Here is a 144,179-nt window from a genome sequence, read left to right on the forward strand (position 1 = left end):
TTACCTAAGCCAATATCTACAGGGGGCTTTCTGATGTTATTAAGTTTCAGGTCTTACATTTAAGTCCTTGATCCATCTTGAGTTGATTTTTGTTTAAGGTGACAGATGAGGATCCAGTTTCATTCTCCTACATGTGACTTGCCAATTATCCCAGCACCATTTGTTGAATAGGATGTCTTTTCCCCACTTTATGTTTTTGTTTTCTTTGTCTAAGATCAGTTGGCTGTAAGTATTAGGGTTTATTTCTGGGTTCTCTGTTCTGTTTCATTGGTCTAGGTGCCTATTTTTATACCAGTACCATGCTGTTTTGGTGACTATGGCCTTATAGTATAGTTTGAAATCAAATAATGTGATGCCTCCATATTTGTTCTTTTTGCTTAGTCTTGCTTTGGCTATGTGGGCTCTTTTTGTTTCCATATGAATTTTAGGATTGTTTTTTCTAGTTCTGTGAAGAATGATGGTGGTATTTTGATGGGAATTGCATTGAATTTGTAGATTCCTCTTGGCAATATGGTCATTTTCACAATATTGATACTACTTATCCATGAACATGGGGTTTGTTCAATTTGTTTGTGTCTTCTGTGATTTCTTTCAGCAGTGTTTTATAGTTTTCCTTGTAGAGATCTTCTACCTCCTTGGTTAGGTATATTCCTAAGTATTTTATTTTATTTTTGCAGCTATTGTAAAAGGGGCTGAGTTCTTGATTTGGTTCTCAGCTTGGTCACTGTTGGTGTATAGAAGAGCAACTGATTTGTGCATATTAATTTCACATCCAGAAGCTTTGCTGAATTCTTTTATCAGTTCTGGGAGTTTTCTGGTGGAGTCTTTAGGTTTTCTAGGTAAACAATCATATCGTCAGCAAACAGCAACAGTTTGACTTCCTCTTTACTGATTTGGATGCCCTTTATTTCTTTATCTTGTCTGATTGCTCTGGCTAGGACTTCCAGTACTATGTTGAAGAAGAGTGGTGAGAGCGGGCATCCTTGTCTTCTTCCAGTTCTTAGAGGGAATGCTTTCAACTTTTCCCTATTCAGTATTATGTTGGTTGTGGGTTTGTCATTTCACTTTGTCATTTCTGTTAGCATCTTTTCTAGCATCTTCCATTAAAAATAAATCTCTTAATTCTGCAGCCCTGTTTATCTGATTCTTTCTGGTCAACATTCTTTTTAAAAGTCTTCTACACATTTTTTTTTTCTTCATTTCCACACCTCTCACTCATTCTTTACTTCAGCCTCAATGTGATGTTCGTTCTAATTCACCAAAACTACTCAGGAAAAGCACAAATAACCTTACTGAATATTTTATTTCCCTTCAATGCAGTAGAGCACTAACGGGCTCCTTGCAACACTTTGTCATCCTGATATTAATTTGGGGAAATTCCCAGCCATTATTATTTCAAATATTTCTTTTGCTTTTTTCTCTTCTCCTTCTGGTGTTCCTATTATACATATGTTACACCATTTGTAGTTGTCCTACAGTCCCTGGATATTTTGTACTGTTTTTGTCCCCAGTATTTGTTCTCTTTGCTTTTCAGTTTTTTAAGTGTCTATTGCTATATCCTCATGCTCAGAGGTTCTTTCCTCAACTGTGTCCAGTCTACTGAGAAGCCCCTCAGTCATTTTTATTTCTGTTATGGTGTTTTTGATGTCTAACATTTCTATTTCATTATTTCTTAGGATTTCCGTCTGTTTGCTTACATTGTCCATGTGTTCTTGGATGCTGTCTACTTTATCCACTAGAGCCCTTGGCATATTAATCACAGTTGTTTTAAATTCCTGGTCTGATAATTCCAATATGGCTGCCATATTTGGTTCTGATGCTTGCTCTGTCTTTTCAAATGGTGTTTTTGTCTTTTGGTATGGTTTATAATTTTTTGGTAGTTGGATGTGATGTATCAGGTAAGTACGCCCCTTGTAATGTGGGGTAAGCTGTGGGGAGCAGGCAAGCAATCTATAGTCATATGCTTAGGTCTCAGTCCTTTAGTGAGTCTATGCCTTTGAACTGTGAACTTCACAAGTATTCCTCAGTTTTTTCTTCCCTTTTAGGTGGAACAGCATGGCTAGAGTGGGATACAGTTGGGTATTTCCTTTCCCCCAGGTCAGTTAGTTTCTGATGATATCCTAGGAGGTTAGAATCTGATTAATTGGTTTCTTCTGGGGAAGATCTTGTTAAGAACAGAATTCCCTGGCCTATTTCAAAGTGGTTTCCTTTACCCTTCCCCTGCTGGAAGCATGAGGGGATTTTTCCCTTAGGCTTACTGTGGGAACTTGGTTGAGCTCCTGAGACCCCTAAAGTTTTTAATTATCTGACTTGTCAGCACTGAGTCCCCAGTAATTAGTCAATTACAGTTCAGGTGTTCCTCCACAGCACCAGTTCCCATGGCAGTTTCTGCTCATGAGCCTATCCTGGGAAGGCATGATTCCCTGTATTTGCCTGTCTGTCTCCAGTCTTGTGGATAGCAATTTGCCTTGTGTCTTCCCTTCTCTTAGGGATCCGAAAAGAGTTGTTGATTGTTCATTCTGTTCAGCTTTTTACTTGTTTTGAGAATGGAGTTTTGACTTCTAAGCTCCTTACCTGCAAGACCGGAAACCGGAAGTTCCTGTTAAGAACAGACTGTAGAAAATGAAAGGATCGCGTATTATTTTTCTAGGGATGCCACAACATATTACCACAAACAGAGTGGCTTAAGCCAATAGAAATGTATTCTTTCACAATTCTGGAGGCCAGAAGTAAGACATCAAGGTGTCAGCAGGGCCACACTCCCTCTCTGAAAGCTCTAGAGGAGCATCCTTCCTTATCTCTTCCAGCTCTGGTGGCTTCTGGCATTCCTTGGCTTGTGGCCTTTCCCCATGTATCAGTGTCTCTGTCCAAATCACCCTCTCCTTGCTCTTAGAAGGACACCATTTAATGGATTTAGGATCCACCCTAGATCAAGGATGATTGAGTCATGGGATTCTTAACTAACCACATCTGCAAAGACTCTATTTCCAAACAAGGTCACATTCATAAGTGTGTGTGTGCGGGTGGTAGGGCTCGAACATATCTTTTTGAGGGATACATTTCAACCCACTATAGCATTAAGTAACCAAATTAAATTTTAAGTGAGCAGTGGCAGGGCTTATGATGATAGTGCATATATGAAGATTGTAGGAAGTTGGATTTGGTGTATGTTTTTAAGAGAGAGATTATGAGATTTGTTGATGGATTTCATTTGCAGTGTGACAGAAAGAACAGCATCAAAAATGGCTTCAACTTTTGACCTGACATAGGGTGAATAGTATTTACTGATCTAGAAAGATGCAAGTTTTGGGGGGAGAGGACTATGAAGGACTTTCCCCAATTACTTTAATAATATAGCATAGAATTCAAGAGCAACACTTCTGGCGGCAAATTGACCTGGGCTCACAGATAATGTTATGCCTTGGGGTATGTTACTTGATCTCCCTGGGTCTTGGGATTCCCATTTGCAAAATGGGTATTAAAAAAATAATACCTCTCTCATAATATTATTGGAATGATTTCATGTGATTATACACATGAGCTATTAATAGTCAGGGGCAAACAGGCAGTACTTCCTCTGTAAATCTTATCTATTCATCTGATTTTGAAAGAAGCCTACAGAGGGCTGGGTGCGGTGGCTCACGCCTGTAATCCCAGAACTCTGGGAGGCTGAGGCAGACAGATCACGAGGTCAGGAGATCAAGACCATCTTGGCTAACACGGTGAAACTCTCTACTAAAAATACAAAAAATTAGCCGGGCATGGTAGCGGGTGCCTGTAGTCCCAGCTACTTGGGAGACTGAGGCAGGAGAATAGCGTGAACCTGGGAGGTGGAGCTGGCAGTGAGCCGAGATCTCGCCACTGCACTCTAGCCTGGGTGACAAAGTGAGACTCTGTCTCAAAAACAAAAAATAGAAAGGAGTCTACAGAAATTTGGAAGGCCCCTTCAAATGTACCACTCTTTTATTCTGACATCACTTTGGTGCATTAGGAAGATTGATGTGGCAGCAGCATATACGTTAGACTGGAGTGGGAAGAGCAGGAGGCAGGGAGCCTACTAAGTTGTCCATTGAGAGATGTCAAGAGCAGTGGCATGAGAATAGTGGGGAGAGAGAAAACAGAGGACATTATTGAGGGAACTGCACAGGACCTGGCAAATGATGCACTGTGAGAAAAGATAAAGATGTCTGACTTTCTAACTCTGGAAAGTTGGAACACAGTAACTGATGAAAGTGGCAAAGTGGAAGGGTAGAGTAACCTTGGGATGAGAAAGGGGAAGGAGCATATTCAGTTTAGACTCACCAAATTGAAGTACTGACAGTGTAAGAAGTTAGGCACCAAGTAGAATCATGGCATGCGTAAGTGCTCCATATCTGAATGGTTGGTAGATCTAGGTCAGTACTGTCCAATAGACATATGAGAGCCACAAATGTAAGCCATGTGTCATTTAAATTTTCCTAGTAGCCACATTTAGAAAAGTAGAGTGAAACAAATGAAACTAATTTTAATAATATATTTTATTTAACCAAATATAGCCAAAATACTTTCATTCCAATATGTAATTGCCATAAAATATTGATTATGTTATATTCCTTTTTTCAGGCTAAGTTTTCAAAATCCCATATGTATTTTATACCCACAGCACATCCCAATTTGTACTAGCCATATCTCGAGTGCTCACTAGCTACTCTGTTGGACAGTATAATTCTAGGTGGAGGTGATTGTCAGGCAGTAGATTGTGATAGCTGCATTTCAAAAGAGAGACATCAATCTAAAATTACCTGCATGGAAGAGGAAGCCAGGTAATAGGATGAACTTTGTAAGAGAGAGAATACTAAAAGAGAAGGGAAACTAAGACAGAATGGGGGAACGATTCATTTTGCAAAGGTTTGGTTTTTCCCTTAGACTGCCCAGCCCCTGAAAAGTGGTGAATTGGTAATAGTGATTCAATGCATGTTTTTAACATATTCACCTCTTGGTTTTTTTCATTCTACTATTTGCAAGCATCTTGCTTATGCATTTATTTACTGTCCATCTCCTCATTACCATAATGTAAATCTGTTTTGCTCACAATTATATTTCCAGAATAACATCTCTCACACATTAGTGCGCAGTAAATGGCTGTGAGTTAGAAGTCAAATCTCTACCTTCAGAGAATTTACAATATGATGGGTAAGGAACCATTACATAGAGGAAAAATATACTAATGATAGATTCATAGAGAATTAGATTCCTAATGAATGATATTACTAATGTGGGGTCCAGGAGTTCAACAGAGAGAAAGAGTCATTGATTTTGAAGGAGCCTAGAAATACAGAATTGAAGCATGGTCTATGCCTTAAATGATGGCTAGCCTTTGAATATTTGGGAAGCAAGGGGAAGCTTTCCAAGTAGGGTAAATGACTTATGCAAAGGTGTGGTGCATGTGAATATTTTAGTTGCAATAGCTGCTAAGAAGAAGAAAGATATCAAATTGAAAATGGTGGCCACTGAAGTTTCTCATAAAGTATGCCAAGCAAAACTTTTAAAATGCTATATCAAGTGGATTGAGAGAGGAGTACTGGTGAGCAGCCATTGCAATTGCCCAGAAGGCAGTAAGGGTTGGATTAACAAGGGTGATGCCTTTGGGGGTAGGCAGGAGGAGAGATATAAAAGATGTTTGAATAATGGCCATAGCATATTTTGATCTCTATTTTTAAAAAGAGGCTGTTATTTGGCATAAATGACCTTGAAGGATGACCTAATGAGCACTGGATGTTTGAATGTGTTGCTGAGGAAAACTCCAAGGTTCTGAACTTGGTTGACTGAATTATGGTGCCATAGACAGAAAGTTCCAAATAGCAAATTGCTTTTAGTGGTGGAGACTGAGAGAGGAAAATGGGTTGAAGTCAAAGTGTTGGAAGATATCCATGTGGAAATTTCCAGTAAGCCTTCAGATGACTAAGGGATTCAGAGAATGTAGGCGCTTTCCAAATCTTCTGTTCTTTTTGCCTATATAGCAAGTGTTTACTTTATGTGTTTCCTTGTGGCTCTGTTGATTACATTTTTATGTGTGGTTTGGAGCTCCTCTGGCTTCAGACCTGTATTTGTTTTTGGCATAGTTGGAGTAGAGTGCTAACGAGCTCAAGGTCATGGGTTTGATCCCCAAAAGGGCCAGTTAGTTTCATGGAGAGGAAAATTGCATTCCATGGTTCACAGACTTCACCCCTAATCCTGTCTGCTTGTCTCAAAACTATCTAGCATTGGTCCCAAGGGGGCCCAGTGAGAAAGTGTGAGCGGTTGTGTGTGCAAATCTATTTAAACTGCTGGGAGAATAACTCCAGATGGGTGGTTTATCTAGGTTGCTTCTTCAGGAAGCTTTGTCTGCTCTTCTTCCTCAACTCTTGGGACAGAGATCACCTTTTCAGAGACAACACCATGAACAAATGACCGTGAAACTGTCATTCTCATGTCTGCCCGCATCTGCATTCCTATGTTCATTTACTTCTCAAGCAAAGGGCAGTGTGAGCATCCAGGAGCCTGTGGTTCTTTGGTACAAGTGTCTACTTGTTAGTATTGGAGTATTATCAGTTTGACTTTGAGAACTAGCTTACTAGTGTTGTACAAAAAAGCCCTAGAGAGCATGAATGTGTCCAAAAGACTCTCTAAGCAAACCTTTCCCCAACAGATTTTCCTTATCAGGCTGCTTTTGCTAGTTGCATACTTTTACTGGGAAATACAAGTCAACACAGAATTCTTGTGAAGTGGTCATACAAGGATACAGCATAGAATGCTCAGTGTTCTTAAGAAGAATGCCGGTATCCATAAAACAGCTCCTAAACAAACCCACAGAAGGCATCTTCCACACAAGTACAGAGTTACCAGCACCTGCTGGGATGCATCTAAAATCTGTTTTTGTGGATACTGCATTTTCGAAAATCAGTCTTAGAGGTTCTCAAATTGCTTTTTTTTAGTTGACAGATATACCCTGGGTCCTACAAGAGTGACCCTGAAGAGGAGTTGGAATAATGTTATGCACACACTGAAAGATTCAAAATAAATCTTCATGGCTTAAAAAGGACTTGAAAATTCTTTTCAAGTTCACTTCTCTTTCAGGGAATTGGAGACTGCTACACCAGGGGTATTTCTCTTATTTGGCATTATGGAACATTTTGAAGACTGAGAAGTAAGAGACCAGACCATCAAATCCTATTTAATTGATTTCTAAGAATAATAGTGATGTCTTAAAAGAATATGCCATGGAGTAAATATGACTAAAAGTAAAAGACAGAATAAAATTATATGCTAATGAATCCAGCAAAACTGGTTGAAAAATTCTTAGTGTTTGGTTTCTGCAAAGTGACAAGCAACATACTTATTTGCATTGTTCCTTCAAATTGATTACATTGAGGAGAAATTATTTTAATATTATAAAGGGACAGCCTGAAAATATCAAGTAAGTAGTTAAAAATTATTATATGAAAACGTTGTGCGTCTGCTGGCTGGGATGGGCTGGAGTGAAGAAAGATAAAGAATTATGACACAGTAAGAAAGTGCTAGACTTGAAATTTTTACATCTGCATTGTGGTGCAAGGATCCGCACTAGCCCTTTTTACCTGATTTTTCTGGTCAGAATCAAATTCGGGGAAATGTGGTCAGTGTCAGAAATGTTGAGGCCATGAGTTAAGAGTATATATAGAAAATGGTGTGACACACACCGGGGCCTGTCAGAGGGTGGGAGCCTGGGGGAGGGATAACATTAGGAGGAATACCTGATGTAGATGATGGGTTGATGGGTGCAGCAAACCACCATGGCACATGTATACCTATGTAACAAACCTGCACGTTCTGCACATGTACCCCAGAACTTAAAGTATAATTAAAAATAAAAAAAGAAAGAAAGAAAGAAAGAAAAAAATGGTGTGACAAAGCCAATGGAGAAAATTCTACTTTGGCTATCTTAGATCCTTAATTAATACTCTCATTCTTAATAACAGCAGAAGTAATGATAATAAAAGTAATAGTAAAAATGCCAGAAACCACACAAAACAAGAGTTGATAAGCAGACTAGTGCTGGACTATGCCAGTGGTTTCATCTAGCCACAGGAAAATTTAAAAGATGAAAAAAATTAATAATGAATTTTCTATAAAGCTTAATTTACACAATTAAAGAGTCTGCCCTTTTTTCTTAGATTATATTCATGCCATGTTTTTAAAAAATTAATTCATTTTTAGTGATAAATGGTGATGATAGATGATTTTTTTATGTCCTTATTTTAGGCAAATAAAGATTTTGCCACCTTAGATTTTCTCAATTTCTACTTTTATTTTTGGAAATTTCACTATTTTGAGAAATCTAGAAGTTTAGGAACTATTGTATGATAATGTTTAATTCTTAAATACTAATTTGAGGCAGATATTGCTGTTTTTATCAAAATAAGAGGAAACTAAACCCCACAGAAGTCATTTTAATTTGTCCAAAGCACATATTAGAGCATGACACAAGCCCACATCTGCCTGATTTCTGCACTTGTTTCTTACCACTATGTAATTCCTGTTTGTACTAGTTAGGGCCTAGTAAGGACAGCAGAAACCCTTCTAGGCTAGGCATTTTAAACAGAGAGGATTCTTCCTTTTTTTTTTTTTTAAAGACGTCTCGCTCTGTTGCCTAGTCTGGGCTGGAATGCAGTGGCATGATCACGGCTCATTGCAGCCTTGACCTCCTGGGATCAAGTGATCCTCCCACCTCAGCCTCTTGAGTTGCTGGGACTAGAGGAGCGCACCACTACACCCAGCTTTTTTTCTTTTATTTTTTATTTTTAGGAGAGATAAGGTCTTACTCTGTTACCCATGCTGGTCTCCAACACCTGGAATCAAGCGATCCTCCTGCTTTGAGCCCCCAAAGTGCTGGGATTATGGGTTTGAGCCACTGTGCATGACCAACAGAGAGGATTTAATACAGGTGATGGAAGAGATGAGTCGCTAAGTAAGAGAGGGGAGTCAACCCAGAAAAAATAACATCCTAAAATCACTACCATCCCTATGGCTAGAGATACTCGGGGGGCGGGGTGGTGTTTGGGAAAAACCATCTCCATGGATCTAGGTCCCCTAGGGGAACAGAATGCTGCTTGCACTGGGAGGAAGGGATTATGGAGCCAAGAGCTGCAAGTACTGCTGAAGATGCTGTTGGAGGCCAAGAGAAAAGGAGGATAATACCTGGCTTCTCCATTCTTCTTGTCTTTTGTCTTTTGCTAATGCCTCCTATTGCCCAAACTTACCCAGAAACCAGAACTCGCAGGTGCAGAGAAATGTAGCTCCTTGTGAAAATGAGCAAATCAAGGGAATGTTGGGAAATGAATATGAGAGCAAACAAGTAATCAGCCAGCACATTCTAGCACATATCTGTATTCAGTTTTTCCACTGTACCTTTTACTATAGCAGTGAGGTCTAGACATACCAGAGGATGCTTTTCAATATTAACTATCTAAGAGAATCTACTTGGTGATAGTTGAGAGATGAGGATGTCTCTATTTCCAATTCATCTTTAAAGCAGAAGAAATAAAAAGAAATTTGGCTCTGGGGTAACCTTATTTTTGAGTATTTTAGATCCTATAAGGGTGGCTGAATTAGAAGCTCTGAACTAAATAGGATGGAGAAGCACAATCCTGGGTCATGTTTCTTTCTTATTGTTGTCTCCTTCCCTCTCTCCAGGAACGATCACCTCCCACCTCTGTTTCCGTTTTAGAGATTTGGGGTTGGGAAAGGCAGTTCCATATTCATGGAGTGGAGTGATAGGTTCAGTCATAGCACGTGTATAGGGATATTTCTATGATCCCTGTTATCACCTATATGTCCATTTGAAGGGAGAGACCCTACTCAGGGTCCTTTCTGAAGGAGGTTTGGACGTAAGCAGGAACCACTGAATAAAATAAGTGAGGTGGAGTTAGAAAATTATAGCACAGTTCCTCAATTTTTAAATCTCCTCTTAAAAGAGAAACCTCCCTACCAGGCCACATTTCCTACCTTACTTGTAGTTCAAGGTCAAATTTTACTTCTGATGTACTGCTTCAATTGTCTCAAATCCAATGTACATCTGCTTCTGTTTTTAGTGATTGCTTTATTCTTTTACAAGCCATCTCATTCCATCACAGGGTGAAGAAAAGAACATTTAGAAACCAGAGGTTGTATTAACTATAACCATTATCCTTTATGGGATCCCAGAGGTTTAATCTCTATCCATAAACAGGTGAGGAAGATACCAGCTTTCAGCTGAGCTTTATGCTTAGGATGCTTCACTGAGAAGGAGGCGAAGGCTCTGCCATCCATCTGTCATTATGACTCGGGGAGGCTCATACTGGATGGGTATAGCCCAGTAGTTTCAACTCTATCAGACCCAAAGCTCTCCTTTTTATAACATATATTTTATGATCTACCCTTTAATGTCCTAAAGTGAAATTCACAGGTAATATCAACATATGCAATTTTAACAAAAAACAAAATGATACCTGAACTGTAACATAAAGGAGAAATAAAAGGAAAAGAGTTTGTAATAAAATAACATGCATTACAAGATAGAATGCTTAGGACAACTCTCCTAGAAAACTCACTGAAGTGGTCGGTTGTTTATGCTCGTGGAGAATCATGCGTGGGACAGCTGCATGTGCAGACTGATGCAGATGTGGAGTGGAAAGATTCAAACAGCACAATTAGCATCGCCACTGATGATGTGATTTTCTAAAACAGTGAAAAAGACTTGGTAAAGTTCTACCTTTTCTTAATTTGTATGGTAATTGCATCCCTGAAGAACTAGGTTTATGTTAAAATTGTGCAAAAACACTCTGAGTTTATAAATAAATTGGAGTTATAATCTGGACTTAGGTGATTATAAACAGGATTATCTCCTACTTGCAATGTCTGGAGACCTGGTCCATACTCAATAACTGTCAGAAATACTCTCCCCAGTCATTGCAACAGTGCCAAATGTCTCCCAAATTATCTAGAACCAGCACCACTCCGCCCATTGTGAATGCTTGTATGGGCTGTCTAAGGCCACTTTGGAGGGCAGGGATATGGGAATGTGCGTCTCACGGAACTCTAGGCTCTAAGTCCACAGTGTTTCTCCAGAAGCCCTGATTCAACCATAGCACTTGAGACTACACTAACTTTGATAAGCTGTCAAGAGAAAAATAGGTGGATTGTTGCCAGAGGTCTTGGTAAGATTCTTAATAATCAGCTTCCAGTTTCACTTAAGTGGGAATGGTTTATTCCTGGACTGTATAAGAGCCAACACATAACCTTCCTCATGGAGGTATCCCAATATTGGCTCTATATCCCTGGGTGTTACCTACATAGTGTGAAGCACTATCCAGAACTGACACACACACGTAGAAGAATGGCAGTGGGGAATGACACATTATTAGATACATTGGTTACCATGCAGAAATGCTTCTTTATCCTGATAATGTCATACTCAATAATAGGTTATCACTCGAAGGTGCCATTAGTCATGTGTCTGTCTGTAGTGTGTAAAGCCAGTTTTGAACAAGAAAGTATCAGTGAGTATTCTGAGCTGTCCTCATGTCTGGATTGGGTGTAAGTGGTGGAGTAGTAAAAGCAAATGTCTTCAGACTCAGGTTTAATGTCCTCAGACCCAGATTCAAGCCTTCTTTGCTGGTCTGTGACCTTCAGTAAACTAAGTAATGTCTTTGAGCCTCCATTTCCTTATCAGGCAGTGTTTACAATAGTGCCTGATGCATAAGCTTGTTGGAAGGTTGAATGAGATAATATAGGTAAATCACTTGGCATAATGACTGACTCACAGTAAGTGCTTAGTAACTATTAACCACCGTTATTGTTAGAATGGTGGTAATTATCTCCAATAAAGATCTTACAGAAGAAAAAGAGGTTCTTTTAAAAAAAAAAAAGAGGCTGTTATTTGATGTAGATGACCTGGAAGGAAGATAGAATTCCTCTTAGGGATGGAATTGGTTTTTCCTTTAGGAAAGAACACCACTTGTACATATTCAGTAATAAAAGGTGAGCCAGCCCTGCCCCCACCCCTACCACCGGCAAAGCTGTGATGGTAGAAGATTGTCCTGCATAAGAATACAATCTAATTTTCTTATAAGTTCTTTCCAAAGGAGGGGATAAAGGGTTTGATAGAAAGTGGTTCCTGGGAGAGTTTGCAGAAGAGTGGGAAAGATCTTGCTAAGATCACAGGAGGCACATGAGCAGCCAGAAATTCCTTGGATTCATAGTAACAGTGATGTTTGCCGTTGAAATGGAAGGCGTTTTCTGTCCTGTGCTTAACTCACCCCCTTTGCATTGTCTACAAAATCTGTAGTGAAAGGCTGTGGCTAAATCACCCTAGTGTGAACGAAAGGAGAGAGGGATTGTCTGGAGTGGAGCGGGGAGAGAAGTGATACAGAACACCATGACTACAGGAGGCAAAATGCTAAGAGCATGAAGAAGACATTTGGAGGAAGAAGGGGCCCACACAATGACAGTCCCAGAGAGATTCTTGGATATCTTGAGGGAGCAAAGGTGGGAATGAATGTGAGATGGGACACCAATGGCACGTGAGAAAATATTAGAGAAAACTTTACTATGATTTCCTTAAAACTAAGTACAAAACTTACGAGACTTTTTTTATGTTTAGGTAACTTTCCAAATAGTTAATGAATTTTTAAAAAATGAAATGAGATGCTTTTAAACAAGAGGGAGATTACCAATCTTTATACCTTGTACTTCTATATCTACTGTTGTGAGTTTGATATTCACAGTATCTATTCAGTAAAAAATTGGAATGATTTATTGAAATGAAAACTCAATGCTGAGAGATCACATTCTTATAAATCTCTTGGTATGGGAATGTATTAGATGCCATTTATATATTATGTGCCTTATTTGATATGTTTGAATCTTCTGGCAGGAGAATATTTTCCCAACCACTTTGTGTCAGGGATTATAAGTCACTGTTGGGTGACAGTGAGGGGATTTTATGTACAACTGCTTTATTGTTAATGCATATATTATACAATTCATACATCTCTTACATAGCTTTTGCAAGTCCTTTGAAACATATTTACTTTTAAATAGAATCTGTAAATTCTATGAGATATCTTCGTTTTTGTGTATGATTAGTTTTATTTTTCTGGGTATGTTTTCATGTTTAATTGTTGCAATGACCTTAATAAAAATGCTATATAACAGTAGAATTCTTAAGGAATGACACATTACACCAACATTATCCAAAAGAACTAATTAATCAAACATGACTAATTTTAATGTAATTACTAAAGAAAGATATACCATTTTATTATGACACTCTAGCCATACATTTTCAAAATATGCTTATTAAACAGTAAATGTAAGATAATGATTCAATTAGTTACATTTTTAGAAGTCATTAGGATTGATATTCCTCTGCCATAAGTGAATTGAGTAATAATTTCAAATACAATCAGAATTAATTTAATAAAAAATATGCTTTTCAACTAAGACAGATATAATGAATGGCCAGTCATTATTTTCTGGTTTCAAAGTAGCAGGGGAAATTAATTCAGTGTCTGTAAGTTTATTTATCACACTTGGCCTATAAGTGTGATAAAAATACATGAGGCAAAATACATGATGTAATCCCAATTCTCATAGTTCATTAACTCTTTTACCAAAAAGAGATCTGACATGGTATTTGGGGCCTTTATGTAAACTGAATATAAGCTGCATGATATTTGAAAGGTTTTGATATTTCGAAGAGACATTTTCATGATACACAGACACAGATAAAAGATGTAAGTAGACAGCTTGAGGTTTCAGAGTCCCTCCTGTGGTGTGTTTAGCAGCGGGTACAAGATAAATATCCAAACAAAATCAGATTAAGGGATTAACGGAAGTGACTTTGCTATGAGTTGGTGAGTGGGGTCAATGGGTGGCTTGAAAGGGATTTTAGAGCTCTGTTTTTATTTTTCCTACTTTACATCAGTGCATTTTGGGCAAAATAAAATGAGTAATGCTTACTTTTAGGCCTTAGTAATATTTAAAAAAAGGCAGATTCTAAGGATTGTGGAAGGTCATGTTTTTGAAAGTGACAGCTAATTCAGCTTAGGTAATTCAACTCAGAGTTTCTCAGGAGAAACTCTATCTCCATCTTAACTCATATTTCAGTTGGGCAGTAACATTTGGTTTTGTGTCCTCTCTTTTTTTTTTTAAATTTTAAAAAAGCTTGGATTTTTTTCCCCTTGAAAGACCCCTATCAAAGATAGTTGAAGAATGAGGAGAGAAGGACCATGTTTACGATCAATGTAATCATACGTTAAGAGGGAACACATGGGCAGGGCGTGGTGGCTCACGCCTGTAATCCCAGCACTTTGGGAGGCTGAGGTGGGCAAATCACAAGGTCAGGAGTTCAAGACCAACCTGGCCAACATGGTGAAACCCCGTCTCTACTAAAAATACAAAAAATTAGCTGGACATGGTGGTGGGTGCCTGTAATCCCAGCTACTCGAGAGGCTAAAGCAGGAGAATCGCTTGAACTCAGGAGACAGAGGTTGCAGTGACCGGAGATCGTGCCACTGCACTCCAGCCTGGGGGACAGTATGAGACTCCATCTCAAAAAAAAAAAAAAAAAAAAAAAAAAAAAAGAGGGAACACGTGAAATATATGTTTTCAATGAGGTTCCTTTAATTCTAGAGTTTCAGCTTGGTCAGCCCTCTATAAAATTCTGAGGAAGATACTAAAATAATGACTGGGTTGGGATGGGGGCAGAATAAAGACAGCTTCAAAAATCCCCTGGGCCTCTGTCTTATCTGTGAGAGGTTTCTTTAAAAAACAAAAGCATTGTTCCAGATAGGGATTGATTATTTAAATTGATATCTTTATCCTGTACCATATGCACTTAAAGCTTCTGACAGTCTTCTTTCTTTTTTAAATAGAAATTACACAAAGAAAAGATATCTATGTATCACTTTCTAATACCTAACAGGAAGGTCTTATAAAATATTAAAATAGCAATAAGCAAATATGTACTACAGGATTAAACACTAGCATTGAAAACAAAACAAAATCCAAAACCAAGAATCAACAACATTTTCCTTTTGTTGCTGCCCCCCTACCAGATCTGGACTTTATGATCTTTGCAAGGGAGGGGCATAAAGTTTCACAATTCTTCTAATTTAAAATAAATGATGCCATTGCATAAATCAGATTTATCTATTGAAAATATTGGTGGAAAGCCCATGTGATCTGAATGGAAAGATTCTTTCTTATGAGGAGAGTCAAACAGGTTCTGCTCTAATAAATTAGCACAATCTTTTAAGATTAAAAATAGTAAAACATTTTAAATAGTCTGATTACAGCTTCAACAAGTCAAACATACATTTCTATCTAGCCTATAGTTTTAAAGAGTCTATGTGGGTTTAACTTATTATTCCTCATTCCAATATAAAAAAAGAAGAAAAGAACCAAGTCATTTTGAGTATTAAGAAATTCATAAAGACTGTATAAAAAAAAAAAACAAAAACAAAAACAAGAAACAAAAAATTCTTCACAGATTGTTAGCCATCTCTTTCAACGATTTCTCATAAATTCTTTCTTTATCAGTAGATAACCCCCATCTCATAAGGAAATACTTTCCAACATTTCCCAAATGAGATCAGTGACTGCTTTTCATGAGAGCTACTGCTCTTTGAGATGTCTGGGTGAAGGGAGAATATCTTCTATAAACCAGTAAATGCCAAAAAATACCGAAGGGGATTTGGCAGAAGCTATTTTTTTTTTTTTACAGGTAAATCTATGTATTTTTTTCTCTTTGTTCTTATTTTCTCCACTTGCTGAGTATCTGTTTTAGAGCAGAGAGCACAAAAATCAATAAGGAACTTACTTATCTTTTAAGTTCTTCTATTTGGCCGTAAGATCTTTTTTCCCACATTTATTCTCCATGCTCTTGATCAACTTCAGAAGATTGGATAATATATTGCTAATTTTGCTAAGTTTGAGAGCCAACAAAACAATGGAGCCTTCTAACTTTAAAAAATTTCCATCTCCTGCCCCTGCACCCCCAAATTCACAATTTGGTGAACAGTACACTACTTGTGAGTGATAAAAAGTTGAAAGGTGGTGGTGGCTAGATAGACCTAATGCTATTTTATTAAGCCATCTATCTATAGAATTGTTGTTTTTATACTTTAAAAAAATATGTCTATGCTTTCTTTTTTTTCTTTTTTTCTTTTTTTTTTTTTTAGTCAAGTACTTTCTTAAAGAAACAATAGCACCACATTGGCATAGCTGGCCAAACAATAAATGGGAAAGCAAAATGTGCTACATCTTTTATTCTAAGCCTTCTCCCAAGTGCATAAAATAGTAACAGAAACCCTGGAGCCATAGAGCATGAAATGGTTTCATCTACACAAAGATTGATGTTCCAAGGACAGGAAGGATTCTCAAGGGAAGACAGGCTTTTGTTTGTTTGTTTTTTAATAAAATTTCCAAGGAAGTGATTTCTTTTCAGTATCCCATTGGATCCTTAGGGTGAACGTGTGTGTGTGTCTGTGTGTGTATGTCTGTATCTGCGTCTGTGTCTGTGTATGTAGGGTGGGTGTTGAGAGATTTTCATATCCCTAGAAGAGTGGATTCTGATGCGGCGCTGCATTAACTTTTCAGGGGAACCACCTCATCTTAAAAAGTTCAAATAATACTTTGATACTATTTGGGGAAGAGAGAACAGAAATTTGACCTAAGTATCGAGGATGGTCAATTAAATTGGAAATAAGCCTATGAGTTGAAAGCTCATTCCTACCAATGTTTACCATTCTTTTACAAATATCTTGAAATGGCCTCATTCAAGAATTATAAAGCAATCTAATTCTGAAGCAAAGCTTGTAAAATGTTGGGTTATGATATTTTGTTTGCTCCTTTCTATGAAATCCGAGTCATTCTGCTGGAGTATATGGTAATCGACTGACTTCCAGGGTTTGCATCAATTTGTCTTCTAGTGTTAATTCATTAAAAAATAAAATAGTGAATTGGTATAATGAGTTATTTTCAATTTATTTATGATCCAGTTGGGGAGGATTATGTGTTGGAAAAAGTTAAGAAAGATAATATGGCAATGCATCTTTCAGCTTTTCTCCTTGGGGGATTTTTGACTGTGGATAGAATTAAGTGAAGGAAATAAGTCATAGACAGTCTCAGAATTATCACATCTAACTATGACAGAAAACACGTAAGTCTGCAGAAGTCTGCCTATAAAGTTTTGTTGAGAGGGAATACTTTTAAAAGGTACACACTGGGGACAAGAAATAAAAAGAAGTGCCATCTTGGGAAGAGGAGTCCAGTATCTTATTCCACAGAACCTGTATGTCTGGAAAACAGGTAGAGGGCAAAAATGATGTATAGTTTCTTTTACATCTGTCCATAGTGATTGGAATATTGCTAAGCATGCTTGAGGTGCTCAATTCAAATAATGTTAGACTGAGAGTTAAAATACTTGTTGACTGAACAGGAGTGCTGGCTCCACTAAATGCGGCCTTCTTTTTGCAGATATTCAGAGATCCAGGGAGTCTTTTTTTTCCTGGCCTCTGATCCTTGAGGTGACCCAGTGGGAGAAAAACTGAAGATGTTCTTTTTGTTTTTCATATAGACTTTCCAAGAATGTAAAATATACAATTTGCATGAAATAATTAAGCCTGGGTACTTTTAACCAAAAAGTCCTAAGGTGAATAAAAAGATCTGAATGTTGGATAACTCATTGTTCTAATGAGAAAATCTTGATCTACAGATGGGGATCATTTTCTAGGCTATGATGGACTAGTACACTAACCAGTGGACTTTCTTGATACCAATTTTCAGCTGAATGGATAAAACACATTCACAGAGAGCTAGGGGCTACCCTTCTAAACAGGCATGGGAAATTTCTTGTTTTGATGGAAGTTTTTGCCTTTCAATTGGCAACTCTAGTCAAGCAAGTTTTAACACAATTTTTAAAAAATGTATATACAGCTAAGAATAAGAGTAAAGTTTTTTTAAAGAAGATAACTTTGTGACTTTTTATTAGATATTATTTTAATATTTCAAATTTGGGGTCATTTTCCTTATATTGCCTAGAAAAGAAGGAAGTATCATGTTTTTCAAAATGAATAGAATATTATTTATAGTATTAAACAAGGTTTTACTAGATATATAGTAACTGCATAGAAGAGTCAGTGAGTGCTAACAAATAGAGTAATTAACTCCCCTTTCACTGGTAGAAATCTCTTTGTTTTTCTCCTTTTTTCTTTTCCTTTCTCTCTTTTCACTTATCTTTGTATTCATAAAACCAAATGCAGAATTCAAAATCAAATTGAAAATCACATGCTTCTCACATATTTTAAAAAGTGTTTTAAAAGAGATTGAGCTGTTAGCTTTTAACAACTAGTTAGTTGGCCAGTTATTTGGATAGTTTCACTGACAAGAACTGAGATGTCAGGAGCATTCAATTCACCAATCTCTAGCTATGCTATGAATGGGTTATTTATAGAATTCCTTGCATCTCAGCAACTCAAGCACCCTGATGTTGCACGCTTACAGCAACCCAGGGTAAAAAAAATCTGAATCTTTATCTTTTTAAACCTTATACCACCCCTTTGAGGTAGGTAGATGACATATTGCCCCCATTTTGCAGATGAGGAAACTGAGGCACAGAGAGGTGAAGTGACTTGCCCAAGGTCACACAGTGGTGAGTCCATGACACAGCTGGCAGATGTTTGTTTCTTCAGTGAGAAAAAGAAACCAGGACTGCTAAAATTCCTAGCCTTCTGCTTTTTCCATTCCACAGTTTCCTCTCTGGACTTGCCAGTCCAATTTGCATCAGTGGACTTTTGTGTCTGAAGTTCCTCTTGGAAGGCATAATTATGGGGACTTTGCCTTCTTTCCCAAATGGATGGCGTTTTCAGTACCCTTCCCCTTGTGTCATCTTTGGCTCCAGGCTTCCCCTATTGTTTTGCTTTCACCTATTACCGTTTTGGCCAGACTCTTTCATATAACAAACTACAAAATAGCACCATTATACTAAAAAACAGAGTTTTACATACTGTTTGATATATCCTGTATAATTGATATGCTAAATTTACATAGTGCTCTATATGGAAAAAATAAAAAGAGGAAAGTTACTAATTAGGTTGCACATTAACTCATCATTTGAAGGAACTGTTTTGAGTTGAAGAAACTTTCTATGTTTAAAATATATGCCTGAAAATGATTGGCCTCAAAGTTGCAACTATTTGCATTATTCTTTTTTGTAAGCATGATGTGGAAAAATAAAGCTTTGTGTCTAAAATAAAATGCATCCAACTTATATTTGGTACAAATGCCACAGATGGAATCTTGTGGGTTAGAAATTGGTGTGCTTCTTGACGACTTGCTGCTGCTTTTGAGGAGGCCAAATTCGGCAAATATAAAGGTTATGAAGGGAGGTGGTGGGTATAGACTAACAAGATTATCAGACACTGTAAAACAAACAGCCCGTGTTGTGTAGAAAGAAGTGCAAATAAGGAAACAATTCATAAACCACTTAGACAAGGTTGCTGAATGAATGGCTCCAGCAGCCAAGATTCAGAGAGGAATTTAGTGCAACTGGATCTATACAACACCCATGCATTTGTGGCTCTTGAGAGGCAGGGACTAAGATATATATATATATATATTTTCTTTTCTATAGAACATTATTGATAAAGGATCAACAGCAATCTACCAACTCCAGGACCATTTTTGCAAGGTGCAAATCACTCCTAAAGACAATATTGGAATGTTTACTTGTGTATTTCATTGGGGGAAACGCCCATCTTTTAAATGTTATCAAACTTATTTTTTGGTAGGTGTTCCAAAGTTTAACAGGTAACTCGTGCAGAGCAAAGGATCCTGCGGTGGCATGTCACTCTTCACTCCTCAGGAGGGTCTTCCTACATTCTGTAGTTCTTGTTTCCTGCACTCCCTCTACTTGCGTTCTTCAAATGTACTTCCTATAAATAAGGAAGAAAAAGTGACATTAACTCCATGAAGTTTTATGTAACCATCTATTTCTAACACTGGGTTTCAACCTTCCGTATCATACGCCTTACCAGTTGAGCTAATAGAGAGCTTGAACCTTGGTTTTCCTGAGAAGGGCATATATAGGTGGACAGGCCCTTAGTACTTTTGCCAAATCTCACTCAGTGACCTTTATGTACCCCTGGTGGCGTGAATACCACAGGCAGCTTTATAATCACACAAAGATGAGATTTGATTCATCTGCTTCTATCACAGATTCATTGATTAAAAGGAGATCCTGAAAAATCCAGCCCTCTGGCCTCTAGATCCTTTCCTAGGAAGAAAAAAAATCAATCACATTCTGGGTTCATCCTCTGTTGTTTTATTGCAGTTTGTTCTGTTTTAATTTTTGTAAAAAAGAGATATTTATTTTTCATTGTTTTTCTTGTTTTCCTCTAGAGCAAGGCAGAGTTTTAGAAATCGAAGATTAGGAAATCTTATAATTTTAAGTCTGTAAAATCACAGACATACTGGGCTGAGCTCAACTCATAGCTCTTCTATTTTCTAGCTATGTAAACTTGTACGAGTGGCAATCTCTTGTGTTTCAGTTTCTTCATCCATAAACTAGGGTAACAATAATATCTACCTTATAGGATCAAAGATTAAATTTTATATATATATACACACACATACATACATACACTCACAATAGACCTGGAACATGGTAAGCACTACATAAGTATTAGCTGCTGTTATTATTATTAACTCATTTTTCCTCTTCTTAGTATTGTCACCTTTATTGGAAAGTAACCGTGCCAAGACTAAAAGTCCTGGGTTCCTAATTTGGTGTTACCATTCACTGATCAACAAGCAATGATGTTATCTTAAGGATATTGAGGTTTTTTTTTCTTGAACAGGGTCTCTCTCTGTTGCCCAGGCTGGAGTGCTATGGTGCCATCTCAGCTCACTGCAACCTCTGCCTTCCAGGCTTACACAATCCTCCTGCCTCAGCCTCCTGAGTAGCTGCGACCACAGGTACATGCCACCATGCCTTGATAATTTTTTTTTTTTTTTTTTGTAGACATGGGGTTTTGCTATATTGCCCAGGCTGGTCTTCAACTAGTGGACTCAGGTGATCCACCCGGCCTTGGTCTCCCAAAGTGCTGGCATTCCAGGCATGAGCCACTATACCCGGCCTGGATATTGAGTTTTGTTTAGAATAGAAGCCCTGTGAGAGCAGAGATGTGTCTGTCTGTTCACTGTTATAGTCCCAGTATCTAGAACAGTGTCCAGGTTATTGCAGGTACTCAATAAATATCTGTAAAATGAGTGAAATGAATGAATGTGTATGAGGGACCCCCTCGTGATGTGTAGAACTAAGTCATTATATTATAATACTTTTCCTGTAGTTATTATTTTATCCTTGAATGTATTTAAATTGCAAAGTATGTAGACAGGAGTTTTGAAATAAAATCAAAGAGGAACTGGCACTTATATGCATAAACCTGAGGTACATCTTTTTTTTGGTTTTACCTCTAGGCAGAGAGCCCTCTACAGAAGGATGTAACGGATAATTATTGGTATAGAATGAGGTTCATAACCAGAAACAAAAGTTCTCTCCATGATACCTGGAATCTTCAAACTGTTCCTTCTGGCTAAGGTGATGAACACCCACACAGTCACAACATTGTGAGGAGCTAAAGCACATTTGAGATTACTCAGACCTGAGACCTGGAGAAGGTGAGAGGTTTTAATATGAAGGCTGGGGAAAAAGATCAACTGCCACCCCTTGGAAATAATGCCTATTGGCCAAGGTTCACAGGGATCTGGCAGTTTTTCTTACACATGTTTTCCAGTTCTACTTGGAACATTAGAGTTATCACCAAGTCCTTCATGAAAGGTAGTTAGCATTGTATGAGTTGATGGTCAACATCTTGTACTGACTGAGTAGAAGTAAGATGGCATTATTGTGTAAAAACATTCAAATAGCTCAGTGACCACTGCAAAAAGGAAAAAAAAGCTGGTAGAAAGAAACTGGGCATTTGCATAGAATAACTTGAAATGCCATCTGTTTTAAATCCTGGCACTTTCCCTCAAATATCACAAAAGGCCACTTAAGATATATTTGTTATGGTGCAAAGCATCTACTGCTAAGCTCCCGGTAAACTTGTGTTTTTCTTTTGTTTTTGTTTTTGTTTTGAGTTGGAGTCTCGCTCTGTTACCCAGGCTGGAGTGCAATGGTGCGTTCTCAGTTCACTGCAACCTCTGCCCCCTGGGTTCAAGCGATTCTCCTGCCTCAGCCTCCCTAGTAGCTGGGATTACAGGTGCCTGCCACCATGCCCAGTTAATTTTTGTACTTTTTAGTAGAGATGGGGTTTTATCATATTGGCCATGTTGGTCTCAAACTCCTGACCTTGTGATCCACCTGTTTTGGCCTCCCAAAGTGCTGGGATTACAGGTGTGAGCTAAACTTGTGTTTTTAATCTTACATTGGGTTCTGCTTTCCTTTTTTTTTCTTTTTTTTTTTTTTTTTGAGTTGGAGTCTCACTCTGTCACCCAGGCTGCAGTGCAGTGATGCGATCTAGGCTCACAGTAACCTCTGCCTCCCGGTTCAAGTGATTCTCATGCCTCAGCCTCCCAAGTAGCTGGGATTACAGGTGAGTGCCATCATGCCCAGCTAATTTTTTTTATTTTTAGTAGAGACGGGGTTTTGCCGTGTTGGCCAGGCTGGTCTTGAACTCCTGACCTCAGGTGATCTGCCTGCCTCAGCCTCCTGAAGTGCTGGGATTACAGGTGTAAGCCACCATGACTGGCCGTGTTCTGCTTTCTTATAGGAGTTCTTTAGAAAAATGAGAGAAGGACACATGGGGCCACAGAATAGCATCATTAACGTTCCCAAATTCCTTGAAACGTTTTTGTTCAATTCTCAATCAACACTGTTGATGGTCTGTAGCTCATCAAATCCCCAAAATAGATATTACTAAGGATGCCATCTCTCTGCCTAACTACTAACCAAATTAATTAACAGGCAGAGAAACACACTAATTTGAATTTTACCTTTTGTTTTTCTGTTTAAGAGACATACCAGCTCCAAATAAGAAGATCTTTAAGCATCTGCAATGCCCAAACTTAGAAAATATTCAGGAATGAAATGGGAACAAATTAAAAGAAAGCCTCATAAAGCATTTAATCTCCATTCTTCCTCTCAAGCCAAATTAATCCCAAATTTCTGCAAGAAAACATTAAGGCACCATCTATGCTTTACTCTTTAAATTAGTGGGGGGCTATAGCAAAAAGAATTGAGGTTAGATTGGCCAACCACATACATCTTACTTTTCGTATCCAATAGAGAGATTCTTTTTCTTTTCTCTCAAAGCACAAGGCATAAAGTGTAAAGTCTGAGCAGAGGGATCCCCTGGTCTGTTTCTTCTGGGTCTGTCTCAGCATCACAGCAAAGCCAGGGGCTGAGACTCACTTGAGTGAAGCAGATGCTGTGCCAAGTAGCATGGTTCCCATGCACACACGTGCACGGTGGAGGCCATTCAAACCAGCTGGGTTGTCGTCTGGTTTGCATTTGGCTCTCTTCCCAGGCTGTCACATGTGACTTCTTTGTTGCAGACAATGACAGTGACAAAACAAAAGCACTCAGGCACTTGGTCTCAGTTGCATCTGTTGCTTTGCTCATTGTCTTAACTTAATTACGCTGGCCACCCTTGACAATGGGCGGCAAGTGGAGGCATGTTAGAAGCAGCCGTCATCATCGGAGCTGGCACCCACCTTCGGTGCACTTCTTGAAGGGTTATGAAACTGTCCCACATTCAGTCAAGCAAAAACTTTTCACTTCAACAGCTTGTCCAAGACAAACAAACCAGCTGAAACTGTTTCTAGTATGCAAGTAGACAGATTTTTAAAAGGAAAACAGTAGTGAGTAAATACTGTTTCCTATTGACACCGACGAAGGTAAGACTATTAAGAAAACGTTGATCCTCCAGCTCACTGGGGTTGGTTAAAGATGTTTACCCTTCAGAAGGAAAGGTTAACCAACTCATTAGGAAATAAGTTTGTGGAGGGTTTAATTTGTGATATATATGATTACCTATTATGTACAGACACACATATTTAGGGCGCTAGAAAAGGCCCTGAAGAGGCCATTCACCTTCTCCCATTATCTCTTGGTTCTTATCCTAGCTCCAAGCTTTCCTTTGGAAACCTATCCACAGACTTTTCAGATAAGATCACTGTGCCAAGTGTGGTGGCTCACACCTGTAATCCCAGCACTTTGGGAGGCTGAGATGGGCAGATCACTTGAGGTCAGGAGTTCGAGACCAGCCTGGCCAACATGGTGAAACCCCGTCTCTCCTAAAAATACAAAAAATTAGCCTGGTGTGATGGCGTGTGCCTGTAGCTTCAGCTACTAGGGAGGCTGAGGCAGGAGAATTGCTTGAATCCGGGAGGCGGAGGTTGCAATGAGCTGAGATTGTGACACTGCATTCCAGCCTTGGCGACAGAGTGAAACTCTGTCTCCAAAAAAAAAAGATCACTGAGGACTAATAACAGTGGCAATAATAATAATGTTGCTTAACATTTGCAGAGGCTTTACAGTTTACAATATAACATCACTGAATCCTGACAATCACCATGTGAGGTGATGCGGTGTTATTCCTGTCAGTCCCATGTACAAGCTGAGGCTCGCTAAGATTTAGTAATATGCTTGAGGTCACAGAGGAACAAACTGATAGACCAAGGGCTAAGATAATAACAGTTCCCATTACTTGAACATTTGTTATGTGCTGGGGATTGTGGTATGTACGTAAATTACGTATATTTTCTTTTTTCCTATAGTTCTCTCAGGGATAAGTACTACTGTCTTGACTGTTTTATCTTTAAGGAATCTGAAACCTAGGGTAAACAACTTGCCTAATTTCTTATGATGGAGATGTAATAGTGGTTGGAATTTGGACCTATTCCTTCTGATTCTGGAGCTCACCAGTTAACCACTCCGCTAAACTGCCTCCCCAAGAGGTAAAAAATATCTAGTGCTTTCAAGTCCAGATCTCTTTCCAATAGCAATAGTTGATAATATCATGAGCTGCCCCTGCTCCCAGATGGGGGAAGATGCTGGTTTAGAGGGCAAGGCCGTGCCATGGGCCAGAAGACTCAACGAGGAGGGGGAGTATTACCACAAGCTGGGACCCATTTGTAATGGTATTTATAGAAGTCTAGGAGCACAGTATTCAATTAGCAAAAGCAAACTCCCTGGATATTATAACCCCTTTTTTTCTTCCCCACCCCACCCGCTGCCCCCCACCTGCCCCCCAGCTATCTTTATGAGATTTTGCCTGACAGATAGAATCTAAAAGGATAAAAATAGGCTCTTTAAACTTCAGGGAGGAAGCAGTGATGTTTTCAGTAGACTATGTTTCCATCTCCACCCACTCCAAACAAGTTAAGTATTGTATGACATGAAGTCTAGGAAAAGCCTGGCACTCTATAAAAAATACTGGGAAAATTCTGTCCAGCATGGAATATCAGCAGCTTATTGTACAGCATAAAGTACTAACTCAGCATTGACCTTCTTCCAAAAAGGGCTAAATGAGAAGAAAAGAGCAGTGGATGATTGGAAAGCGGGCTCAGATATCAGCCCTTTACCTGTTGAAAGGGACGTGCTATAGCAATTTTGCTGGCTTGGCCTGGGGACATGTGAAATGGTGGAGGATGATTTAGATGTCTCAGTATTAACTTTGATATCTCTGCTTCAGGGAATCACAGTTCAAATTCCAGGAGAGTTGGATCAGTCTTTCCTCTCTGGCAGCCAGGTAAAGCGAGGGTCATGCGATCTACTCAGCACTTTGGGATATGACTTTAAAACCAAAGAACAAGGTGCACATTTTGAGAAACCTGTACTCCTCGTTTATGTGGCTGCTTCTTTAACAGAGTAAGGGACATGTACTTACTGGACACAGTTTTGGTCAGCCCAGCGTCACGTTTTTTTCTGGAAACCTCACCCCACTTTTTATGTGGTTGTGGAAATTCCCCCACCCCCTGCCACTACAACGCTCTTCTTTGGCTCTAGTGGATTGGACCAGGGCAGGCCCCTCCCAAGAGCCAGTGACCAAGCGTGGTGGGGACATCGAGGCAGACCTATTTCTGAGAGACACAGAAATTTGTTGGGCAACTTTATTGCCCAACTTTAGCTCAAAAACTCTGTGATGACTTTACTGAACTTTCCTTAGACCATAGACCCACCTAAAATGTTTCCAACCAATCTGCTCTCCCTCTCTTCTTCCCTTGGGCTCAGGCTTGCCTTGCAATCTGATGGCTTTGCCTATCCTCCCCTATTTCGGTTCACACATTAATTCCCCCTAATAAAACTCCTGTTCATTTAACACCTTCTCATCTTCTGTTCCTTGGAGGACCTCGTCTTACGCATCTGGTTTGAATCCTAGCTCTCCCCCACAGTAGTTGTGTGACCTTTGATAATCACTACATTGTGCTGTCCTCAATTTCCTCTTCTGTAAAATGAAAGGGTGGGGTAAGAGCACCTACCTCAGAGTGGTGTTGTAACTGGATGTAATAACCCTCAGTCATTTACACGGCATGGGGTAAAAGTTGGGTACAGGAGGGTCTACTGTTTAGAAAAAACTTGAACCTAATTGTTAGCACCATCAGTCTGTTCTGGCTTGTGTGCTGTAAGAGCCCTCTCTGCGTCTACGTTTGTTCAAGCATTGATGTTCTGTAGGGTAAATTCTGCATGTTTGTCTCTCCACTAAAACATCAGTTCCTTGAGAGCAGGTAGAATATTTCCTTCACTTCTATATCCTCCCCAGACCCAAGCAAAGTGCTTGAGCAAAGTGGCAAACCAGGAAATGCTCATTAAATGGACGCAAATTTCCTGCAGGAATGATGGAATGGAGTCAGGTCAACAGCAAATGTTGCATGGCTGCTTACTTTTCCTCCTGTGGTATTCTCTACAAGGACAAATAGCATGGAACCCCCTTGCATCTCATACAAGTGACAGGTTGTATATGGTAAATATCAACTAAGAAATGCAGGAGAGAGTGCAGTGCTTGATTAACACACTGTGGTCTGTCTATCTCGGGTTTGTATTCTGCTCGACCACTTGTTAGCCCAAGACGTTGGTGAGACACTTAGCCATACTCAGCCTGAGATTTCCTATCTATACAATAGTGATAATTGTGGTACTCACTCTGCAAGTTTCATGTGAAGATTAAATGAGGTGATTCCCTATAATCCTTGCCACAGGGCAAGTACCTAATCAATATCAGCTATTATGATCTTTTAAATTTACTTTTTAATTGTTACTATTGTCAAAGCAGTTTCCATGCTAGAGTGCTGCCCTTTCTCCTGCTGAATGTGGGGAAACAGTAGCTACCTCCTTAGTTTCCAGAGCTCCCTTGAGTGCTGGGAGAGTGGACTTACAGCTCTGTTTTCTAGTGACTGGGGCATTCCTAGGAATCCTCAGGAGTCAAAGGACTTTATTCCAAGATTATCTTGACTTAGCAACTTTCTTACTCTTTAAAGACTACCACCTGACTCTATTTCAAATATTTCTGCCTGTGATTTAAAAAATCTCTATCAAAATGGTTTAAAAGCCTGGGGAACAAAGAAAACAAAATGCCAAGGGTAGTTTCCCTTGCTGACAAGCGGTGTTTATGTTGCCTTTAATAGTCATGAAGGATGTTGTAAAATACTTCAGGATCAGGGCTCCCCAGACTGTTGATTTCATGGGCAGCTTGTTTAGTTAGCTGTTTGTTTGTGTTACATTTTTAAATTTAAAAAATGTTTAAGCTTAGTATCTTTCGCAGAGGGAGTTGATTTTGGAATTGTTGAAAGGTTCAAATGTGGTATTTTAAAAAGTGAAACACCAGATTCTAGCGATTCTGCTGATATATGTTAAAGATTCAGCACATTTGTACCTAAAAACTGGATTTGGTTATTCTTTTTCTCTTAAGCCTCCGAAATGTCGTTGTTTCATCTGACATACAATTTAGGCTAGAGTTACTTAAACTGGTGTATGCAGTAACTCCTATTACAGTGTCCTTGGGAGATGTGAGGCCTAGGGTTTTTACTTTTTGGTGTCATTTCAAAGCAATAGTGATGAGTTCACAGGGTTAGGAGGAAAGGGTGTTGCCCTCTTTCACTCATTCCTTGTGTGTGTGACAAATCTGGGCAGAACATTCGAATGCTGTGTTCTGAATTTTCCTCCTCACTGACTTGAGAGAAATTCTGGAAGTTTGGAAGCCTCTCTTGAACTTTTAGGATGAACAAAATAACACTGTGACAAGTTAAATTGATTTGCATCTGTTTGAGGTTGACGGCAGCCTTCAGCATATAAAAGTAAACATGCAGAGTGCCAGCCAGTGCTATTCCAAGGCAGAGAATACCTCAATAACATTTTATGCATGCATACAGTTTTAAAAAAATCAGAATTGTGGCATTGTGCCAAAAGCACCTCTACCTTCATTATTATTTATAGAGAGACAAATCAGAGCATTCAGTAGTGACCTAGGTAAAACAATACTGACAAAGTAACAGTAATTATACTATGCATTTATTGATTCATTCATATTTTTTATTCCTTCTAGTCTTCCAGTGCCTCATGAGCTAGTCAAGCATGGCACATACTTACACCACGACATAAACATTGCATACCCTCAACTCTACAATTGTCAGCTGATTGAGAACCTTACTCAACCCTCAACTTGCCATGGTCTTGCCCCTAATCCTTTGGAACTTTTGTCTTGCTATAATTGTGAACTAAAGCTGTGAAAATAGCACATCATATTTTCACAGATGGCAGGGCTAGTTGGTCTTCAATTACTTAACCTCTTGGTGCTGGCAAGACAGAAAACCCCAAGTGAATGTTTATACATTGTACAGAGAATTTTGTAGAAACTTTTGCCATGGATCCCAGCTTGGAAGCTTGGACCGTTTGGCTGGTTTCGGTTTGATGTAAAATTTCTTGGTCTTTCGCTAGTAACTTTGGAGTTATTTTATGAGACAAGAGTTGCCATCACACTCAGCTTTTCATAGATCTTGCTCTTAACATTTTATCTTCATATGGACATTTTGACCATGTCAGTTAGAGAAGCCCAGGAGGACAAGGTAATCCATTGCCATCTTTTTTCCAGAGTGATCACAACAGATGCCTACTCAAATAAATGAATGTTCCTTTATCTGACCTGATGGGCATGAAGGCATATGACAGACTGAATAGAGGAAGTTAGAGACTAATGGTTCAGACATGGGAAAGTGGTGTTTAATGGGTTTTGTCAATAACCCCAGTCCCTAATAGAAGAAGGGGCAGGGGATGATAGAAGGAAGATTGGCTGGATGCATTGACCTTCGGTTGTAATGGGTCAATAATTAGACCTAGAAGTTTCTCAAGTTGCAGATTGGTTCTATGGGAAAGTTACTGCGATCTATAGATAGGGATCTACAGAATCCTTCTGTGTATATTAGATGGAAAGTGGTCGAAGTCCCTGGATCCTTGAAAGATACCATAAAAAGAAAACCAACTCCTTTCCACCCCCCCAATAATGCCCCTTTATTTCCTGAATAATTTTTAATTTAGGATGAGAAACAGGCTTTTGAGAAGACAAAGGAATCCTGCAGTTTTTACTGAATGATGATTAGTTTTTACATAGGAATTTACCTTCACTGAAAGAAAAGCCAGGAAACTGTTCTCACTTATAGTTTTGGAAAGTATTTCCCCCCGAGCTCCCTAATGGGTGCAACAATGCTAGAACACAAAGGTGCACACAGACACACACACGTGCGGGCACAGACACACACACACACACGAAGAGGAGAATAGTCCCCTTCCCCTCAAAACTGTTTGCTATAGTTTATTACAGATTCTAAATTGCTGCCAAGGACATTTAGAATGAAAATCAGTTTGATGCACCTTTAGCATTCTTATTTCTAACCATCATACTACCACTTTTTAAAAAGTTAGCTTCTTGACCCTGGTTCTTAAAACTATAACCATACTAATTAATAAAATAAAGATGGGAATTTCCAAAATGTTTTCTAGCTCCTGTTACTTATCTAACAATAGGCAATGAGAGTTATAATTGAGTTCCTGGTATGGTAAGAACTTTTTTAGGGGCTCTCTGGAAAAATCAGACATGGACTCATAAACCTCTTGTCCCTTGTCTCTCATCATTTCCCTGCTGTTCTCAATCTCCATTTCTCTCTTCTGGAATTTAAACATAAGTTTATATTTTTAAATAATCTCTTTTGGTCACTGGATGAAAATGGGATGGCACTAAAGGCATTAAGGAGTCCCATTAAAGAAGGACCCTCAAATATGTGGGCATCAGGGAAAAGTTCTGATTCTAGTTAGGCCTTTGGGGATGATGGAAAAGCTGATTTTCACCTCGCAGGTCTGGAAGTTTAGTGGACCTGGAGAATTTTTGCTAACCTCAGCTACTCCCTCTTTAAAAATTGACCTGTCTTGCTTAGGCCAAAGGAATCAGTAACTGGGCTTTAAATACTGAGGTGAGCATACAAACTGGGTATTTCAAATCTCATAAAAAGGGATTTGGATTCCGCTTCATCTAAAACTATTAATCTTTTCATTGCTCCTGAAGGCTTCCCCTTTAACTAGAGACTATCAATGTTGCCCTTGGATTAAAAGTCAACTCTGTGTTATCTAGTGAATATTGCAAAAAAGCCCTACTCTTTTCCTATGGGCAAGTAAAAAGAATAGACCTCATCTTCCCCAGTGGATGTTAATGGACTTGAGACATTGCAGAATTTATTACCTAAGAAAACAATGTTTCTCTTTAGTGGGAGGGAGGTCTTCAAGGGATGGAGGTGAGAGAAGGGGAATTGCTCTTTGGGAGCTCATTTATTTGCCTCCTTTTCCACCCTTACATTCAAACAGTGCACACATTAGAAGCTGTGTGAAGTTTTGTTTGTTTTCAAGAGATGTTCGAAGAAAGATAAAATGCTTGTGAAAGGCACTGGATTGGCAGCCCTAGAAACGAAAGTGCCCCGGAAGCTGTGTGAGCCTGGAAATATCCTGCATTTCTATTTATTTTGGCAATTTTACTTAAAACTACCAAGAACTGGAGTTCATTCTACAATTAAATTTTCCCAAGGCACCATGAAATGAAAACACATATTACATTTAATTTTAACTAGTTGAGAAAAATGATGGTTTTCCGAAAGTTCATTATATGACCCGGAAACAGAAGCAATGGCTCTCACTTGGGACAGCCAAGCTACCCATTTAAGTTGGAATTATTCATAGAACCAGGGGTTCTCTGGGTTGGAATGTTTCTTAGGTCATTGAGTTCTCTTATTCTCCTACCACATGCTTGAAACTCTACTACCACATCATGGAAAAGGGTTGGCAAGCTTGGGCTTGAAGGTTTTGGTGACACAAGACTGGCTTCTACTTCAGGAGACCAACTTCTTTTTCACATAGCTCCAATTTTCAGAGGTAAGTAAAATAATGTTAACTAAAACTTTAATAATGCTTACTATGGGCTAGATGCCTTTTTAAGCACTATAATATGTTTTTGAATATACACCTCCCACTCCTTGCACAGACACACACATGCACACTCTACACTCACACACATACACACACACACAATCTCAATAAACCCTCACAACTATATAAGGTAAATTCAGTTGTTACCCCTATTTAACAGATAAGGAAACTGAGGCACACATAAGTTACATGATTTGCCCAAAGCTACAACGCAAGTAAGAGCCAAGATTTGAACCCAGGTAATCTGAATCTACATTTTGTACTCTTAATGACTATATTTTATTATTTTTTTTGAGACAGAGTCTTACTCTGTCACCCAAGCTGGCATGCAGTGGCAGGATCTTGGCTCACTGCAACCTCTGCCTCCCAGGTTCAAGCAATTCTCATGCCTCAGCCTCCTGAGTAGCTAGGATTACAGGCGCATGCCACCACACCCAGTTAATTTTTTTGTATTTTTAGTAGAGATGGAGTTTTGCTATGTTGCCCAGGCTAATCTTGAACTCCTGAGCTCAGGCAATCTGCCTGCCTTGGCCTCCCAAAGTGCTAGGATTACAGACATGAGCCACTGTACCAAGCCTTAAAGACTATATTTTAGCATCTCCAATGCTTATAACTCTTGTTCATGCCTAGTACAGAGGTTTGCACATTGTAGTTGCTCAATAAAAAAATATTTTTCACCAATTTTATTTCAGGATGATTATTCCATATACATTCCAATTAGTTGTACACACAATTATCAATTTGCCCTAGGAAACAGTTGAAGTTGAAACACTGGAATTTTAAATGATTATTAATATTCTGCCTACTTCAAAGAAACATTAAGAGGAGTAACAGGTATATAACATTCACTATGAAATTCTTAGCCAGTTGCCACCTGTAGCAGTAGGTCCTTAAACAATTTCAATTTGGCCAGAGAAGGAAATTTCAAACATGCAAGACTTGTATAAACATAGCTCCTATGCCTTTCCTTTTTTACTCTGTACTTGCCTCACTGTCTTATGCAGGAGAATAAGGAATCATTTCATCTCAGCAGTGCCACTTGTTTTCATGGTATGTCTTTCTACCACTATTCATCAGCCTATGTCACTCATTTGTCCCACCCATCCACCCATCAGTCCATCCATCCATCCATCCAGCCAGCCAACATTACATGCCATGTATCACTAGACGCTTGGGTATTGACACTAGAAAGAAGGTAATGGAAAGATAATAATAGATTCTTTCTGTTTTCTTTGTTCATATTATTCAGTAATCACATGTAGGCATTCAAGATAATTGCTTTAGAGTTGATAAAACTCACTCCGAAAAGAACTGTCTTGTAGCACGTAGTTTGCTAGTTAAGCATTCTTTAACTAGAAAGTCTTTTCATTCTTCCTTCCCTCCTTTCCTTCCTTCCTTCCTTCCTTCCTTCCTTCCTTCTGTCCCTCCCACCCTCCCTCCCTCCTTCCTTCCTTCCCACCTTCCCTCCCTCCTTCCTTCCTTCCTTTTCCTCTCTCTCTTTGCCTTTGCTTTAGTTCTTCTTGAATAAAGTTTATGATTGGGTATAATTATAGTTTGTTCAAACCTTTCCACAGGACATGAATTCTTAGTTATTCAATGGAACTGTGGTCCCTTGAAGAGCCATCTGTGTTTATATGCTACTCTAAGGTGATGGTTGTAGTAGGAATTGGCCTCTGCCTGCAGCTGGTCCCAAAGCATGGATGTCTTAGCTGGAGAACTTAACATCTCCTAAATAAGGTGACTGGCCACTTGGGCTAAGGCACCAGCCTGGCTTCTCTCTGCTCTGATAAGCCAGGATCTACTTTGCAACCACAGCAGCAGTGGTTTGGCTCCCATGAGGGGCTTCGGCATGCTTTCAGTTCAACCTTTTCCTCCTGGATTAAGCCTTGAGCATGTCCATCATATTTAAGTAATCCTGGATTTTAGTGAACCACTAGAAAGGGTGATCCTGGAATAAAAAGCATGGCAGGGGCATGGAGGACCAGGCAGAAAGGAGGTTCCTTTATACCATGACATCTTCAAAATAGACTACCTGGATGAAATGCTTCACTTCTGGGTTAGTCATATTCTTACCCCAAAGTGTCATCATTTGTTTGCTTGAGAACTTCTGTCTTATACCCTTTCTCAGCTCTTCTAATTCGCAACTTGGAGGATGGCGAGACTTTTTGCTTTATTATCTATGAAGACCCCAATGCTACCGATTAAACCAAGGGATCTGAAGGAGAAGATCTCTAAAATCTGAATTCTGTGATTCTATTTAACTTGTCTTCACTCTCAGGGAAATCCAGCACTCTTGCTCTCATTCACTCCTTTTCTTCTGGTGGAAAAATATTAAATTAGTAATGATTTTACACAGCATTTCTGCCCTCTCTTTTCCTTCTGGAATTCTTTCTTAGTTGACCCACTTTGATTATGTGCTGTTGTCTGCTGGCCAGAAGAAGAGCAGCTTAGAACCCAAGCACATCGTTACCCACTTCAGGATCTCAGTGTCCTAGTCTTCAAGATAAGGTGATTGAACCAAATGATTTCTGAGGCCTCTTCCAGATCTAACATAGTATGTTCCCGGGGTTCTCATGGAGCAGAGACTCAGGATTTCAGATATAAAAATAGATCTGTGGTGGGGTGGTGGAGGGGAGTGTTTTCTAGGAGCTGTAATCAAAATGCAGTGGTTATCGTCAGACATCAGAAGTCTTCTTTCACTGGCCGAATTGTGTCCAAATTCATGTGTTGAAGTCCTAACTCCCAGTACGTCAAAATATGACTGTATTTGGAGACAGAATCTTTACAGAGATAATTAAGTTAAAATGAGGTCAGTGGGGTGGGCCCAAATCCAATCTGGCTGGTGTCCTTTCACACAGAGGACATTTAGACACAGAGATATGTATGGAGGGAAGATGAAGTAAAGACATAGGGGGAGAAGAAGGAGGCCACCTACAAACCAAGGGGAGGAGCCCATGACAGAGCCTTCTCTAAGGCTCTTGCAAGTGCTGAGACTTTGATTTTCAACTTTCAACTCCCAGAACAATGAAAAAATCCATTTCTGTGGTTTAAACTACCCAGCCTATGATACTTTGTTATGGCAGCCCTAGCAAACTTATACATCTTTTATATCTGATTCCAAAGTGCAAAAAAGATGAAGAAAAGTGCAGTGACCTCTTCTCAAAAGTTACCTCACAGGGTTTTAGGCAATACCAGATGCCCTTTGGCCTAAACCCTGGACTTGACTAAGAAATACTGCCTCCAATGACGCTGCGGGAAAAGGGAATCTGGGAACTTCTATGACACAATTCAGTCTTGCTGAGCATTTGGGGCTAATATTTAACTCTGAACATATATTGACATAGGCAATTCTTCCATAACAGATTCATACAAAATTTAAAAATGCATATAGAAGCCTTAATTTTTATTTGAATTCTTTTATTTAATTGTGTTTTAGAGGCAGAGAATAGTGTCTTTTTTGCCTCTTTTATAATCTTTATTCTTTTTTTCATTTTTGCCACTGTCTTTCTTTAGGCTTTCTAGGGCATTACATTTTTGTTTTCCATTTTCGCCATGTTTCTTAGCGACATTCTCTAAAAGGTTACTTCTATTTCCATCACATCATCATCTAGCTTCAGCAGGCCTACTTTTCTTCATTTCCTCTATTGCATTTTCTGCTTTTCATTCTTGCTGTCTGCTCCTCTCTCATCATCCTTGCCTCTGTCTGCTTAGTCCTCCTGTCCTCCATTTTCCTTTTTTGCCTCTGCATTCAGCATTTCTACTTCCAATCTCCCTCCTCTGCTCTTTCTTCTTTCCTCTGATCTGCAGACTTGCTTCTGTCCCCTCCTTCTGTTCCCCTCCTGGATGTGTCTTTGGCCCACCTTTCCTTCTCCTCTGAGACTTCGTGTTCTTGTTGGTAGATGGGGGCTGATACTGTAAACATCACAAAAATAATTGCATTGAGAACAAGTGGTTCCCATGGTGTCCCTGAAGACAGAGCCTTTGAATCAGTTCAGAATGCCCAGGCTCCATATGATGCAGGCGACAGCACTTGTGCTGGAGAGGGGTCTAGACCTCAGTCACAAGACCCACCATTCCAGAACTTTGGGACGCATCTCTTGACACCTACCCCCTCCCCATTTAGAAACCAAGAGGCGCTGGGTCACCTGGGAAGAGAAAGAATGAATCTGCCTTTGCCCCAGCAAGCACACTTTCCTGCCACATTCACCTAAAAGTCTTTTCTGAGATCCTTGCTTCCTGCCTGGCCAGTGGCTACTGTGTTCTGTGTGTGTTGGGTCTTGCCCAGTCCCCTTCCATCCTTCAGAGGGACTCCCTGGGGTCACATCTCCAATAAGCCACCATGGTCCTCTTCCAGCCTCAGCTGAGGTTTAAGACCAGGAAGCAGCGAAGGTGTCATTGTGAACTTCTTGATCTGTCATCTTGTGCTTTTGCACAGTATTATTAGTTCTAGCTCCAAAGATTAAAACCACATGTTGGCATTTCTTTTTTCAGCAGAGTCCCCAAAAGACTGTAATGAGAGCTATTTCTTTCCTTACTCAACTTTCTTGCCTTCTCTTTTTCCTCCTTTACCTTCTCTTTAGTTCGTATTCTTTCTACTTAATGGCTAAAATTTTAATCTCTTATATTCATTTGTTCATTCATTCACTCATTCAAGAAAAATCGATCAAGTAATTAAATGTGCATTGGATGTTTTATGTACTTCTGATGGCATAGATGGTACCTCTGAGGTTTGTTTACAGTCTAGCTCTTAGGAAATGATGCCTGCAGATTTTGATCATTACAAACTTCTAGGCATTCTTATAGCCAAACAGAAATTTCTATTTTTAATGTTTCTTGTTTAATTATGTTTGCTACTAAATATGAATTTTGAATAGTTCCCATTAGCCTTTTATTTTCTTTGCAAGATTACAGAATCTCAGAACTTGAAAGGTTACAAGCTTTGTTATTAAGTACAATTATGACCGACATTAACGATGGTCCAACAATTACTTCGTGCAGGCATGTGTAAAGCGTCTCAAAATATATGCACGAGCTACTTAATTTTGACAACCAACTGATGTGGTAGATATTATTATTATCCCAATGTTACTGATGAAACTGAGGCTTGGATATGTTACATTATTTGGCAAAAGCTCTCAGCTGGTGTATGGGAAAGCCAGGACTTCACTTTTGTCTGATACCAAAGCCCATGTTTGTTTAGCCACTGTTTTGTTACATCTTCCAATCATCACATCGTCCATAGCAGTGGAAGGGGAAATTTGCAATGCAGAGTGACCAAAGCGATGAGGACATGAGGACGTAATCCATCCCTTTGGTGCAAATGAGCTTTTTTGACTTGTAAGCCAGGAGACTATGGGGCAGGGTTTCTGCTTGGCCCACCCACATGCACAAGAGAGACCACTTGAGGATGGGTGGATCCCACCCAGGTGGGCTTACCTTCTGGGTCTTGGGCATGTCGGTATGGCGCTGGGCACGGACAGAGCGGGCTGACTTGGCAGGCTTGAGGGGTGCGCAATACATCTCCAGCCTTCTCAGATCACAGCTCCGGAAGCAGCACTCATCCACGATGCCTGTCTGAGGTGCCCTCCGACTGCTGGAGCCATACCCTGTGGGCTTGTCTGTACAAATCAAACAGAGTGGCCTTATGTTAGGGTGGAATCTGTTTTCTTCAGTCTTCCACCCAGCTCCTGCCTCTCCTCACATCTAGTTAACCTACGTACTCTGCAAAGTCTCAACCTCTTCTTGAAACTTCCCCAATGATTCCTGACCCCGCGGATCTTTCTGAATGCCAGTATGTCTCTTGGAGTCTGTACCACATTCATTAGCACTAACTCATTCACCACGCTATTTGTGGTAATTCTCCCCAAGTTTTGTAACCTGTAGGCAAGGATCTTGTCTATGCCCAATCCTACTCTTTTCTTATATATTGGCTCAGAGGATGATAGAAATATTAAAAGAAGACCGTGCATTGTTTTCTTAATCTTGTTGGCAACTCTGCATTGTTTTTATAAGCAGGACAGCTCACATGTTTGCCTTTTTGTTTAACTGCTTTGACTACATAGTCAGGTTGAACATCAAGGAGGTTTTAAGTTTGGAAAGGGCTCCTCATTTTACTAATGTGAAAACTGAGACACACAGGTGGCAAAGACTTGCTCAAGGTCATTCATGCAGTAAATCGTGGAGTCAAGATGCAAACTCAGATCTACTTGCTGCAAAGCCCAAGTGCCTCATTGAGGAGCCCAAGAGAACTCTTATATGACTCTGGAAAAGTCACTAAGCTCTCTGGGCCTCAGTTCGCCCATTTATATAATGGAGTTAGTAATATCTCCCTTGTAAGAATTATTTGAAGATTAAATGAAATCAAGTATGAATAATGCACAGCACAGCACCTGACACCTAAATAAATCATAGCCAGCTTTCTATGAGCACCGTTTCCAGGGTCCTATGTGGTTTGTGGAGAAGCATTGTCACTATTGACCATATACAGAAGTCTTGGGACTTGAAACTAATTACAATACCAATCTAGTAGGGCTCCTGCTCTTATCACCCCAAGAGACCAGAATAATGAATTCTATTTCTTATCGAGTAACCACCAAACTGAAACAGTGAACAAAATGTCCATCTTTCATGTGATTCTGTTCTAGCTCAGGCAAGGGCAGAGGAAAAGAAACTTGCTTTTTCTTCTCTTCCCTTATCTCTGCTGGTCTTCTCCATGGATGCTCAGGCTTTATGGAAGACATTTTATAAATCACAGGCACAGAAGAATCCAATTAATTAATCTGACATGTATTCAATCTTAATTCCTGACAGAAGAAAACATTATGTTTTAAATCACAAGTCTATGTTTTTGTAATAATGACACCATTACTTGAGGATAGGGTTTTGAAAGTCAGAATCCTCATGTATTTTGCACTCCCTCATTGGCGGAGATCAGGCCCATGGTAATGGCCTGCTACCAAACCAGTTTGGCTGCCTCCCTGCTGGAAGGGCCAGCATTCATGGCATCCACTAAGAACCCAAATGCTTTCCTGATGCTTGGCACAGGACCCTGGTGGCTGCTTCCTCCCGTAAGGCAGGTTTATTGTCATTCTTAGGGCAGCTGGAGGTAGTAACTCAGTGAGGGTTCATTTGTGGTCTTTCTGGGCGGGGTCTGCTGTGCAGCTCTCGGAGCAGACCCTGTGGGGTCTCGATGGCTGTGGCATTTGGGAGGGATTGGGCCCTGGCAAGCCACGCCTCAGTGGGTCCCCTGAGCAATGTAAACAATGTTTTTTTTGTTTTTTTGTTTTTATAATCTTTTCCTGGAACTATAAATTAGAGGAAAGACACAAATGGGCTTACATGGTCCTTTGTAATCCGCAAAGGACTTCTACATACTTTTTGCTGAGTGGCTAGCCAGTAAAGCACAGCTGATACCCTTTGGCTTCTCTCTTGAGGGTGGGGAGGAAGGAAAAGGTGACTTGGCCTATTTTGTGATCATTGTATCTTTTGTCCATTACAGGTAATGATTGCCCTTTGTTGAAACTATAAATTTCTTAATGGGATGTAATTGGGATTCGTTTGTTGATTATGAAATAGTAACTTGGTATTTGGCGGTGGGCTGGTAGGAGGAGCTCCAGAAACTTTCAAGGTTAGCCAACTCAGAAACAACTGATTTCAAAATTCATGGTTAGCCTTTGAAAACAGACAAGGGCAGGCTTTGGGATTCCAGGACCTATTTAGTATTTCCCTTTCAAACTCCTCTAACTTTCAAGCTCCTCCGAGGTCCCACATGTGTTGGAGCTCCTTGTCTGCTATAAGAGGAAGACACTAACCTTCATCTTGGGATGGCAGAGATCATTTCTATGATTGTATATTCGCTTCTTGGTGACTATAAACAACCATGAAACTCACCACATGTCTATTTCCTCTTGTAAAATAGAAAGTCATCATCATCACAGAAAAACAAAAACAAAAACAAAAACAAACCAGGAAATACCAGGTATCTGGTTTATCACCTTGCTTAAATGAGCTCAGAGTTTGACATGACTCAGTCAAACTCTGAGCTCATCTAACTCTGAGCTCATGCTTTTTAGTCTGTAGATCGATGGGTTTAGGTACAGAGAATTTTAGGACTTTTCTGCAGTGTTCCATAGAGAAAGTTGATCTTTTGTTCTACGTTTGTTTTTTTAAAAAATATTGTTGAAATAGTGGTATACAGACTTAGATTTTGCCATAAATATAATTACCAATTATCTCTAGTGGCCACAATCCTAGAGAGATGTTTTTCTTTGTCTCCTCATAATGTCTACAATGGACTTATTGTACGTCATTGGGAATATATGAATATAACAAGTGTTTACCTATTGCCTTTTGAAGTTTAATTCATCCTTTGAAGTGCCCTGTAAGCTTGATTTCTTCTGGCTCTACATCAAAATATTTAACAAACAAAAATCTCATTTCTCACCAATTGAAAGATCACAGTTGAAGGTCAAAGTTTTGTTCCATATCTTCAAATGCTACATATTGTTTCTTTTCCCAGAACCACAATAAAGATATTTGCTGCTATGGTCTACAACTAGAAGCCTGATACAATGTAATTTATTAGAAAGGTAATAAAACAATTTGCTTCAGTATTTGACATTTTCCTATTTGAGATAAATAGTTATTTTTAATGACTTCTAAATTATAACTATTGTCATTTTGACTAATTTTTAAATGAGATAGAACTAATTGTTCTATCTTTGCCTTGAGAAACTCTTCATTAGGTGCTGTATAATTCTGTTCCAGTGGGCAGAATCAGAGCTGGTAGGTGAATGAAAAACAAATATTGGCTTAATATAAGAAAAGCATTCCTAACAATTTGAATTTACAAGTGTTAGATGTGGGACAGATTTCAGTGAAAAGTAATGAACTCCCCATTGCAGGGAACAGTTCAGTAAAGGCTGTAATAAACGTCTGTCAGAGATCCTAGCAGAAGATTCCTATGTTGAACACAGTGGATGACTGCTATGGTCTTTTCTATTCCAGACATTCCATAACAAGTGAAGAGATGAAGGAGAAAACTGGCTTGGGCCCAATATTCAGTATGGTTGGAAACCACTTCAAGAAAGAGGTTCAAATATATTCTAATGTAGAAGGTGAAAAGTTGTTTTCTATCTATTTGAAGTTCCCCAAGATGCTCTAAACACTTTTTAATTGTCCTTACTCGATGCTACAAAAAAAAAAAAAAAAAAAAAAAAAAAAAAAAAAAAAAAGACAGGTGCGTATAGTCCCTTCTACACAGCAAGGTGTGGTCCAAGAGTTCTGTTGTACCGGCGTGATGAAGTGTTCATGCACTTACTCAACTGTTAGAATGAATAGGCATGTACAACGTGCCACATAATTTTTCTTGCTGACAAAGTCTTGACATTGAAAATTTATATATTTATATATTTATTTTGTCAGTTTGCTTCAAAGGTTTCATAGCATGTGGACCAAAGATTGCTTACCAGACAAGTTGGCCACCACCTAACCTAGACTTTGACTCCTCCATGAGTAGACATAATGTTTAGTTACAATATACTGCTGTATCTTGAAAGTTGGCCAACAGACAGAATTCCAATGGTTAAACAGCTGGCTTCTATAATAACAGCACTTCCCTTTAAATAATGCATGGTCAGGGGAGTAATTCAATAATCTTCAGGGCAAACTTGCTAGTTACAAGGGTTTTGGGCAGAACTGTGGCATCATCAAAACCACACCAATTAGCTGAGTCTCACATTTTGTCATGGATGCAAGCAACTCGCTCCCCTCCATCTCTGAAGGGAAATGTGTAATGCTGAGATTTAACTGGGGTCATCACTTCTAGAACAAAGGACTCCGGTCGTTCATCACTGGTAAAAATGGTACTACCTCCTCTACTGATGCTGCCTAAGTTTGTGTTTCTTATAGATTTCTGGGAATGCAGTTGACACAATGTATTCAGCTTTAATTTCCTTTGAAAATTCCCATCTTGCTTGTTTTATTTTAACTATTTCAACTCTATCATTGGAAAGGGAAGACATTGATTTGAAGAGTCAGTATTTAAATAATAAAAAATGCAAACATTTTCGAGTTGGGATGCAACTAGTTCTTAAGATATACATTTGTTATTCTTTGATTTCTAAGGAATAAAACTATTCTTTAGAAATTTGCTAACAGGAAGAGTTTCCAAAGTTGATCACTTTTTTTTTTTTTTTTTGAAAGGAGGAAAAAAGAGGTAAGACAATTAACTTGGATTTTAAGGGCTATTTCTAGAAAATGCTAAATTATGTGTCTGATAAAAAACACAAATGAAATTATTAGCTAATAAGAAATGAATCTGCATTTCACTTAGATTAACTAAGGATTGATTACACAACCAAATATTACAGTTCAGATCTGAAGAATCTGGAAACTTAGGTTTTTCACACCAGTTATTTATTTCAGAACTCCAGACACATTGCCAATTTAGAATAACTTGGAACGGTTAGTTTTTTAGGGTGAGATTTTCTCCCTGGGCTGCCTTATTTAATATAAATTCACTTGGTTTGCATTATTTTGCATGGGATACCAGTAAGGAAATTGTATAAGATATGAATAATCTTAAAGTAGTCTTCACTTTAGCATTTTAATTACTATTTTCATTTGTGGAAAAGGGAGAATCACCTCCCAATATTTCCTACATCTCTGATGGCTTTATAAGGAAAACTTGAGTCCTTTCATAAATTTCTAATATAAGGAAAATTGTGATTATATTATTACCAAGACCCCAATGTAATACATTGAATGGTTGATAATTCCAGAATTCATAGGATTTGCATTCACTTTAAAAGCTTTTGACAGTCAATATTTTGCCTTTAAATTTTTTTCTATTGAAATCGCAACTTGAATTAAAGTAGTTATTGAGTTATACATTGTCATGTGCTTAGTAAAGATATGGAAAGAAGCTTTTAATACTGTCAACTGGCCACATCTTTTTACATTTAGAATAACATGAGTATGTACACACATATACTCAAACACATATTAGGGAATTACTGTGGTATCAAAGCTGCTGTAAAACACTTTGAAATTAGGATTTTTTTAAAAAAAGATTTTCTAATATATCTATTGCCTGCCTTATACTTTGCTAGAAGACCCTGTACATTTCTGCTTTTCTGTGGAAGGATCTTTCCAAGTAAGACTGACCTTTGGCATCTGTAAAAGTGAACACTGAGAAAATGTTCTCTTTTCTATGAACTGCATGTCATAAACTTTTCTCGAAAACCTATCAAATTTAGGCATCGATTTCACTTTTGGCCTGTGTTAATTTTTAATTGCCAGTGTTTGCTGTCTCACTACCTCTCAATTGGACGAGGTCATCTTTTTCTAGGAATTATGGCTCTCTATGACCTGCCCCCACCCTCACTACTCAGCAACTTTTTCTCAGCTACTAAATCCCCATAACCCAAAAGACGAAAGTGTTCTGTTACCCAATGAAGTCAATGTCTTTGTTTCTCTGAGTCTAAAAGGAATGAAGCAGAGTTCTATGGGACTGCCCCTTTGTTGAGAGCCTCCTCTCTTTTGGAAACCCAAGTCAAGAGCAGGTGTGAAAAGAGTGCTATTCAGCTCACCTTGGTTTCCAAGGCCAGGAAGCTAAAGTACAAGTCCTGGGGGCAATAACAGCAAGAGATTCAAAGCAGAAACATTACTGTTTTAGGACTCTTTGGAGAAATGGGCAGACAGAGTGGGAAGCAACATGATGTATTACTTTAGCCTGATACAATGCCCTGGAGGATGAGCGTCTTGCCAGGACAGCACAATTTACTAGCTTAGGTCTGATTCCAGGGCTTGGAGGAGATAGATGTAGCCAACAAAATTATACTTTGGCAAGAGAAATGCTTTGCTGGACAGAAAAATGTTGTCCTAAGGGAATGGTTTGGTTTATCAACGTCTAAGGTGAAAGATAATCAAATGCCAAGAGGTCATTTTTATGTTTGAATTATTTCAGTGGGGCCTGCTATATAAGTTAGCTACCATTTTCTAGTTACATTGTTTGTATTATTTAGAACATATTACAGAATTTGAGTATGATCTGCCTCTGACATCTGTCATACCAATGACAGAAGCAATATGTGAAGTGGCTAAAAGCACAAGTTTTGGAACCAGACAGTCTGGATTCTACCACTTTTTTACTATTAAGCTTTGATTTGGCAAAGCACTCAGTCATCTAAGATTCGGGTACTCATATGTAAAATGGATATATAAGAGTACCTCCCAGGACCCGTGTGAAGATTAAGTAAGAATGTATGCAAAGTGTTTTGCACAGTGGCTGGTGTATGGTAAACTATATAAATGTTAACTATTATTATTATGGTGTTGAGTTGGTTAACATAGCTAGTTAGGCAGGTATCCTCTTTCTCCATTAATCTTAAAAATGCATCCTTTCCAAAGTTTGGCTGAAGCAGATGGCCTTTCTAGATATTGTTGTTCACTAAAGTAAATGAATAGCTGTTCTTTTGAAAGAATGTTCAAACTTTCTGTTGTATAGACTGGTCTGAATAGTTTTAATCTAGAATAGACACTATGAGAATGAATCTTTCAATCATGTCAAATAAGGCATATGGGCTTATCTTGACCCCTTGTTACCTTTGATTTGTCCCAAATAATCCACTGGTTAAAATCATTGACTTTTTGGTATTTATATCAATGCTTCTTATTTCAAAACAATGCTGCAAGGCCTGGGATGAATGTGGTGAAACACACGGTCAGAATGGTTTCCCAATCACTTTCATCCAGCATAGTATTTCTCTCATCTCTGTCTACTTCGTGCCTCATCTCATTCTGTTCTCTTCTTTTTCTATTTCCTTTCCTCTCCTGCTACTGACAGCCTTTGACATTCTTTTTATTCACTGATGTACTTTTGAGCAAGGCTTATGCCACTGTGGAGTTTATGGTAGGCTAGGTATTAGCATTTCATTTCCTCCCTGGAATGACTGAAAACCAGGGCTCCCTCTCCTGCCAGCCATGCTTTGGGAATAAACAGTTACCCGGTATACAATATCACCAGGCCCGCTTAATCACTACTCCATCTGGGACCCATGCCTGAATGAGATGAAAACAGACAGCCAGAGAAGGAATAAGAAGGGATGTTGAGGAATCGCATACATGGGCCTTAGCTATCTCATTTTTTTTTTTTTTTTTTAGAAAGACTGACAAAAACTGTAAGCTGAGACTGGCTCCAGCCTGGAGATTGTAGCTATGCCACCAGCATTATCTCCTGTACTTACACTCTTATTGTTATTTTACTCTTTCAGATGTGGGAAGAGAGGCCTTGTAACAAAACGTAAGGCATTTGTGAGTAGAGGGTAACGCCCTCTTTCTGGTGCCACAGAAAGATGAATCAGCCAAAGGGATATTAAAACACATTCTCTTTATTTTTAGTTTCTCTCTAAAGTCTTTCATTTCATTTTTTCTTTGCAACTTGGCACCTGCCCTCTGTTCTCAGGGGCCCTGATCCCCGTTAGTCTCCTCACTCAGGGATCTGTTTTTTGCTCAGGGCACTTCTGGACATTGTCCCAGGGGTGGGAGTGATATGGTCAGGATGGCAGGTGAAGGGGTGGTGGCTGCCAGGGAAGTCTGGCATGTCTGGAGGGAGAGTGTTGGGAGGTGGAGGCTCCTTAAAGAGAGGCATCCGGGCCTGCATCAGGGAGTAAACTGTTGGAAGACAGCCTCCACAGCAGCAGAAGCAGCCCTTGGCACTGTCGCAGAGAAGGGAGCAGCCAGAGTCAGCGACAGATTGAACACAGGAGAGAGGGAGGGAGGGAGGGCGAGTGGGAGGAGATGGTATGGTGTTACATGATATAAATAACTGCATGGTGCAGACTTGAGTGCCAGTTGGGTTGTGTGTGATGTCCCTTTCATGCTGGTGTATCAACAGTGTTGTTCTTGGATTGAGAGGTCCTGGGGAATGTTTCTATAGCACCTAGCACAGTGCCATATGCAGAGAGGGAATAAAAACAAGGCAATATGGTATATTGAAAACAACATTGGATTACAGCCCCAAATCCTCTGTGTGGATGCACAAGTCACCTAAATTCTCTGAGATTCAGTTTCTCATGTAAACAACCAAATGTACTAGATAATATCAAGCACCCCTTCTAAAAAGATGACCCTAAATATCCAGATGGTCATGCACTACCCAATTTGTAATCAATAATGTGTGTGTGTGTATATATATATAATATATATGGCATATTAATGTTTGTGTGTATATATATATGGCATATTAATGTTTCTCGATAATAATAGGGGAGTACAGTAGTGAAGAAAAGTTTGATGAGAAAACCAAGAGTTTCCTCTTCGTTCAATTTAATTTTGGATGTAAACAAGATTTATAAGCTGAATTTAAGAAAAGCAGATATTGGTGTTGAGTTTGATGAAGGAAAATGTCTAATTTGGAGTTAGGCTTGAGTAGGGGAAGGTGACAAGTCCATCTATGTGGATTGCAGAAGCCAGCTCAAGGTAGGGCACAAAGAGCCCTTAAGAGAGTCATTTGCTGGAGCTGTTGAAGCAGGTGATAGAATCAAACTATACTTTGAAAACCAGAGTCCTAAGGAAAGAGAGATGGCCCTCACTTCTGTGGGCATCCAGAAATGAGAATTAGTATGAGAAGAGTCTTTCTAACAATCCTTGGGCATGGCCTTTTACTTTTATTCTTCACAAAGCCGCATCTTCATAAGGTAAGCAAATGACTCTTTCTGCCCTAGGAGGACTGTTAATATTGTTGACCAGATTGCTTAATTTCCTAGTGTTCAACATAGACCAGTGTTTTATTTCACTAATTTCCTTGGTGTCTGTCAATGGTACATGAATTCTCTGTGTGATATTCACTTATTTTCAGGTGGACAGATGCATAGTTTCCTTGGAAAGGTCTAGCCATAACTACATGTTATCTTTGGTAATATGAATGGGCTTCCAGACAGGACATCATCTATGCCATTGGTATCCAACATCTGCCCAGAATATAAAATCAGAAGATAAAGATTAAACATAGTTTTTCAAATGCCATCCTCTTTTTTTTTGGTAAAATAAATTACTGCTAAGGTCAGTAAAATTTAAAAGTCTATACGAAGAGTGCTCAAGCATGTTGTGGTATTATTTTTTCAAAGTGCCAAGCAAGTATGCAGACTGAGGCTGAATGGTTCATTTAGGGTGTCAAGTATGCAGACTGAGGCTGAATGGTTCATTTAGGGTGTGATTATATTATTTCAGGAGATTTCAGATAAAATCTGGACTCATCAGACCATTATTTCTTTTCTTTCTGCAGGATTTTGCTTCTATTATTTCTCTCCCTTTTATTCTTAATATGTTATTGCTTAAACATGACTGTGAAACTTTAAGTGCCTTCCTTAAATTATTGTATTTTAGAATGCCATATATCTTAGGATATTGTAGCAAACTCAAGGCCAACTGAAGAAGTTCTTAGTAATATTCTGGCCTTCACTGAGCCTGTTTTTTAGCCATTACACTCCTCCCAGTCCCCTCCCCCCTGAAAACTATTTTTCTGAATTGAAGAAATGAACTATGCATAAGGAAAAAGAGAGAGGTGTGGTTAAGTTACAGTTTTTCTCCAAGCTAAATCATGTTCTCATCTTTATTTCATCTGGGACCAACATCATGCCCAGATTCCCAAACCTCCGTAAATGCTTTTTAACAAATATAATTATCCATCGAGAAAAATCTCTGATTTGTTTTACCGAATTCAGCAAAGAGAAATATTCTTAGCTTATGATATTGGCAGGAGAAATCATATTCTTTCTTATTTTTCTTTTTTCTTACATACTCAAACATGCTGTGAATGGCCACATCACTCTGCTTTGGGATCCACTCTGAGGCAATGGCCTTTTGGCCTTCTGGCCAACTGCTCACTTCTGTGAATTTCCTTTCTGAGAACTGGAGACTGTTGCCCCAGAAGTCATTTTCCAATTTATCACAGAATCTATCCATGGTTACAGAATTAGTTGGCCTCCTTGAGAATACGCAATGTGAGACCTAATGTGACACACAGCTGGGGAAGCTCCTTTGGTGCAGGGACACTGGGCCAGGATAACTGCTTGTGGGCCATTTTATTTCCCTGGACACTTGCCTTCTGTCTGCTGTCTTTGTCTCACATCTGGGTTTGAGAAAGCTGTGTGGAGGCATCACTTATGCCAATACTTAGGCATAAGTAACTCTGCCCCGCTCTAGCAGAAGTGAGGGCCTAAGTTCAGGATTTAAACATTCCTTTCTGATACATAGTCTTTCAACAGGGCAGACTCCATTCTCTCTTCTCAGCTTTCCTGTCAAGTACCTGCTACTTTGTAACCCCAATGGGAAGCCTCTTCCCCTTGGGGAAAAAGGAGAATATAAAAATCCACTGACCTCTTGCTGGGTATGGTCTTTTTAATCTCCACTATGTTAACTGAATGCCTATTTATATAAAAGCTACATTTAAAAACCTTTAGGCTGATAAATGAAATGACCCTCAAGGTGTTGTAGCAGCTTCCATATGATAAGGATAGGAGGAAAGAAGTGAAGCTTTTGACTCTGAGCAGTAGGAATTCTGATAAGAGAATGTAGACAGAGTTACACACATCCTTATAACTGAACTGTACGTTCAAGTCATTGAAGATGACTTAAGAAAAAGAATTTTAGTAAAAAGCGGACTGCTGGTTCAGGAATATTTTAATCTGCTTCTAAAGACTTGCTAATTTATTTTTCTTCTCGAACAACTTGTTCATCTTCTCCTCATCTCTCTTCCTTGCTCTGGTTCAGGAAGACACTCTGGTAAAAGTCACTTATGAAGTCCTAGCCTCCTCATGTCTTCTCATCAAGCCAGTGCTCCCACGGTCCACTGAGATCTGCCTTTGGCAGTCATTTCCCTCAGTTGGATTCCAAGCCATCATAAATTCTTCGCATTTTTCAGAACATCTGTGCCTTCTTTTGCCACATCTTTTTTCTTGGTACTCAACAGGTCACAAATCACCCTATACTTCTCTTTCCAGGCTGTTGATGTCTTAATACTCTCTTTTCAAACCAAATTCCTCTCTTGTGTCTGGCTATGGCTCTTGGCTCCCCAGCCTTCTCATCTCCCCCATCTGGGTTAGTCATCTGTGGCATCACCAAGGGGTCTCTTTCTCTTAGCCTTCTATCTGACCTGAACTTTTGCATTTCTCTAAATGTCAGAGTGACTACACATACCACATTACTAGGCTGGAAGCTTAGTTAAGTTCTCTAATGTGATTTAAACACAGGAGTGCAGAAAACACTTCCATGGAAGCATGAACGCCTGAGAAGACTCAAACTTAGAGGATACTAGTTAGCTACTGAGACAGAAGGCACTATAACAAGACCCAAAGATATAATCAAATGAAGTTGAAAACTATTCCATTAAACACAAGTTTCTCCTTGACATTTAGAAAAACCAGGGCCTTTGCAGTGGTACATTACCAATAGCTTCCCTTTATAGAGTGCTTCCTACTAAGCTACTATAGTAAATATTACTTTTCTTGTCTTATTTACCCATGTGCAGTATCTACATGGAGTCAGCATTATTACTACATCCATTTTACATTTTAGAAAGCTGAGGCTTAGCAAGGTTAAGTAACTTGACCCAAATCATACATCTAGTAAGTTGCAGAGCCAGGTCACCTTAATCGGGGCCACCTTGAAAGTGAGAGAATTCCCTGGTGATGAAGAAATCTGAAGTTGATACCTTTACTGGGATCCTTGTGGGCACATGATGCTAATATCAATGAAGAATATGGGTGAAGGCATCTAAGTGGACCCACTAACCCCAGGGTTTGAGCACATGCAGTGCACAGAGTTTTATCCTAGGTATTCTAGAGAATGCCAGAAGGAATGCCATGCATAGCTTTTTCCCTTGAGACAGAAGTCTGTGCACCTCTGCAGTTTAGGACATGGCTCTTGGATGCTCACATCTTACCCAGTACATTGTGACCCTTTCAGTTTCAGATGGGGCAGTCAGCCTTGTTTCATAGCTGGCCAATACCCTTGAATTGCATAAAGTTATAACAACTTTAGCAGACACTGAAATAGAGAAGTTTTTACCCATAATCTTGATATCCCAGCAAATCACTTTATCTTCATTTTTCAAAATTGTTTCTGTTTCTCATCCAGATACATACATACATACATTATTTTCGCATAGCTCCAGCCACAATCTAAATTTAATGCAGTATTTTATTTTTTCCCACTTAACATGACATTGTAAGCATTTCCCATATTGTTTTCATAATTATAATTTTAAAACTGCAGAATATTTGAGTAGATATGCCATCATTTGTTTCTTTAACCATTTTCCTATTACTAGGCATTTAGGCTATTTCTACTTTTATCATCATTTTAACTAATGCATCAATAAATGTCTTTGTACACATAACATTCTACTACTCATAGATCATTTATAAGAATAAATTCCCAGGAATGGAATTACTGAGTCAAAGGGTATTATCAGACAATCCTATTTTGATGAAAGCCCACAATTTTGCATAAGGACTAGAGGAATTTAATCAACAAAGCAGAGAATTATATCCAGATTTTCTCCCGGGATTAGAAAAGAGACAGCCAAGGTGGGGCACAGACAGGGATCTTACCTGTGTCCTGTGAGTTAGAATAAATGAACGAATTTCTGTTTTCAATTACTAGTGAAGTTTCCTTTGAAGGAAACACGGGGTGTAACCAAGACTTGAGTTTGGCATCCAAAGGTTTTCTAAGTAGAAGTGAAACCAAGGAAAATGAAATTGATGACAAGAGACTCTGGTTCTCTCAACTTTGAAAATCACCAAGTACCTATGAGGTTTCTTCTCTAGGGTAGGGAGATGGGTTCATCACACAGCTGCCAAGACAGCACCACACCTCAGTGTATGGGAGTGGGAGAGTTTGCATCCTAAATAACAAAGGCTCTGCTCCTGTGCTCCTTCTGAACCCAGGTCCTCTCTGGAGAACCTGGCTCCTCCCTAATCTGGTGTCTCTCCACCTTTGTTTGGGTCATGATATCCCTGACAATCTGCCTTCTCATTCAATCCAAAATTTGGCTGAACACTCCTGTCCTTCTTTCACCACATTATTATTCTCCTTTTTATAAACATTCGATCACATATGTTTCTTGAGCACCTACTGAAGTCTAGATGCTGTTCTCAGTACCAGGGATAAGAAGTTAACAACACAGACAAAAACAGGATAACAGGTCACTATCTCCTTATAATCAGGATAACTGTAACAAACTTAAAGGAAACTGCAACACAGGGATGCTGGACTCAACAGTTCAAGGATAATTGCTCAGAGAAATTGTTGAAGTCTCAGTCTATCAACACAAAATTTCTTCAGGCCCCCATGAGAATTCTTGTCTGATGACTTCATTCCCATTAACCTTCTAAATATGGAAAATGATTACTTTGTGTATCATAAACAAGGTCTTAACTGTATATTAGTCTCTTTTTTTTTTTCTGTTTTGTGAAGACTGGCATATTCTTTCCAGTTTGATTTTGAGCATCTTGAGGGCAGAAAGTGTCATCTCATGCTTCTGTGTTTAGAAGCACAATACTGGGCACTTGGACACTTCACAAGTACTCACTGATTGGTAGATTGACAAGTTGGGTACACAAACGGTACATAGAGAGAAGCAACAGAAGAAATTCGTACTTTGGAAAGAAGAAACCTAACACCAGCCAGTCTCTGTGTCTCCATTTCCTTTCTTGTTAAAAGAGGATGATCATCGTATTTCCCTCTCCAAGGTTGTTGTGAGTTAAGGCACAACGAGAGCTTGAGACAGCTTGTGGCACTGAGCAAGCACTCCCAGCATGTCATCTCACATCACCCTCCTTAGCATCATTATGATGAACTGATTGTGACGTTGTGTGGTGAAGTGTTTAGAACACAGGCTCTGGAGGAGTTTGCCTGGGTTCAGGTGCTGGCTTAACCTTTTTTTTTTTATTTGAAAAACAAATTTTTTGATTTCACATGTTTCATCATTTGAGTTCAGAGAGAATTTCAAAAGTACAGTCATCTCTGTATTTGCAGATTCCATGTCCACAACCATGGATAGAAAATATTTGAAAGAAAATTAAAAATAACAATATAACAATTAAAAATAATACACATTTTAAAGATACAGTATAACAGGTGTTTACTAGCATTTACATTGTATTAGATGTTATAAGTGATCCAGAGATGATTTTAAAGCACACAAGAGGAAGTGCATAGGTTACATGCAAATATTAATATCACACCATCTTACAGAAGAGCCTTGAGCATACCATTTCTAACTACGTGATGTGAAGAAGCTCCTTAACTTCTCAGGTTGCATCCAAAAAGAGGCACATACTCACCTCACAAGGTGCTTGTGATGCATGCGTAAGTGAACACTTACCCAATGTTAGTTAATATTATTCAGCAAAGACTCAGTGAATGGCCGTTCTGTGCATGCACCTGGTGCTCAGAGTATAGAAGAGGACACAGGATACACAGTCTCCCCACCTCCCCCTGCATGCCTGCAGTCCATAATGTGTTTTGGCATCATCAATCCATATAGCTAACTCCAGAGAGTGCCTGGCAGTTCAAAAATCATTTTCACATACATTTTGTGCATCAGCCATTTCAACAACCTTATGGTGCCAATGGAATTATTCTCACTTTCATAGATGAAAAAACTGAGAGTTTAAGTGGCTTATGAATCTGGAAGTTCCTTTGATTTCAAATGGCAAGGCTTCTCCACCCACATACTTGTCCCCAAACCTCATGAATGGATGAAATTCAGGCCCATAAATCTGTGGGGGTTCCTGAAGCAGGTAGTCCCCAAGATAACTAACACATACTAGTGGTTTTCAAACTTGAGCCTGCATCTTTATCACCTGGAGGGCTCATTAAAACACGACCAACAGGCCCCACCTTTAGAGTTGCTGTTTCAACAGGTACTGGGGTGGTGCTCAAGCACTTGCATTTTCCACAGGTTCTCAGATGATGCCAATGCCTATGTGCAATATCAACTTCTAATATGTGTGTATAATATATGATTAAGTCCTGGAGCACTAGAGAGAAGGGAAGAGTCAATAAAGACTACAGTCCTGGGAAAGACCTCTTACACTTTCTTACACAGAAAGCCTTCATATCACTTGTGATAATTGCCTAATAAAGGTATCTATATGTCAGTCTGGTAGCAGAACCAGTCTTATTGCAAAACAGAAAGAAAAAATTTATAACCCTTCAAAGTAAGAAACTGAACTGAAACAAAAACACATGTTGACCTTTTTCCCTTCCCTGCATTTTTTATTTGCACAGTCTGTGTCCTTCTGAATTCCAGCTAGCACCTGAAGACAACAAGCCAGGTCTCAGGGAAGGAAATGAGAGCCTTAATAGATTCCCCAGCCAAATGGAAAGCTAGAAACACAAGCCCGTCTTCTGATATTGAAAGCTGCCTTTTCTAAATACCAAGTTCAATTTATTTTTAAGCTTTCAAAATTGTCAGATGGCCAGTCAAGCCAACCTGCTCAATTGTAAAATTCAGCTCAGAAGACAGACTTCCCAGGATCCCAAATCGACCTTTCCTATGCATTTGCCCTATAACCTCCTAGGGTAATGCAGAGAAGTCAAAAAGGTAGTGTGGGTTTGGGGCACCTTCAGTACCACATCGTCAAAATATCCTTCCATGGATCATTCAAACTTCGTGGCAAAGGAGGGTGAAAGGGAATACACCACTGATGATTGCCCATAGAACCATGGTAATTATACAAAGCAGAGGACATTTAATTTTGCAAAAATAAATATAATTTGTTATTTATCAGTTAGTTTACACCTAATCAGAATTTCTCAAGCGAGTGATAGGATCAATCTCACTGAGGAAACAGGGTTAATTAATCCAACTGATTGCATACATAAGCGGCAGGAAGGAGGCATATGAAGCTCTGTTTCTTTTCTGAGCCCTTCTGATGAGACTGTGTATGCAGCTCTCATAGCTTTAAATCCAACAGTGCCTGAAGGCAGGAAATCCATATTGGGAGTGCTGGGAGGGAAGGCAGGGGCCACTGCTGGCTTCCCAATTAGAGCCTTTCTCCAGGTCCCTGTTTCCGTTTTCCTCTAAATAAGAAGTTGGGTTTTTAATGATTCTCTTTCTAGTCACTTCCTTCCTGCTGCCTTGCTAGGTCATTTCAGCACATGCCTTCTCAACGAATCTATTTCTGGAAAAGACAGAGGAAAAATGACCTCATTCACTCATTGAGAAGTCAACGGGGCATCCCCAGGGCTGGCTGGTACCTCTGTGTGGAGGGGTCTCCCTGGCCTTCCTAGCGGTTTCTCATGCAACAGCCACCTCGGGACTCTGCAGAGCAACCTGGCACAGGTGCACAAACACATATTAGCACCACTTCTGTGGTGAAGGCTGAAAGTAGCTTGAGAGGTGGTAGGATGCTTGGTCTTGTCCCAAGGAGCACACAAGCTAATCAAAAACACAGACCGAGATTGTCTCTTCACTCTGTTAATTTTTCCTTTGCTGTGCAGAAGCTTTTTAGTTTTATGTAATCCCATTTGTCTATTTTTGCTTTTGTTGCTTTTGGGGTCTTGTCCAAACTAATGTCAAAAGACAAATACTGTATGATCTCACTCGTATATGGAATCTAAATAAGTTAATCTCATAGAAGTAGAGAGTAGAATAGTGGTTACCAGAGACTGGGATGTGTTAGTTAGGTGGGGAGATAGAGAAACTGTTCAATGGGTACAAAGTTAGTTAGACAAGAGGAATAATTTCTGGTGTTCTATTGCACAATAGGGTGACTCTGGTTAACAATATCATAATGCGTACTTCAAAATAGCTAAAAAAGAGGATATTGAATGTTCTTACCACAAAGAAATGATAAAGGTATGAGATGATCAGTATGCTAAATACCCTGTTAGACTTTTACACAATGTATGCATGTATCAGAACATCACGTGTACCCCATAATTATTTATAATTGTTATGTGTCAATTAAAAGCAAACATACAAACCAAAACACCATGGACCAAGATGTCAATATGACTAGAGCAGAAACCTATTTGAACCTTAGCAATGGACAGACAGGTCCTTAGAAATCCTCCAGTTCAGAGATGCATTTTGGTAAGAGGCATATCAACCCTCTGCATGATGTATAATTAGGTATGTTTGTGGATTTTCCTGGAAAGAAGTCACTCAGAAGATTCTCAAAAGATTCCATGATCTGAGAAAACTAAAGAAGCACAGGTCACATGTGACCAGGGTCACAAGAGAAGCTGAGGCAAAGTCAGGAAGGACTCCCTGCTTTCCTCTGCAGTCTTCTTTCTATCACGCTCTTCGGAGACATCGACGACTGGCCTGCACATTGGCTGCTGGTGATTTGGAATCACATCCCAAATGCCAGATCCAATGTCAAAGGACACCTACAGATCCAAGAGATCTCAGCTTAGCATTCACCGAAGAGTTTTCTTCAAGGAGTTCCATGCAAAAAGCTTAGGAAACGGCTGTAAACGTTATCTTATTTTGCAGAGTCTTAAAGTTCACCAGCCTATTCAAGATTGTGGGAGAACAGCCTATTCAGGTTCCACAGTGAAGAAATCTGTTTCATGGTACTAAAGTCCACTTTCTCCACACAATAGACCACCAGACTCTCATTTTCCAGGAATGTCCATTGACTTCCTGAGGAACAAAGGCGCCTGTATCCTGAAATTCCTTCTTTTATCTTTTCTTTTGATTAAAGAACATGAGAGAGTCCTTTGGGAATGTAAATAATTACTGAGTAACAAGGCATTATAAACCACGAACAGCCCAGAAAAAGTTACTGCTGGGTCTGTGAGAGGAAGACGTGAGGGAAGTAGGTTTGCTGTAGGGGATTGGTTCAGAATAACAGAACTCTGCTAAACTGAAAGGTCTTCAGGGCTTCCTTCTGAGGGGGATCTCCTCCATCCAGTCCATCTAAGGCAGTACCACCCGCAGGTTCATCATCCCATTATTTCTTTCAAAATGTTGATCAAATTTGACACGGTCTTGTTTATTTGTTGCTGGACTTGTAATTTGTCTCTGTCCTCCCCCATACCCATTGGAATGTGGGATCTATGAAGCCAATAGCCTTTTATTCCCTATTCACTGCTGTAGCCACAACGCTGGCAAGTTTTACACAGAGTAAGTGCTTAAGGAATATATTTGGTACACACGTAGGAACACGTTAGTGAACGGATACAGAAACTGTTCATCGCTGTGTGTCCAGTGTCTACCCTGTGTTCAAAAGATGTTTCATGAATAAATGAATGGAGAAGGGGTGGCCTGCATTGTTTTTCATGCTCAAACTATGCTTGTGAGTATTGGGAGAAATGAGTGCTATTCAGGCCCTTCTTGGATTGATATAAAATTGAGTTTCCTTCCTCAATGACGAGTAATAGACTAGAATGTTTTTCAGATGGCACTAAGTCAGGTAAAGAAACATTAGAAGGTAGGATTTGAATTTAAGGAGACCTTTAACAATTTAGAAGCAAGGAGTCATTAAAAACAGAAAGATGTTTAAAATAGACAAAAATGGGCTCCATCTGGCAGAGACAAGTACTATAACAAAATAGCTGTGGGCCCTGAGTGAGCAGGAAAGTACTACAACAAATTGTAATATGAGGCGGGTGTATGTAGAGAATTATGAAACGAAAGCCTAGAGAGTAATCTTTCCACAAAACTTGGCATTGCTGAGGTTTTAATTAGAGTGGGAACTCAGATTTCATTCTCCTATTTTAAGGCTCATTTGGAGAACCTGGAAAAGATCCAGCTAGGAGAGAAAAAAAAAAAAAAAAGATTAACTGGGTGGAAAATGAAGTTAAGATCTAACCCAAAAAAGAAAAGGCTAAGAAGTGACTTAATCACCAGCACCAGGTATAAGAAGAGTGATTATTACACAGAAGAGTCTTCCTCATCTCTTCTGAGGACTAGACAAGGGTAAACAGACTCGGGCCACATTGGAAGCATTTCCACTTAAACATCGGGAAGAATTTCTTGATTATAAGGGGAAACATGCTGACCCCAGGCGCTGTGGGAAGCTGAGCAATTGCTACTCTGGAGATCTTTAAACGTAGGATGACAACCATCTGCCTTGGAAGGCTTAGCTAGAGGCAAGGGACCGGACCTAAGGACCTCTTGGCTTTCCTTCCATCTTTGATTCTTACGGCCGCTAAGCATCCCCATTCTACAGAAATCCTCCATTCCCGTCATAAGACAGACCCCATACTGTCCAAATCAGCATAGCTTCCCCTGGGAGAAGCTCGATTGTTCTCTTCTGAACGGAAAGGAAACCGATCGTGTTGCCTCAGCTGCTTCCCTTCTCCAGCCCCCACAGAGAGAGGACAGCTTTGGTCCTGATGGACCTCCACAAATACTGGGATGGGCCTGCTTCTCCATTTGTGTGGGATTGGAAGATGTGAATTCAGTTGGAGACAGCCGCTTTCTCCAAGAATCATGGAGTGTCAGAGCTGCAACACATTTCAGAGCGAATCTACACCCATCTCCTTGCTACTCAAATCAGGAAACTGAGAACTTGGAAGACTAAATGATTCTCTCCAGGTAGTGCAGCTGGTTCTTTTTCCACGGGACTAAAATCCAGGCCTCTGGCTCCTTATTCTACACTATATCCTTGCTACCTGTGTTTCTGCTGCAGTTAGAAGAAACATTTTTAATGTAGATAGAATGTCTAAAATCCTATCTTTGGTAGCTGGACTGCAGGTGAAAAAATGAGCAAGGGAGAGCAGAAATTCTAACAATAGAATTTCTGGCAGCATTATTCAACTTGAGTGAAAAAGGATAGGTCACTCAGACTCTCCAGCAGGTCAGTTTCCCTGTATTTAAGTGAGGCATTTGGGCCAGGAACATTTTAAGGCTTATACAAACTGCAACATGTTATGATTTGAAATTTTAGCTACGAAAATAATAATGAATAGAAACTCAGCTCCTGGTCTACAGGAATGAGTTTTTTGGGAGATCATTTGTGATGTAATTGGATGGTGGTCAGTCCTTTTGAGACTCGAAAATGGCAATTTTCTTTCTATTTTTAAAAGTAACTTACAAATTTAATATTGTGATGGGGAATATGCTTTAGCACCTGTACAAGGAAATCTCCAAGCCTCTTCTCCTATGCAGTCCCTTCACTGAGCTTCGGACAGGCACCCTAGTGACTCATGGGAATTATTTTCTGAAAGCTCTATTATACATCAGTATCTCTGAAACCAAAGTCAATGTCAACCAGAGTCAAATCAACAAAGTCAAATCCTCCTTTGGACTTGCTCATATCTGCACCATTATCTTCTTGCTTACCCAGACTCAAAATGTTACAGTCATCTTTGACTCCTTTCTGCTCCTTTAACCAGGCAGGCAATATATTGCATCATGTCTTTCACTATCATAGATCTCAGGTCCTCCCACTCATACTGCCTGCTGCTCTTGCAAAATTTCAGGCACTCATGACTCTCCTGCTTCCAGCTTTTTCCTGCCCTTTAGATGAGCTGAAGCAAAGGGGCCGGGAAATATAATAATGATTTCAGGAATGACAAGTGGGAGTGGGCCATATTTGGGAAACAGACTACAGAGTGAAATAACTTGAGAGAAGCATGATACCCCAAATCTTCAGAGCTCTTGGGCAGAGCCTGGGCTGCCCATGGAATGTGAAAAGGGGTCACAAGTTATTTTATGTAGATATTGGAGAAAAGCACAACCCAAGGAGACTGGAAAACCTGAGTGCATCTGGTTTATACATATGCTATATCATTTACCTTTTACAACAATCCTATGAGATAAACACTGTTATCATCTTCACTTTACAGTTGAAAATAGTGAACCACAGAAAAGTTTCTTTATTTGTCTCAGGTCACCCACTTATTAAATGCCCAAACCAGGATCCACTCAAGACTTTCTGAGCACTAAATCATTCTATTACACTTCTTCTTCTTCTTCTTCTTCTTCTTCTTCTTCTTCTTCTTCTTCTTCTTCTTCTTCTTCTTCTTCTTCTTCTTCTTCTTCTTCTTCTTCTTCTTCTTCTTCTTTCTTCCTCTTCCTCTTCCTCTTCTCCTTCTCCTTCTCCTTCTTTTTCTTCTTTCTTCTTTCTTCTTCCTTCTTCCTTCTTTCTTCTTCCTTCTTCTTTCTTCTTTCTTCTTTTTTTTTGAGACAGGGTTTTGCTCTATTGCCCAGGCTGGAGTGCAGTGGTACAATTACAGCTCACTGCAGCTTCAACCTCTCAGGCCCAAGAGATCCTCCCACCTCAACCTCCTGAGTAGCTGGGACTACAGACATGCAATACCATGTCTGGTTAATTTTTAATTTTTGGTCGAGATAGGGTCTCACTATGCTGCCCAGGCTGGTCTCAAATTCCTCGGCTCAAGCAATTTTCCTGCCTTGACCTCTCAAAGTGCTGGAATTTCAGGAGTGAGCCACTGCACCTGGCAACACTGCTTCTTAACTTGAGTAGAAACTTCCTGCCTAGACAGAAGTCATTTGAAAAGCTTAGTGCATCTTAGAGTATCTTCTAAGAGAAAATTGGTGTGAAACCATGGGGAATAAAGCCCAGTACTTGACATGGGATTTCAATTCATTTACTTGATATGACATAGTGGGTGATGCAAAATAGGTACATTTTTCTTTACCGTTTTCCACAAGTGACTTTTCACTTCAGTTTGCTTGGCCTGATAAATAGAGTGAAGTGAAAATGCATGCTCTTTGCATTCTAAAAACCCCACTACCTCAACCCTATCATTTTAGGCTCCTTTTTATTAAGCTCTGCTGATTCTAATTGTCATCTCTTATGATACTGACAAGTTTATCAACTGCTTCTGTCTTGTTTGACACCATCCAACAATAACAGGAAAAAAAGGCAAGTGAGGATAAAGACATTCTTTTGAGCAGCCACTCATTTGCTCTAACACATCTGGCTAATGCATAGAGTATAAAATTGCTCAAGAAATATGGCCGCCAGGAACTTTGTTAATATTTTTGTGCCCAAGTTGATCTAAACTCTGAAGCTGAGCCAGTCTTATATGCAGACAGAATGATAATAAAAAATGTTGACTAAGTATCTACCATATATGCCAGGCACTGTGCTAGGCACCATTGGTTATCTTATATCATCCTACAGGAACCTAGTAGGGAGGTGTTATTGCTGTTTTTGATAGCATGGGAAATGGTTCAGAGATCACACAGCTCATTAAGTGATGCTAACAGGACTGGCATCTGGATCTGGCTGACACTAGATCAGTCTTTCATTTTGTAGTGTCTTGATTTGGGGCACTCAAGTGATAGAACGTAAGAAGCTCAGGGATAACTTCTTTGGCAGAGATTCCTAGTAACTTCCCAATAGCTATTTTCCCTCTTTCTGCAATAACAGAAACCCTAATTTTCAGCTAACTGTATTTTCCAGCCTAACTTAGAGCTCTGTGTGGCCATGTGCTCAAGCCCTAGAAAATGAAATATGAGTGAAAGTGTCACATGAAAGCTTCTGGGATCCTTCATTAAAAGACAACCAAAATGCATCCTTTGCTTTTTTTATCTTCCTGTTGGCTAGAGCATGGGTATAATGTTGAACCTCCAGCAGCCGTCTTGGGTCCTGTAGATGAGGGCCACCATGCTGGGATGGTGAAATAGAAAGCTAGAAATTGCTGGGTCTTGAAGATTTTGTGGCACAGAGCTACTTTGCACAGCAGATGGTTCAGCAGCCCTGCCTGAACTATGTATCTTGGGACTACTACATGAAAGAAATAAACTTCCATATTGTTTAAGCCAATGTAATCTTGGAACTCTGTTTCTCAGAATATTTTCATGATAACCTCCTCTTAAATGAACAAAGAACAGATCACTGGCTGGTTACTAATGCCTCAAATGTCTCCATTATGGCTTTGTTCATTCAATTAAGATATATTTACACAGAGTTTCTGGAAAGGAAGGTAACAGATCACTTAGAGTACATAACTGAAGCAACGGTAGGCAAAAATCAGGCAACCTTGAGGTGCCTACAACTTTTGTTGTTTTTTTTTTTTTTGAGACAGATTCTCACTCTGTCACCTAGGCTGGAATGCAGTGGCACACGATCTTGGCTAACTACAACCTCTGCCTCGCAGATTCAAGTGATTCTCTGCCTCAACCTCCTGAATAGCTGGGATTACAGGTGCCTGCCACCATGTCTGGCTAATTTTTGTATTTTAGTAGAGATGGGCTTTCACCATGTTGGCCAGGTTGGTCTCGAACTCCTGACCTCAAGTGATCCACCTGCCTCAGCCTCCCAAAGTGCTGGGATTACAGGTATGAGCCACCATACCTGGCTGAAGTGCTCATAATTCTGTGGCAGGCATTTGTGCTGCTATTGGGTGTGAGGAGTCAAGAGGGAGTGGGCAGAGTGAGGTCCTCTCTGCTCTTGACAATATGGAAAAAAGAAATCCAATTTCCTTTTTCTTTTCTACCTAACAGTTTTGTCCAGGGCAGTTCTTTTCTAGGAAATGTACCCCATATCTGTGATTACACAGAGCAAAAGTTCAGATTACATCAGTTTGGGATTAACGGTAATGATGACACCTTTGTATTGACAATACTAGACTGAAACAGGAGAGTTAGGATCAGGAAATGAAAACATTCTCCCCATACCACCTCAACTTCATGGGCAAAATGGGGGGCACCCTCCATGAGCAGTCAGTCATTGATGTATTTACCAATAAGTTTGTTCAACAAACTTATTTACTATCTACTATGTGCCAGGAATACTTTTTATGGATTAAATGTTAAGAAAATGTTAAGGACATTTTAAATTTATGATTACAAAATCATCTCATCTAGATAGTCTTCTTGCAGAACTAAGCTGAAAGTCAATTTAAAAAAAACTACTATAAAGCAAGCAAAACAATTGGTTACCTACTACATTGAAGGCACTGCCCTAAGTGCTGTGTAATATGTGAAAATGAATAGGCAAGGCAAAGTTGCAACCTTCAAGGAATTTAGGACCCAGTAAGGAGATGCATTAACTCATAAATAACTATGATATAAAGCAGAATATACTTGAGTGCCTCACGAGGTACAAGATACAAGGACCATGCAGAGGACAAATTTTGCTGAGTCACTGAGGGGTGGCCTCCACTCAAGAGTAAAATAACCATCTCATAAATTGGTATGATACCCCAACATCATTTATTAAATAGGGAATCCTTTCCCTATTGCTTATTTTTGTCTGGTTTGTCAAAGATCACGTGGTTGTAGATGAGTAGCGTTATTTCTGAGGCCTCTGTTCTGTTCCATTGGTCGATATATCTGTTTGGGTACCAGTACCATGCTGTTTTTGGTTACTGTAGCCTTGTAGTATAGTTTGAAGTCAGGTAGCATGATGCTTCCAGCTTTGTTCCTTTTGCCTAGGATTTCCTTGGCTATATGGGCTCCTTTTTTGTTCCATATGAAATTTAAAGTAGTTTTTTTCTAATTCTGTGAAGAGAGTCAATGATAGCTTGATGGGAATAGCATTGAACCTATAAATTACTTTGGGCAGTATGGCCATTTTCATGATATTGATTCTTCCTATCCATGAGCATGGAATGTTTTTCCATTTGTTTGTGTCCTCTCTGATTTCCTTGAGCAGTGGTTTGTAGTTCTCCTTGAAGATGTCCTTCACATCCCTTGTAAGTTGGATTCCTAGGTATTTTATTCTTTTTGCAGCAATTGTGAGTGGGAGTTCACTCATGATGTGGCTGTTTGTCTATTATTGGTGCATATGAATGCTTGTGATTTTTGCACATTGATTTTGTATTCTGAGACTTTGCTGAAGTTGCTTATCAGCTTAGGGAGATTTGGGGCTGAGATGATGGGGTTTTCTAAATATACAATCATGTCATCTGCAAACAGAGACAATTTGACTTCCTTTCTTCCTATTTGAAAATTATTTCTTTCTCTTGCCTGATTGTCCTGGCCAGAACTTCTAATGCTATGTTGAATAGGAGTGGTGAGAGAGGGCATCCTTGTCTTGTGCCAGTTTTCAAAGGGAATGCTTACAGCTTTTGCCCATTCAGTATGATATTGGTTATGGTTTTGTCATGAACACTTCTTATTATTTTGAGATATGTTCCATCAATCACTAGTTTATTGAGAGTTTTTAGCATGAAGGGGTGTTGAATTTTATCAAAGGCCTTTTCTGTATCTCTTGAGATAATCATGTGGTTTTTGTCATTGGTTCTGTTTATGTGATGGATTATGTTTATTGGTTTGCATATGTTGAACCAGCCTTGCATCCTAGGGATGAAGCCGACTTGATCGTCATGGATAAGCTTTTTGATGTGCTGCTGGATTCAGTTTGTGAAAAGGGGTCACGAGTTATTTTATGTAGATATTGGAGAAAAGCGTGACCCAAGGAGACTGGAAAACCTGAGTGCATCTGGTTTATATATATGCTATATCATTTACCTTTTACAACAATCCTATGAGATGGACATTGTTATCGTCTTCACTTTACAGTTGAAAATATTGAGCCACAGAAAAGTTTATTTATTTGTCTCAGGTCATTCACTTATTAAATGCCCAAACCAGGATCCAAAATGTTTATAGTATTCTCTGATGGTAGTTTGTATTTCTGTGGGATCACTGGTGATATCCCTTTTATTATTTTTTATTGTGTCATTTGATTCTTCTCTCTTTTTTTCTTTGTTGGTCTGGCTAGCGGTCTATCTATTTTGTTGATCTTTTCAAAAAACCAGCTCCTGGATTCATGAATTTTTTGAAGGGTTTTTCATGTCTCTATCTCTTTCAGTTTTGCTCTGATCTTAGTTATTTCTTGTCTTCTGCTAGCTTTCAAATTTGTTTGCTGTTGCTTCTCTAGTTTTTTTAATTGTGATGTTAGGGTGTCGATTTTAGATCTTTCCCACTTTCTCCTGTGGGCATTTAGTGCTATACATTTCCCTCTAAACACTGCTTTAGCTGTGTCCCAGAGATTCTGGTACATTTTTTCTTTTTACTTATTGGTTTCTAAGAACTTATTTATTTCTGCCTTAATTTTGTTATTTACCCAGTGTTCATTCAGGAGCAGGTTTTCAGTTTCCATATAGTTGTGCAGTTTTGAGTGAGTTTCTTGATCCTGAGTTCTGATTTTATTGCACTGTGGTCTGAGAGACTGTTTGTTATGATTTTCATTCTTTTGCATCTGCCAAAGAGTGTTTTACTTCCAATTATGTGGTCAATTTTAGAATAAGTGTGATATGGTGCTGAGAAGAATGTATATTCTGTTGATTTGGGGTGGAGAGTTCTGTAGATGTCTATTAAGTCCGCTTGGTCCAGAGCTGAGTTCAAGTCCTGAATATCCTTGCTAATTTTCTGTCTCATTGATCTGTCAAATACTGACAGTGGGGAGTTAAAGTCTCCCAGTATTATTGTGTGGGAGTCTAAGTATCTTTGTAGGTCTCTAAAAAGTTGCTTTATGAATCTGGGTGCTCCTGCATTGGATGCATATATATTTAGAATAGTTAGCTCTTCTTATTGCATTGATCCCTTTACCATTAAGTAATGCCCTTCTTTGTCTTTTTTGATCTTTCTTGGTTTAAAGTCTGTTTTATCAGCGACTAGGATTGCAACCTGCACTTGTTTTTTTTTTTATTTGCTTGGTAAATATTCCTTCATCCCTTTATTTTGAGCCTATGTGTGTCTTTTCACATGAGATGGGTGTCCTGAATACAGCACACTGATGGGTGTTGACTCTGTCTAATTTGCCAGTCTGTGCCTTTAATTAGGGCATTTAGCCTGTTTCCATATGCAGAAAACTGAAACTGGACCCCTTCCTTACCTTGTAGAAAAATTAACTCAAGATGGATTAAAAACTTAAATGTAAGACCTAAAACCATAAAAACCCTAGAAGAAAACCTAGGCAATACCATTCAGGACATAGGCATGGGCAAAGACTTCCTGACTAAAACACCAATAGCGACAGCAAGAAAAGCCAAAATTGACAAATGGGATCTAATTAAACTAAAGAGCTTCTGCACAGCAAAAGAAACTATCATCAGAGTGAACAGGCAACCTGCAGAATGGGAGAAAATTTTTGCAATCTATCCATCTGACAAAGGGTAATATCCAAAATCTATAAGGAACTTAAACAAATTTATAAAAAAAGAAAAAGAAAAAGAATAAACAACCTCATCAAAAAGTGGGCAAAGGATATGAACAGCCACTTCTCAAAAGAATACATTTATGCAGCCATCAAATATATGAAAAAAAAGCTCATCATCACTGGTCATTAGAGAAATGCAAATCAAAACCACAATGAGATACCATCTCATGCCAGTTAGAATGGCAATCATTAAAAAGTCAGGAAACAAAAGATGCTGGAGAGCATTCGAGAAATAGAAATGCTTTTACACTGTTGGTGGAAGTGTAAATTAGTTCAATCATTGTGGAAGACAGTGTGGCGATTTCCCAAGGATCTAGAACCAGAAATACCATTTGACCCAGCAATCCCATTTTTGGGTATATACCCAAAGGATTATAAATCATTCTGCTATAAAGACACATGCACATGTATGTTTATTGCAGCACTATTTACAATAGCAAAGACTTGGAACCAACCCAAATGCCCATCAATGATAGACTGGAAGAAGAAAATGTGGCACACATATACCATGGAATACTGTACAGCCATAAAAAAGGATGAATTCATCTCCCTTGAAGGGACATGGATGAAGCTGAAAGCCATCGTTCTCAGCAAACTAACATAGGAACAGAAAACCAAACACCACATTTTCTCACTAATAAGTGTGAGTTGAACAACGAGAACACATAGACACAGTAGGGGAACACCACACAGTGGGGCCAGTTGGGAGGTGGGGGTAAGGGGGTGATAGCATTAAGAGAAATACCTAATGTAGGTGACGAGTTTATGGGTGCAGTAAACCACCATGGAACGTGTATAGCTATGTAAGAAACCTGCACATTCCTCACATGTATCCCAGAACTTAAAGTATAATAATAATTTTAAAAATTGGTATGATACCCCATTGCTGCAGTTTTCTGTTTGCAGAACAGGAAGACAGTAAAGTTATTTTTCCCCCCCATCCCCACCCCCAACTAGAGGAATGTCAGCACAGGCCTCTCTCAGGATGTCAGAGAAGGGACATCCTGAGAGAGGCCTGTGCTGACATTCCTCTAGGGGTGAATCCTAACCCCTTCTCTGAGGAGGGATTTTATGAATTCGAGGTCTTTTACAACCGTGTAATTCGATGGTTCTTCTACCTCTATTCTTGACACAAACTCTTGCTCTCTGGATTACCTGGGCTTTCTAAGCCTTGTCATATTATATTCACTTGGCAGAAGTGAAGCACAAATGTGCGTAGGTAGAGAGGCCTCCAAGGAACACCAGGCTCACAGATTCTCCTTTTGTCTCATCCAGTAGCATAGAGAGAGGGTGAATTCCCAAGAAGAAGTGTTCAGACATGTCAAACGTGAGGTTATGAGATGAAGTCTTCAAAAGTATTTTATTAAAGTGATGGACTCTTCCGAATGGAGAAAATCCATCCTGAGTATATCTGTTTTAGAGGAATGACTTTTCATATAGTAGATTCTCTACAGGGTAAGTGCTTTCTTCCCAGGGTTTTTATATTATTCCCCTGTCATTCTTTTTCTTTTTCCTCACTAAATTTCATGCTGTCCTTGCCCAGTTCACTTATTTGCTGCTCAAAGCTAAAAATCTCCCTACTTTTATGCGACTCTCCTAGAAATTGCTCTATGACAAAGAGTAAGAGAGTAGCATAAAGAGCTAAATGAACTATTTTGGATGTGACAGGAATTGTGTTTGCCTTTTGGCGCTGCTTTCCAACTTTCTTTGTGAAGCCTCTCTTGCTCCGATGGCCCCAGCAGCTCTCTGGCACAAATGGAAACACAGCCATCGTACACTGCTCCACTTGGAGACAAATGGATGCCCAATTGCTCTGGGACTAAATTCTGCTTGATAAAATGCTGTGTTTCCAGATTTTTCAATCTCTTCTTCACCCTCTATCTGAAGGCTAAGACCATCATCATCTAATTTGAAGGTGGTTATTACTCTTCTGCGTTGGCAAATACAGATACAGGGCATATTTGCCTTTCTTTCAAACTCATTTGGAAGACTTAAATAAGTTCTCTTACTGCATTTAATTTCATTTTCTCAATATCTACATGCTGTTTGTTGATGCAATAATATACTTCTGTCTGTGCCTCTAGTTTTGAATCATTCTTTCCAATTTGAATAAGATTCCAATAATACTTTGGATGGGTTTTCAGAAGAAGGATCTTGGGTCATTTCTCCTAAACCTCTGTTAATTGAAGACAGGATTTGGGATTTAGGAATACAGAGTCACAGAGGTTCAGCCTTGAAAGAGGTTTTAGAAGATCTTTATAGTAGATTAGTTATAGTTGCTTAGTCTGTTAACCTGTTATAGTAGGTTAGTCTGATGGTGTCAGTGGATAACAAGGAGAAAGATTTTGGAAAACCAGAAAGGCTACTGGGAAGAAAATAAGCAGGTGTCAAAACATACTCTCTAAAGTTATATCAAGTGAATCGCAGTTTCGTATGCAGAATTTCAAGAATGGTTCCGCACACCTAGTGTAGCTTTTCTATTCTCAGGACTCTTCTACATAGACCAGATGATTCCTGGGTAGGAATTAAGTTCATCAATGAAGTTTTTATCAAACCTGTAACTCCCTGACGCATTTGATCTTCATGGATCAGAGAGTATAGCTCTCCTTTCTGTAGATCATTTCAGTATATGTCAGACAAATAATGTGAGAATTACTGAGTGTTTTTTATTACTCTCTATTTCATTTGTTTACACAGAGTATGTAACAAACTTCCAGGAAGCCAGAACTTCTAGAAGCTCAAGACCAAGGTGCTGAGATGTAGGCCTGTGGACAGTGAGGCTTTCTTGCTACAATAATCTAATACCAGTTTTTGTAACAATGGGCATGTAACAATGCATGCTGTAGATGATGGAAAGAAGAGAAAGTGAAAAGAAGATGGGAGATTGATGAGAAAGATATTCCAACCATTGGGAAGGAAAGAAAGCTTGGGGAATATATTGTATAGCTCACCGCTCACATGATTCCAGTGTACAGGGATCTCTCCCTTCCTTGCTCTTCTTTGGCACTGGCCGTGTTCACCTTTCTGGCTAACCTCTAAACATCTGAGGCAGGAACCCTGTCAGTTTGGTTCAGTGTTGACGGTGTGGCTATGCCCCCACCCAAATCTCATCTTGAAGTGTAATTACCATGTGTGGAGGGAGGGACCTGGTGGGAAGTTATTGAAGCATGGGGGTGGTTTCCCCCATGCTGTTCTCATGATAGTGAGTGAGTTCTCATGCGATCTGATGATTTTAGAAGGAACTCTTCCCTCTTCGCACTCTCTCTCCTGCCACCATGTAAGATATGTCTGCTGCTTCTTCTGCCATGATAAGTTTCCTGAGACCTCTGCTGCCATGTGGAACTGTGAGTCAATTAAACCTCTTTTCTTTATAAATTACACAGTCTTGGGCAGTTCTTTATAGCAGTGTGAAAGTGGACTAGTACAAATGTCATATCCTCATCATCTGTTATAGAGCCTGTCATATAATAGATGCTCAGTAAATATTTGTGCACTAATCAATCATATTTTAGCACTGAACTTTGCAGATCTATAACACTCAATCTGTGTTAGGGCAGTCTTGCCAATTACAAAATTGTAGGCCATTCAGCATGCTTATTTGACATCCTTCCAGAAGGCATGGTGCTCCTCTTACTGTGGTTATTGACCCTCTGAGTTTGAAGATAACTAATGAAGACATTGAAAGCGTACTTTTTAAAAAGATAGGACATTCTCTTCTTATTGGCTAACTGCACCTATGGGAAAAAGAAGTCTTCTGAGCCAGAAAGAGTTGGGTCAAAGAGGAACGCTTGGGCTGGAATCTGCCAGAGAAACTTGGCCCTTCAAGACATGTAAGCAGCAAAGCAATTTAAGGACATGGGCCCTAAAAAGAAAACAGTACCTGCTTTGCTGAGCAGCCTTCTCTGGAAATTGCTGGGTTAGCAACACGTTGCACCCTGTGAAAACTTGTGACTTCAATGTGAGAAAAAAACGTTTTAATTAAATTGGGTGTTTTTGAATCTTCCTCAGGGAGTTAGAGTTTGGGGGTAGAAAAGCTGAGAACTTTATTACAATGAAAGGAGTCTTCTCAGAAATCCTGGAACCCTACAGTTCTTAGTGAGATACATCATTCATGTGTGGCTGCACTTTTGCCTTTAGAAGCACTGCTGCCATTAGCATTCTTTCACAGTCAAGCAAGGCTAAAGCTGGAATACTGTGTTAGGTGTGTGGCCTAGAAGGGGCTACATTGTGCTTTTACAAAGTGTTTTTTACAGGATGTAGGTTCTCAGGAGTGGGAGAGTTCCCCATAGGGCTTGGCATTTCTTAGATTTGTTTGCTTGTTTTGCTTTGTTTCGAATTTGGAAAGATGATCTTAACGAGGTACAGTAGGATTAGGGAACTTTTCTTCAGGTCTCAGTGGCCTCTGGTATTCAATTATATTCAGGCAATGTTAATTGAGCACTTTCTACATGCAAATCACTGTCCCAAGTTCTGAGGACATGCAGAGGAATATGATGCCAACTCTGGTCTGAAGAAGTTCACAGATGAACACATTCTTAACCCTAATATAAGTAAGGTTGGGAAAATTACTGTATGTACAAATAAAGAGAGGCCTGTAACAGGGAAAGATAAGTTTCTCTTGAGATGAAGTTGGAAAAGGCATTGCTAAGAAAGAGATGAGCTTGGCCTTACAAGTTACTCAGCATTTCCATGGCTAGGGATGTGGGGATGGAAGAAGAAGCAAAGAATAAATATATGCTATGGAGAGCATGCTGTCAAGGTTGTCAGGTACCATGCATGCTTGGGTAGGCTGCGTGGATTTGTTGCACTTAGAATCTATGTGCCTTTAAGCACATTCTGTACTTCTCTGTGTCTCAGTGGCCTCAATTGTAAAGTGAGGATAATGATAGTGCCTATTTCATGGAGTTGTTTGGTGATTCAGTGAGTTAATACATGTAAGTGCTTAAAACAGTGTCATGCATATAAGAACTTGAAAAGTGCTCGCTATTATAATTCTTCAGTATAGATGTTCAAACCTATCTTTTTGGGCTTATCTTGCACTGCTCTTTACTAGCATAACACCCAAACAACTGGCTGGCTGTCTCATGCACCTGCAAACATACTCCTTACTTTGCTGACTATGTGCTCTTCTATTGAGTTAGTTTCTGTGTCCAGAATTTCTCCATCTATCAAAATCCTCCCTGTTGAAGGCCTACCTTAAACACATGATGTGACTTCCAGAGAAACATGAGTACCCTCATTGCACTTCACAGGCATTGTGGCAAGGTTTTGGAAGCTCTCCCCTTCTGAAACTTGCCATTAACCATGGCTACTACCAACCCTGCAGAGTGACGCATAAGGTCTAGGGAATGACAGGGTTTTTTCTTCGTACCCCCTAGAAGGAAGTACATGCCCCATGGGGAAGGGAAGATTCATCTTTCTGCTATTCCTGGATTTCCCTGAAAGATAACAGCAATACAGAGGAACAAGATAAACATTAACATTTGATGGCCACCTGCATGTGCCAATGTTTGTCTTAACTGAGTCTGAAGGCCATTGCCACCTTTGTGAATAAGCCAGGGCATGACACTCTCTATGAAGCTCCCAAGAATATTTAGGCCAGCCTATTTAAGAATGGGAAAGGGACTTGTTTCCTCAATTTTGAAAATTGTTCATAGATTGAGTCAGTAGAGTTATCCAATGTGGATGGAAGGTTCCCCATGAAGGGGTCAATTGAGTCAGAGGCAAATGTTTGGTGTAGAGCCAGGCTGTTGGATAGAGCCCCAAATATTTGGGAATACACGGATGAGAGGGAAGAAGAAGGCTTTCCTATTTGCTTTTTACCTATCAGTCTGAGGACAAATTGGTGATTTCAGGCTCATGCCTCTGTATCACAGTGTGTTAGCGTCCACCATTAATGTGGTGCTTGGCAGAGAGGTTCAGGGCTGAACACACAAGGGCCAGAGCTGCTTTTCCACATCAGCTCTCTCAAGCCTGGAGAATCTTGGCTGGGAGTGTGGGGGAAGGGAAGGGGAGGAAGGGAGGACATGGCCCCAGCCACCCACTGTGCCATTCCTGGGTTTTGATTAAAGAGGAAAATATTGGCTCTGACATTCTCGATTTGCAAGATCCAAATGTATTTTGACTTTTTAGAAGAACTAAGGGTTCAGGTTTCACAAGAATGATCTTGCCTAGAACTTCTGAGTCAAACCTAAAGCTGTTTGGCTTCTCAGTAGTTGAATGCACAGCAAGCGCAGTTAGCAAAGTGACATTGCTATGGCTGCAAGTTGCACAACAGCATAATGTCAGCCTTCTGATGAGTGCTGGGCTGTTGAGCAATGCCACTTGGAAGAGAGAGGTCACACACAGAAACGTGTCCAACAGTTCTAAGAATGTTATATCTTTATAAATATTCAATATATTTCTTTATGTGTTACAACCCAGACTTTCCAAACCTCTGATTCATGTTTTTCCAGAAATCTCAGGTCAGGCAGTACATTTTCAATTGACACGTTCATTTGGAAATATCTCACAGTGAAACCAGAATAGGGCATTTCAAATCAAGGAGGAGTTCCACACAGAGGTCTCCACTCATTGCATCTACCCTCTCTTCCAGTCTCTACCTGCACCCCTTTCCTTAATGCTTAGTTTGTAGTAGCTGAAATCAAAAGCCTCCATGAGGCAAGGTGGGCAGACTCAGGCAAAATTCCCCATCCTGTCATCCTAGCAGGGAAGACACAAGCATTCCAGTATGTCCAGTAGAGGACTGGGGCACCCTGCAATCTCTCCTCCCAGGATGAACCTAGCAGTCAGCTTGGATGGGATGTTGTCATTTCTCTCTCTGGCCCTGGGAAGAGAGGAGTCATGAACACAATCAAGGACAAGAAGTTGGCTAACCATATGTAGAGTTGGGATCCCATTGGATATTGCTTCCTGGAGAATGAAAAAATATGGCTCCATATTGGGCAGGTGCTCAGCAGCAATGGCTTATGGCCCTTCCTCTACTGATCTTTTCCTTTATCTCTTTGGTCATTATGCTCGGTGTTAATATGGGTTGCTAAGGATCCATATGTGCATGGTAATTTGGTAAAACATTTCCCTCATAGAAAGCAGAACTTTTGGAGCAGGGCATAGTGGCCATCTTAGGAGCATCTGAGGAGAAAGTTTTGCCCCCTTTTAAATTCTTAAAACGGACATTCAACTTATTCAATTTTTTCCATTTAAAAAAGGTGTGTGTGTGTGTGTGTGTGTGTGTGTGTGTGTGTGTGTGTAGGAGCTAATGAAGTATGAACAAATGCACTTCAAAGACTAAACTGGACTGTAAATTCAAATGAGAAGACAGTCTTCATTTAGGAAAAAATCAGAGAAAATACCTCAGGGAGGAAAAGGTATCAAATCTAACTGTTAGCATGTAATAATATTTTGTCAGGAGTTTTTCCCTCATTTCTGCTCAACTACAGAGTTTCAGCTAGCATTAATCTTCTAATCAAAAGGGAACAAATCTATTTATAATTGACATAAATGATAGTCCTATTTATAGTTCTCTTTGGCGTTCCATGTTTCTCTGTGGGAGATTTTCCCTGAAACAAAAGCCTACTTTTTGAAGCAACTGTGTTCCAGGGACAGCCTTGATCATTTCTGCTGCCCGAGAGATGTATTTAATTAACCTCTTATCCCTACTCATGGGATGGCGGAATGTGAAAAGTACTGACCAATATTACAGCAATTCCTACATTTGCCCTTGTAATTCCAGTCCACAGAAATCATACATGACCCAAAAAGGAATGACAGTCCCCACGTTCCAAAGGAAGGGGCATGAATGCATCTTGGCTAACCCACTTTCAACTTCAGGTTGTACTGTAGCCTAGCCCTCCCTCAATTCTAACAACACTTAACTCAAATTACCTCTGGAAACTGGTAGCGGGTTCTGATTTTCTAAGAATTTTGTGGCAATTCCACAGGTATTATCTCACCTGGTACTAAAAAAACTGTTTTTGGTAGGCAGGTGGGGCTGACTGTATCCATTTTACAAGGGAGAGAATTGCCTGACAGAACCCAGCTGACCTGTGAATTCAAGGCTTTTCAGTGTGTCCAGGTCTCCTCAGCTCATATTCAGAACTCTTTTTGATATCCAATATTGTGCTGATAACAAAATAAATATTATTCAAATATACCCAGACATTCACTTAAATTCTCAAACTCTGCCAAAATTCACTCAAATTCTGCTTAATTTATTAACAAAACTCTGTTTTGAGGAATCCTCATGCTAAAAGAAAAGCAACCAACAGTGCCCATGTTATCTGCATCAAATCCTATCTGGACCGGGGGATACAGAGGATAAGATGGGAGGGGAACCTCATGACTCCAGGTAGAATTTTGACGCATCATTGAACTTGAGTTGGAAAGACTGGCCTGGCAGCTCTACAAAAGGAGGGATTTTTTCCTGAGCTTTTCATCAACTCAAAGTCAAAGCAGCTTGTTGGCCCAGTATTTCTGGCTTCTCTCAGGCTATAGAACACAACCATACCTCTACCTAGCCAAGGACCCAGGCAGACAGTACATGAAGGTGCAAATTCCACCTACTTTTAAACATTAGTAGACAATTTCACAAGACTGTATACAGAGAGAGAAGGATGAAAATTTTTTGTATTCTTTTGGAAATTCAGTAAACATGTTTTGAGATCTGCCATATCCAGGAAGAATATGAGAAAAAATGTTATTTTTATATATTGTTACTTACTTTAATTGTATCGGTTTATGATGATTATTCTGACATACGGGTAAGAATTGTTTTCTTAACCAGAGTGAAGGTAACCTTAAGGCAGATTTGTATGTTACTTTTTGGGAGCGTGATGGACGTTCATGAACATTAGTTTTTTGCTCTGGCTTTTTCGTTTCAGCTTCCCCTTGGTTTCTAGCACAATTCTAGGTACACAGTTATCCATAAAACATTACTGAATTTAATGACATTGAAAATAATGACTTTCTTCTTTTTGGTCAATATTTTGCAACTGGCATTCCAGTCAAAATTCACTAAGTTGGATCCATTTCTGGCACCTGAGATTTGATTCTATAATCTTGTAACTTGTTGACAATCCTTCTGCAGGGCAAACAGGAATGCGAGCCCCTTTCTAGTTACTCAGAAACTTTAGAAATTGATACTTTTGAGTGTAGCACATGGAGCTCTTTTTGTTGCATTTTTTCTAGTGTATCTGTGCTCTACCTGGCATTGACTCAATTCATTATCTCAGCCCAGCCCCCAGGAATAGACTGACTTCTGCCATTCTAACACAAGTTGCGCATACTAAAGGATTTGCTGATGCTCTTCCTGAGGCATGCAATAGTGTTTTAAGCTGGAGATCACAGCCAGCTTCCAACAAAAAGGATCATGTTCTGTTTACCTAAATTCCCTCAGTAGTTTCCTTTAGATACAGCACTTCTCACTCCATACTTGAAAATACCGAAAAGTCCATGGAGGCCTTCCGACTCAGCCATGTCTACATTTCAAATGAGTTACTGCCTTCTTAAGGGCATACATAAGTAATCTAGGCCCATAAGGCCAAAGAAAAATGAATAACAATTAATTTCATGCAGACATGGATAGTGCAGTGTATGAGGGAATAAGTGGGATCTTACAGAGATTAATAAAACATAGCCCTCACCTTTGTGGAGCTTATAGTTAAGCAGATGGTAGGAACACTGACCAAAAAAACACAAAGTGCTGTAAAAGTAATATTATTGCTTCTCTCTCAGAGGAAAGAGGGTTGACATCTGATGGAAGATTTTACAGAGGAGCTGACATTTGAGAGAAGAAGAGAGGAAAGCCCAGGAAAATAAAATAGGTGGTAATAAGTCACATAGGTTGGATGTTGGAATATGTAGGGGGGCATTTGTAAACTCAGTGAGTCAATCAAGTCAATGTCTCAATGACTATGGCAAGTCATGCAGGCAAGTGAAGTGGACCAGAGCAAGGCAATTGAGAGTAGTGGGGGTTTTTGGTAAAGCAGAAAGCATGTGCCAATATGAAGTCATTTAGTAAATACTGGCAGATGATCAAATTTTAGTAAAAACACTGTATTCACCACACAAAAACACTTATGTGGACTAGATACAACTTACAGACTGCCAGTTTGTGAACTGTGCTGTAGGGATACATTAAGAAAGTCAGATAGAGATCTTACATAAAATGCCTTACTGTCAAATTGGGGAGTTTGGACTCACTCAATTTACATAGCCATGAATGGTCCCTGGATGTTGTTTAGAAAAGGGATAAAGTGATAAGAATTGCTTTAGAAAGATTAATCTCATGGGTGGGATGGTTGGCCTCAAGCAGTCTTGCACACAGCATGATCATGGAGGAGGTTGTTGCAATAGTTTTGGTGGGCGATGAGGAGGATCTAAACAGTGATGGGACTGGAAGGATCTTCCAGTAAATCAGTAACAGCTGTTCTGCATCTTGGTGCAAAACAAACTGTAATGCTACAACTTGTTTTGTCTGAAGAATTGAGTTGATGGTCTCCACTGTGCTCAACACTAGGGGTGATTGTGCAACCCATCCATTGAATTGGCTGGGAACCTGCCCTTTCCTGCTTTACAAGGTCACCAGCCAAAAACTCCACTTGCTCTTGAGGAAATATCCCTTTGATGATGTCTAAATTTTTGAATGTTCAGTTTTTAAAATCTGCCTCCTTCCTTCACCAGAATGACTTGATTGTCCTTTAAATTCTAGCTGAGCTGCACCCTTGCTATGTTTGGGGAGGGCTATAGAGTTCTATAAAGGTAAGGTTTGTGTCTTATTTATATAGACCAGCAGCAGTTAGTCTGGTAATTATGTGATAGCACAAAGGGAATAGATATGTCTTGAATGTAATAAAAGAGACAGGTGTATAGTTAATATCCAACGAGATCTTGCATATCTGGAGCAGGAGTGGCATAGATCAGTGTATGCTGAGTCAGATAGGTATATAATGAATAAATTAATCCTGCAGGGGCACACACTTCACATAAAAGGGTAACCAAAAACTGCCACTCAAGAATGCAGGCTCAGCCATGCTGGATTGCACCATTTTTTTTTTATAAGACAAGTTGTTAATCTTTGTTTTTTAAATAATCTCTTGATTTTTATATTTCCAAAATTAAAACAAATACATATTGGGTGGACCAAACAAAACATGTCTATGGACTAGATGCAGATGGGGTAGGAGTGGAAACATTTTGTGACCTGGCTCTAGAATATCAATTCCATGTGTATAGAGCTGTACTTTACTCATTTCTTTCATCATTAGCTTTGGCTAACCAGAAGACACTCAATAGATGGTGTGTATTGGGATACCATAGGGGACAAATACTCCCATCTGACTCAAGCCTGCGGCTGTATGACTGAAATTTCATGGGTCCTCCCACAAAGAAACCTCTTTGAAGATGGTGTCATTGTCCCTTGGGTATTGCTAAATACAGAGCAGGTGCCCAGCTGATGATTCTGCAATTAAATTGGGCAGAACTGTTATTTTACTTCCATACATTACTAAAGCACCCAGCAAAAGGAATGAGAGAATGCTAACAAAGAAACAAACAATAATCTCCATATCCAGTCAGATTTCTTAAGGGATTTTTTTTAGAGATTTTCATGAACAACAGTAAATATTCATTCTGGAAAAGGTATCAGAGATTATCTTGTCAACACCAATTCAATGGGTGGAGTGCCAATGAGTCAGGGATGTCACTGTATTAAAATAATGTGCATTAAATTCAAACAAATCAAATATATAATCTTGGTCTAAGTCCAATACCGTCTTATCCTTGTCAAGAATACAGTCAAGAAGTGGCATGTTCTTAAAGTTCAAGTAAAATGTGTGTGAAAAAAATGTGAAAACTGTATTAGTGACTTTTTTCCCCTGCCAAACTGGAAAGAGAGATCATAATTATCACATTTCAAAGGTGGAATGTCTTGGTTCATTTACATATCATTGTTTCAATGGCAACAAATTTTGAGACCCAGATGACTAATCATCAAATCTACCAAGTTATTTAGTGGTAGAGTTCTGAGTAAATCCAAGATTTTCTAACTCTCTAATCCAAAGCCCTCCCTTTCTTTTTATTGTAATTTCAAGAAATACAGGTTAAAAATTGGTCCTCTCTCACTTTACCAGCTCTGCTGTGGGACAGTGTCCTTTTGAAGAAGCACACCCTTCAGATATCAAGGCCTTCATTAAAAACCTTCATTAAGGCTGGGGAATTTGAGTTTCAGAATGACCCTCATGAAGGCCGGAAGCCAGCTGTATCTCTTTGAAAAGCAGCTTTAAAGTTTACCCTTCACCTTCTGATAGGTGACCAAAATAGACTTTTCTTACCTTAAAACCATTTCTCTAAAATCCCAATGCAATGGGAACCCTAATAGAACTAATTAACTCAGACCCATAAGAAATAATATTAGAATCTGGCTGAGTATAACAAAGGATGATATTTGATATGAGTAAAACACACATTCGTCCACGTAATGCAATTAGATTTTTTACTCTTTTTGAAGCACTCTTGCCTGGCTGTTCTTGAAAAATGTAACTATTGAAAAAGAAACTGGCAAGATCTTAAGGACTGGGGCTCAGTTCCTGGCCCCAGTGATGGGCTTGGAAATTGCAGCTACAGCAATTAGAAGTTCCAATTTCCAGTTCACGGAAGGTCAGGCCATGGGGTTATCCTTGGAGCAGTCCTATAATTCCTCCAAGGAAAGGTTCCACCAACTTGAGGGAATCTGGACTGAATACAAGTGAATCAGCACATATATTGTTAATGGCCACAAGCAGGTTTGACCTCAACATCATTTTTGAAATCTGCAGTGAGAGTTGAGCTCTGATCTTTTTGTATTCTCTCTTATCAAATGTGAGCCACGAATTAGCACGTACCTCTTATTTCCTGCCATTCTCTAGATGGGGCTTCTCAAACCTTAACATGCATCCAAATCCTGTGGGTATCGGGTGAAAATGCAGATTTTGATTTAATCGTTTTGGGGTCAGGGGCCCTGACTCTGCATTTCTAAAAAGCCCTCAGGTTTCTTTGAGTAGTAAGACTTTATGTCTATGTCTATTTTCACACACTAAGCTTTTGTTTTTTCTATGCAACATTGATACATTCCCCTTAAACAATTTGTTAATCAAACCAATTAGCCCATTGTAAACAAGAGATACAAGAGATTTTTTCTTGCCACAAAACACTTTCCCTAGCCAGTAATCAAATCTGGTTTCTTTTAAGAGATAGATGTTTCTGTTCTTTATTATTACTATTGTTTTTGATATGTGTGTTGGGGAGGGAGATCAAAATCATTTATATTCACTGAAACCAATCATCCACCGAAGGACTTTAAAACACTAAGTGGCCAATGTCTACTTCAGAACCAGCCAGAAGTAAGCCTTTCTGTGTCTTTAGCTTACACATCATGATGCTTTTGTGCAATGTTACTGAACCCCCATCTGACTTATCTGGTAAGGGAGATTTTCATAATTGCATGCAAAGCACTGATAATCTACAGAAATGCCAGCCAGATTTGTGGCACTAATACCTTTCACAAGTCTTATGATTCATACGACTCAGGGACCACAGACTGTCTAACTTAAGGGAAGCCTGAAATGATACTTATTGTATGTGTGTCATTGATCTTCTCAAAATTCATCCTCAAATATATGTTCCATACTAGGAGGTAAGAATCAGCAGAAAAGAAGGAATCTTTGGAGAGCCAAAAACATCTCTACACCAAATTGAGAGAGTGGAATTATAAGGTGAATGCAATTAACTGGCAGTCACATCTATGTTGAAAACATAGTCATCCCTTTAATAGGGAACATTTGCTGTGCTTGACAAACTCACAGTGAAATGGTTGGATCCATAGGAAGGAACATGCTGAAAATGGTTTCAATATGATCCTGTTTTTTCACTCAATAGCCATTGATTGAGGGTGTCCAGCCAAAAACAATGAGAAAATGAGCCAACAATAGTCTTACCCTTTGACCATATTAGATAAAGTTGCAGCTGAAATTTGTTATATGTTTCAGGAATAACAAAGCATCCATATGGAACATATATTTGGCAGTGTGGCAGCTGATGAAACCAGGAAAATTATACAAATTATCAATTGCTCGCTCCCAAATTACCCCCAAAAGAAATTAGATCCATTTTCAGTAGCTTTGCCTTCAAATTTCTTCATTCCATGAGTCACCACTACCTTCTGCCAAACTAAATATGTCTATGAACGGCTGGAAACTTTAATGGAAAGAAACATAAAACTCAAACTACGTAGGAAAATTTAAGCTTCTTCATGGAAGACCTTCATGGAAGACTAGCAAGTCAGGAATGTGTGAAGACAGACAACACATGGATAATACCTTTTGTTTGGGGTCGCTTCTGAATCAGCGAGCAATACAACGTGCTGGCTTGACCTCAAATTAAAATCAGTTCTTTCCTTTGTTTCTTTTGTAAGCCTCCAATCTCTCAAACTACTAGGGTTTATTAAGGTACACAGTCCTACAGTCAGGTTGATCAGATTTGGGATAAAGAGACTTCATGATGTTATCCAATGGATGGTAGAAATTAGTAAATGAAGATTTCATGAATGGTTAAGAGCTTAATTTTCTAGAAACTATTCTGAGGTGTTATACCAGAAGCATATGACATAGCAGTTCACTTTGAGTTTATGGACTGTGGTTATGAGCACTACCCTCAGATGAGTTTACTGAGTTTAAGTTTAAAGGGTCCAGCTGTGCAAAGAGCTCTGGACCAAGCGTGAGGTGACTGAACTGTAGCCCTGGCTTTCCGACCAGTAGCTCCGGCTTTTCCAACCAACTTTTGTGACCTCATGCACATGATGTTTTTTCTGGACCTCGGTCCCCTCATCTGGGAAGTGAGAGCACTGGACCAGATTGCTCTATATGGTTCTTTCTAACTCTTTAATTTTTCAATTCTGCGTTGGCAAATAGAAACCATTTGTAGTGTTCTCTAAGGGCTGGTGCTCCAGCTGTGATTCATACATTAGCCAGGGATGTACCAATTGTTGCATACCTTCCCTTGCCCACCACTGCTCCTATTAAATAACTCAGATAGAAGTAGAGAGAAATTGAGTGGAGGTTCCGTTCTCACTTTCATAAGTAGACCTTATTGGTGAGGGTCTAGTAGCCTTTGAAAATTACCTGTTGACTAGAATTAGCTTATTCTTGAGCTAGGCATTTTCAGTGGAGCAGCAGTGAAGAGGTCCTAAGAGGCGACATCTACAGTAGACTTGTTGACTTTTTTCTCCTATATCTTCAATCTCAGATGCAAAATGATGGCAGTAGCAAATTGTAAGTCATGGTATATATTCAAGGGACTGGAAGAAGGAAATAGCTTTTGGAATGACATTTTCAATATCAAATCAAGAAATTGTATTTAGTGCTCCATATTAGATGCTGTGAAAAACAGGGCGGGAGGGAAGCCCTTAAAACTTAGTCTGTGTTCTTCTGAAAATGCTCAAGATAAAATAGAGAGAATGAAAATTTACAGTAGCAGCAGTAGCATTTGATTGTGTTGTTCAAAAGTGTTATAAGTGCATCAAATGCTGTGTCTCTGGGAGCCATGGGATGTGAGGCCCCTGGGATAGAAGAACCACAGAGTCACTGATCCATATGGTGATAAAACTCACAATTTTGATTTCATGAAAGCCACTCTCAAACCAAAAAAAATTAATTCCCCTAAGTCAGGCTGTGATAAGAAAAGAGTTTGGATGTACAACTTGAGAGTGCAAAGATACTTTTTCTGATTAGTGAGTACATTTCCTCTGCTGAATGCTGCTTTTTGAGACTAAGCAGAAATCACCAATAGCTGACTTGAGAGAACAGAAATCTTTTGCCTATATGTGATATCTCTCAGTGACTACCCAATCACCTCGTGGAGAACAAAGTCTTTAAGCAAGCTCAGTGTGGTAAAATGATAGGCCCCATCTCTTTGCTGCTTCTCCCAATGAGAGGAAATAAATGGTGATACTGAGTGAGCATTCTGAGGATCCATTAATTAACTCTTGGGTGGTCTCAATGTAAAGTGATATGTGAACAGGAGGCAGCAACATGCTTTTCTTTTTAATTAATGAGGTTGAGAAGATATATTGCCAAATTAACTTTTCCAGATTATAATTGTTGCCTAAGGTTTTACAGAAGTCAAGCCATTGATCTAATTTGTGAGCCATGATTAGGGATACAAGGCAAAAAGCATCCAATTCAGTTCATCAATCGTGACATATTTGGATGGCCCTTCGTTTCCAAAGCCCTACTACAGCTGAGCCTCAGAACAACTCAGAGGAGTATTTTTATTCCCATTTTATGATAAGCTATGTAAGGCTCAGGGATGTTAAGTGACTTCTCCAAGGTCACAGAACTGTTCAGTAGGGGAGCTGGGTCAGGCCCAAATATGGAACTTCTGACTGTTTCTGAGCAATTGAATAACTGTGATAGGACTCAGATAGGAAAGGTATAAGAAAGAAGGAGAAAAATTGTGGTCATTACCTTTGAACCAGGCTTTTTCACTTGTGAAGAATTGAGAGTTTATTTATTATGTGCCTGACAAGGGGACAGCCACGTATGTTAAGGTCAAAGACAAGCGGCTGGGTGCGGTGGCTCATGACTGTAATCCCAGCACTTTGGGAGTCCAAGGCGGGAGGAAAACCTGAGGTCAGGAGTTCTAGACCAGTCAGGCCAACATGGTGAAACTCCATCTGTACTAAAAATACAAACATTAGCCGGGTGTGGTGGCACATGCCTGTCATCCCAGCTACCTGGGAGGCTGAGGTGGGAGAATTGCTTGAACCTGGGAGGTGGAGGTTGCAGTGAGCCGAGATCATGCCACCGTACTCCAGCCTGGGCAACAGAGCAAGACTGTCTCAAAAACAAAAACAAAAAAAGATAACCAACTTCTTTTTAATTTGCTCCAGGTGGTCTCAATCAAACTTCTAAGCACAGGGTTCTGCTCTGAACCATTTCTGCCTGCCCTTCCTTTTCTTACTAAAATACATGAATTCCATGGCTACAGGGCAAAAAAGAAAAGGCCTGCAAAAGGTTTTAAATAGGCTATAGGAAGAACTTTTATTTTTCAGAGAAAAGCTTTCAAAACCACAATGACTCTTCTCATGGCTTGCTCCAGGCAATGGACCACAGGCTCTGGATTAAAGAGTGACTGAGAATTGATGTGTTACTTTCACTTATGGTCTTCCAATCTCTCTAGTTGCCTCTCTTCTGGAGATTTGTCTAGTCTAGGAATCTTGACTGGGGGGTGATTTTGCCCCCCAGGGTACATTTGGCAATGTCTGCAAATATTCTTGATGGTTGTGACTGGGAGGAAGGGACTGCTGGCACCTAGTGGGTAGAGGCCAAGTACATTGCTAGATATTGTATAATGCATGGGGCAGCTCCCTCTCCCAGCAAAAAACAGTCTGGCCTAAAACGCCAATAGTGCTGAGGCTGAAAAAGTCTGTTGCCAATGGTGCTTGGGGAAAGTTGAGTGAGGAGTATGAGAATAAGGTAAGATTTTAAAACAGTCTGGGCACGGTGGCTCATGACTGTAAATCCAGCATTTTCGGAGGCCGAGGCGGGCAGATCACTTGAGCCCAGGAATTTGAGACCAGCATGGGCAACATGGTAAAACCCCATCTCTACAAAAAATACAAAAGTTAACCGGATGTGGTGGCATATGCCTATTGTCCCAGCTACTGGGGAGGCTGAGATGGTGGGAGGATCACTTGAGCCTGGGAGGTTGAGGCTGCAGTGAGCTTTGTTTATACCACTGCACTCCAGCCTGAGCAACAGACCGAGACCCTGTCTCAAAAACACAAAAACAAAAATGAAAAAAACCCACATCACTTAGTCTCATAAAGAAGTTGGGGATAGGGTCAGCAAGGAGGGAGAAAGAAAAATCTATAGTGTCCTTAAATCCATTTAATCCAGAATTCTAACTCTTGGTGGTCCTTTCCCCAGTTTTATAGGTAATCAGGAGGGGGCTGCGTGTGGGTTGGCTCAGTGCACACTTTCTAAATCGCTTGCCTCTGATGAAAGACCCATTTCATCAGGGTAAATGGCACAGAGGTAGTACGATCTTCACAGCAATACTCTCTGGATTGCTCCTATGTCTGACAAATTTTCAAAGTTTAAAAAGGTCCCTCAAACAGCCTTTTAGTACCTCATAAAGATGAGAGATGAAAGAAGAAAACCAGAAGAGATTCATAGAGTATTTGCTTGGGAGTCTGCAAAAAAATCAGGTGTAAATTTCTTTTGGCTTGGGACAGTCAGAGAAATCTCCAGAAAGAAAAACTGATCCAACAACTCGTCAGACTGTTTCAGATTTTCCGGGAGCGCAGCTTTGCTAAGTCATTCCAAAGCAGTTCTACCAAAGTTGACATTGGAGAGAGTGACCAAAGAGTCAGAATAGTATAATATACAATAATAGTCAAATTATGACCTTAAGTGGACTTGGAATGCCCGAAGTACATGTGAATGCTTTTCACACCATATAGGAGACAGGCAGGGAATTACTTTAGTTTGTACAAATTTCCACAGCAAGAGAATAAAAGGGTTAATCTAAGTCTCAGGTGAATTTATTGAAAGGAAGGAACCAACAAGATCTATGCTCATTTGGATGAATTTGATTGGAGACTTCTTTTGGTCATTTTAATTTGCCAGGTAACTCTGACACAGACATGGCTAATTGCTGCTAAATGGAGGAATACTGCAGTGGGAGCAGAAAACAGAATGACAGTATCTTCTCCCTTCATCACTAATTAGCTGTGTGACCTTGCACGTGTCACTTCTCTCTGGACTTCAGTCAGCCTTTGGCTAATTCTTCTTATTATTTTCATTTACATGAATATATGGGGTAAAATTGCAGTTTTGATACATGACTAGATTGCATAATATTGACAAGATTATTTTTCTAAAGGACTTCTAAGTTTGTAGCAATCTTCAATTTTATTTTCTTTGAACAATCAAGTAGTCTTAAGAGGGAGAGATTATAGAGATGTATACTTAATCAATAATCAGGTTCTTGGGTATTTCCTCCCCTCTTTTTGACCCCTCTTTTTTTGGCATGGAAATCGTTATTCCTGCAGAATGCCTGAGCATTTAATGCAAAAGATTTTAATTTAAAAGAGGTTGTGTGGTCTCTGCTGGTTGCACAGTTTCTCTTTGTGTCTGTGCTGCTGATGATCAAATATTGCAAAGCCATTAATTACCTTAGGACAAATGCAGACGACCATGTGCAAAGGTTCTGGCCAGTTGCAGAAAGCAATATGCCAGATATAACGTTAAGTGAAGGGTTTTTCTTGGTATTTAAGGTTCAGTGAAAAAGTAAGAGGGGCAGCTATGCCAAGAATGAAAAGCCAGAGCTTGCCAAGTGCTTCTTTAAGTGGCTTTAGCCAATGTGAGACTAAACAATGCATTAAATAGGCATACAACTTACTGCAGTTAGGGAATTGCATGTCAAATAACACCTCTTTGCTATGTTTTAAACATGATCTCACATATAGATAAAGACAAACAAAATGCTGTGTTGTCATCTCCTTAGTCTAACAGCTAATAAGGCCTGGGGGTTTGAACTTTCCAGGCAACCTAAAGTAATTCTTTGGGATGTCTCAGGGAAAGGTGTAGGATGGAACTCTGCCAGGGTGGCAGCTCAATGCAAAAATGATTTTTTGCCACCATGGGTTGTCAAAGACGTCTGGCTGCACAAAGGAGCAAGGCCCTTGCAGGCTTTTATTGAGAACAATGAGACATCTCCTTGGGAGAGACCTTGTGGCCATTTTCATTGTGTCTGAATCTTTGGTGTGGGCTGTAAAACCAGCAGAGAGGCTGCTGGAGAGATGAAGTCAGCTCTAATGGAGACCTTGGGCAATGATGGCATGACACAAGATGTCTGGTCAAGGTACTGGAGGCCCATTGAAGTAGCAGAATGCCAAAATTCTCTCCTGCATCCAAAATGTCTCCCCTACCAGCCACTGAAGATAGGATACATTTCAATACCAATGGTCTTCAAACAACTGGTTGAATAATACCAGCAAAGGTGGTGGTCTTGCATCCCAACCACTGGCTGCTCCCACATCTCCTTTTATAGTCAAGTTGGGGAAGTTTCTTCCTGTCTGGATTATGGTGTCTGTGACCACCTCCTACCACTCTAAAAGCACCCCAAGAAAAAGTTTAGTCCAATTAAACAGCAGTTTTTTAGTAGGTCTTTGAGAAAAACCAATGGAAGAAATGGTTGCAAGTAATGAAGCACTTGAGGTTTGCAGGAAGAGGAAGAAGATTTGTAGTTGGCCAGAAGAGAAGCTCCCCAGATCCTACTGCATATCCTGGTGTACACAGGTGAGGTGCAGTGTTCTGTCTGAATTCAGCCTGTGAAAGGTCTTGTACAGCAGCAACCTCTAATCAAAGAAGACTTTTCTTGTGCATCCTGAGCAAGTTTTCTTAGCATTTCTTCAATTTTTCCAGAAGCTAAAATATAGGGTCATTAAATAGGTATCTCTCTCATGCCTCTTTTCAAGGAAGTGTTCAATATCGATTTAGTCATCCTGGGATTCTTGCTCCTTATCTCCCATAAGACTACCGGGATTCTGGAAGTATCTCCCTATGCTACACACTTCTTGGAGGCAAAAGAACTTAGCTTTGTTTCTGGAACCATTCAGTGGGGTAAGTTACAAAATGTTCATGTCTCACATTTCTCATTTGTCCCATGAAGCAATAATCTTTGCCCACCAAGACTGGGGTAAAGACAAAGTGAGAGAGCTGACACAACTGGATTTTGAAAAAGTAAATATACTAGATAAACATAACATTCTTCATGTTATTATTACTAATACTACTACACAATTCTTACTACTCATAATAGATTTTTAATCAGCTGCCTCCAAGGAGAGGAAATGAATGTGTAATTAATTGGGCAGTTCATATACTTCAGCATTGGCAACAGATTCTGCAATTGATCTCAGAAGAGAATAATTAAGTGTAATAGCTCACATATGTGGTGCTTACTATGTGCCAGGCAATATTCTAAGTTAACATATTCTAATATAATTATAACTAATTTAATCCTAACACCAACTCTATAAGGCAGGCTCCATTTTACAGATGAGAAAATTGAGGAACAAATATGTTAAGTAACTTGCTCAAGATCACTCACCAAGTAAGTTGCAGAGCTGGGGTTCAAACCTGAAGTGTTTGGCAATAGAGGCCATGCTCTTGGTCTTGAACCCTTTGCTTTCCTGTTTATAACTCTCCCTCAGGAGGGAGATGGTCTCGAAGGGCATTAGCATGTCAGAAACAAATGCAAATTATTTTCTAATTTTGCATCATTTTCTTAGTGGTCCTATGGTTGCAGAGACTGGTCCTTTACTATTTAAAGATAGTAGCAAGCATTTGGGGTCAATATAAAAACACATTGCTTTTCTTTAATAATATCTGTGGCCTATTAGCTTAGTGGTACTAATGAGGCCAGGGTCATAAGGTCAAACCCCACATGTACCAATTAGTTTCAAAGAGAAAAGCTTTCCCACAGCTAGTGACTGTACCCCTAACTTTGACCAGCTGTCACACAGACGCATAGCAGGCCTTCTAAGGGGTACCAATAAAAGGAATGAAAATGGTGCAACTCAAATCCAGCCCCACTCAAAACAATGCTAATGGTGGGTGACTGTGATGCCAGATTCCCCGATTATATACTCTCTTCTTTAATTGAAGAGGTAATAGGCTGGGAAGAGGCTTTTGGTGAAGGTTTAGAAACCTGTAGATTCTTATTTGTCCCCTCTAATTTAATAAAGGGCATCTAAAAATGAACGTACTAACTCGACCTCACAGTCAGGAGAGTGAGAGAATGTAAAGATGAGAACTGTCAATGGGTCTATCCTAACAAAGAAAAATGACAGTCTGTTTTCATGAGGCGTGTGCTTCTTTGGCTCCTTGGTCCAAAAGACCTGCATGTATTTGGTCATATCTAAGCTTCTATTCCATCCCCGAGGGGTTGAAATCCAGCTTAAAGCAAAATAAAACGAAGAATCTGGCTCCTTTTACTTTAAGTGAGTGGAATCTCCTATCTCTGGGGACCAACAGAAACTATGTAAATAAGATAAAAGAGACTAAACGTTATTTAGTCACTACTTAAATCCAAGGTTTTTCTTTCTTGAATAGCACCAGAGCTTTGTTAATTACAACCTAGACTATGAGTCTGTTAAAGTTAGAAGAGGTCATTTATTTTAATAAAATTCCCTTGTTTTATGGACAAGGACATTTAGACCCAGGAAGTTTAAATGCCTGCCAAACTCCTACAGCTAATGAATGACAGGTCTGGGAGTAGTTTTCTGGACCATATATATCAAAGGAAAGAAGCTTGACTTAATAATAATAACCTAGATCTAAGAAGGTTGTTGCAATCAATAACAATGAAAGTTCGTTGTAAAGTTTCACTTAAAGCCCTTACAAAACAGTCTGTTTTAACACATGAAAAATGCCATTCGTTTATTCAGACCTGTTCTTAATAACTATACATTGCAAGTATGTTTTACAAAACCTATAAATCCTGAAGAGCTGAAAGAATATCCAACTTTCTTTTCTAATTGATTTACTTCTCCATTTCCCCAGACCGCCAAGGTAAAGCATATACAGTTTATTTAAGGGACTGTTTATAGACTCTTAAAACTAAAAAAGACCCCAGAAACTCTCTTTCAGTTGCTCTTAATTGAAACCATCCAAGATGGTTGGTTGTCTGTCAATTTTTTAAGAATCTCCAAGGAGAGAAATTCCACAGGCCCATAGCAGCATGTTAAAATGGTTAATCACCATGGCTGTCAAAAATTATATCTATGGTAAGCTTCACTTCTCCTATTTCATTTGAAGCTCTTTTTTTTCTTGGTGTTTTTCATGCAAAATGAGGTTGTAATGAGCCACCCTTTATAAGGGCTCCATCAATCTAGTAAGAAAATCGCTAGCTCCTTCCCAATGTGCTTTCATCTCCATTATGCCACCATTTTTCTCACAGGACTACAAGAACACAAGGCTGGCTGATAGGCTCTCCTATCTTCCCTGTGATGCATAGGAAAGAATGAGTAATTAGCTCTTCATTGGGTCTTTCATTTCATAAAATGTCTAGGGAAGCTGCATTAATTATACATGAACTGTTCCATTTATGATGGGATAATGTTCACAAACAGATAATCTAGAAGGTTGCTTTCACTGTGCTGTAGTGGAACTTGGGCTTGAAGGGAAATATGAGCTCATTCATATCATTGGGTCAATCTACACACAATAAGCATTACAAAATATTTTATTCAGAACAGTTCTAATAGAGTTAAAAAACTCTCCTTGTTAAATATTGCAGATTGACAAAAATGATAGATATGGAGGCAATTTTCTTTTAGATGTTTGAATTTCAAACTAAAATCAGAAACTGCTTTCTACAACTAAAAGAATTGTACTTCCAAAATGGATTTGAAGCAGTCTAAAATAAAAGGCACAGCCACAATCAAACTTTGAAAATAAGTGTAAAGAGAATAATAAGAGTCAACTGACAGTGTATAGAGGTGGGGAAGAATGCTTCCCTCTAAAAAGTATTTCAAAGACTATGCTTACAGCTGACTTCTCCACACACAGTAAATCTCAGGGGATGAAAAGGAAACTGAATGAAATTTGTTGACAACAGTTAATGCCTGTTGTGTCTGTTTTGGCTCAGACACAAAACAGACATCAATGTAGCTTGGGGATGACCAAAATGCAGCAGCCTCTAAGTCATTGTTAGTATATATTTTTTCAGTTCAAAAAAATAAAAGCAGTTTTATTAAATAACTGGATAACCATGAGGTGAGAAGTATTGTCCACAGTATTTGACAACCTTAATTCTTGATGGTTCTTAAGACTAAGATCCCAAACAAGTAATTCCATTCTATTCAATTGGATTCAACTGGATTCAATTCAATTCAATCCTGTCAGTTCAACAATCAAATATGGGCAGCTACTATAGCATCCAGGCAATGAGCTAGACACTTGGATTCAAAGGTAAATAAATATGTCCTTTGGCATCAAGGAACCCATTGACAGGGTATTATTCTTGGCAGGGTAGACCCTTGTAAGGTGAGACCACAAATGGGACAAAATATTCAGGAAAAACATAAAGGATATAATCTATTCTCCATGGTTATTTTTCTATTACAACAATAATACTTAGTTGCATTTTTCTTTTACCACTCAACTCAACTGTAAGCCCCTTGAAGTCAAGGTCAATCTCTCATTCATTTCTAGGCATCTCATTCATATCTCATCCAATGCTTACACATAACAGATGCTCCATCAATGTTTTGAATTAAATTAAAATAATCTAAATGGATTAACTTCTTTTGGGCAAATAAGATTGTCCAGTTGATTAGAAAGAATACTTTTAACAAGTATTCTCATTAACAAGAATACTTTTGTGCATGAGGGTATGTTGGACACTTTTGTGCATGAGGGTATGTTGAATTAACATAAGTCATGGAATTCTAGAAGGCAAAACTCATGACACACATACTTTCAATGACAATACTGATAATATATGATTTATAAAACCACTTTCTAGCTAAAGCCATACAGTAAACATCAAGATTTGCTATATATAACATTTCCTTTTCAAGTTATTCAGACACAATTTTTAAAAATTTGCTGAAATTTGATTGTTGTAGTAACAGAACAAGAGAACCTGGAAATTGGTTTCCATTTTAGTTGTCCAATGTTCTTAAGTATCTGTGCAAAAACATGTAAGTATCATACCGTTACTTAGGAACAATCATTTTTTCCATTCTCATTTTTCATCATTTAATGCAAACATCATAGGCATAGAAGGATCCAATTTTCATGCACTGTGCATGGAAATTCTGGAGCATGTCATGTTGAACAGCACAATTCAACCTGGCACGTAACAGAGGACACTTCTAGGCTTGGCAATTACCTAGTGAACTGGATCAAAGGAAATTGCACAAATGGATTATCAAGGGGAATAAAAGTCCTCTTGGGCATAATAAGTGAGAAACACGTTTTCATTTTTTTAAAATATGAAGATCAGTAGCTGCAAATTATAGAATAATTATGACCCACTGTTGGATCATGTGATGTCCCACAGTTATCTTCCACAGGGTATTTTAAAGGTAAAACAAGTCTGCTATTGGAAAACCACTCACCCAATGCACTCATTCATCTGCTCTGCAACAGAGAACTGGATAGAATTGCTTTATTGCCAGAAAAATAAATGAGTTCATTCAATTAAAGCACTGGCTGGAAGCAAATAGTGGGAATTTGCCTATTCAAATAGTAGAAGGTACTTCTGATTCTCTGTCACTAGTGATTTAAAAACTGTTTGTTGCCAAATCCACTGCAAGTACTGATCACCAATCCCCACACAAGCCTCTTCCTTCCCATCTCCCTTACTGATCTCCAGACCGGTATACACAGGCCACCCTCTACCCTGCCAGTCATACACATACATACCCCACCTGCCTGGAGAGAAGCTGACATTTGGGAAGGATGAGAGAGACTTCAAGTGTGTGAGTCATTAGAGGAGCTATTCAAAGCATAGTGGGTAACTGAGGTAAGCTGTCTACACTGGAGTGATATGAACCTTTAAGAATGACTCATGCTCAGTTTCCTGGAACTCTCTAAAACTCCAAAGAATTATAAGGAATGAGCATCTGGCTTTAAATATTTTGCAGTCCTATACAGTGAGATAGATGCATGGGAGCTAGATTCTTTAAGTGATCAGTTCCCATAGGAATCATTGACTTTTGCTTGTGTATATTATTTACACACCTTGACTTGGCTGTCTACTTTTCATTGGCTGTTGACTTTCTAATCACCTAAGAGCTACTTAAGAGATAAGTGACCCTGTACTTGTCAGAGACCCTTTTCCAGATGGTGACATCATTGAAGGGTCCCAGAGAAGAACTATGCCAAAAGAGAGCAACAACAAAAAATCAAGGTCAATTGGCATAGAGGGCAAATTCGTATGGCATTTCAGTTTGCATTTAGAGACAGTCTCTGTATTTGCAAACAGTCCTGCCTTTAAGTGGAGTTCACCTTCTGTCTGTTCACGGTGATTTCATGGTGAATGGAGACATCTAGGATGCGCCCTTTAATATTTTTTCCCAGATCCACATGACTGGAGAGTCCTTACTAGTTTACACCAGATCACATGGCACTTAAAGCAGCCCTGCATGTGTTCCATATGTTTATATGTGCAACCATAGGTTTTGAAAACAAAAACATCAATACCTCAGGGCTATTTTTTCCCATCCTTTCATTGAAAGGAATGAAATAGTGAGGGTAGATCATAATAGTTGAAAGAAGGCTTAGCAGGAAGTAGTTAAAGACGAATTGTAAAGGAGGAAAATTCCATCCTAGATCTGCAAAACCTGCCAAAGCCCCGCCGAAACACTATGCTTACTTTAAGGTGAGGAATCTCAGAGGCCTAGGATGGTTGCCAGACACGGGCAGTCATTCAGTTATTCACACACTCCCTGCGGTTGTAAATCCACAGAGCTGTACACGTTAGACTTGAGCAGCACAGTGAGAGGGAGGGCTACTTACTGAAATAAAAGCCCCTGTCTCCACACACGAACTGAAGAGCATCCACCAGCTCAGCCCCGCAGAGCGTCTCCGGTCCAGCCGTGGCGGAGCTGGTGAAGGTGAGCAGGCACAGTGCCAGGTAGAAGAGATGCGAGGAGGACATGGTGTGCATCTTCACCTGCCCAAGAAACAGAGGGAGGGTCAGGTTTCTTCCTTGGTCCTTGCAAGGGGAGTGGGGTTGGACAGAAGTGCATTGACTCCCACGATTCCACGACTGTCATTAATCAGGACTGCCCAGCACAGAAGTCAATAGAGTACATGAGAACCCAGTGGGAGTTGTGGATGGAGCATGTCTCGGCATCCAACAACCTGTGTTTATTCCCCTGGCTACTGTGGATCCTTGGAGGAGTCCTCTCTGAACCCTTTCATTATGGGTTCCTATTTCAATGAATTGAGATAAAATATCTAGAAACATTTACTACGGAAATGAAAGATGCTATTATTACAGTGGGATCCCATATCACTCTGAGACTCTGGTAGGACTTTTGAATTATCAAAGATTGTGCTCAGTACAGATTCGAGGCCAAATAAGTTTTGTTAATTTAAATTTCTCAATATTGGCCATCCACAGATGGTACATGCATTCATTATTGAGCAGAATATTTTTAACCAAAGCATTATTCCCTATTTTTGACTAAAAATAATTTGCTATGGCAAAAAAATGGCTTTTGACAATACTATATATCATCATAGGGGTTTTTTTTTTTCTCTTATTATGAGAGACAGACAGAGAGAGAGAGAGAGAGAGAGAGAGAGACACTGATTCCTTACCTGGGGAGTATCAGCAGTTGACACAACCACAAATAGAAGAAAATAACAGAAACAGAAAAAAACATGAGAATCAAAGAATGAAATTGGCTCTAGTAGAAGCCACTCCTGCATAACTAAAGCCCCTGGCCTCAAGTCCAATATCAAATCAACACATGTTGAGAATCCCTTCTGTGTGTTTTTATTTTATTTTTAGTCACAGGAATTCTTGGCTTCATCTCTTGGAGGGACTTATGTGTCACTGTAACTATTTTATAGCAAAATATACCCAGGGACCCCTGGTTGGCATGACTTAGTCAATGATAGCCAAACAGCAGCCTTGCCAAAAGCAGCAGTCCTGTGGCTCAAGTCTCCCATCCTCACTCTAAGTAGTAGAAACCATGCTGAGGCAATCATTAAGTTTTTCCATATTGTTACTTGTGGCACAAAGATGTGGCTTTTTCCAAGAAGCCTCCCAAGGTGAGTTGTTTCACTTCTCTCAGATGCATCTACTTTCAACATCACAGGAAGAGTCACTGACAGGGTGTTAGGTGAGGGGCCCTATTAAAAGGGTTGTGGAGTCACTCTGGAAGCTATAATTATAAAAAGAGGCTTTTGTGAACCTCACAGTAGTGGCAGGTCCATTCAACCCCATCAGTTTTGAAGAAACAGTCATTAATTTTCTGACCACCCTCCTTGCCCTCCATGGACTCTCAATTTAATGGCTCTATTTCAGTGGCAAAATTTCCCCCATCATTCTAATGAAGATTTCCATTTTTGTAGTCAGACCTTCACCTCAGCAATTGAAGAAAAAAAAAAAACAAAAAAAAAAAAACAAAAAAACCCAAACCCCTGTCTCTTGTTAACAAAATGTAAATATTTAGTTAATGGTTGTAAAGCAGTTGAAGATGAAAAGCGCCCTCTATTTGCAAATGATCATAAATAATGGACATAAAATAGAAGAGGAGGTAAAAGCTCAACTGAATATTTACTGCATTTTTCTCAACAGGATCTCTACATGGAAATCTTCCATCCCTCTACATAGCCCAAAACACTGGGACTGGAAGAAGCAAGTTATCATCCAATTCTCATTTTTTTTTCTTTTTTTTAGTTGTAAAATTAGTGGGGTTTTCCTGTTCAGTATTTCCATTAGAAACCTCAACAAATTCAACCCAACTGGACCTCATGGCATTTTTCAAAAGAACAAACCTGTGATTGACCTTGCAGAGCATATCCCCGCACTGCGGGAATGGGCCAGTTCTAGAAAGTATGTTATTCTACCAAATCCTATTTCTCCACCCCTCCCTTCTTTGTTGAGTTTATAGCAATGCTGAAGTCTAAGCACCTGCAATGGTAGATGCCTTCAAGTTCTTCAGCTTTCGTGAAATCCAGGGAATAAAATTACTCAAGTTATAGCCTTAGTGAATTTCAAACTTCATTAGATGTCAAAACCATATTTTTAATAGTGAGCTCTAGTATAACACATTTAAGTGCAGCAATACATATAAATCTCTAGAACTTAAGAATTTAATATTTTTTAAACAGATTTTTCTTTTCCTTTTTTTTTTTTTTTTTTTTTTTTTTTTTTGCTGAGTTATATTGTCAGATAAATCTCAGTACTTATAGTTCTAGGACAAGATAGAACCTCTAGTGCATTTTCTTTTAGTTTAGGGAACAGTCCAGTACACCCACAGAGAACCAGATAATTTATCACATTATGTTCCCACAAGGGAAAACAATACCGAACTTGCTTAGGAGTTAAAAGTGTGAAACAAGTGGTCCCATATGTTCATTATTTTCTTGGCCTTTTATTTTGCCAAACACAAAAGAAATGAATAGAGAGAAAGGAAAGATATGATAGAAAAAAAGGGGAGAATCAGAAAGACATGAGAAAAAAAGAAAAAAAATCAGAAAACACTTTCTCAAAAATCATTCACAAACCCAAATTTTAAAAGTTCTTTCTTTTTTAGAAATTTTAAATAAATGGAATATTAATTGATTCCAGATGTCTGGGCTACAATGAAAATGCCCTGTAAAATTTGAGGGCAACAGTCATAAGAAAATACTCACTGTAGGTGTAATCATTTTTGTTTGTTCCAGGTCTTTTACAGCAGGTCAGGGTGGGTATTATGAGGCCGATGTGAATAGAAAACTGAGGTCTTAAAAACATGTGCTGCTTTGTGGGTGGGGTTTGTGAAAGCATCTAGTTACATTTGGACACCCAGGCAGGTATGCTATGAGCCTGGGTAAACTGCCTTTTGTCCATTGAAACAATGAACAAATTGCACAGCTGGGATTTAAGTCAATCTTTTTTCCCCAACCAAGCCACCTATTTCCATTGTATGCCTATTGTAGCCGCCCAGATAGTGACCCAAGCTCCAGTCCACTCCCTTACTCCCTTCCCCCGACTCACTCACTTGGAAATACCTTGAGACTCAGAGTACAATCAGTTTGTGAGTTCTGCCTCTGGGCAGGACACCTTTACTCACTGAATTACATGTGAAAGACCACGCAGCTCCCTCAAACCACTTCCTGCTTCAAGTACAGAAAAAAGTAACAACTTATTAAGAGCTCCACTTCTGAAGTGTTCAGCATACACAGCATGAAAAGTGCATTTGGAAACAATTTTCTTAACTTGTAATTAACGCAGAGATAACGTTCCATAGCCTCTTTTATGATCCCCTAAGTAGGGAGACAAAAACTCCAGCTGCTAGATCACATAGTATGTATGCACAGTGACGTCATTTCTTTGAAAGCAAGGTGGCCTGCATGTGTTGGCATCTCAGGAACAGCAGAATCAGGTGCCTGACAAGGGTGTATCTTTAACTCCCAGAGCCACTTACTTGACTAGGGAAAGTCCTAGCGGTGAAGTGTTTGAAAGCAGCAACTGAATGCTGCACTAAGTGGCAAGACGTCTTATGAATTGAGCCCTCAGGCAATTGAATCGGTGGAGCCAGTGACAGCAGCTTAAAAGCGCTTGCAAATTGAAAAAAAAACACAAGTCTTGAAGGACATAATTTTGCTGAGAATGGAAACTAGAACTACGGCCAGCAATCGGAAACGAGAAGTCGGTGCACCGACAGCAGCAGCCAGATTTACCTAAAGGGACTTCACGACACCGAATATAAAATCAGAGTTTTACAACACAAAACCCCAAGTCCAAACTCTGCCCATGAAAGTCCTCTTCTAAACAGAAAAGTTGGGCGAGCAGCTCTTAGAAAGTTTCTGCTTTCCATATACAGTATGTATTTGTTTAAATTATGCAAATATGCAAGGTCAGCAAGAGTTGTCAAGGAGTTCTTTTTTGGAAGAACAAATTACACTTTACTCTAACTTTAACTCTCTCTCCGGGCATAAGTGCAGAGTTCCGGGACCTTAGCTCCAAAGATCATATTTAAAAGCTTTAATATCATCTAAAATATAACTCTTCATATATAGCATGTCTTGTAAATAAAGTCCTGATGAGTTATACACACACAGACACACACACACACATGCACAAGAACATGGTCTTAAAAATAAAACATCTGCACCTGCAAAAGAAGAAAAAAATCCCCAAGTTCATATCCACGCTCTATAGCCCTTAGCCATAGACAGGATTTAAAGGAATCTTCTATAATGACACCACGGAAGCCTTGCAGAAGTGGGGGATTTAGCATAGTACCTTGCAATAGTTTCTACTCAGACAGATATCTGTGCAAATGCATCCATCTCCCCGAGCTATTTTTCAGATTCCACAGAATTGCATGTTCAGCAATTTATAAATAACTCCCAGTTCCGAAACAATGAAAATTTTAAAGTGAATAACAGTTCTAGGCAGAAGCAAACAGTACACAATTTAAATAAAATTCCCCAATGACTTCAAAGAGTAAGAAATATTTACCTTCAAGAAATCACAAAAGCAGCACTTAAATAATTGGGTTGGAAGACTGCTGATTTTTCCCATTGCTTCTGAAGTACAAAGTCTGAAAATGAATTGGTTAGCAGGAATAATGAAGCAAAAAGAAATCCAGAGAGATGGGAGATGTTGAGAGCAATGTCACATTTCAATTTTGAGGACTTTATTCCATTGCGCAGGCTCTATCTGCTCTGAATTTAGCAGTGACAGTGAGATTTAGCAAACAGAAGAGGGATTTAGAGAAAATCCTCACATTTATCTACAAAACACAGACACTGTAGACAGGAAACAGCTGGGGGAACATTTGCCTTCTCTCTCTCTCCCTCTTCTGGCAAAGTTATCGAGTAAGGACTTTTTTGGGCATGGTGACAAATAACATCATACCTTTGCATTTTAAAACTAGAGCACAGAAGCATTTTTTTCCCTTAAAAGAATGTGTGTTAGTGACAGGGTTAGCAGACTTTAAAATACTTATGCTGCCATAGAAAATAAGGATCTGTTTTCTGATTAACTTTCTGCTGGGCAGGAAGACACACACGTCTGCTCATACACCTTACCAGTATTAAAGGAATGTATACATGGGGGATGGGAGAGCAGTTTTACATTCTAGAGCAAATGCAAAATTTAAAACAAAAAAGAAAGAAAGAACGATAAGACCCTCTCCAGCAAACTCTAAATTTTAACCCCGAAGTGACTGGGGTAAAGCAGATTGGAAGACAGCACTCGGGTGACCCCTTGTCCTAGTTGCCAAGTGAGCGGAGTGATCTCATTTCCTAGAACCTATGGAGGGGCAGGCAGCATCCGATTGGTCCCTTTAGGACACTGTCTCATACTTTCTCTCCTGCGATGAGGCAAAGACTATGCCGAGCTGTAGAAACCAACTGAAATAGAACATTTTTCTTTATTCTTTAACTAGGCTGCCTGTCACTGTCCCCTCCCTACCCCAGCACTCTGGGAGAAGGGGACCTGGGGGCCAAACAATTTTCCTGTTGTTTGAATTTTCCACATAACTCAAACCTGTGTGTGCGTGCCTGTGTGTGTGTGTGACAGAGGGAGTCTGTGTGCCAGAGTGTGTTTTCTTTCTCTGATTTTTGTGTATTCTAAATAACACCAGCTGGCTAGCAATACCCTCTCAAGGGTTATGATGTCATTCAAATCCCTCAACTGGGTGACTGGCCGGCAACATGGTCCAAGCCAGCTGTTTTGCTATTTATAATGTACACTTGCCTTTGCCATTGAGAATTCAGTTCTGATCTTTTGTTGATACAGCGTGTACCTATTTCCCTTTGGTTTTGTGAAGCAGTAGATAAGAAAGTGGATTATAAAATAAGGTTGCAAAAGCCCAGAACAGACATACCTCTTTCCCTAGAGAGCTTTCCAGGCCTGGTTTCCCAGGAGTGGTAGAAATAACCTAGACCTTGAATTTTTTCTTTGCTTTTTTTTTTTTCCCCACATGACTCTCAGGGGACTGACACATCAACTGAAAACAGAGTTCTGCTTGAAATCCTACTCTGGCTCTTTATGTTATCCTGGGGCCAGAAATTTGTTTGTAGAAATGGATGCCCTAACAAAAATCAAACAAACCTGTTTTGTTTGGAAGGAGGTTGGGTTTGTTTGGGTCTTCTGTGTGGTTAATACCTCGTAGCAATGTTTACCTTTCAGAAATCAAAGTTAGAAATCTGGAATTATGTTGTGTCAATGGTGCACTATGTTCAGCAACATTTTGTGAGCTCTACCATGTGCCCAACTACACACATCCCTAGGAAAACACAGAGGAAGAAGATATGGTCAAGTCCCTTCAGGGGCTTGCAGCTGAATGTCAGAGACAAAGAGGAAAACTTCACAGTCATGTGATGGGCATGTGCTCTTTTTAAAAACATGAACAGTACACAATGAGAGGGAGTGACACATTCTCTGGGAAGACAGGGGAGTAAAATATTTTGGAAAATCCAAAATGAGGGAGGCAAACTGTGTCATGAGAGGCTTTGGGGTACCATGTTGGGAAATTTCAGTGGATGGGATTTGACCCAAAGAGTATACTAAGAGGTATCATCAAGAGGTGGCCCGGTAGGTGGCCCTGGATTATTCTTAATGCAGGGATTACCCACATATGCAGCTATGTGAGTAATCCCTGCATTTAAGAATAATCTGTGGCTTCCTTTAATAAGCTCTCCTTGTGCACTTGATTTTCAACAAATCTTTTTCTTTTCTGCAGTTTTTGTGGATCATACCCTTTCTGAAAAATATCTATCCTCTTATGGACTTTGATGATGTAGATTGTATGGAACAAAAGAGCTGATCTCACCTGTCTTCCAGATGAGAAAGAACCTCTTTAACCAAGTTTGGAGAGTCAGACACTGGCTGGAGTCTTGGTGCTAAGTTCCTTGTTCCAACATTGGGCACCATTACAGGTGAAGGCCAGGACTTTGTTTAACCCCTTCCCACTGCAGTTTTAGCATACTTTAATTGTTCCAAGATGTCCTAGAAGCTAACTATATGTCTTCAAGTCTGTCACCCACTTTGATGTGCTCTCTTGACATGCTCAGTGCACAGATAACCTTATCCACAAGCATTTCATATGAAAGGCTGTTTTGGGGACAGATGCTGTACTCCAGCGATATTGACACACTGACTCACAGTCTCTCGGTTTTATAACCCCAATTACCCTTAAAGGATAATTAGGTTTTAATTTATGTCCCAGTTTTTATGTCACAATCAAAGAAAACTGAAATTTCAGTGAGTCGTAATTGTCATCAGCTGTGCTTTGGAAACATTCCGATGAGAGCTATCAGTTTCCAATGGGGGAAGCAATTTCCTGAAGTGATTAATGTATATTTCAATTGGGAGAATGGTCTATATTTTTGGACAGGGTGAGCCAGCAATGGAGCAGGGCAATAATTCCTAGAGAAAAGGTCATTTTCTTTGCTAATTCCAGGAGTCAATACAAAAATGAAAGAGCAATAAACGTGCCACCAGATTACTTTTTAATGGTCAAGTGCTGTACCTGCTTAGGAGTAAAAGAAATGAATGCACCTATTACTACAAATTCAAGGTAGTAGTAAATCTAAAGTCCAAGAAGAGTTCAGGTTATGCAGTCCCATTGGAGAGAAACATCTAGGGTCATTATAAAATCATGGAATGATTATGTAGTCTCCTGCCTGCAAAAATCTGACAGTGAGATATGGCCACCAAAATAGCTAACTGTAAGGATGTGCTCATCATAAGAATATCCACTCCTGGAAATTCAAAGATTCACAGTTTCACCTTTTGCATGTGTAATGCCTGTGGGATATAAATAACTCTCCCCTAAAGCCTTCTTCTTGAGTAGCATATTTGCATAAAGCTACAGCCTCAGAAGCCTTCTGACACCTTTCGAGCACACACAGAAAAAATTGTTCATTTCCTTAAAGGGCAAGCTGGCTAAGGTTCACAGAAAGCATGGGTGGGGTGGGCAAGGAGGCCCTGTCTTCTCCCTAACTTTTTTTTTTCCTTCTCAAGCCATGTTCCCAGTCTCCTGTGTTAACTGGAGAGGCGTTAGTCCAAAAGGTAATTTCATATCCATGTACAATAGGGCATGTTTACAATTTATTTCATTAATGTCTTTGCTGATTCCCAAGGAAAGCTCAGAATGGACATTTGGAGGTAAGGGAATTTTGGAATCAAATAAAGGGTGAGGCGTAAGGTTCTAGGGCAACCACCAGGCAAAGAACTTGGGGGAAACTATTGGATGTTTCTCTTGGATCATGGTTTGTGAGGATGGTTGGTCATGGGTTGCTCAAACTAATGTTTGAGGTCAAGAACTTGTCAATTCAGAATATAAAACTCAGAGGAAAAGACAGAGTCTCAAAAACTCAACATGCTGCCGAGCAAGTGGCCTAATGTCAGCTCCAAAACATCTGCTTAGAAAGATTCCTGTGATTCCCCAGGAAGATTTGCTCAAAGGAGCTGCTCTAACTCCTTGAAGAAGCGTTTCGCCCACGACTAGGGAAAACAGATATAGGGAGGAGAAATCCTTTCACTAAAGAAATCAGTGCTTTCTTTTCAACATCAAACTTGGATCTTATTTCTTCTAAAATGTCAAAAGGACAAATGCTGGAAACAGAAACGAAACTGTTGTGGTTGTGTGAGCAAAGTTCTTCTTCGTTATGGCACAGGAGAAGTCACGGCATGGGGTAAGGGTGGGTTGGTGGAGTGAGAGAACTTGAGGACTCGTCACACTTGCCCCACGTTCCGTAGAAGGTGGGGAAAAGAGACACCGATGCCAAACTGCAGGGGCAGGACCCACGTAAACGCTTTCTTGGGGAACAAAAAAAATGTGCGCGCCCTCTAGTGGACTTCTGAGAAACTGCCACTGCACTCTTGACCGTGGCTGTGCGTTTTGGCAGGAGTGGGGGGTTTTTTGAAAGTTCTGGATTTAAATACATTTTAAGCTGCACTTATCTTTAGTTTTATTAAGTCTTTTGAAATAAGTAAGATAGATATTCAATTCACTGTAGTTTAAAAAGGGGAAGATTGATAATGGGGGAAAGAAAGATCATAAACTTCATCAGGGCATGGATGGATTCCTCATGGCCATATTCCCAGCTCCTAATTCCGGGTGCATGAGCTCGAAACATTTTGTTGAATGAATGAAAGTCTAGAAAACAAATGATGATAAAGGTAAAATGTAAAAATTGCATAAACCCCTTGAGGGTAAAATAACCAACCTCCTCATTTTATAAGAAAAATAAGACCAGGAAGAGGGGCTGTTGGAGGATAGAAAAATGACTTGTCAAGCAAGACAGATTTAGGTGCTCACAAAATAGAATTCAAACCCAGTCTCCTTGTCTATTCTGCAGTATTTCTATCATATTAGTTTTCAAAATGTGGGTTATAACACTCCTGGTCAAAGACGTGGCGTTAACGAATCACTTAAGTATAGAGGTGGTTCCATTTACAATTCTCTTTCTGATCCTGAATTTCCAAAGAAGAAAGTCTCAGTTTGGCACTAGTTTGTCTTCAGTGCTTCCCTAGCACTCATTAGTCTCTCTTTATTTTATTATTTTTTAAATTTAAGTTTTAATTTTTGTGGGTATGTGGTAGGTATATATATTTATGGGACACATGAGATATTTTGATACCGGCATGAAATGTGAAATAAACACATCATGGAGAATTGGGTATCCACCCCCTCAAGCATTTATCCTTTGTGTTACAAAAACCTCTCTTTTTAACGACCAAAAAGTGACTCTCCAGTCCAAAGTCTTTCCGGCAGAAGTTTCTATCCAGAATTTAATACTGTTTTGTTTTCATGGAATTTGCTTTTAAGCAAACCTTCTGTTTAAAGCAAATGATGCTATATTTAAAATAGATATTTTAAAGTTTAGTTTTAAAACATATGTATATAAGTCTTAAGAACATCAAGTTAAGAAAAACATATATATTTAAAGCAAGTAAATAATTTGACAGGTGGCCGATGGTTATGACACACAATTGTAGGTGGTGTTTGAAAGCCTGGTGTTTGGAAATCATTACAATAACATGCCATTGTGTTAGAAAAACAAACACATAGTCACAACATAAAGGCAGGGAACAAAGACCCTCTACATAAAAAGATGCCAACATATAAATGCATTAATTACATTTCTAGATAATTTTGATCTCCATTAAGCTCACTCATTTTTCACTTCAGTCTTTCACAGAGACTGGAAATGTTGAAGAGGGGTTGTCAGCCAGAAAAGCATCTGAATTAGGCCTTGAAGCATGAATTCACCTCCAAGATGGAAAAACAATGATAAAGGCTATTCCAGGCAGAGGGAACAGCATGAGTAAACTTATGTAGGGATGAGAAAGTTCACAGCGATGAGGGGATGTGGGAGATGAGACTGTGGCTGTGAGCTCAGAGTCCTGCCCTATGGAACCCTTTTACCTCCCACTCCCCATCAATAGCCTCCTTCACACAGTTGGAAGACTGGAAAACAGTCTTAATTTTCTCATGTTCCCTTGTACACAAAGATTTGTGTGTAACTAAGTCTGTGATTAGCCCTGGGACTGGCAGAGTGCCTCAAGGTAAATAGCAGACGTGGGTTACATCAAAGCCTAGGCCCACGAGAGGCACGCCTGGGTAAGAACTGAGGTACATATTGATCATCTATTCACCTTTCCAGATATTCCATTTGTAAAGCTTAGTTGCAGTGTTTATATTTGGGAGGTAGATTTTAATAGAAAAATGAAATGATTACACTTGATAAAGATTTTCCACTGTAAGAGTTGAGGCAAGATCTTGTTTCTGGGGAGCAGTGAACTCTCTAGGAATGCAGGTTCATCAGAGCATCACACACTTCATGTGGGCTGATTAAAGAAGTTTTATTATGCTCCATGAAAGCAGGGCATGCAGCCCCAGTCTCAATCTTTTACCTCCAGATGGCTAACTGTGGAACTTCTCAGGTTGCTTCCTGTTGGGGTCCCCTGCATAAACAGAAGTTAGGACATTCAATTGCAGAGGGGACGCTGCATCCAGAAGAGCCCTCGTAATGCTCTATCTGGGAAGCACATACCCTTCAAAATAGTATTTTGTCCTGGCTGGGCACAGTGGCTCAAGCCTGTAATCCCAGCACTTTGGGAGGCCGAGGCAGGTGGATCACCTGAGGTCAGGAGTTCGAGACCAGCCTGACCAATATGGAGAAACCCCGACTCTACTAAAATAATTAGTGGGGCATGGTGGCTGGTGCCTGTAATCCCAGCTACTCAGCAGGCTGAGGCAGGAGAATCTCTTGAACCCAGGAGGCAGAGGTTGTGGTAAGCCAAGATCGTGCCATTGCACTCCAGCCTGGGCAACAAGAGCAAAACTCTGTCTTAAAAAAAAAAAAAAAAAGTATCTCGTCCTTTGCCCAGCACAAACCCTTTAACACGGGTTAAACACCTTGCAGACACTCAGATATTCCTAGGACACCCTTTGCTCCTTTTCACAATACCTTGGTGAAGGCCTCAGCTTCTTTTGGAGCTCCAGATAAAATGTTAAACCCAGTTGTATTAGTCATGGTTCTCCAGAGAAACAAAATCAACAGGATGTATACAAGTATATATAGAGAGGTTTATTTTAGGGAATTGGCTCACATGATTGTGGCAGCTTGGAAAGTCAAAGTCTGCAGGGTAGACCAGCAGACTGGAGAACCAGGGAGGGGAGCAAAGGCAGTCTGCTGGCAGAATTTCTTCTTCTGAGGGAGAGGTCAGTCTCTTTTTACTAAGGCCTTCAACTGATGAGATGAGACCACTCGCATTATGGAGGTAATCTCCTTTACTCAAAGTCTACTGACTTAAATGTTAATCTCACCTTAAAAAGCCACAGGGACATCTACAGTGATGCTTGACAAAGTATTTGGGTACTGTGGCCTAGCTAAGTGGACACATAAAATTAATCATCATATCAGTGCCTCTCAAAAGGTGCACTCACTGGTCCTCCCTCACTAAAACTGAATAGTAATAATAATATTTTCCAAGTGGCAAAAAAGAGAACCCAAGTTAATAAATTATATTTTCCAATTCTAAGTTTTCTTCTCATTCATTTTTCTTACACCTGTGAATCCTGCACTTACTGTTTCTTGATCATTGCCAAAAAGAAGTTGTGGCCACTTGCCTTGGCTGTGTCATTAATATTTTATGAAGATGACGCTCATTGGCAACAAGAAAATAAAGTGTTTTTTTTTTGTCTTATTCTAGAACACACATGCACACCACTCAAACACATGAAAACAAATACAAAAATAGGCACCTGTGCTTAGTTTCTCTAGATAATGAAAGTACACTCATTCCCTGATAAGAAAGTTAGCTGTTTAGACCAATGGAGAGAAGTTTCAGGCCTAAGGTGATATTTGAGTTGGGATAATTTCCTGCCCTTTAGCAACATTGGGAGAGAGCTTTTACATGTTTATGCCTCTAGAGACTGACTCTGTGCCTGACCCTATGTGGGGCTATGAACCTTTGTATAGTATGAGGCAAGTGATTTTTAGCACCTCTAATACTTTTCTGCATTTTTTTTACATTAAGCCAGCATTTTACAGTCAGGAAAAGTCTCCCAAAACAATTATTGGAAACATGATTGATAGGTGCTATTTGTACCATCTGTTCTTAGTGTTGACTGAAAATGTAGCATATACATGTGTGTTTATGTGGATGTGTATTTTTTTTTATTATACCTTAAGTTCTGGAATACATGTGTGGAACATGCAGGTTTGTTACATAGGTATACATGTGCCATGGTGGTTTGCTACATCCATCAACCTGTCATCTACATTAAGTATTTCTCCTAATGCTATCCCTCCCCTAGCCCCCCACCCCCAGACAGGCTCTGGTGTGTGATGTTGCCATCCCTGTGCCCGCATGTTCTCGTTGTTCAACTCCCACATATGAGTGAGAACATGCGATGTTTGGTTTTCTGTTCCTGTGTTAGTTTGCTGAGAATGATGTCCCTGCAAAGAACATGAACTTATTCTTTTTTATGGTTGCATAGTATTCTATGGTATATATGTGCCACATTTTCTTTATCCAGTCTATCATTGATGGGCATTTAGGTTGGTTCCAAATCTTTGCTATTGTGAATAGTGCTGCAATAAACATACGTGTGCAAGTGTCTTTATAGTAGAATGTTTTACATTCCTCTGGGTATGTACCCAATAATGGGATTACTGGGTCAAATGGTATTTTTGGTTCTAGATCCTTGAAGAATTGTCACACTGCTGTCCACAATGGTTGAACTAATTTACTCTCCCATCAACAATGTAAAAGCATTTCTATTTCTCCAAACCCTCTTCAGCATCTGTTGTTTCCTGACTTTTTAATGATTGCCATTCTAACGGGCGGTGGTTTTGATTTGCATTTCTCTAATGACCAGTGATGAAGAGCTTTTTTTCATACATTTTTTGGCCACATAAACGTCTTCTTTTGAAAAGTGTCTACTCATATCTTTTGCCCACTTTTTGATGGGATTGTTTGTTTTTTTCTTGTAAATTTGTTTAAGTTCCTTGTAGATTCTGGATATTACCCTTTGTCAGATGGATACACTGCAAAAATCTTCTCCCATTCTGTAGTTTGCCTGTTCATTCTGATGATAGTTTCTTTTGCTGTGCAGAAGCTCTTTAGTTTAATTAGATCCTATTTGTCAATCTTGGCTTTTGTTGCAATTGCTTTTGGTGTTTTAGTCATGGAGTGTTTGCCCATGTCTATGTCCTGAATGGTATTGCCTAGGTTTTCTTCTAGGATCTTTATGGTTTTAAGTCTTCCATTTAAGTTTTCCAAACATCATTTATTAAATAGGGAATCCTTTCCCCATTGCTTGTTTTTGTCAGGTTTGTCAAAGATCAGATGGTTGTGGATGTGTGGCACTATTTCTGAGGTCTCTATTCTGTTCCATTGGACTATTTATCTGTTTTGGTACCAGTACCATGCTGTTTTGGTTACTGTAGCCTTTTAGCATAGTTTGAAGTCAGGTAGCATGACGCCTCCAGCTTTGTTCCTTCTGCTTAGGATTGTCTTGGCTATACAGGCTTTTTTTTTTTTTTTTTTGGTTCCATATGAAATTTAAGATAGTGTTGTTGTTGTTGTTGTTTTTCTAATTCTGTGAAGAAAGTCAATGGTACCTTGATAGGAATAGCATTGAATCTATAATTACTTTGGGCAGTATGGCCATTTTCATGATATTGATTCTTCCTATCCATGAGCATGGAATGTTTTTCCATTTGTTTGTGTCCTCTCTGATTTCCTTGAGCAGTGGTTTGTAGTTCTCCTTGAAGAGGTCCTTCACATCCCTTGTAAGTTGGATTCCTAGGTATTTTATTCTCTTTGTAGCAATTGTGAATGGGAGTTCACTCATGATTTGGCTCTCTGTTTGTCTGTTATTGGTGTATAGGAATACTTGTATCCTGAGATACAAGTATTTTGTATCCTGAGACTTTGCTGAAGTTGCTTATCAGTTTAAGGAGATTTTGGGCTGAGATGATGGGCTTTTCTAAATACGCAATCATGTCATCTACAAACAGAGAAAATTTGACTTCCTCTTTTCCCATTTGAATAACCTTTGCTTCTTTCTCTTGCCTGATTGCCCTGGCCAGAATGTCCAATACTATGTTGGATAGGAGTGGTGAGAGAGGGCATCTTTGCCTTGTGCTGGTTTTCAGAGGGAATGCTTCCAGCTTTTGCCCATTATGTATGATATTGGCTGTGGGTTTGTCATAATTAGCACTTATTATTTTGAGACACATTCCATCAATACCTAGTTTATGGAGAGTTTTTAGCATGAAGCACTGTTGAATTTTATTGAAGGCCTTTTCTGCATCTATTGAGATAATCATGTGGTTTTTGTCTTTGGTTCTGTTTATATGATGGATTACATTTATTGGTTTGCATATGCTGAACCAGCCTTGCATCCCAGGGATGAAGCCGACTTGATCATCATGGATAAGCTTTTTGATGTGTTGCTGGATTCAGTTTGCTATTGTTTTATTGAGGAGTTTTGCATCGATGTTCATCAGGGATATTGGTCTGAAATTTTCTTTTTTTGTTGTGTCTCTGCCAGGTTTTGGTATCAGGATGATGCTGGCTTCATAAAATGAATTAGGGAGGATTCCCTCTTTTTCTCGTTTGGAATACTTTCAGAAGGAATGGTACCAGCTCCTCTTTGTACCTCTGGAAGAATTTGGCTGTGAATCTGTCTGGTCCTGGGATTTTTTTTTGGCTGGTAGGCTATTAATTACTGCCTCAATTTCAGTACTAGTTACTGGTTTATTCAAGGATTTGACTTCTTCCTGGTTTAGTTTTGGGAGGGTGTATGTGTCCAGCAATTTATCCATTTCTTCTAGATTTTCTAGTTTGTTTGCATAGAGATTTTTATAGTATTCTCTGAAGGTAGTTTGTATTTCTGTGGGATCAGTGGTGATATCCCCTTTACTATTTTTTATTGTGTCTATTTGATGCTTCTCTCTTTTCTTCCTTATTAGTCTGGCTAACAGTCTATCTATTTTGTTAATCTTTTCAAAGAACCAGCTCCTGGATTCATTGATTTTTTGATGGGTTTTTTATGGCTCTATGTCTTCCAGTTCTGCTCTGATCTTAGTTATTTCGTGTCTTCTGCTAGCTTTTGAATTTGTTTGCTCTTGCTTCTCTAGTTCTTTTAATTGTGGTGTTAGGGTATTAATTTTTGATCTTTCCCACTCTTTCCTGTGGACATTTAGTGCTATACATTTCCCTCGAAACACTGCTTTAGTTGTGTCCCAGAGATTCTGGTACGTTGTGTCTTTGCTCTCATTGGTTTCAGGGAACTTATTTATTTCTGCCTTCATTTCATTATTTACCCAGTATTCATTCAGGAGCAGGTTGTTCAGTTTTTATGTAGTTTTGAAGTTTTGAGTGAGTTTCTTGATCCTGGGTTCTAATTTGATTGCACTGTGGTCTGAGAGACTGTTTGTTACAATTTCCATTCTTTTGCATTTGCTGAGGAGTGTTTTACTTCCAATTATGTGGTCAATTTTAGAATAAGTGTGATGCGGTGCTGAGAAGAATGTATATTCTGTTTATTTGGGGTGGAGAGTTCTGTAGATGTCTATTAGGTCCACTTGGTCCAGAGCTGAGTTCAAGTCCTGAATATCCTTGTTAATTTTCTATCTCATTGATCTGTCTGATATTGACAGTGGGGAATTAAAGTCTCCCACTATTATTGTGTGGGAGTCTAAGTCTCTTTTTAGGTCTCTAAGAACTCGCTTTATGAATCTGAGTGCTCCTGTATTGGGTCCATGTGTATTTAGGATAGTTAGTTCTTCTTGTTGCATTGATCCCTTTACCATTATGTAATATCCTTTGTCTTCTTTGAACTTTGTTGTTTTCAAGTCTGTCTTATCAGAGACTAGGATTGCAACCTCTTGTCTTTTTTTATTTCCATTTGCTTGGTAAATCTTCCTCCATCCCTTTATTTTGAACCTGTGTGTATTTGCATGTAAGATCGGTCTCCTGAATACAGCACACTAATGGGTCTTGACTCTTTATCCAATTTGCCAGTCTGTGCCTTTTAATTGGAGCATTTAGCCCATTTACATTTAAGGTTAATATTGTTATGTGTGAATTTGAACCTGTCATTATGATACTAGCTGCTTATTTTGCCCATTAGCTGATGCAGTTTCTTCATAGTGTTGATGATCTTTAAAGTACCAGTTTTTCCTTTACACATGTTGTGCTTCCTTCAGGAGTTCTTGTAAGGCAGGCCTGGTGGTGACAAAATCCCTCAGCATTTGCTTGTCTATAAAGGATTTTATTTCTCCTTCACTTATGAAGCTTAGTTTGGCTGAATATGAAATTCTGGGTTGAAAATTCTTTTTTTTTTTTTTTTAAGAATGTTGAATATTGGCCCTCACTCTCTTCTGGCTTGTAGGTTTTCTGCAGACAGATCTGCTCTTAGTCTGATGGGCTCCCCTTTGTGGGTAACCCAACCTTTCTCTCTGTCTGCCCTTAACATTTTTTCCTTCATTTCAACCTTGGTGAATCTGACGATTATGTGTCTTGGGGTTGCTCTTCTCAAGAAGTATCTTTGTGGTGTTCTCTGTATTTCCTAAATTTGAATGTTTGCCTGTCTTGCTAGGTTGGGGAAGTTCTCCTGGATAATATCCTGAAGGGTGTTTTCCAACTTGCTTCCATTCTCCCCATCACTTTCAAGTACACCATTCAAATGGAGGTTTGGTCTTTTCACATAGTCCCATATTTCTTGGAGGTTTTGTTCATTCCTTTTTATTCTTTTTTCTCTAATCTTGTCTTCACGCTTTATTTCATAAAGTTGGTCTTCAATCTCTGATATCCTTTCTTCCGCTTGATCGATTTGGCTATTGATACTTGTGTATGCTTCACAACGTTCTCAAGCTGTTTCTTTCAGCTCCATCAGGTCATTTATGTTACTCTCTTAAGTGGTTATTGTAGTTATCAATTCCTCTAACCTTTTATCAAGCTTCTTAGCTTCCTTGTATTGGGTTAGAACATGCTCCTTTAGCTTGGAGGTGTTTGTTATTACCCACCTTCTGAAGCCTACCCTGCCAATTTGTCAAACTCATTCTATGTCCAGTTTTGTTCCCTTGTTGGTGAGAGGTTGTGATCCTTTGGGGGAGAAGAGGCATTCTGGTTTTTGGAATTTTCAGCCTTTTTGCACTGGTTTTTCCTCATCTTTGTAGATTTATCTACCTTTGGTCTTTGATGTTGGTGACCTACAGATGGAGTTTTATGTTGATGTTGATGCTGTTGCTTTCTATTTGTTAGTTTTCCTTCTAACAGTCAGACCCCTCTTCTGCAGGTCTGCTGGAGTTTGCAGGGGGTTCACTCCAGATCCTGTTTGCCTGGGTATCACCAGCAGAGCCTGCAGAATAGCAAAGATTGCTGTCTACCTTTCTCTGGAAGCTTTGTTCCAGAGGGGCACCTGCCGGATGCCAGCCAGAGCTCTCCTGTATGAGGTGTCTGTCAACCCCTGCTGGGAGGTGTCTCCCTGTCAGGAGGCATGGAAGTCAGGGACCCACTTGAGGAGGCAGTCTGTCCCTTAGCAGGGCTCAAATGCTGTGCTGGGAGATCCACTGTTCTCTTCAGAGCTGGTAGGCAGAAATGTTTAAGTCCGCTGAAGCTGTGCCCACAGCTACCCCTTCCCCCAGGTGCTCTGTCTCAGGAAGGTGGGAGTTTTATCTGTAAGTCCCTGACTGGGGCTTCTGCCTTTCTTTCAGAGATGCCCTGCCCAGAGAGTTGGGTGTGTATTTAGTTACTCAGTTTTGCGCTTTACTCTTGAAAGCTTTTGAGCCTCTGTAAGTATTACCTTGGTCTTGGCTTGCTTATTTGACACCTGTATTCACTTGCTCATCAAACCTCACCCTCATTCTTCCACTTTCTTTTATAATGCTTCTCAGGTCCATCTTCTTCCTTTCCAGTTGCCTGGCATTGTTCCATAATGGATTGATGAAATTCTGATTATTGCATGAGCTTCTAACTAGTCTTCCCTCATGGCAATCTAGCCATTGTCTTGTTGCTGAAATCGTCTTCCACACATACCACATTCAGCAACATGCAATGACTCCTCAGAGTCCTTTGATCACATCTAAGTCCTCCTCCTGCCATTCAAAACACTCTCTTCCTCAGCAGCCTCATCTCTTGCTAATGTTCAGAATGGCTTCTTCATAACTAACCTGTTATTGTACACCAGTATGCCCCAACTCCCAGCTTGGTGCTTGGTTTTTAATAGGTGCTGAATAAATATTTACATATTAAGAATGATATTAATATATGCTACCATTACTGAGTTTGTATTATGTTTAATACTTTATTTCATATTAATTTTAATAATCTCATTTAACTATCACTCTATTTCCATTTTTAGTTCAAAGTGGCTGGGGGCAGTTCTTGGAACATACTAGATACCCAAAAATGTTTGTTGGATGAATGAAGAGAAAATTGGGCTAGAAGTTAAATGATTTGGCTGATGTCATATGGCTACTAAATTACAGATTCCAGATTCAAAATCAGGCCGTTCTAATACACAACACTATGTGCTCTGCCAGCCCAACATTACAAATTCATGCAGACTTTTCACTATACTATGTTACCTATAACAAAACAAAACAAGCAGCCAGAGAAGCATAAATAGACAATTAGTCTCCATAAGCAAGAGTTGGAAGAGCCCAAGCCAGAATCTCAGGCAAAGTCTGATCCTGTCAGGAAGCCACTTATACTCTTCCAGTTATAGTAAGAGCAAAGAGCAAAGGATAGGTTTTCTGGGGTATGTCTTACTGGAGCCTTAGATGTGGGAAACTGAAGTAAAGCAAATCATAATGCCAAACTTTTATCTAGTGTGTCACACTCTGATTTGGATAGGCTTTGTTCTGATGAGACGTAAAAGCCTTAACATTCCCACTTAATAGCCTGGAATGCTCTATTTACAGTCCTAGAGTCTTGGGTAAACTCAGTCTGTACTTCCTAAGGTTAAAGAAGCATCTACATGTTGTCCTAGGATAAATAACATAGCAAATTCCTTTCCACCTTCCCCAGAATCAGTGCAGTTTGGGAGTTTTCAGAAAGCTATTACTTTCCCTGTTTGGCAGTTCTCAAATGGGCTCATGGTAGATTAGAGACAGTTTCTGAAGTCATGCTGACTTTCTTGAAATTCAAGATAGTATGGTTTGACCAGGTTGTATGCTTACTGACTAGCATTTTGGCTTTTTGCTCCCAGTTCTTTGTGGGTTTTTTCCCTCTTTTCTTTTCCCTCTTTTCCTGGCTAATGAATACTAGCTGAACTAGTTCCCTTTAATCAACTACTCTGGCTTCACATCCCTGACTCTTCACAAGGAAAATGGTGACTTCAGATTTGGATCTTGCAGGGGTTAGAGCATGGCCAACCCACTGGCAGGCTCTTTACCAGCTTGGGTTCCCATCGAGGTAGCAATCCCACATCCTGGACTGGTGAGCTTCTCTGCAAGGTGCCAAAGTTGTTAAATTCACTCCACTGCTTTGGAAAGCAGAAGACATCCAGAGGCAATTGTAGCATTTGCAAAGTTTGGAGAGAAGTTAGGGCTTCTCAGTGAGGGGATCTATTTTTCCCAAGAGGACTGCTATTTTTCCCAAGATGTTTTCCCAACATCTGGCCTTTTCCAATCCCCTCACTTTTGTGGATTTTGCAGATAAAGCAAATGTTTCCAAACCAGTGACTATTCAGCAAGTGGTGCCCCCAAGGACAGGCTCAGTGGGGCAAGGAACTCCTGTGATCCAAATTCAAACAACTCTTAGGACCCAAACACAAAACACACAAAACATAAAACCCAAAGCTGCTGGGAATTGAAGGGAATCTTTCCAGTGGGAGGGAAGAACTGATAATCTATGCTAAGTGAAATCAGGAATAACTGGACAATAGCAGTTGTTACCATTCAACACCAGTGGTGGCAAATTTGCATTTTTGCTCTTTGTAAATACCAGTTCCACAGGATCTGCATTGAGCCCTTTTGAAAAAGTTCAGTGGCACTCATGTCCCAAGCATGCTAAACCCAGTGTTGTTTTTATCCTATAATACAAGAGGGAATTTCTTTGTGAAGGGATTTTTCTTTGTGAACCATTACTGAAATGCATGACTGCAAGATGCAACTCTTTAGTGGGGACAATCCAACTACTCGCATGGAAGCCAGGTCACCCCAGATTGGAGAAAACTTCATTCTCTTGGAACTACTAAATTATGTTATGTTGCCTGGAAAATATGTTGATACCGTTCATTGTCAAACAAGTTGGTTAAGTCCAGAAAACAGGCAGGAAATACCAGGCTGCATTCACATAGGTGCCCTGAACTACAGCATCTCTTTGAATGAGACTATTATTTACTTTCTTAAATAAATGTCATGGGGTAAAATCATGCCTTATGCAAACCAGCTGAAATGTGTGATGTAACTATGTTAGCACGTTTTTATAGCCCTGAAAGAACGCAATGGGGTGGGGTCTATCAGTAATCATCTAAAGACGCTGAGTATACATTCCAGATGTTCATTATGTCCCAACCATTTGCTGGGAGTAAAGTGGGGGCTTTCTTCTTGTCCAGGAAGTCTGATTTTAGTAATTGAAACAGAGACTCACTTGAAATATCGTATGTTTGGAATTATAATACTAAATCTCATAGTTCCAGTTAAGTAAGTGTATATGTGCAAAATAAAACAAACATATAAAAAGCAATGGGGAGAGAGAGAGTAAAGGAAAAAAGAAAGAGCAAGAAAAGGCAATACTATAGGACCTTTGCACCTAAGCTCTTTCTTTCCCATTTCAACCTCACAACACCTTATTCATTTCTACTGTCAAGCTGAGCCTTTACCGATAAGGTCCAGGGACATAGGAAATAAATGCACATGCATATCAGATTGACTGGATCACTGAATAATAGACCTGTGCAAAATCAGATTGTTCAATGGCCTGCACTATTGGAAAAAGACACTCACTCGTTGTGCTGCTTAAATTGCAAAATCTCCTCCAAAAGGAATTAGTTTTGAGCTGTCTTTAATGAGTTCCCTTAAAAACTATTTAGACTTTTAGACTGTAGAAATCTGCTTCAAACGCTCTTTATCCTGGAGGGTAATGTGTTGAATTGCACTAACTTTTTTTGTTGGAGATATTATGAAATCAATACAACAACCCAAGCCCTTTACAACTCTACCTGGCTGACCTTTGCAAATGAATATACATACATGCCTTCCATTACATAATTTCACCCATCCTCTGATCAAACTGGATTACTTTCTATACTCTAGACATGCTTCATTCCATGTGCACGCTCAGCTCCTGCTGAAGAATCCTCATCCCCACCTCAATCCCTATGTTTTGGGCTGAAAAGTTGAGCACATTTACCACCTGTCCTTCATTAATCCTCCTGCCATCTCTTCTGTGCCCCCAACCCCTGCACCAGCTAGAAGCGATGATTCACCTCTGTGAACTCCCATATCACTTGAGTCATGACTTCTTCTTTCTATGCATGTATGTAAATATGTAGACACGTATCCATATATTTATTGATTCCTTCATTCATAAAATATTTATTGAGCATAATAGCCAACATGCCATGAAATAGAACATGTTGATGAGTGAGTAAAGCCACACCCCATCTCTCTTCTTATGGCAGTTTACCATCTACTGCAGGGAGACCATTATTCATTAAATAATTATATTAATTAAAGTATACTTACAAGCTGAGCTGTGAATCATACAAGAAATACATGTTCCTTCTTTCTGTTTGTTGTTTTAAAGAGTGTAACAAAGGTACTTGATCCAAGTACCTTGAAAGGAAGGAAAGGGAAGGAAGCAAGGGAATCTTCCTTAAGGAATAGATATAGAGGCAAAGGGTTAAGTTATCTCAGTTTCTTAAGGGAAGACTTTACTCAGTACTTGTCTATGCTAGAGCTTCAAGCAGAGCTGGAGGGACTCAAAAAAAATTTTTTTTTTAATGAAACAGCATTTATAAATACAGGTCAGAAGAAGTGAGAAGCAGAGGCTCAAAATACCTTCCTCCCCATCTACTTAAGGAAAACTGTCTCTCTTAAAAATACAAACAATCCCTGGAAAGGTTACATTCACTGGGAGCTTAATAGGAATTGCTTTGGGGTTTTACATAAGACTAACAAAGTTTATGCTTTTCATCAACACTATATTGCCTTCCAACATCTCCCACCTCCTCACTGAAAACTGCTTCCAAGACTAGTCTCAAAAAGGAGGTTACAGTCAGAACTGGTTACTCACTTCCTTCTTAAAGACCACATGGTCATCCTACATGCTTTTAATCCTTCTTGACATCCCATCATGGGGACTCTCTAGACTGCTCTGTCCATCTCTCAATATGACTTAATCTTCTATACCCCTCCCCCAAATCTTTCTATTGTGCCCCTGGAACTCATAGCAGGTCGTCAGCAAAATTCCCCATTTCCTCATCTTCTTTTGCTTCCTCTTTTTTCTTTAACTGAAACCCATGTGCCTCTGGAGGAAAGTGATTCTGCCTAGTCCTCTCTGTGGAGACTGTTTCTTTTTCTCTTGTATTTCATGCACACCAGGGTCTGGAGATGATGGATAGATGTCCTCTTCAATCCCTACAACTATTTTCAGATGATTTCTCTCCCTCTTTCCCAAACTGCTCCATCTCCAGCTCCTCTGGAGCACAAGTTATCAGAATATACCTCCTGCTCTCCCACCTTGTTGCCACTATCCATTGTCGTTATTGTCAGTCCCCTTCATTCATTAAAGATTTGTTGTCTGGATCACTGCCTTCTTTCCACCATTGACTTTGTTAGCATTCTTAAGTACTTTGGCATCTATGTAGACAGTCTCTTTGACAATCTGACTCCTCAGCCTTTTTGCCTCCTTGCATTGAGTCACCTGTTCTTCCACCGTACCTCATATATCAACCCTAATTCTCATACCCTAAACTTTGGGTAACTTGCATTACCTCCAAGGTCTCCATTGTAAGTATTCCACTCCCTGTATTCCATTTTCTATTTTTCCAGCTCACCTCTTCTAGTACTCCATCTCTAACCATTCCTTGCCACTATTGGGATCTCAAATCCTTTGATTCTTCTATATTTCCTTATTCCTTATCCCATTATGCCCTCAATTTCCCCTTTACTCAACCCATCATTCTGTGACCCATTCCGTGATCCATCACTTTACTCCATCCCCTGTGTGTACGTACCTCATCCATGTCTTTTCCCATCACATTTGTAAAGGAAAAACCACAGTTCTGAATCTCCATCAACTCCATGCCTACACCTGTACAGCTGAATATGGTTGGAGAAAATGCATAACCAAGCTGAATGGCCTCACTTTAGATTTTTGACCACAAACATCAAATCAGCCCTCAGCACTGTCTGGAAATGCAAGACCTTTTCAGAAACAATGTGAAGAACATTGGGGGAAAGGACAAGACTAGGAGCAAGAGGACTGGGTAGACTTCATATGAGAGATTCAGATTAAGAGATGATGGGTCTATGGATTAGATAAGTGGTCACAGGAATGTTGGTCATACTTGTTATCAAAAGACAAACAATAACAAGTGTTGACAAGGCAGCGAAGAAAAGGGAACCCTTGTACACTGTTGATGAGAATGTAAATTAGTACCAGCCACTATGGAAAACTGTAAGGAGGTTGCTCAAAAAACTAAACATAGAATTACCATATGACCCAGCAATTCTACTTAAAATATTTGAAATCAGTTTGTTGAAGATGCACTCCCATGTTCATTGCAGCACTATGAAATGAATGTGTCTACAACAGATGAATGGATAAAAATGTGGTATATATACCACAGAATATTAATAGCCTTTAAAAAGAAGGAAATTCTGCCATTTGTGACAATATAGATGGCACTGGAGAACATTATGCTAAGTGAAATAAGCCAGGCACAGAAAGACAAATACCACATATTCTCACTTACATGTGGAATTTATAACAAACGCATAGAAGCAGAGAGTAGAATGGTGGTTACAGAGGTTAGGGGGAAGGGTAAATGTAAATGAAGAGATAATGGTCAGAGGGTACAAAATCTCAGCTTGAAAAGAGGAATACATTTTTGTAGTTCTATTACCCAGTGTGGTGAATATAGTTCATAATAGGGTATTGTATACTTTGCAATTGCTAAGAGTAAATTTCAAATGTTCTCACCACAAACAATGTTAAGTATCTGAGGCAATGGATATGTTAACTAGCTTGACTGAACTATTCCACACTGTATTCTTAAATCATAACATCATTTTGTACCCCACAAATTTATACAATTATAAATTATTGATTTACAATAAATATTTTTAAAAAAGAAAAGTTAGAATATTAGTTTATAGAAACCAAGTGGAGAAAGTGTTTTAAAAAGAATAAGGAGAGGTTAGCAATATTAAACTCAAACTCAAAGTATGAATCAGAGTCACCTAGAGGACTTGCTAAAACATAGGTTACCGGGTCACATCTCAGAGTTTCTAATTCAGCAGATCTTGGGTGGGGCCCAAGAATTTAGGCTCTAATATGTTCCCAGGTGACATTTGTTTTATGATGGCAAACCACTGCTGTAAAGATTTTGAGTGAGTTGAGATTTGAAAAGAGTTAATTGGTTTTGAAAATGAGGAAAAGAAAAACATATCTATGTTGTGTTGGGTGGAAAAAGATGCAGGGAGTTAGGAACAATTGGGAGGAGAAGATATGAAGAAAGTGAGGATGGACAACTCTTTCAAGGCATTCAATTATCAAAGAAATGAGGCCAGGTGTGGTGGCTCACACCTGTAATCCCAGCACTTTGGGAGGCCTAGGCGGGCAAACTGCTTGAGTTCAAGACCAGCCTGGGCAACATGGTGAAACCCCATCTCCACAAAAATTATGCCTGTGGTCCCTGTTACTCAGGAGGCTGAGGCAGGAGGATGGCTTGAGCTCAGGAGGTAGAGGCTGCAGTGAGCTGAGATTGAGCCACTGCACTCTAATCTGGTGACAGAGCAGGATTCTGTCTCAATCAATCAATCAATCAATCAAATAAGAAAGAGGAGTCAGATAGGGGCCTTACAGGGAAACCCTTTTCATTTAAAGTTAAAAGAGATTTGGGCATGTTTATCTGATGACGCCAAAGAGCTGTAGTGAAGCCCTGAGAAACAGAAGGGAACGGGAGGGACAGGAGGCAAATGCTATCTTAATGAGCTGGAGGGGACCAGAGAAAATAGGCGAGATTCGCAGATGGAGGGGCAGGTAATTGAGAGTCATGGATGGCAGCAGATGTGGAGAGGTTTGTGAATGGAGGAGCCCATCCTTTTTTTGTTTTTGTTTTTGTTATTTTGAGATGGAGTCTCCCTCTGTTGCCCAGGATGGAGTGCAGTGATGCGATCTCGGCTCACTGCAACCCCCGCATACCAGGTTCAAGTGATTCTCCTGCCTCACCATCTTTGAATTGCCCAGTTTTTCCCTTAAGATAGAAAACAAGCTCCTCTGCTTAAAGCAAAGGAGAAAGTAGCAGAGCAGGAGGTTTAAAGAGAGGAGAAAGCCTGAAGTAGCTCCTGAGGAGAAAGGGAGAGAGTTGACTATGGACAAACACATGCTGTATTCAGAGCAGCAAGGGCTCAGCTGTAGTTGGACTCCATGATTGCAGAATAGACAGACTTCTCCCAACACTTGGCAGCTGTGGTTTAGAGGCAGAGAAGGCTGCCTGGAATTTACCCAGGTTAGGGGTGACTTTCTCTCTTGCTCTTTTGAGAACAATAATACCTCCATTAATGAGCGCTCTGGGAATAAAGCTCTTTACTATGAAAACAGGCAGTCTGAAAAACAAAAACATGTCCATAAATCATGAAAGCAGAACATTTGTAACCTTGTGACAAAATTGCTCAGCATGCAGTTTCTTTTTGTCCTGGATCAGACCCTAGTCTAGATCAACATGTAAAATCTTTGAAGATTGTCTTCTGTCCCAGGTCCCCTTGACCTGCTTCAGGGGTCTGACATCTCCCGTTCTCTTCAACCCCACCCTTTAGCAAACCTGGGAAGGATTTGATAATCAATCTTGTCACTGCTGATTACAGACTCTTGGAATTCCTCACTCATGTGTTGCTTTAGTTGAGAATATGTATTTCAAATGTATTTTCTCCAGCTGTGGAATGATATTGGACTTTCCTTCTTTAAAAAACATTTAGTAACAGCAGGAGTACAGGAAAAGGAGATAGTATATCTGATTTCCAGTGCCCTGTATTGTATGCAACAGCCAGAAAGGTGTCTGATACAGAATATGCTTAGCAGGCATCTAGTGAATGGATGAACAAATAAGTAAATGAATGAATAAATAATGATGATGAGTTGGGGTAGAGATAAAACTGATGCAGAAAGAGAAAACACACACTGTTGGTGGAAGTACAAATTATTACAACCTTTGTTGGAGGGCACTTCTTAGTTGGGTTTCCTTAGAAGTCAACCAAGACAGAAATTTGGAAGGTAAGTACTTGCTTTAGTCCATTTTTTGCTGAGTCTGGGTAATTTATAAAGAACATACATGTATTTCTTGCAGTTCCAAAATCAAGGTGCTGACATCTGGTGAGGCCCTATTGCTGTGCCCTCATAGAGTGGAAGGTGAAGGGCAAAAGAAAGTGCACCTACTCCTGCAGGCACTTTTTATGTGTGTATGGATTGTAGTTAATAAAACAAAATGCAAACTTCTTCCCCTGCTTCTATTCCCCACCTCTAATCTCAAGGGAATTGAATCTTAAAGAATTCCAACAGTTATCTTGGGGCTCTTAGAAGCCCTGATGTTGGGATTATTTCATTCCTAGCAGATCGCAAAAGTGACTCCTCGAGGCTTCTTTCCCTGTTGCATTTTTTACAGGTCTCTGCTTTTCTGCAACCAAAAGACATGATGGCTGATCAGTGTCTTTTTAAGAGAAACACAAAAAACAAATTACATTCTGCCTCAGGCTGTACTAGATGTCCTTGATAATTGGTTGCCAGTTGAAATGTTCTCATCCTTGAAGAAAGTCCCCTAAGTGGTTATGACACTTTTTCAGGCAGGGAAGGCACTCCTTGGGGGTACCTTGAGGGTACTCAAAGCTTTTCAACATTTGGCTGAGAAGTGGTGTGTCACAGAAGTGTCTGATTAACGTAGATCTTCATTTTGAGGAACTGCTGCTTTTTCTGGTATGCTGGGGGACAGAGGAACTAATTTGCCCTCATGAAACTCCTGAACTGCTGCTGTTTCTTCTGCTTTCACAGCCTCTCCATGGAGGAGAGGATTAATCAGCTAATTGCTCCATGTAATCAGTATAGGAAGCCACATTTAGAATAGAATGCCCAGCTTAGATGGTTTAATTTTGGGCAGGGAGTAGGGGGAGAGGTGCAGAATCCCCATTTCTCTTTGTCGGCATTACTGAATAATAATAATGACAAAGATAATAATTTCTCATCTGAATGATCACAACAGCAACCCTGAATGCTCTTCCCATCTCTAGTCTTGCCACTTTTAAAATCATCTTCCAAGATGTGATTACAGTGATCTTTCTAGAATGTGCACTTAACTCTGATGATCCAATTCCTGAAGACTTTCAGTGGAACTCTATTTTCTTACAAAGCAAAATACATACCATTAACCAGGGTACTCAAAGCCTTTCATAGTCCAATCCTTGTCAAATTATCTAGCCACATCACTTTCCACTTTCCATATTTTTGTGCTTTCTGCAGTGTTTACTGATCTTTACATGAAGCTTATGTTCTCCCGTATTTGCAAGGTCAGAGATGCTGGCCCTTTGGGTTTCCATGGCCCCGTTAGTCTTTCCCTTTCATAGTACTTACTACTATGTATTGTAACTTTATGTTTTATTGCCCATATCCTTTATTAGATGACAAACTTTTCTAGATAAATATAATCTCTTGTCTTTATAGTCACAACATGCAGTAGTCATTCAATAAAAGTTGTTTACTTAGATTAACTTCCCTCTACTCTTTTCCCATCAAATGCCTTTGCTTGAACACCTCAGTTCACCCACCTTTGTAAACACCTCATTCCACTCTTACTATTTTAGGTGTAGTTAAGAATAGCATTGCAGATTGGGATCCCCAAGCAGAAGACACTGCAATGAAGATTCACATGCTGAAATTTTGGGGGAGGTTTCTCAGGATCAGCACCTGTGGAGGAAGTGAAAGAAGCAGATTGGGAAAAGAGAGAAGTTGGGCTGTTGTATGGAGGCAACAAAGCCTTAGCTGACCCCATGGAAAGCTCTAAAGCTGGGGTAGTCCTTGAGGGTTGCCCAAGTTGGGGCAGAGAGGCTGAGTTTTTATATCCCTACATCAACCAAATGTTGGGTGCAGACTGGCCCTGGAAAGGGCTTTGACCTTGGCAAGGTTATAAGTTCTCTCTTCACCCAAGAGCAATTGGCGTAGAGGCCTCAGAACTCAAGTGTTGATGGGCAACACTTGCAGCATTTGAGGTAGTAATCAGGAATTTCAGTCCCGAATAGGGATCTGGACAGTGCAACCTTCTGTATCAACTATAAATATGAACTCTGGAGTCAGAATGCCTGTGTGTAAATGTGAGCTCTACCATTTGCAAAGTGTTTCAGTTATCTATTGCTATGTTACAAGCCACCCTGAAACTTAATGGCTTAAGAAACAAGTCATTTATTTAGATCACAGATCTGCAATTTGGGTAGGGTTCAGTGGGGATAGCTTATTTTTCTGCACACGGGGTTAGCTGGGATGGCTCATCAAATGTTCAAAGAACCACCTCCAAGATGACTCACTCACATGGCTGTCAATTTCAACCTGGACAACATGGCTTGAGTTTCCTTATGGCACGGTGACTGGATTCCAAGGATGTATTCTCAAGACAGCTAGGCAGAAGCTGTATCACCTTTTATTGTCTGGCCTCAGAAATCACAGAGCATCACATTTTGATAGAGGGGTGTTGCTATGGTTCCAGTATTCCCCCCACCCCAACCAAACTCATGTTGAAATTTAATTGCCATTGTGACAGTATTAAAAGGTGGGAACTTTAATAGTAGTGATTAGGCCATGAGGGCTCTGCCCTCACGAATGGATTAATGCTGTTTTCTTGGGAGTGGGTTTGTTATTGTAGGAGTGGGTTCCTTATAAGTTTCTGTTCATTATAAATTAGCCAGTCTCAAGTATTTGATTATAGCAGCACAAAATGGACTAAGACAGGGTTCAATACTACTTTGTAAGAAGAGCATGTGAGATTGAATTTACTGTTACAACTATGTTTGAAAAATACAATCTTCCACAATTTGCCCTCTGGCCACTATAATTCATGCCAATTTTTATGCAAAATATACTCATACCCTTCTCCCAAGACCCCCAAGTCTCATCCTATTATAACATTAGGTACAGCCACTTGAGTGTCATTCTGAAGACCTATGACTAAAGAGTCAAGTTGTCTGTTCCTCTCATACCCAACATATAATGGGGGACTTCATACAATAATCCCCATAGATATTTCCATTCAAAGAGGGAGAAAATAAGAAACACACAACTGTTATCACACTACAACAGTTTTGAAATACAGCCAGATGCTTGCTGCTAGTTCTTTGATTAAGCCTCATTCTACTACCCGGGAATGGTTCTACAAAGCTCTTGGTTCTGCCCCCTGACTTTTGGCTCCATACTCTAAATTATCCTTTATCTTCCTGTAGCCATATTTGCAGCTGAATGATTTTCTCAGTCTACATCTTAGTCCAAAGCACTCTTTTAATTGTATGCAGTTTCCATCCCTTTTAGTCTGAATTGACAGTGCTTTTACCAGAACATTTCTCTCTCTCTCTCTTTTTTTTTTTTGAGATGGAGTTTTGCTCGTGTCACCCAGGCTGGAGTGCAGTGGCACAATCTTGGGCTCACTTCAACCTCCACCTCCTGGGTTCAAGCAATTCTCCTGCCTCAGCCTCCCATGTAGCTGGGATTACAGGTGCCTGCCAACACGCCGGCTAATTTTTGTATTTTTAGTAGAGACAGGGTTTTGCCATGTTGGCCAGGCTGGTCTCGAACTCCTGACCTCAGATGATCCGTCCTCCTCAGCCTCCCAAAGTGCTAGGATTATAGGCGTGCACCACCATGCTCAGCTCAGAACAATTCTCTTAAAAACTCTTTGGATTTTCTATGAATCATTTTGACATGTACCCACTAGACAAAAGTCATCCACAGAACGATTTGAGGCAGGTATTTCTTTCCATTGGACCTCTGTGAGTGTCCTAAGGAACATCACCCTTATGATTCTTGGAAGCCTTATTGTTTAATGGAGAAGATCTGTGAGAGATGACACTCATACCCTCAGAAGTTATTTTATCTGAATACATCTCTGAGGTACCACCTTAAATATTTCTTAGGTCTTAACAAGGGATTTAAAGCCACACCCTGTATTCAATCCTCTGCCTTGAAGCCATTTATAGATATGAAAATCTTGGAGAGGCTGGGGATGAGACACAGTTTTATTTCCAAACCCTGAAAATTCTGGCTCTTTTGTATGTAATGGTTTGTCCTTTAGCTCATCTCTCTCCTCTCACATTTTATCATAGGCAGCTAGAAGAAGCAAGGTGACTCTCCCAATATTCTTCTTGAAAGTCCCCTTGGTTAAATCATCAAATCTACTAGGCACATTTTATCTTGACCATGCTACCCCAGGTGACTGAATTACAAAATTTTCTGCCACTACATAATATAACATGGGGATCATTTTCTGTAGCTTTGGATAACATTTTATTCACTTTACTTTTGGATATAGTAGCTCCTTGAAGCTTTTTAGGCTTTTACTAAAATTCTCTTCAAGATCTTTTAGGATTCTGCCTACTGTACCAAAGCCAAGGCCACATTTTTTACATTTTTTTAGAAAGTGGCAACATCCAATTCCCATACAAAAAAAATTAATTTATCTCTTACTCCATAACAGACTATCCCAAAACTTATGGCTTAAGGTAAAACCAACGATTTATTTGGTTCATGAATCTTCAGCCTGGGCAAGGGTCAGCAGGGATGTTTCATCTCTACTCCACTCAGTTGGGGTGGCTTATCTGGTGGCTGGAAGATTCACTTGCGAAATGGCTTATTCACAGAACTGGCAATTTGGGGTTGATTACCAGTTCCTCTCCATGTGAACTTCTTCATAGGGTGATATGGTTTGACTGTGTCCCCACCAAAATCTCATCTTGAATTGTAGTTCCCATAATTCCCACACGTTTTGGGAGGGACACAGTGGGAGATAATTGAATCATGGGGTGGTTTCCCCCACACTGTTCTCATGGTAGTGAGTAAGTCTCACAAGATCTGATGGTTTTATAAGAGGAAACCCCTTTCACTTGGCTCTCATTGTCTCTTGCCTGCCTCCATATAAAATGTGCCTTTTGCCTTCTGCCATGATTGTGAGGCCTCCCCAGCCATGTGAAACTGTGAATCCATTAAACCTCTTTTTCTTTATAAATTAACCAGTCTCAGGCATGTCTTTATCAGCAGCCTGAAAACAGACTAATATATAGGGTGAGCTAGGTTTTCTCACAGCATGATGTCTAGGTTACAAAGATGAGAGTTCTAAGAGAACCAGGTATAAGCTGTACCACCTTTTATGACCTAGGTTCAAAAGTCATGTAGTACCACCTGTGCCATAGACATAAGTTTGCCCAGAGTCAAAAGGAGGAGACATAGACCCCAGCTCTTGGTGAGAAGAATGTCAAAGTCTTATTGTAAGAAGAGAATGGCCATATTTGAAACATATAAGCTAAATCGGGCATATTATTTAACCTTTGTGTACCTCAGTGTATTCTAAAAGTGTAGTATCTTGGAGAAGACACACTACTGCAGTTGTTTTGATTAGCACAGAGTGGAGAGAGCCTACCTTCTCCTTTTATCCTTTACATCAGAGTTCTGGTAGACTACAGCCCAGGGGCAAATATAGTCCATTGTCTGTTTGTGTCAATAAAGTTTTATAAGAACACAGTCACATTCATTAATTTACATGTTGTTTATGGCTTCTTTCACATTATAACAGCAGAGTTGAGTAGTTGTGACAGAGACCATACGGCCTGAAAAGACTAAAATATTTACTATCTGTTCCTCTACAGAAAAAGTTTGCCAATTCCTGCTTTATATCCTTGTCAATCATAGAAAGTTAGAACTGGGAGGGGCCTTATAGATGACCTCTTTGAGTATACTCTATTCCATACTATGGATGACGATGCTCAGGCCCAAAGAGGAATAAGTGACTAGTTAGAAGTAATGACTTTCAGGCCAAGGCAGGAGGATTACCTGAGGTCAGAAGTTTGAGACCAGCCAACATGGTGAAATCCCGTCTTTACTAAAAATACAAAAATTGGTTGGATGTGGTGGCAGGTGCCTGTAGTCCCAGCTACTCAGGAGGCTGAAGCAGGAAAATCACTTGAACCTGGGAGGTGGAAGTTGCAGTGAGTCTAGATTGCACCATTGCACTCTAGCCTGGGAAACAAGAGCGAAACTCCGTCTCAAAAAAAAAAAAAAAAAAAAAAGAAGTATTGACTTTTTATTTTTTAAAACTGTTTACAGTGTAATTTGTTCTATGCTGCTAAACACTTTACAAATACTCTCTCCTTTCATCCATAGCAAACACAAGGTAAACCCTATTTTAATTCCCAATTCATGTCTGAGGAATGCGGGAACTCAGTTCAGTAATGTGTCTAATTACATACAAGCAGAGCTCGAATTCTAACCCAGGTCTTGCTGAGTCCAGAGCCAGTGCTCTCAACCACAGCCTTTCTCAAAGTGTGCCCTGCAGTCCACTTGTCTCAGAACCACTCACATGAGACCCACTGTACCACACATATGCTATACTCAGGGTTCTCAACCCAGGCAGTACATTGGAATCACCCGAGGAGGTAGTTTAAATATACAGGTACTTGTTATAAATATAGTCCTGCAGACTGAGAAGGCCTGTGATGGGTCCCTACGCATCCCTCTTTTTGGTAAATTCTCTTGGTGATTCTTTTCTCATTCAGGATTGAGAATCATTTTCCTCTACCCACTAGAACTGGGTTTTTCTAATTGCTACTTAGGAGTTTAGTAGATAGTATTATCGTTCAACTGACATCTTTACATCAGTTCCCACTTACTGCATCTTACTATTGCATCTACAAGGATACCGTGAGAAAGGCTATTATGAAAGTCGAGCCAAACCTTAAGGTGGCTTTAATGGAATGACCAGGAGGAAGGCACATCTGTTCCCTCCTGGTCTGACTCTTTCTCTTGAGTACGCATTCTCCTCTGAAGTAAAAGGAGCACAGAGAGTGGCAACCCAAATTCTAATTCTGAGAACAGGAGGGACTAGGAAAGAAAAAGAGAGAAAACCTGGGAGTGGGAAAAGTTGGCAGCTTCTGGGGACTGGAGAGCAGCTTCTGGCCCAGCAGAATGATTGTTGAGTTTTTCCCCTTCACTTTTCTTTTGCTTTCAATATTCATGTATTTGCAGAAGATTTGAAAATGGAAAATAAATGCAAACAGCAGCCCTTTTGGCTCTAACCAGCCAAAGCCAGAGAAACTAACAATTTTTAAGTAATCATTACTCATATGAACTCATTTAAACCTCGGTACTTTGAAGGAGTGCAATAATTATATCTCCATTTTACATATGGTTGTTTGGTTTTATTTACAGAAGTTGTATTTCTACATACATCACAGATGTTTGGTGAGTTGCCCAATAAGCAGGGCAGGAATTTAATCCTTATTCTTTGAGCACAGGAATGGCAAGAGAGAAGCTTCCTAATCAAGGCTCTCACATTTATCAATAATGTTAAAGCATTGTTATGACTTAGGCAGTGGCTTTTGAAAAATTATAGATTCTTTGTATATAAGAAGAGATATTCTCATTCTTATTTTGCTCATTTAACCTGTTGGTAAAATTTGACAATGTTTTGCAAAACTTGACAGTCTCTTGGATTTGTAAAAATTTACTTTGTAATGCAGATGCTAGAAGAGGCCTCTAACTCCCCATCCACATGTTGCCCTTGGTGGATTAACCACCCTGGTTTGCTCAGGACTGAGGGGCTCATGGGACACAGGACTATCACTGCTAAAAGTGGGAAGGTCGTTGGTAAAATCGGGTGAGCTTGTAAGCCTGTTGGTTGCTCCAACTTGTGTACAGAACTCAGCTATTTCCTGAGTTCACAAAAAAAGATCTACTCACCAACATTTTATGATTGACATTTCTCATCTCTTTCCTCTTTCCCCTCCCTCCCTCTTTGAGGAACAAATACAATTCTTGTACAGAGGAGTTTGCCCCTCTTCCTGAAGCCATGGTACCACCCATTTCATGGCCCCAGGGCCTCAGCGTCTACTCCAAGTAAGCTTATCACAACATTTCTTGAAACAGACACTGTGCTCTCTTGAAGAGGAATGCTGGCAAATAGTTTTATCTTGGCTTGTTGCTGCTTTTGTCTATATATCACCTTGTTCCAAATTGATATATTTTGTGACAAGTCCACCTAATCTGTGATAATCCTTTGCTATTCATCCTATGAACCCCAATGTACTTAGTACAGAATGCCATACAGAATGTCATACACATGACCAGCTTGGTGGCCTAAGACAATTCACTTGATTTCTCTGAGCTTGGATGCCTCACTTAAGAAAGGGAAGAGCAAAACAAAATGATTTTAAAGATTCCTTCCTACCCAGACATTCCTTTGTGTTATGCACTGAGTTGAATACAACTGGGTCATGGGAATCTTTTCCACGTAGCTTGGAAAGCTCACAACAACATCGTTTAAATATGCACTGATGCAGAACATGGAAATCGCAACAAGGTTGATCCTCAGACCTTTGCTAACAATGATATAACAATGGCCATTAGTGTCTCCCTCATTTTCAGAAGTCTCTGCTCTCTGCTCTGTTGTCCTGTGGCAGGGTGCTATTTAGTTACTTATGTGTTAAGTACTTAGAAACAAAGAGGTGCATTCTTTCTACCCCTAATTTTGAAAGTACTTTATACATATTGCAAAAATTTTGGAAAATGTAGAAAAGCACGGAGGATGACAAAAATCATCAATAATCTCTCGATGCAGATATTACCAATGTTAAACTTTTGGTGCATTTTGTAACTAAAAAAATGTACTATGCTCTTTTATAATCAGCTCTATTCACTCAGCAATAGATTATCCTTTCTTATTTTATGTGAGATTTCTAGTAGCTCAATTGGATTCCATTTTATGAGTAGCCATAATTTATTTAATCAAGCCTCTCTGGTTGAATATTGGGGGTGCCCCATCCTTCAGAATTTTAATAAACAAACATCTAAGACTGAACGCGGTGGCTCACACCTGTAATCCCAGCACTTTGGGAGGTTGAAGTGGGAGAATTGCTTGAGGCTGAGAGTTTGAGACCAGCCTGGGCAACCTCCTCATCTTTACAAAAAAATTTTTAAAAACTTAGCTGAGCCTAGTGTTAACTTGTCTATAGTCCTAGCTACTTGGGAGACTGAGGTGGGATGGTAGCTTGAACTCAGGAGTTCAAGGTTTCAGTGAGTTATGATTGTACCTACACTCTGGCTTGGATGACAGAGCAAGACACAGTCTCAAAAACAAACAAACAAACAAACAAAAACTCCAGACATATAATGAATTACCTTTTTTAATCAGATACCCTTATGTCTGACTACTTTCTTAACAGATATTCCTAGTGGAGAATTCTTAGGGTAGCATTACAGACATTTTTGTTTTAAAAAACTGTCCAAAAGTGTTGTCTTCCAAAAGTTTTCTCAATTTGCACTTCCCCTAACAGGACAGAATTGGGGCTACTCCTTGCAGCTTTGCCAACAATTAGTTATGACCAAGAATTACATTGGTCAAGTGCTTTCGGTGGGGGCAAAGTCTAAAGTGGCAGCCAAACTGCTATTGCTCTTTGATCTTGTCATGTTTATGTAATATGTCTGGAAATAGAGCAGGAAAGCAAACAGTGACATTGATCATTTGGGGTTAGAGTTATCCAGTAAGTATTGAAACACCCAAATATATATCAGGGATTCTTAACCTAGTGTCTGTGAACCTTACTCCAGACTTTTATCCCACTTGATATAATAGTCTGCTCCAAGCTGAACAGGCCGATTTAAACCAGACGCCATGACTAGCCACCAGGAAACTTAAGAATAAATGAAAGGTTTATAGGAAAAGGAGGAGTGAAGGAAAACTACCCGTAGCGAGTGCACTTGTCATATGGGTCAACTTATTTCATCCTTAATACATGGTGCAGACATGTTTATACCCATTTTATCAGTGGAGAAACTGATAACTTTGAGAGTCTGGGACTTCCTTCATGGTCATGCAGCTAATTAAAAACAGACCTGGGAGCCAAACCGTGATTGTTCTGACCCTAAACCAGTGCTGTTTCCATTATAACACCAGCACATGTTTGCCTTCCTGGAAAGGAAAAATAAGGCTGGGAGTAAACGTAGTGTAAAAAGAATATTATATTAACAGCATAATACCTAGCCTGCAATAGAACTTGAATGTATTTTTGTGGAGGGAGTAAATGAATGACGAGTATTTACTTCTACTCCTTTGCGTAAAGTGTCCTAAGCAATGGGAAAAGAGTTGGTAAGGCCTTCTCCTCCACAGAGTTGTTTGGTTCAAGACTTCACCCTTTAATTATACCATACTTTCTTCACTCCAAATTAGTCCAAAACAGCCTACAATAGCTTTGTGTGCCTGGGTGGGAGAGGCAGTCTAGGAGATGTGTTAGGGTGATATGAATTTTCTGATTTTAGTAGGTAGCATATTGGTGATTTCATGTGGTTCAACTTAATAGTTCAAAATGCTGGTGTTTCTTTCCACTTTTAGTACTTATGAGGGAAAGAGAACCACTTCCTCTTCCCTCTCAAGATCTTATGGACACCCCTTTCTCCTTCTAAACAGAAGCGGCAAGGCCAAGTTGCTTGCTCTTGATGTAACAGCACTTAACATAGCTCACCATCTGGGTGTTGGCTGCAGTGGGCAAAGGTGGTGGAATTGGCAATGGAAAAAGCTTTGATGGGAAGGTGTGGAGGTAGATCCAGAGAAGGACCACCTGTTCGGCAGGGAGCATGGCCCCAAGCACAGAGACTGAGATAAAGACCAGGACCCTGATTCCAAGAGTGGGAGGAAAAGGGCAGAGGGAGAAGCAGAGGAGAACAAGACAGAGTCTACATAGGACCTGAGAAATCACATGAATGTTTAGAACCAGGAATAAGCCACAGCCTCAGAAGTTAGGCCTCAGGTTCAAGGTAGAAGGAGGTGCAATCTTTATTTTGTTCTTTAAATGTGAACAGGAGAACACATTTTTCCACATTGCACTGAGTCCAACAGAGCCCAGGCATTGGGGCTGTTGCTGTTAATCCTCAGGGGAAGCTTCAGGCTTTCCCACTCAGTATATTCTCCAGGGATCTAGTTGCCTGGTCAGGACTGAAGCTGTACAAAGAGACATTCTTCTCTTTGCCAAATGTGTGGTGGTTCCAGAGCTCAGGCTGCATGTTGGGGCATTCATGGGTTAAGACGGGCAGGTTGGGGTTTGTCTTTTCACTTTCACATCGTGTTTCTCCACGGAGTCCCTGTGAGCTGGAGAGCTTAGAAGGTGGAGGCAGCAAGAAGGGCCACTGATGCATACAGTTTTGTTTATTCTGCCCAGCAATATGACAAGGGCAGCAGCACAGGGTGTCTATATAACATATGAGGCAGTTGCTCACTATAATGCAGTCTCTATGACCACGTCCTGGAGCTTGGGCCCTCTTTCACGCTCAATTTCATACCATGACAGCTCATGTTACTAGGGCTTTGCGGGACTTGGTTTTGCTTTTTTAATTGAGTCCTCTAAAAAGAGCAAGCATCTCAGAAAATTAACATACCAAACCATGACAGAGATACTTTAAACTTCATATTATAAAGTGTTTAACATATCATCAGTAAAGGAGTAGTATAACTAGCCCTCATTATCCATCACTCAGCCCCAACAATATACACATTTTCCTAGTCTTGTTTCTCCTCTATCCTCCAGACTTTTTGTTTGTTTTGTTTTACTAGACTATTTTAAAGCAAATCCCAGGCATCAGATCATTCACTCACCTGGAATTACTCCAGCATTTCTCTCTAACACCTAAGAACTCTCTTTTTTTTAATCATGGTAGAATAAACATCACATAAAATTTACCATTGTAAGCATTTTTAAGTGTAAGTTCACATGCGTTAAGTAGATTCATATTGTTGTACAACCATCACCATCCAACCATGAGCTTTTTTCATCTTCCCAAGCTAAAACTCTGAATCCATTAAACACTAAGTCCCCACTTCTCCCTGACTCTGGCCCCTGGCAACCACCATCCTACCTTCTTGTCTCTATGAATTTGACTACTCTAGGTACTTCCTATAAGTAGAATAATACAATACAATATTTGTCCCTTTGTGTCTGACTTATTTCACTTAGCATGATGTGATCAAGATTCACTTATGTTGTAGTATGAAACACCTGAGAACTTCTTTTCCTTTAGCCAAACTGTAGGACCATTATTACCCTTAACAAAATGAATAATAGCTCTTTAATGTCAACTCATACCCAGTTTGGGTTCATTCTTCTTTGGTTGTCTCAAAAATGTCGCTTTACATCTAGCTGTGGAATGAGGACCCAAACAGGATCTATCATTGCTTTTGGTTTAATCTAACTCACCTTTAATCTAACTCACCCAAAACCTGGCACTTTTCTGTGTTTAAAAAAACAAACACAAAAACAGATAATTTGTCCTGTAGAACTGTCCACACTTAGAGTTGGCTGGTTACATGTTGTGACCTGTGATGCATTCAACATGCTTCTCTTTCCTCATTATCTCCGGTAAATGGCAGGTAGCTCTAGCAGCTTTACCAATAGCAAACTATTGTCCAATTTTCTGTAAAGAAAACTTCACAGGGAGTGCTACATCCATCATATTGTGCCATTTAGGAGGTCCGCACATAGGTCATCCTATGTTTAGCGATGCTAAGATTGCTGAGCTGATGTCACCCTTATCCTTCTATCCCACTTCCGCATCCCACTTTTAACACTGAAAGAAGACTTACATGCCAGCTACTCAGAGTTTACAGCCCTCTGCCCAGCTGTTCTCTTCTGTTGAAAGCAAGGAACAGGTCCAGAGATGTTAACAACTTGTTCAACATCAATTGTTTGTCAATCAATATTTACCGAGCTCCCACTCCTATGAGAACTTGAGGCTCTTCCCATGTGACGTCTCCACTCTTCCTCATGCTTGCATTTGGCTCATTTCTTTTTTGTTTTCATTTTCCCTTTTTATGCTTCACTGAGGTACAATTGATATACAAATAATTGCACATATTTATTGTGTACATTTTGATAAATGTGGATATATGTGTACAACCACAGTACCTGTCACCACAATCAAGGTACTAAACATATCCATCACCTCCGAAAATTACCTTGTGTTACTTTCTGAGTTGGTTTCTTTGTTTGTTGTAAAACAATTTAACATGAGCTCTATCCTCTTAGTGTATTTTAAAGTACACAATACCGTATTATTAACTATAGGTAATATGATGTACAGAAGGTCTGTAGAACTTGTCTTGCAACATGGCTGAGTTCTTAAAGGCTACGAAAACTTCCTAGAGTAGACCACAAGCCCCAAGAAGGCAGAAGATACTATCCATTTATTCCCCCATTGAATCCCTGGACAGACCGCAGTTCCTGGCACAGAGTAGAAAGATGATAAATATTTGTTGTATAAAAGAAAGAAAAAATGAATAAATGAATGATTCATTAATTAAAAGATGCATAAACTTTTGGGGTACTTCTCCAAATGTATGTTTTTTTCTAATCTTTATGATCTTCATAAAAGAGTGCCCAAAAAATTCTTATTAGATTCTCCCCATGATTTCATTTCAATATGAATTTTAGACACTTATAAAAAGCAGTGACCCCTTGCCAAGTGCTTTTTCAAGGAGATCTCACAAGAAGTCAAGGACTGGCACTGAGTTTGCCAAAGGGCTTTGAAATCTCTTATCTGGATCCTCCATTGCCCATTTGTAATTCCCAGAAAGGAGCCAGAGTGACATTTTTAAAAGATGATTCCTATCATGCCAGTCTACCACTGAAAACCCTCCAATGTCCTTCCATCGTGTTACGAATAAAACCCAAACTCCCAGATGGGGCCCCCAAGTCCCTGCCCATCCTCCCTTGTGTTCTTCTTTCTAGGCTTATTTCTTAGCATCTCTCCTCCCACTCTGGCCTTGTTTCATTTCACTGGCCCCGTTTCATTTCACTGGCCCCAGAACATACCGGTCCCTTCCCACCTCAGGTCCTGGTAGCTGCCTTTTTCTCTTCCTGGCCTGCTTTTTCCCAGATCCTCCCAAAGCTGGTTTAACCTCACCTGTTGGACCTTCAATCAATTGCCCTGGGACAACCCTATGTAAAACAGGCCTCTTCTCATTACTCTCCAGTCCATCAACCTGGCTATTTACTTCATAACATTATCACCATACAGAATGAGATTACTTATTTGTTTCCTTGCTTACCCCTTCTTCATTAGAATAGAAGCTCCATAATGACAGAAAATTTATTTGTCTTATTCACTGCTATGATCTCTAAAATTAACACAATGCATGGTAGAGAAAACAGGCTCAGTAACTATTGGGTGAATGGATTAAGGTAAATATTTATTTATTTATTTATTTATTTATTTATTTATTTATTTATTTTAGATGGAGTCTCGCTCTTTTGCCCAGGCTGGAGTGCAGTGGCACAATCTCGGCTCACTGCAACCTCCGCCTCCTGGGTTCAAGCAATTCTCCTGCCTCAGCCTCCTGAGTAGCTGGGATTACAGGCGCCTGCCACCATGCCTGGCTAATTTTTTGTATTTTTAGTAGAGACGGGGTTTCACCATGTTAGCCAGGATGTTCTCGAACCCCTGATCTCATGATCCACCCACCTCGGCCTTCCAAAGTGCTGGGATTATAGGCGTGAGCCACCACGCCCGGCTAAGGTAACTATTTAAAAGCTGTGAATGCAGGATGCCTGAATTGCCTCACATCAGCCTGTCTACCCCGTCCCTGGTCCTCACCCCAGTACACTGCTAAGCCTCTTGACACATTGCCTTATTCCATTTGGGTTGCTATAACAAAATACTATAAACAGCGTGGCTTATAAACAACAGAAATATACTTCTCAGAGTTCTGGAAACTGAGAAGTCCAGTATCAAGACCCTGGGAGATTTAGCATCTGATGAGATCTTGTTTCTGATTCACGGATGTTGCCTTCTCTCTATGCCCCCACAGGGTGGGAGAAACAAGCTTCCTTGAGCCTATTTTATAAGGGCACTAATGCCATTCATGGGGGCTCTACCCTTATGTCTAATCACTTCCCAAAAGGCCCCATCCCCTTTTACTGTCACCTTGGGGGTTAGATTTCAACATTTGACATTTTGGGGGAACACACACATTCAGACCATAGCATACATTATGGCGTGGCATGGCCCCAGACTCTAAAAAAGGTTAAAAGAGCCCTGATTTGCTCAGGTCTCCAGCTCCATATTTAAACCCCCTAAGGCAATTGGGGGCTTCAGTACTGCAGTCAAGTGATGGGGCAAAGCTAGGCATGCCTGAGGTTCGCATCCACTTATGCCAGTGTTCACCCAGCAGCCAGGTGTCAGGAAAGGCTGGCAGGCTTAGGGACACTGGGGTCATGGCCTCAACCTCCCAGGTGTCTGGGGAAACCCTCCCCCAACAGCACACTCTCAGCGTCTTAGAACCATTGGGGAGCTTTTAAAAATACTAACGCTCAGGCCCCACCTCAAAACAATACCAATTGAGCTAGAATTTCTGAAGGAGGGCTCCAGAGAGCAGTAGTTTCATAGAGCTCCTTAGGTGATTCTAATATGCAGCCAAGGCCAAGCGCTACTAGTATATGAACTGCTCGGTGCCTAGGAGGTGCTCACAAAATGCTGATTGAAAAACAACCTGGAACAAGTTGCCTCGTATGCTGTGTTTCAGCCATTTGACAAAGTCTTTTATGGAAAATGATTTATATGCAACCTTTTCTCCCTTCTACCCAGGGGATCCGACTACCAGAGGCCAGAAACTTATTTCTGGAGTCTTTGCTGGAGCAGGCATTCTTATGCCCAAGAGAGTATTGTGGTGGCTGTTAGCAAGAGCCTGGAAAGATAAGAACAGTTTCAAAAATGTTTTTGGGGCATCACAAAAACCCCATTGTAACACAACGCTAGTTGGAATAACATTAAAGAAAAGTGAATTATGCCTGTTTATCAAAGGGAAAATGAAAGCCCCTTGGAAACGAGTTTTATTTTGAAGCTGAAGCCTTTAATCAAATTGACAATAAAAGATATGGTCCTTCTATGAACTGAGGAATGATAAGCAGCCATTTGCAATCTCAATACATAGCTTCTGGTATTTAACTCTATGTTTCACCCCTGGTATATTGAGAATGAACCAATTTTCATGATGGTTAGAGAGAAATGGAGTCCTTACCCTGATTCAGTTAACTGAGTGTACAGTGGAAATAATTCCACATATCTTCCTTTCCTCACCTCTGTGCCTTGTCAGAAAGAATATTCACAGGCAATCACTTTAAACAGACTGACAAAAGCACGTGCTCAAAACTTTCATTGCAAAGAACTTTTCCATATAGTAATAGACTTTAAACCTGAAGTGAAGCATGTGTATGTTTGTGTATGTGTGTGTGTGTGTGTGTGTGTGTGTGTGTGTGTGTGTGTTGTGGTGGGGGCTGTCTTTTTATTTCTCCAGAGCCAAACAGAGTGAGTAGTAGATGAATAGAATTGCCAGACTTAGCAAATAAAAATGCATAATTCCCAGTTAAATTTGAATTTTGGATAAATTTGCAAATATTGCCTGAGACATACTTATACCAAAAAATATTCAGTTTTTATCTGAAACGCAAATTAAAGTGGGCAGCCTATATTTTATCTGGAAACTGTACAAGAAGAAAAGAGGAGTCCTTCCTCTTACATATACAGAGTCCAAATATCTTACTCCAGCATGTCCAGGATGTCTTGGAGGTGCAGATCGTCAATAAATGTCCAAAAATATGGGCCAGGAGGGTGATATTGGCAGTCAGTATCAAGAAGTCAGTGTATCAATTAGCAGATGCTTCATAGCATCACCTCAAAACTCTATGGCTTAAGATAATAGTTTATTACTGCTAACACTTTTGCAGATTGATTGTGGTTTGTTCATGTAGGCTAGACTGGGGTTTATAGCTATAGGTCTGTGATTAATTTGGGGTAGTTCAGCTTAAAGCAATGGCAGCTGGAGAGACTATGCTCCCTAAATCTCTCTTCTTCCTCCTGACAACAGTGGGATCATTGGTGCATGGTCTTCTCATAGTGATAACAAAGGCACAAGTGTACAAGTGGAAATATGCAAGGCCACTCAAGGCCAAAGCTCAGAACAAGCACGCTGCAATTTCTGCCCACATGCTGTTGGCCAGAGCAAGTCACATGACCAGACCCAAAGTCAGAGGGTAGGGAAGTACCTTCCACCCACGAAGAGGAGGCCATGGCAAGGGTGTGAATCAGGGCTAACAATTCAACCTACCACAGGCAGGCACAGGGAAATTGAGGTTTAGGGAAGGGAATCAAGTCATTGGCATCTTTTGGAAGCAAAGAGGACCTAGACATGCAGGGAGGGGGAAATGGGAGGTTAATTACTGGGGAGCTGGGCTACAAGATCAGAGGGGCTCCAATGCAAGACTTACTTGATTCTTAATTTGATGCCAATATTTCCATGTGCCTGGAAAAGTTCTCATGGACTGAGATGAGACAGAACATACAGGTAAGGATTTAATGGTCTTGGCAATGAAAGTTACAGGACAGGAGTATGGTTAGCAGTTCTCCTAAACTTTACTCCTTAACTCACATTGCACCCCTTGCCATCTCACCCTCCATTAATTACTCCTTTGGCTGAAGAGACAAGACACCAAGGCCATGGTAAAAGACAACTCATTTGCATTCACTAGTGTTGTAGTCAAGACTTTTTCCATTCAAAGAGGAGAAATCCAACAAACTAGTCCAAGCTAAAAAGGGAAATGTTAACATATAACTAAAAAGGCTACGGATATCAGCTTCAGGCAAGGCTGAATCCAGGTGCTCAATTGATGTCAATGGGGACCTGTGTTTCTCTGTTCCTGGGCTCTGTGTTCCTCTGTGCTGGCATCATTCTTAGGCAAGGTTCTGCTTCATGAGGCCACAATGGCTGCTGAAAGCTCCAGATGTACACTCTATCAACTTGGCAACTTAGGAAGAAAGATCGCAACCCCCCCCACTCCCCCCGGCTTTTTTTTTCCGTTCAGTGAAAATCCTGGAATTGAATTTTGGGCTTAATGTGAGTCAAATGTCTACTTTAGGCTTAGTGTGGATCAAATGTCCAGGATACTGATTTGCCATACCTGAGTGTGCAAAGTGGAATTGTGACATCTGATCACTCCCACCTAATCCACTCTGACTGAAAGCAGGGGAGGGGTGGGAAAATTAGGGAAGTGTAACCAAAGATGCTGTGCAGGCAGAAAAGCAACACATATCTCTATGGCTCCTCATTTTCCTTAGAGTAAAAGCTCCTTCAGTATCTGCTTTCCCCAACTGTCACTGTCCTATTACCTCCCACTCTCCCCAGCTTTATTTCTTTTCAGCTGTACTTGCCACCATCCTCTCGCAGGCATTCAAGGAGCACCTATATTAAGCAGCCTGTGCCACCTATTTGGACACTTTCTCACTGATACCTCCCTAAACTATTTTAAATAGAAATCTGAGCCCTCATCACTTCTAATCACTTTTACCCTGATTTACTCTTTTCCTCCTTTTTTTTTAATAGTATGTCTCATATCATGTTTATTGTTTACTCTGTCTCTACCTTCATTCCCATCCCCTTCTTTACTGCCTGTAGAATGCCAGCTTCACAAGGGTAGAGGTTCTTTGTATCATTCATGAATATATCTCAAGGGCCAGAAATCGTGTTGGCCACATAGTAGGTGCTCAGTAAGTATGTGTAGCATGAACCTACTACAGTTTCTGAGAGATGCTAAACATCAGGTCAATTTTAGAGAGAAGGGATTTGCTAGGGTTGCAATTCCACAACGATCAAAATCCCCAACTCCCCTGTGATGTACCCGTGAGAGAAATATTAATGTTTCCTTCTGAACTTAGATAAGACCCACCAGGTAAGCCCTATGATCCTGAAATTAGGAAGTTATGCTCTAGTCTTGCATACAAGATGGAACTTGGGATATCAGCCCAGGTGTGGTGCAACTAGGGAGTACCAGATGTCTTTCTCTGTGGTGGTGGTGGTGGTGGTGGAGTATGACTAAGAAGGTAGATGGCATCAGAGTGGAGGTGATGGACATTGAAAGAGAGATGGAGAAGTGTCTAAAACAAGATTAGGGCTGTGCATGGTGGCTCACGCCTGTAATCTCAACACTTTGAGAGGCTGAGGTGGATGGATTGCTTGAGCCCACGAGTTCAAGACAAGCCTGGGCAACATGGTGAAACCCTGTTTCTATTAAAACACAAAAAATTAGCTGGGCATGGTGTCTCATGCCTGTAGTCTCAGCTACCTGGGAGGCTGAGGTGGGAGGATCACCTGAGTTCTGGAGGTCAAGGCTGCAGTGAGTCATTATCATGCCACTGTACTCCAGCCTGGGTGACAGAGTGAAAACCTGTCTCAAAAAAAAAAAAAAAAAAAAAAAAACCAAGAAATTGAAACAAGAATAGATCTTCATATTTTATACCTTATCTTGGAAGGAAAGGCCTTAGTTACCTGGTCCAAAATTGAAGAGTGCTTTATGGGCTGATGGCACGTATATAATCATGAGGTATCTTAGTTTATTTTTATTGTGCACCAGAGGGTCGTAACTCTTCTTGCTAAACTAGGACACTTCTGAAAGTCACATGACTGATCATGGACTCCTCCAGGTGTGGGCATGGAGCTCTCATTTCATTTACCTAAGCCACAGCTTTTGCATCTTTCTGAGATGTGAATAGCATTCACTGGGTCCTCGAGAGATCCAATACCCACTGCCCAATTTCCATTGGTTTTATGAGGAATAGATGTTTGTCATTCCCTATTCTTAAGCTGCTGCTATTGAGAAATGATATGGAGATATGGAAAGTGTGCTGAGATTAGCAGTGAGTGGGACTGTGCACCACTTCCAAATACAACATGCATTTGGAAGAGCTCATGCATTGGGAAGGCCCTGTTTGAAAGGTTATTTCTTAGGGGCTTTCCGAGACAGCTGCACTTAAACAACAACAAAACAAATTAAACAGTTTGTGGTGAAAGCAGAGCAAAGGGTGGACCCCAAATTAACATGAGGGCCCATCTGCACTTGGGGGACTCCAGAACTCAGATCCCTGGGAATGCCTCTCTTTGTCAGTGACCTTATGTGTTTGTTCAACTGTCCAACTGAGGGTTCATCCTGACATTTAGGCAACAAGTCAGAGCCTGTGGAATTACAGTGACAATTCAAACATGAGAAAGAAACAGCTGCCCAATAGGGCCACAGGAAATACTGCTATTCAGGAAAACTGCTTTTCAGGTTTTTTTTTTTTGTCTTTCTTTTTTTCTTTCTCTCCTCACGAGATGTTGGTTACTGAGATCTCCTCCCCTGATTGTACTCCAGGTGTCTGTGGAGGAGGTGGCAACAGGCAGTTCCCGCCCTCTGGGAAGGAGCAAAGAGGTGGGGAAGACAAGAAAGACACTGGAGAAAGGTACAGGATAATTTGTGTCGAGACTGGTGCCTTAAAAGGTGGTAGGAACAGATGGTTTAAAGGGAGGAACTGCTTCTTTGCACATGCAAAGAGAATTTCTGCAAAAATCTTCCAGAAACTTTTTGCAATTCTTATCCCCTTACAGCTGGACAGGGCAACTAAAAAGTGATGAGTAAGTGAGGAAGACTGCGCTTTTCAGTTGATCATTCTCTGCACTGTTTGGTTAATTTATCTTCCATATCTATTGTTTTTTAATTGAAGGTTTTTGAAAAGATCTATTTAATTACAACAAAATAAGTCACAGGGACTTCATTCACTCTACCTTTATTCTCTATGAGCCAGGGAAAAGGGCTTCACTTACCAGCTGTGTGGACTTGGGCAAATTATTTAACCTTCCTGTGGCCTATTACCTCATTTAAAAAATAGGGTAAATAATAGTGCCTGCATTTAGGGGTGGTTGGAGGACTCAGTGAGATAAGATACAAGGCTGGGTGCTGGTTATGACAAGCACTGAGTAATCTTAGCTATCACTATCACTAGTCTGGTTCAAATGCTGTCCGAACACAGAACTCAGCAGCATAGGCTAGTTTGTCCTAAAGACAGGCCCTAGCGGTCATGGCAAGTGACAGCAGCAGCTGCCTTGTGGACTGTTGTCTCTGGTCCCATGGCTGGGGCTCTGATGGACAAGGTTGCATGGTGCATAGATGGCTCCTAAGTGTTCAGATCATCAGAGGCGGGAAGGAACAGCTGTTTGGGATTGGAACCAGGCAGAAGGCAAGGTTGATGGGGTCACAGACACACCTGTCATTATCTTAGTAAAATAAATTGTCTGCCTAACAGCATGTCCTGATAGATCTGAGAAGAATAGAAAATGTGGAGCGGCCCAAGTGGTAAACAAGAAACGAAGTATGTATTCTATAATTTGGTTAAAATGTCATCTTCCCTGCCTTCTCCTTACTTTTCCACTGAATATGTCTGGGGCTGGAAGGGTCTTAGCCGTATATAGAATCATAAAATAATTGAATATAAGGACAGAAAGGAACTATATAGATCAATTTGATCCAGCCCCAAATGTCAATAGTGCCAAGGTTGAAAATCCAGTCTAAGCTAATGACATCTTCCTCCTTATAATGGTTAGTTTAAAATTCCAGGCTTAAGCCAATTAGCACAAGGTACATCAAGTAACAGAGAACATGATTTATACTAACTTATGCAACTAGGACATTTATTTATCTCATATAGTAGGAAGTTCAGTGGTAAGGCAGACTTCAGGTCTGGATGATCCAGTAACTCAACAATGCCATAAAGTTTAGTTTTTCTCTATTTCTCTGCTCTACCATTCTTGGTGTGTGAGCTGTGGTGTTAGGCTGTTTTCTAAGATATCTGTCAGCAGCAGGTGGGGTAGGTGTGCTTTCTTGTTTCTAACCCATGTTGGGGAAGAGAGGAGAGAAGGGAGAGGAGAGAGGAGGGAGGAGGGATAGGGGAGGGGGGAGGAGGGAGGAGAAAGAGAAAGAGAGAGAGAGCACCTCTCTTCTAGCCATGTGATGAGAAGTCCATAATTTCAATCAGATTAAGGCAATTTAGGATATGTGTTCACCTCTAGACCAGTAATAGTGGTCAGGTAAATACCTTGATTGTCTTAAATAGTGGTCAGGTGAATACCTTGATTGGCTTAAGCCTGGAATTTTAAGTCAACCATTAGTAAGGGGGAACACATTAGCTTAGACCTGGATTTTCAACCTTGGCATTATTCACATTTGGGGCTGGATAAACACCTGTTGTGGGGGATGTCCTGTGCCTTGCAAAATGTTCATCACCATTCCTCATCTCTGCCCACACAGTGCCAAGAGTAAGGGGCCATGTGGATAGAGGAGCAGCTGGGAGGAGGACAGGGACCAGATGGGGCAAGATCTTGTAGACCCTGTTCGGGATTTCCGTTTTTATCTTAAAAGTACTGGGAAGGGACAAATGGATTTTAAATAAAGGATAATTCTAGTTGAAGTCTGGAGAAAAAATAGCAGCAGACTAGTAGGGGAAACAGAGGGCCCGGATATTGCAGTAGAGCAGGTGATAACTGAGTCTGTTTCAGCTATGGTGGTAGAAGTAGAAATGGAGAGAAATGGACATATTTGAGTGCTACTTGGAAGCTAAACTAGATAGAACCCAGTGCTGGAGTCAATATGGGAGATGAGGAAAGGAAGATATTAAAACTGAAGCATGGGTTTCTGGTTTGTTAACTCTGAGAACGCTGGAGAATGATCAGATTGTAGAAGGAAGATCATGTTCTGAATATATTGAGTTTGAGGCCTGTCTGAGACATTCAAGTAGAAATGTCAAATTGGCAGATGGAGATATAAGCTTGGTCTTCATGAGATAGTATTGGACTGGAGAAGGTAGTGAGCATGCTGGAAACTCACCTCAAGGGACTCTGACACTTAGCTGTTGCAGGTTGGATAAAGAGCCATGAATCTGGGAAGGAGAGGCCAGAGGAACATAATTAAGAGGGGTAGGAGGGGGTTCCAGGAGAGGGTTGTATTCCTTAAGCCATTGCAAGAGAGCATTTTGAAAGGGAAGGCTTGATCAGCAGTGTTATATGCTGTGGAGAGGAGATGGAGGGTGAGGACCAAAAGATTGTCCTTTGGATTTAGTGACATGGAGGCCATTGGTGACTCCAGCAAGAACCATTTGAGTGTTGAAGTCAGAAGCCAGGTTGGAGAGGCCGGATGAATGCATGGGAGACAACAAAAGACATGGAGTTGATTTCTCTTGGAGAGGTTTGGCTGTGGAGGAAAGAAAAGGGAGGAGGATAGCTGGAGGAGAAGTCAGGGAGAGTTTTTCTTTAGGAAGAGACACATGGCTATGTTTAAATGGTTTATGAGGGTGGGAGAAGAGGTTGGAAAATACAGGATAGAAGTGGAAATGAATAGTGTAAAGTTACTGAAAAGGCAGGAGGGAATGGAATCCAGGACAAAGGGCACTTCTGCTATCGTAGCCAGAAAGGAGGAGAGAAGAAGCATGCATGTACGTGGGTTTGAAGGGTTTGTGGCTGGAAGTTGCTAGCATTCTTGCTTGAATTCTTCTATGGCTCCCATCAGTAGGTAGCTCAGTGTCTACAGAAAAGGTGTGGGGAAGCTTCTCTTGTCAAAAATATTTGGGATATGCTATGTTAAGTTTAAGCAGTTTTCTTCACTGCAGGACTTTCCAAGGCCTTTAATACATCAGCATTCATTGTGAGAGTTTAAGGGGAGGGTAGATGAAACAGCATTTCCCACTGGACCACAGAGCTCTCTAAGTGCACAGCCTCTCATGGAACCAGTTTCGTGCCACTCTGGGAAACACTAAGCAGAATCAACACCTTCGTTTTATGGCAGAAGAACCTGAAACCCTGAGATGGGAAAGGGTAGAAAGTTGGTTGAATTAATAGCCATGGGGACACTTCTGCAGGGAGCACAGGGGCTCCTGGCCCCAGGCCTTCACTTATGTGAGCACAGCCCTTTTACTCTTGTTTGTGCTGGTGACCCCAGCACTCTGCCTTAGCTGGAACCATATAGTTCTACTTTGAAATATGAAATTACATGGAGAGGCAGCCATTACACCTTTGTGTGTTACCTGAAAGTATCTACGGCAAGACATAAATCTACCGATTCTGAGTTCTGCCTGCCTGGAGTTCGTAACAGAACTAGCCGTGTGCCCTTGAGCATGTGACTTAATTTCTCTGTGTTTCAGTTTCCTCATCTGTATGCAGGGAGTAGTCATGGCATCTCTACCACAAATAATTGTTGTGATGATTAAATAGAATAATAAGGCTGGATGCAGTGACTCATACCTATAATCCCAACACTTTGGGAGGCCGAGGCAGACAGATTACTTGAGGTCAGGAGTTCGAGACCAGCCTGGCTAACATAGTGGCACTCCATCTCTATTAAAAATACAAAAATTAGCTGGGCATGGTGGTGCACACCTGCAGTCTCAGCTACTCAGGAGGCTGAAGCATGAGAATCCCTTGATCCTGGGAGGCCGAGGTTGCAGTGAGCTGAGATCATGCCACTGCACTCCAGCCTAGGTGACAGAGTGAGGCTCTCTGTGAAATAATAATAATAATAATAATAATAAATAGAATAATACTTGTAAAGGGATTAAGATAGTGTCTGACCCGAGTAAGTACCTAATAACTGTTAGCTATTACTGGGAACAGAGGGGCGGCTGGGTTACAACCTATAAACAGGGCAGCAGAGAAAGCTGGCAAAAGAAAAGAAAAATGAACAGATGTGTCAAGCAAGGTAGAAGAGAGTAATAGAAGAGTAATAGAGAAAGGCTTTTCTCAGAGCCTGGATCTGCCTTGGGATTTGTGAGACGGCCCTATGTCTTTATAACAAATTCACCTATTAGTTTAAAGCTAGCTCAGTGACTTGCAAACAAATAGACACAGTGGCTAGAGTGGTTGAAGAGAATTTGAACCTGAGTCCCATGGCTTCTAGTGCAGGACTCTGATTATTACCACACGTAGTTTGTTTAGGACTTAGATGTAACTCATCAAGAAAAATCTTCTCCCAGAGAAAGAAAGCAGACCTTTGCAGCTGGCAGCAGATTGTGTCTGGGATTAAATTTAGTGTCCCTGGTTTCAGGAGAGGCAGACTTTTCACCTTCCAGCTGTGCAGTCAGCACCTGACTGAAGCTGTTGAAGGTGTTACAGAGATGTAAGGCTCTGAAGCTGTGTCAGCCCCCCTTCTCCCTTTAAAATGTTCAACTCAATGGTTTGTCTATGACATCATCTAGAAATTGATGCAATGGATAATGTTTGCCTGTTGCTGAGTTTGGGTTTCCCATGAATGTCCATGACTCCAAAGTTCAGCTTGCTCACTTCATCCTGCCTGGAATACCTTATCCTTCTTTTTCTCCCTGTGGTGGGCCTACTCTTGTGAAGCTCAAACTTGAGTAGGCTGGAGATCACCTGTTAAACTGCCACTTTTCTGGGCCCCATGCTGGATTCTGACTCAGTCACTCTGGGATGGGACCCAGGAGTCTGCATGTTTAACACGCACCCCAGATGATTTTAATGTAGGCAGTTCAAGGTACCACTCTTTGAAAGCACTGCACATTCTTATCCAGATCTTTTGGAAAGAATTCCAGAATTGTGAAAATATGGAGTGGGATTTTTAAGAAAAATTTTGATGTTGAAAGTCAAAGTTATGTAGCGGTTATTTATTTATTTATTTATTTTTAACTTGTGCCTCAGTTTTCTGGTGTGTTTAATTGGGCCAGTAGTGGAGAGGCCTCTCTCTTGAGGTTGCTGCATGGCTCAAATGAGCTAAATGCAAATGAAGGACAGTCTGTAAGAGGGAAGGCCCATGGCAATCATTATTTTGTGTTAAAATACAAGTCTCAGTGCTGGAAAGGATCTTAGTGGCTATGTAACCTAACACTTAAATTTTCAGCAAGAAAGGGCTGGAGCAGAAACCACATCTTACTTTCCACTGTATTCCCTGATCCAGCTCAGTACTTCCTCCGTGGCAGCAAGCTTAATTTTTGTTGATAAGGACCCAATATTTTTAAGCTTTTGAATGCAAATGAGTCATCACCCAAGATGC

At 40.0% G+C, this 144,179-nt stretch overlaps 1 protein-coding gene across 6 annotated transcripts; it reads right to left on the reverse strand.

Annotated features, from left to right (window-relative positions):
• Window positions 1-13,245: 13,245 nt before the first annotated feature.
• On the reverse strand, window positions 13,246-96,100 carry IGF1 (insulin like growth factor 1). 6 transcript variants are annotated; one of them, XM_005572039.5, is made up of 5 exons: window positions 95,854-96,100; window positions 91,185-91,341; window positions 36,944-37,125; window positions 35,368-35,419; window positions 13,246-19,973 (listed from the first exon to the last, which is right to left on the reverse strand). In XM_005572039.5, the coding sequence occupies exons 1-5, from the start codon at window positions 95,914-95,916 to the stop codon at window positions 19,948-19,950; spliced, it is 480 nt and encodes a 159-aa protein (XP_005572096.1). In that variant the 5' UTR covers window positions 95,917-96,100; the 3' UTR covers window positions 13,246-19,947. The 6 variants fall into 6 exon arrangements, with proteins under 6 accessions (XP_005572096.1, XP_005572097.1, XP_005572098.1 ...); XM_074007637.1 differs by lacking the exon at window positions 95,854-96,100 and adding an exon at window positions 94,041-94,107 and having other exon boundaries at window positions 19,758-19,973; XM_005572040.5 differs by lacking the exon at window positions 35,368-35,419.
• Window positions 96,101-144,179: the final 48,079 nt, after the last annotated feature.

This window comes from Macaca fascicularis, chromosome 11 (genome assembly GCF_037993035.2).
Source record: "Macaca fascicularis isolate 582-1 chromosome 11, T2T-MFA8v1.1".
NCBI lineage: Eukaryota > Metazoa > Chordata > Mammalia > Primates > Cercopithecidae > Macaca > Macaca fascicularis.

Excerpts from the sequence above, each read along its gene's own strand:
- IGF1 (XM_065524721.2), bottom strand. The coding sequence starts at position 95,916 with ATGGGAAAAATCAGCAGTCTTCCAACCCAATTATTTAAGTGCTGCTTT. Across the intron at positions 91,342-95,853 it reads GCTTTTGTGATTTCTTGAAG|GTGAAGATGCACACCATGTC; the intron begins GTAAATATTTCT and ends TTTCTTGGGCAG. Across the intron at positions 35,420-36,943 it reads ACATGCCCAAGACCCAGAAG|TATCAGCCCCCATCTACCAA; the intron begins GTAAGCCCACCT and ends TGATGTTTACAG.